The sequence below is a fragment of the Bos grunniens genome, chromosome 5 (assembly GCF_055505025.1).
Source record: "Bos grunniens cultivar Pamir isolate PY7600 chromosome 5, Bosgru_T2T1.0, whole genome shotgun sequence".
In the NCBI taxonomy this organism is placed as follows: Eukaryota; Metazoa; Chordata; class Mammalia; order Artiodactyla; family Bovidae; genus Bos; species Bos grunniens.
The window spans coordinates 66369950-66501619 of NC_141169.1; the positions used below are offsets into that span (position 1 = coordinate 66369950).

General features: G+C 38.7%; 1 protein-coding gene across 45 annotated transcripts; it reads left to right on the forward strand.

The window, feature by feature from the left end:
- The first annotated feature begins 19466 nt into the window (after positions 1 to 19466).
- Positions 19467 to 120826, forward strand: MYBPC1 (myosin binding protein C1). 45 transcript variants are annotated; one of them, XM_086400978.1, is made up of 36 exons: positions 19467 to 19590; positions 38910 to 38951; positions 41324 to 41365; positions 42161 to 42202; positions 42981 to 43022; positions 43824 to 43865; positions 52082 to 52120; positions 52644 to 52679; positions 54332 to 54442; positions 57003 to 57151; positions 57490 to 57607; positions 58843 to 58894; positions 60971 to 61027; positions 66956 to 67122; positions 68644 to 68776; positions 70538 to 70662; positions 71643 to 71748; positions 73550 to 73716; positions 78904 to 79066; positions 80169 to 80275; positions 80605 to 80738; positions 86388 to 86547; positions 88308 to 88412; positions 89144 to 89332; positions 90183 to 90317; positions 93478 to 93531; positions 94679 to 94846; positions 98109 to 98197; positions 100856 to 101051; positions 109109 to 109248; positions 112299 to 112458; positions 113444 to 113580; positions 115277 to 115463; positions 117304 to 117371; positions 118907 to 118949; positions 120149 to 120826. In XM_086400978.1, the coding sequence occupies exons 1-35, from the start codon at positions 19566 to 19568 to the stop codon at positions 118910 to 118912; spliced, it is 3693 nt and encodes a 1230-aa protein (XP_086257104.1). In that variant the 5' UTR covers positions 19467 to 19565; the 3' UTR covers positions 118913 to 118949; positions 120149 to 120826. The 45 variants fall into 45 exon arrangements, with proteins under 45 accessions (XP_086257104.1, XP_086257105.1, XP_086257114.1 ...); XM_086400979.1 differs by having other exon boundaries at positions 117304 to 117362; XM_086400988.1 differs by lacking the exon at positions 117304 to 117371.
- Positions 120827 to 131670: the final 10844 nt, after the last annotated feature.

Sequence of the window (131670 nt, forward strand, 5' to 3'; positions counted from 1 at the left end):
ATATCAGATAAAGGGAATTTTACTGAATCACATTCCAAAGATTTCACATTGGGAGGAAAGTAGAAAAGATGAATTTGTTCCTTCACAGTAGACTCTTTAAAATTAACATGAGATGGATGAGAAGATGTTTTTCTCCTGTTTTTGTATTTTGTTACCCAAGTTTTTAAAGAATATTATAATGAATTCCATTCTGTAGGTATAATGATCTATCATACAGGCTCAATTGTGTAGGCAGCATCTTGACTGAGATGCAGAATATTACAACTTTTAATGGCATAGATTATTATTTTTACCTATTCTGGTCTTTGCAAGATGGAAGTATATATGTGTTCTCTATGTATCCAGTAGCTTTTGTTTAGCATTAAGTTTGTGAGATAAATCCATATTATTTATTCCCATTCCTATCTAATATTCTCTTGTGCGAGTATATCACAATTTATCCATTATAGTGTTGAACAATTGGATTATTTCCAGTTTTTTTATGTTATGAATATTGCTGTTATTTATCTCATGTGACTGTATTTCTATTGGGTTGCTAGGAGTGAAATTGCTGGGTCATAATCAGCTTCTGTAAATGATGCCATGCATTTTTTTCAAGCTGGTTGTTCTGGTTTCAGTTTTAAAATATTTGCTTTGTTGTGTTAGCCTGTGAGGTTCAGACCGCACATGAGGGTCAGAAGAAGCTCTGTTTGAAAGTTCTTCATCTAAGAGGCTCTTAGATAGCATGCCTGAAACTCTTCTTTCTTTGAGACATTTCTGGAGAAAAATTTAGATTCCCTAATTGGCTTCCCTTGTAGCTCAGTTGGTAAAGAATCTGCCTGCAATGCGGGAGGCCTGGGTTCATTTCCTGGGTCAGGAAGATCCCCTGGAGAAGAGAATGGCAACCCACTCCAGTATTTTTGCCTGGAGAATCCCATGGACAGAGGAGCCTGGAAGGCTACAGTCCATGGGGTCACAAGAGTCGGACACGACTTAGCAACTAAACCATCACCATCAGTTGGGATTATAGAACAGATCCACCCTTCAAGGGAGATGGCCAGCATTCTGTGTGGAGAGCCCAAGATGTATCCAAACTGCAGAATTTTAAAAGTACTGTTGGAGATTTAGGTCATTTCTGCAAAATTAGTTTGCGATGTGACTCTGTTGATATTCTACTTGGGAATATGTCACAGGAGGCAAGTTATACACAAAAATATTTGAATGTAACAGAAGACTTGATCTCTGTGTGCAGTTATGATAATCTCTCTTGTTGTCTCTGAGAAGGGAAATGATCACAGTATTATGGTGGAATATAGATCTTGGAGAACTGTGGGGTCAAAGACGAGTCAAAGTTTCTGGCTCAGATGATTGGGTTAATGATGGGTTTATTCACCCTGATAAAGAATATAGGAGAAGCAAGTCATGCTGTGTGGCTAATGCAGCTCTGACCCCAAGAAGTCTTTCTATGTTGGTGGGAACAAATTCTTTAACCAGTGAAAGGAGTCTGGCCTCTTAAATAGTTCCTAGGTTTTACCAATAAACTATACTAAGACATGGGGGTGAGGGGGAGGGGAGGAGAGGGTGAGATTTATGGAGAGTAACATGGAAACTTACATTACCATATGTAAAATAGATAGCCAATGGGAATTTGCTGTATGGCTCAGGGAACTCAAACAGGGGCTCTGTGTCAACCTAGAGGGGTGGGATGGGGAGGGAGATGGGTGGGAGGTTCAAGAAGGAGGGGACAAATGTAACCTATGGCTGGTTCATGTTGATGTTTGACAGAAAACAACAAAATTCCATAAAGCAACTATCCTTCAATTAAAAAATAAATAGATTAAAAAAAAAACCCATTCTAAGCCAACAATGGCAAGATGGCATCAGCAACCATGAGTTCTAGTCCACTGGGTGGTATAGAAAGGTGTCAACTCATCCCTCAACTACTTTGAGTTTCACAATGTAGTGAACTTTAAGGTGAACTGTGGGTGTCTGTGTCTGTCTCCCCAGCAAACTATTGAGGGCAGATGGTGGGTCTTTTCATTGTTGAATATCCAGTGCTAACATTGTGCTATCCCCAGAGGACACACTCCATAAATGGATGCTAAGCTAAACTGAACTGAGGTCCCTTGAAGGAATGGGAGTCTTGTTTATCTCCAGACTGTTGTTGAATTGAATGACGGGAAGGTTTAGGGTGGTGCTGAAAGCTTTTGTATACAGAAAAGATTATTCAGAATTTGCTTTGGAATAAACAATTGGTATTAAATTGATTATAATCATACATTCATAAACCTAGGGTTTTTTTAAGGCTTTTTAATTGAGCTTACAAATCTAATAATTATATTTTTACCTCTGGAAAAATTTACTCAGCACTTTTAGGGAGATAGCATAATTAGATTGCTCCATTTATGAATCTGGTTAGTTGAATTATCTTTCTTTTTTTTTTTTTCAGCTTCAGTTGAATTATCTTTCTAAACAGCACATTGCTCTAATAGGCCAGATTTCGTAAATTTAATATACTTGGTTATTTTTAAAATATTTTATTTTTATGAATTAAGTAAAACTTTAAATACTTAAGTAAACCCATGTGTGTGTATAAAATAAAATTCTCTGAGATATGCTAATATTGCCCATAAAGTCTAAGAGATTTCAGCTTAAGACCACAAATGTAAATCAATTATTCAATTATATATTTCAAATTGGAATTACCAGGCTGTCTCCTAAACAGCACAGTACACATGTCAAATGGTAAATGAAGGTATTAATACCATGGTTTTATTGGATAAATTTGATATGTAACATAGTGTGAATTAAAGGTATATATCATGTTACTTTGATAACATTTGTAGTTTTTAATATGGTTGACACTGTAATAACATTTACCATAGTACATACTTAAAGTACAATATTATTGTCTGTGTCCAGTAAACTGTACATTAAATCCCCCATGTCTATTTTAGTATTTGTTACAAGTTTGTACCCTTAAACACTATCAATCTTATCCTACCACCTCTTTGCCCGGTTAACTACTGTTTTACCTGATTTTCTATCAAGTATCTGTCAAGTATCTGCAACTCTGGACCAACCCCACACCCAGCTGACCACTTCCTTTCATTTCATGTTCCTTTAGCTTTTAAGATACGCGGCTAGGTTTCTCATTTATATCTAAAGATCTGAGGACTTAACAGAATTTGAAGATACATAAATTTTTTTCCTCTTAAGAGACTTTGAGCTGGACTAAATCTTAAGATATAAAAAAGTTTTTTCTATTTTGCTTAATGGAAACTAAGGCTAGTGTAACTTTCATGAATATTTTATATGATGTTTATGACTTTGTCTGACTTGCAGTCCTGTCATGAAATCATTCTATTGCTACATCTGTCAAAAGTAAAAGACTGAAAGTCTTATATGTCAAACTTGCCCCTTCATAATCAATAGACAGACATTATGAATGACAGTCCTTTGCAGACTTTGCGAGATGATTACTGCATTTTCCTCACTTTCCCAGAGCCCTTAAAAAGTAGCATTGCAGATGGCACTACAGAGATCTACGGACTGAGCCTAAACAGGACACCTCTTTGCCAGCTTCTTCGTCATGCTAAGGGAGCAGTAAACATCTCAGGATCAGGAGACATGTGTTTCCAAAGGAAAGATTATTCACCTAAATTTATTTGAGGAAATACAGTTTAATGGTTAAGACCTTGGGTTACAAAAAACATACCTTCTTTCAAATACAGGGTCCATCCTAACTGTGAGCTTTGGAAAATTATCCAACCCCCTTATACCATAATTTTCTCTCTTAAAATGTGGATAGAATGTAGCATTTTATGAGTGTGAAAGGAGATAATTTATGTAAACTGCTTAGCAGATTGCCTGGGACATTGGAAAGTGTCAAAGTGTTAGTCGCTCATCATGTCTGACTCTGCAACCCTGTGGAGCCCGCCAGGCTCCTCTGTCAATGGGATTCTCCAGGCAAGAATACTGGAGTAGGTAGCCATTCCTTTCTCCAGGGGATCTTCCTGACCCAGAGATTGAACCCAGGATTGAACCCGGGTCTCCTGCATTGCAGGCGGATCCTTTACCCTCTGAGCTACCAGGGAAGCTCTGGAAATGTTTACTGAATGATGATGGTCACTTCCCTGAATTTTCTGGGCATCAGAAGAGAGAAGAAGCACGTCTTCAGCCAGCGAGGAAAACGAGGGCAATGTGTGACAGCAGCAGTAGTCAGGGCAGCTGAGCAGGACCAGAGTCTTTTCAAACAAAGGCAGCAGGCAGAAAATAAATCTGAGCTGCAGAATCCCATCACAGAGGCCCCAGTGCTGCAAATAGCAGCTGCAGCTGCAGACCAACGGCTGGTCTTTACATGTCCACAGTGTGAAAAGATTCATTGTGACAAACCGGTCTTTTCCATCACACCCACACAAAGCTGGCAATCATGCATAGGAGTAAACTCTGAATGTTTAGCAGCCATATATATATATGTGTGTGTGTGTGTGTGTGTGTGTGTGTTTGTGTGTGTATATATATATATATATATATATTTTTTTTTTTTTTTTAAAGTAGAGAACAGCAGACTGAGAATACAGATTATGTATATGGGAGAGAGGACTTGGTGAGTTTTGTATACTGCCTAGATGTTCTCATATGTAGTATAGAGGATTCTGGATTGTTTAGCTGCCAATAGTAACTCTTTCCACCTGTAAGGCATTTACCAGGTTCAGACAGTATGCCAAGGACTTCACATGTGTTAGCATCTCTATGGGGCAGGTGTGATTATTGTCCCAGTCTCGACCTTGAAAAGGGACCAGCAAAAGACGAAGAAGCTAAGGCTCAGGTTAGGTACTTGACTGAACACTGGAAGATTCTAAGTGCAGAGCCAAGATGAAAACCCAGCTCCAGTGTCTTATTGTTAAAACTTTGCTGTGCTGCCTTGAAATGGCAATGATGTCTTGCTCACAGATTATTTCCTGTGCTTGTTTCTTGTTACCTCGGAGAAGGGGCAAGGTGCCACACTTGCTTGTTTTGTATCTCTGAGCTTCCAATGCCTAGTAAGAAGTGAGTGGATACTTATTGATAGATAAGATGTTATGATGGAAGAGGGGAATGGGAGACATTGGTCAGATCTCACTGACATTACCTCAGAGTTACTTAAAGAAAAAAGAAGACTTACCTGTCAAACTATTTACGTTTTTTTTGTTCAGCTGTGTGCACGTGCTAAGTCGCTTCAGTCGTGTCCGGCTCTTTGCGACCCTATGGACCCTATGGACTGCCAGGCTCTTCTGTTCATGGAATTCTCCAGGCAAGAATACTGGAGTGGGTTGCCATGCCCTCCTCTAGGGGATCTTCCCCACCCAGGGATGGAACCCGTGTCTCTTGTGTCTCCTGCAGTGGCAGGTGGGTTCTTTACCACTAGCTCCACCTGGGAAGCCTAAATGCTGGTTACAAACTATAAAGATAAGACAAGATGCTACCTCAAGAATACCAAAGTTTTGACTAAGTATTGCAAATTGAAATGCCACCTGGGCTTGGTACTTAATACAAATGAGTGAAATGGCCTAAGAAGCAACTTGGGTGACCCCCCGTCCCGAGCTCCAGCCGATTGTTTCTACCTGCACCCAGTATTTCCAAGATAAGCCAAAAATTCATGATTTGAATGCTTTTTATAGTTTTTACATGAAACAAGTGTGTGGGCCAGGCAAAATTAACTTGCAGACTGGTTTTAGGTCACAGGCTACCAGGTTGAGATCTCTGGTTTAAACAGTAAGACACACAAATATGAACAATAGGAGCTAGATTATAATTGGCACACAAGGAATACATATAAAGTATTCAGAAAAGTCAGAGATAATATCCAGCAGGAGTATTAGAGAAGACTTTGTGAAGGATGTCACCTTTCAGTTTATCCTTCCGAAACGCATCAGCTTTGGAACCACTACAGTGGGACTGAACACTGCTTCAGCTGCAGGAAATAGTACCAGCTAAGACCTGCGGATGGGAAACCGTAAGTCAGGGTCAGGGGCCTCTGAGCTACACTGTACTTCGATATTCTTGTTTATTTGTTTCATTTTGGTTTGTTTTTTAGCTTCTTACTAAAAATATATTTACTGCCCATGTAACCCATAGTCATCAGAACTAGAAAAATGTCTGTGTGTTGGCAATAAACGCTATAAGCATGGAGAAGATATGGAGACTGAAAATTGTTAGGGTTCATAAATTAAAAGAGATTTTAAGGCAATGGAACTCTTATATAGTGTGTGGCAGGACATGAAACTTAAAAGACCATCCGAATCTTGGAAAGGATCCAGCAAAGGCACCGGGACTAATTTGGGAGATGAAGGGTATGTCTTAGGAGGAGAGGCTTAGAGGGCTTAACATGCTTCAGCTTTAAAATAAGGCGGGTGAGCAGAGTTCTATTGATAGCCTGCAAGGCTTCCAGTATGAACTTGTACTTGGTGTGAGATAAAATCCAAAGTCACACTAAGGAATGTCAAGAAGGCGGGTTCCTTTCTTTTTTCCTGGTTGAGTCCAGGAACATTTTGTGCAAGAAAGGTTTTTTGTTTGTTTTCTAAATGGAATGGACTTCCATAAGTATTTGGGGGAACAGCTTCAGTTTTATCACCACCCATTCACTGAAGTGCTAAATTTAAAGGTCAGTTATTCATAATAGCAATTTATGATGTTGTGAGTCAAAACATGAGTGTCCTGGCAGCTTCAAGTGCATGCAGAGTATATCTGAGACATACATACAGATACAGGTAGAGATGAGAGAGAGAGAGAGAGAAAGAGAGAATCTCTTTTCCTCTCTGATTTACTAAGCCACTCAGTTCAGTTTAGTCACTCAGTCGTGTCCGACTCTTTGCGACCCCATGAATCGCAGCATGCCAGGCCTCCCTGTCCATCACCAACTCCCGGAGTCTACTCAAACCCACGTCCATTGAGTCGGTGATGCCATCCAGCCATCTTATCCTCTGTTATCCCCTTCTCCTCCTGCCCTCAACCTTTCCCAGCATCAGGGTCTTTTCAAATGAGTCAGCTCTTCGCATCGAGTGGCCAAAGTATTGGAGTTTCAGCTTCAACATCAGACCTTCCAATGAACATCCAGAACTGATCTCCTTTAGGATGGACTGGTTGGATCTCCTTGCAGTCCAAGGGACTCTCAAGAGTCTTCTCCAACACCACAGTTCAAAAGCATCAATTCTTCTGCGCTCAGCTTTCTTTATAGTCCAACTCTCACATCCATATATGACTACTGGAAAAACCATAGCCTTGGCTAGATGGACCTTTGTTGACAAAGTAATGTCTCTGCTTTTTAATATGCTGTCTTGGTTGGTCATAACTTTGCTTCCAAGGAGTGTCTTTTAATTTCATGCTGCAGTCACCATCTGCAGCGATTTTGGAGCCCCCAAAAATAAAGTCTGTCACTGTTTCCACTGTTTCCCCAGTGACTTTGTTAAAGCTCATAAATCATCACAAAACTTGCATAGGAAAAACTGGAAGTAAATGCAACAATTTTAGCAATTTTAATCTCTAATTGGTTGAATTTTTAATATTTAATATAATTGTAAGTTTAGAAGCAGGACTCAGGATCAAGAACACAAATGAGTTCCAAAATTTGTACACACAGTAATAGCTGAGGATGCGAGAGGGGATGAGCTTATCCAGGTGGAGAATGTAGACAGAGAGAAAAGGGTCTGGGGGAAGAAGCTTAGGCTAAGTTCCCTACCTCACCCCTCGCCAGGGGCCTAGCAAGGAAAAGAGGGAGAGCTAGGGGAGATGTGCATGTATGCATACTAAATCGCTTCAATCATGTCCAACTCTTTGTAACCTTATGGACCAACTGTAGCCCCCAGGCTCCTCTGTTCATGGGATTCTCCCGGCAAGCTTACTAGAGTGGGTTGCCAAGCCCTCCTCCATGGGATTTTCCCAACCCAGAGACTGAACCCATATCTCTTATGTCTCCTGCATTGGCAGGTGAGCTCTTTACCCCTAGTGCCACGTGGGGGGCGATGTAGGGTCTATCATCTACTGCCATAAGCCCATTCCTCCTGATCGCTTTTCAGTCATCTAAACAGAGTCCTTTGGCTCTACACACATCTTTTGCTATGGACTGAGTTGTGTCCCCACTCCCCTTCCAATTCCTGTGTTGAATCCTACCCCTTCCCCCCAACCCCTCCCCACCCGTGCATAGGATGGTATTTGGAGATGAGGCCTTTGAGATGTAATTAAGTTTAGATGAGGTTATGAGGGTGTGATCCTCACAATGAGATTGGTGTCCTTATAAGAAGAGTCACCAGAGAGCTTGCTCTCTGTCTCCGTGTCCTGGAGGACATAAGGAGAAAGCAGCCATCTACAAACCAGGAAAGGAGCTCTCACTACAATCTGACCAGGCACTCAGAACTCAGGCTTCCAGTCTCAGAACTGTGAGAAATAACTTACTGTTATGACACCCAGTCTGTGGGATTTTGTTATGGCAGCCTGAGTTGACTAATCTACCTTCAAAAAAAATTTTTTTTGGATAATCTTTATACATTTTCATTTTTTTAACTTCAATTTAAAAAAATTGAATTATAGTTAATTTATAATGTTGTGTTTATTCCAGGTGCACAGCAAAGTGACTCAGTTATATGTATATATACTTTTTTTCCTTTTCTTTTTTTGAAACCACTAACCTTAGGTCCTTGGGGTTTCCCTTGTTGCTCATTTGATAAAGAATCTGCCTACAATGCAGGAGACTGGGGTTCAATTCCTGGATCGGGACTATCCCCTGGAGAAGGAAATGGCAACCCACTCCAGTTTTCTTGCCTGGAGAATCCCATGGAAAGAGAAGCCTGGCAGGCTACAGTCAATGGGTTTGCAAGAGTTGGATATGACTTAGCAACGGAGAAAAGGAAAGATATAAGCATCTGAATGCAGACTTCCAAAGAATAGCAAGAAGAGATAAGAAAGGCTTCCTCAGTGATCAATGCAAAGAAATAGAGGAAAACAACAGAATGGGAAAGACAAGAGATCTCTTCAAGAAAATTAGAGATACCAAGGGAACATTTCATGCAAAGATGGGCTCGATAAAGGACAGAAATGGTATGGACCTAACAGAAGCAGAAGATATTAAGAAGAGGTGGCAAGAATACACAGAAGAACTGTACAAAAAAGATCTTCACGACCCAGATAATCACGATGGTGTGGTCACTCACCTAGAGCCAGACATCCTGGAATGTGAAGTCAAGTGGGCCTTAGAAAGCATCACTACCAACAAAGCTAGTGGAGGTGATACAATTCCAGTTGAGCTATTCCAAATCCTGAAAGATGATGCTGTGAAAGTGTTGCACTCAATATGCCAGCAAATTTGGAAAACTCAGCAGTGGCCACAGGACTGGAAAAGGTCAGTTTTCATTCCAATCCCAAAGAAAGGCAATGCCAAAGAATGCTCAAACTACTGCACAATTGCACTCATCTCACATGCTAGTAAAGTAATGCTCAAAATTCTCCAAGCCAGGCTTCAGCAATACATGAACCGTGAACTTACTGATATTCCAGCTGGTTTTAGAAAAGGCAGAGGAACCAGAGATCAAATTGCCAACATCCGCTGGATCATGGAAAAAGCAAGAGAGTTCCAGAAAAACATGTACTTCTGCTTTATTGACTATGCCAAAGCCTTTGACTGTGTGGATCACAATAAACTGTGGAAAATTCTGAAAGAGATGGGAATACCAGACCACCTGATCTGCCTCTTGAGGAATTTGTATGCAGGTCAGGAAGCAACAGTGAGAACTGGACATGGAACAACAGACTGGTGCCAAATAGGAAAAGGAGTACGTCAAGACTGTATATTGTCACCCTGTTTATTTAGCTTATATGCAGAGTACATCATGAGAAACGCTGGGCTGGAAGAAACACAAGCTGGAGTCAAGATTGCCGGGAGAAATATCAATAACCTCAGATATGCAGATGACACCACCCTTATGACAGAAAGTGAAGAGGAACTAAAAAGCCTCTTGATGAAAGTGAAAGTGGAGAGTGAAAAAGTTGGCTTAAAGCTCAACATTCAGAAAACGAAAATCATGGCATCTGGTCCCACCACTTTATGGTAAATAGATGGGGAAACAGTGGAAACAGTGTCAGACTTTATTTTTCTGGGCTCCAAAATCACTACAGATGGTGACTGCAGCCATGAAATTAAAAGACGCTTACTCCTTGGAAGGAAAGTTATGACCAACCTAGATAGCATATTCAAAAGCAGAGACATTACTTTGCCAACAAAGGTCCGTCTAGTCAAGGCTATGGTTTTTCCAGTGGTCATGTATGGATGTGAGAGTTGGACTGTGAAGAAGGCTGAGCGCCGAAGAATTTATGCTTTTGAACTGTGGTGTTGGAGAAGACTCTTGAGAGTCCCTTGGACTGCAAGGAGATCCAACCAGTCCATTCTGAAGGAGATTAGCCCTGGGATTTCTTTGGAAGGAATGATGCTGAAGCTGAAACTCCAGTACTTTGGCCACCTCATGCGAAGAGTTGACTCATTGGAAAAGACTCTGATGCTGGGAGGGATTGGGGACAGGAGGAGAAGGGGACGACAGAGGATGAGATGGCTGGATGGCATCACGGACTCGATGGACATGAGTCTGAATGAACTCCGGGAGTTGGTGATGGACAGGGAGGCCTGGCGTGCTGCGATTCATGGGGTCGCAAAGAGTCAGACATGACTGAGCGACTGAACTGAAATGAACTGAACTGAACTAGCAACTAAAGCACCCACTTTAGGTCCTGAAAAGCTGATTCTTAAATCAAATTTCAAGGGACCCTGAATACTACTACTAGAGAAGTAGTGTTAGTAGTGTTAGTAGAAAAATAATACTAAAAGAGAAGAACAAAGTTGGAGGTCACACTTCCCAATTCCAAAACTTACTATAAAGCTCTAGTAATAAAAATAGGGTGGTACTGACATAAGAGAGAGACATATAGGCCAATGGAATGGAACTGAAAGACTAGAAATAAACCCTCACATCTACGGCCAAATGATTTTCAGCTAGAGTACCAAGACCATTCAATGAGAAATGAATAGTTTCTTCAACAAAAGTTGCTGGGACAACCGGATGAAAGTGAAAGTGAAGTTCTCTCAGTTGTGTCCGACTTTTTGCAACCACGTGGACTGTAACCCGCCAGGCTCCTCTGCCCGTGGAATTCTCCAAGCCAGAATACAGAAGTGGGTAGTGTTCCCTTCTCCAGAGGATCTTCCCAACAGGTATTGAACCCAGGTCTCCTGCTTTGCAGGATATCCACATACAAAAGAATGAATTTAGGCCCCGGCATCACACGGATAAAAAATAAACTCAAAATGTATTAACAACAACAAAAAAAATGGAAGGAAGGAAAGCATTAACAACCTAAATATGAGTTAAAACCATAAAAATTGTAGAAGAAAGCAGTGAAATGTTCATGACGCCAACAGCTTGAACATCAAGAGAAAAATCAGATTTCATCAAAATTAAAAACTTTGGTGCATCAAAGTTTGTGCATAATCAAAGTGAAAAGGTAACCTACAGAATAGGAGAAAATATTTGCAAATAATCTATTTGCTAAGTGTTTAGTATTCAAAATACATATAAAAATTTTTGTAAAAATAATTTTACATTTATTTAATATGTAACATTTTCCTTCATGATACATTCATGCCTACAAAATGTAACAATACTTTAAAATATATGTCCTTAATTATTGTTACAAGATTTCTTGGGCTATGTAGTCTATTTTATGACAAATGAGCATCTTTTATTTAATATGACATTTTAAAATTTTTTGACAGATAATTTTATTATCAAATTAAGTTAAAGAAAATATGTTTAAACCTGAAGTACAAACATCATTTCTTATATTTATTTAATTTAAATTTGCCATTTTACAAAATGGCTTAAGTTGGCTTCAAAGGAAAATACATAAGTGAGGCCATCGGTATGCCTTCTTTGGAGAAATGTCTACTTAGATCTTCTGCCCATTTTTTGGACTGGGTTGTTTAGTTTTTGTTTGTTTGTTTTTTGTTATTGAGCTTCATGAGCTGTGTGTACATTTTGGAGATTAACCCCTTATCCATTGCTTCATTGGCAAGTATTTTCTCCCATCCTGAAGATTGCCTTTTCATTTTGTTTATGGTTTCCTTTGCTGTGCAAAAGCTTTTAAGTTTAATTAGATCCCATTTGTTTATTTTTGCTTTTATTTTCTTTACTCTAGGTTGTTGTTGTTCAGTCACTCAGTAACATCCAACTCTTTGGGACCCCATGGACCTCAGCACAGATCTCCCTGTCCTTCACCACCTCCCAGAATTTGCTCAAACTCATTCCGTTGAGTCAGTGATGCCATCCAACCATCTCAACCTCTGTCATTCCCTTCTCCTCCTGCCTTCAATCTTTCCCAGCAACAGGGTCTTTTCCAGTGAGTCAGCTCTTCACATCAGGTGGCCAAAGTATTGGAGTTTCATCTTCAGCATCAGTCCTTCCAATGAATATTCAGGATTGATTTCCTGTAGGATTGACTGGTTTGATCTTGCAGTCCAAGGGACTCTCAAGAGTCTTCTCCAACACCACAGTTCAAAAGCATCCATTCTTCTGCGCTCAGCTTTCTTTATAGTCCAACTCTCACATCCATACATGACTACTGGAAAAACCATAGCTTTGACTAGACGGACCTTTGTTGGCAAAGTAATGTCTCTGCTTTTTAATACGCTGTCTAGGTTTGTCATAGCTTTTTTTTTCCAAGTAGCAAGCATCTTTTAATTTCATGGCTCCAGTTACTGTCTGTAGTGATTACTCTAGGAGGTGGATCAAAAAAGATTTTGCTGCTATTTATGTCAAAGAATGTTCTGCTTATGTTTTCCTCTAAGAATTTTATAATGTCAGGCCTTACATTTAGGTCTTCATTCCATTTTGAGTTTATTTTTGTGTATGATGCTAGGGCATGTTCTAATTTCATTCTTTACATGAATCTGTTTAGCTTTCCAAGCGCCACAGAATATATAGAAATCTTATTACTCAAAACAAAAACAACCCAATTGAAAAATGGGTAAAGGACCTGAATATAAATTCCTCCAAAGAAAATATACAAATAGCCAACAAGCACATAAAAAATGCTAAACATCATTAGTTATCAGTGAAATGCAAATCAAAACCAACAGTGAGATAGAACTCACCTTCCAGGATGGCTATTTTTGTTTTGGCCACACCCTGCAGCTTATAGAATCTTAGTTCCCTGGCAGATGATTGAACCTCAGCCCTTGGCAGTGAAATCATGGAGTCCTAACCACTGGACCACCAAGGAACTCCCAGAATGGCTATCATTCTTAAAAACAAAAATAATAAGTGGTGACAAAGATATGAACAAATTGAACCTTTGTACATTGCCGCTGGGAATGTACATAGTGCAGCTACTAAGGAAGACAGTTGGTGCTTCCTCAAAAAATTAAATACTGAATCACCACTACATGATTCATCAATTATTCCTAAGTGTATATCCAAAGAAATTGAAATCGAGTATTCAATGAAGTATGCATACACACATATTCACAGTAGCATTAGTCACAAAAGGTGGAAATAACCTAAATATCCATTAGGGATGAATGGATAAGTTAATTGTGGTATATTCATATGCTAGAATATTACTGTCATAAAAAGCAGTGAAATACTCCTTTTTACATAACACAGTGTGGGTGGACCTTGAAAACATTATGTTACATAAAAAAAGTCAGACACAAAAGGTCACATATTGCATGATCCCATTTATATAAAATATATAGAACAAATAAATTGATAAGGACAGAAAACATACCACTGGTTGCCCAAGAATGAACAGAGGTGAATGGAAAGTAACTGCTCAGTGGGTACCAGGTTTCTTTTTAGGATGATGAATACGTTTGGAACTAGATAGAGGTGATTACACAACATTCTGAATGTACTAAATGCAACTCAATTTTTCTCTTTAAGTGGTTAATTATTTGTGATGTGAATTTTACCTCAATAAAAAATTTATTTAAAAAGTAACAAACCCCTTAATTCCTTAGAAATTTACAAATGCTCTTTCAAATAACTCCTGAATCAATGAGAAAATTAAAACCAAAATTCGATTATTCAGAAATTAATGAAAAAGTAAGTTCTCTAAATCAAAATATGAGTGATATAACTAAAAACCTAGGCTGTAAATAAAGTCTAAATCAAATTCTCAAGATAGCAACACCAAAAACAAACTGGACCAAAAGAAGTTAGGAGAAGAAAATAGAGTAAAATCATAAACTATTTTTTTCAAAGCACCAACAAAAATAGTTATATACTAGAAAGAAAAAGTAAAGAAAGAAAGTGAAGTCACTCAGCTGTGTCTGACTCTTTGCGATCCCATGGACTACAGCCTATCAGGCTCCTCCGTCCATGGCATTCTCCAGGAAAGACTACTGGAGTGGGTTGCTTTTTCCTTCTCCAGGGGATCTTGATTTTCCTGACCCAGGGATCGAACCCAGGACTACCACGTTGCAGGCAGACGCTTTGACCTCTGAGTCACCAGAGAAACCGTAAGAATACTGGAGTGGGTTGCCATTTCCTTCTCCAGGAGATCTTCCTGACCCAGGGATTGAACCCAGGTCTCCCGCATTGTAGGCAGTCACTTTACCGTCTGAGCCCCCAGGGAAATCAAGAGGAAAAACAAAAATGTATGTTAGTAATTAAGGGTCAGAAAAATGGCAAAATATTACCAATAAAATATTGTACATAAAATTTTCTTAAATCTAGAAGAATTAAAAGGTTTTGTAAAGCAAAAAAGTTAATTTAAAAAGTAGATACTCCTGAGACTAACATAACATTGTACATTGTTCCAAAGTCCATAGAAGACATTGAATTATTATTGTCAAAGATTTACCATTTAAATGGGCACCAGGCCAGATGGTTTTATAACCCAATATCATCTATTTTCAGTGAACACATTTTCCTGTTATTCACACTATTTTAAATATCAGAAAAGATACATGTCTAAATTAATTTTATTTTGCTAATGTAACTTATTGATAAAAATAGCACAAAAAGAACTTTTAGAGTAAATTTATCAACAAATTCAAATATATCTAAAACAAAATACTAGCAAATGAATCCAGGATTGTATTAATAGAGTAATACACCATAATGAAATAGGATTATTACCAGGAAGGCAAGGATTGTCTGACATTTGGCAATTTTTCAAAATATAGAACTCATTCTACAAACAAATTAAAGAAGAAAACATGTGATTACAATAATGTATACAAAAATACATTTGATAAAAATCAGTAGTCATTAGTAATAGTTAAGTGAATAGGAAAAAAGGGGAACTACATAAAAATAATAGCCTATTTACTACAAATAGCAAATGTCATATTAAAGTTCAAAATCTAGATCCATTTCTATTAAAATCAAAAATAAGAGAGGAAGACTCACCCTCTGCACTATTATAACATTATATTTGGGCTTCTAGCTAACGTAATAAGAAAATAAAATAAATAAAAATTTAAAATTAAACAAAATTATCATTTTGCATATTATATAATTGTCATGTACTGTGCTCAGTCTCTCAGTCATGTCTGACTTTTTGTGACCCCATGACTGTAGCCTGCCAGGCTCCTCTGTCCATGGGATTCTCCAGGCAAGAATACTGGAGTGGGTTGCCATTTCCTTCTCCAGGGGATCTTCTCAACCCAGGGTTCAAACCCATGTCTCCTGCTTAGCAAATGGATTCTTTTACCACTGGGCCACCTGGGAAGCCCAGGTGTCTGAATACAAAATAATTATAAGAATAACTTCATAGCTTTTCTTTATACCCTCGGTAACCAGGTACAATACTTTGGCCACCTGATGCAAAGAGCCAACTCATCAGAAAAGACCCTGATGCTACGAAAGATTGAGGGCAGGAGGAGAAGGGGACGGAAGAGGACGAGATGGTTGAATGGCATCACCGACTCAATGGAGATGAGTTTGTCAAGCTCTGGGAGATGGTGAAGGACAGGGAAGCCTGGCATGCTGCAGTTCATGGAGTCACAGAGTCGGACAAGACTGAGCGACTGCACAACAACCAGTGGCAAGGACTTCCTAGGTGGCACTAGTGGTAAAGAGCCTGCCTGCCAGTACAAGAGACGTAGGAGATGTGGGTTCCGTCCCTAGGTCAGGAAGATTCCCCTGGAGGAGGGCATGGCAACCGACTCCCGTATTCTTTCCAGGAGAATCCCATGGGCATGGGAGGCTGGTGGGCTACAGTCCTTAGAGTCACAAAAAGTTGGACATGACTGAAGCTACTAAAATGTCTAGGCCCAAACTTAACATGAAGGATATAGGATTTAAAATAAATTTTTTAAATTGAGGCATAATTGATATACAATATCATAAATTTCAGGTGTAAAACAGAATGACTCACAATTTTTAAAGGTTATACTCCATTGATAATTATTATAAAATATTGGCTATGTTTCCTGTGCTGTACAATATACGCTTATAACTATTTGTATTTCTCTGCACTCTTTGGTTGGTGCAGGGAACATTACTGCTTTTATTTTGAAAGATGTGGCAGAGATTGATACTGACCTATCTAACATTCATTCTCATTCTCTTTAATAAAAGAAGCTTATTACCACTGAGAATGCCACTCAGCTTCTTCTATAGTCAGATATGACCATGTAATCAAGTTATGGCCAGTGGGACGTATTAGATGTTTTATGTGGGACTTCAAAGAAATCACAAAGATATTGAGAAAGTGAGACTTTTTTCCTGCTGCCTGGAATGCAGATGTAATGACGAGAGCACTAGCATCCATTTTGGATCGTGAAGTTACCTGGGATGACAGAACAGGAAGAAGGAGTCTAGATTCCTGATGACAGTGTGGAGTCACAACAATGACTCTCATTACTTTTGGACTTGCTTGAAGTGAGTGAGAAATACTTCTGTCTTGGTTCAATTGACATTTTGTGATTTTGTGTTATATTCAGTCTAATCTCATCCTAAATAACACAAAAAGAAAAACCTAGTAAATGATTTAATAAAATAAAATAAAGAGTCCTGTTGACCAATTTTCCCTTTCCTGAGAGTGAGGTTGGAGATAAGGAATCTGAAAACTTCTAGCTGAATATATAACATCAGAAATAGAGGTTACATGTTTTAAAACAAAACAGTCCTAAAAAAAAAATACAGTCCTGGGAAAATTACACATCTACTTATTCTTCTAACTTGGAATCTTACTTTAACCATATAATGCACTCTACAACTATTTATCTTGGGATCTGTTCATACTTCCAATTCCTCCAATAATGTTTTATCTTTTTAAAATCAAGTCCTTAATTACCAAAAAGTTCCCTGGGCTATGAAATATCTTCTCCATGGATTGCAGTATGTCCTGGCACATGTTCACTTCAGTAAAATGATCAGTGTATTAAAAACCCAACCAAGTGTCTGCAGAAGCCAGTGATGGCATGGCACCTCTTTTGTGGCATGTGTGAAATCTGCCCATCACTATAAACATTCTTTGCAACATGACACTTTGCCCTTATGTTCATTTCATATGCGGTGTTTAGTGTGATGGGAAAGCTGAGGGAAAAATGATTCTTTTTTTAAGGACTAGTCATATAGAATCACAACGTTAAACCTAGAAGGGGCTTCAGAGATCATTTTTTCAGACCCCTCATTTTACGCAAAAGGAATCGGAGGCCCAGAAAGGCCATTTGACTTTCTTAAACTCTTCTGGTTAATGATAGGTCCTGAAATAGAAACCAAGAGTCCGACTTCAAATTCTAGGTTTTTTAATTTGTTTCATCTATTAATGGATACTCTAATGATAGACTGGGCGGGGGAGAAAGTTTTTTCTAACTTTGCATTACAGAATATACTGTATTCTGGCTCACATTTAGCTGTTTAGCATCTAAGAGCAAAGGAATATTTTAGAAAACAAAACAGCATGCTCAGTAGCACTATGTGATTGAGAAAAGGCTTTCTTTGTAGAAGATGTTCATTGACCTTCTTGACTGGTTTTCCGCCTCCTCCCCACCAAATAGCTAAAGCATGATGATATTGATTCTAAGTTGAGTTTCCATCCTTATATGAAAAGTTAGCTTGGCACAGAGCTTGGCAGAGCTAAGTCTGACCAGCTGTGCTCTTAGCCACAGGGGAAATTAAGTGAGAGAGTGTGGCTGGTTCTGTACAAATCAATCAAAGTCTTTTGAAAATGGTCTTGAAAACACATACCAATGAAAGCACACAGGTAGTTGTCTTTTCACATAAACTAATTTTAGTCCTCATCCATAAGAGGCCATGGGCGTGGATAAAGAAATTATTGTTTTGGCCAAAATGTTCATTCGGGTTTTTCCACAAACTGTGAACGAACTTTTGGGCCAACCCAATAAGATGTTTTTCTTAGGTTGACTAATTGGTAATTCATATTTCTCCATCAGTTCCATGAGAATTTGGGGAGAAAGTGGCTAACAGTCTACTAATATTTTAAGTTAGATTTGTGTACATGTTTGCCATGTTGAAACAAAACAATGGCTACTGGCCTGACTTTTTTTGCCCATGCCCCATATATTTTTAAATATATAATTCAGTGGTTTTTAATATATTCACAAAGTTATGCATCCATTACCACTATCTAATTCCAGAGCATTTTCATCATCCCCTAAAGAAACTTCATATCTACTAGCAGTCATTCGTAATCCCACCTCCCTTCAACCCCAGGCAACCACTAATTGAGTTTCTGATGCAATAGATTTGCCTCTCCTGGATATTTCATATGAATGGAATCATACAATACATGGTCTTTTCTGTCTGGCATCTTTCACTAAGCATAATGTTCCCAAGCTTCATGTATGTTGTAGCATGTATCATTACTTCATCTTTTTGTATGCACTGTAATTTTTTAAAGGATGTTTCTTGAAACAAAGATACAAGCTAAATATTCCTTAATAGAAAATTTTGCTATTTTTGGAGGAGAAAATGAGACAAAATATTCAACACAGAGATTTGGCTTGACAAATAAATATTAGTATATTGATGAAAAGTAAGAAAAAATTTAAACCCAATAATTAAGAACAGACAACAAAAAGCTTATGGGAACATAACATTATCATCAATACAGAGGTTTTTCTTTATAATCTTAGTGAAAATTAAGGTATATGTTGAATTAACATGTTATGATTTTTAATTTGATTTAATTTTTTATTATCAGGCAACTTTTTGCTTTTCTGAGTTGACACATGCCTCTGTCAGACAGAAAGAGAAGAGCAAGAAGGAGCACGAGGCTGCAGCTGAATTTAGAAAGTCAGAGGTGCTCTCATAGCCACATGAGATGAACAGAAGATTCCTTCCAGTAGGCAAGAGAGCAGAGTGCAGACAACAGATGTGAGAAGGTGCTCATAGCTATTGAGTTCCAGCATCCTTGTGCTGAAGAAGGGGTGGTGCAAAAATGATTGACGTTCCCAGGGAATATAAAAGCCCTGGACTTCTCCCCAGCTGCTTGTCACACTGACCTGTACCATCTCTCAACTGCTCGTGGGGTTTCTGTCAACTAGTACTGGAAAGGACAAACTGTTTGGAGAATAATATTTTATTGTGACCATGCCAGAACCCACTAAGAAAGAGGGTAAGATTCCTCCCTAGATCTTTTTGTTGTACTTTGTAATAAAGCATGTGTTTTTTTTTGCTATTTTCAAAAAATATCTAATTTCTTAAAGAGACTATAAGATAATAGAATACTGTGACTTAAGGAAAAGAACCTTTGGAGTAGAAAGACCAGAGGGTAAATATAGGAAGAGTATAACCAATTAAAAAATATCTGATAATGATCATTTATGAAGGAACATTAACTGAAATGATCAAATTAGAATTTTATCATTAGTTGCAAAGAATCCTTAAAGTTTAATTTTCTTAGGTTCAGTCACAAATTTTTCACCTGTATTTACAGTTTGTGGGGAGTGGGAGGAACTTGGAATGTTTTCTTAAATAGTTAACAAATTTGTTCAAGATTTCAAAAAAGAATTTGTGACAGTATTTCCCAAATTGCTATATTTTTCTCCTAGAAAGACATTTAAAATATGCAGATGCAGTTATTTTTTGGTTTTATCAGTTTGGAGCTTTATTAATTATGACATTATTATAATCTTGCATGGGAAAAAAAATCAAACACCTGGGTTAAAGAATATCTTTGCATGTCAATGACAGACTATGTTCTTTAATGAGATTTATTGTAGGTAATTTCATAGTAACCGTTTAAAAATAATTAAGATGAAAATAATTTTCATTAGGAAAAATGCTTCCTCCAATAAACAGCTTCTCCTACCTATGAAAAATCAATATCTTAAAACTACTTATTAATAATATAAATAAGCTGAAATTCAAAATTACTAAAATAACTAATGAAAAACACAAATTAACAGCAGAAATGTATTGAATTTAATTTTAAATGGTAACATCTTTTAAAAATACTCTTTTCATTTGTGTTAGTCTTCCTTAGTGCCTACTAAATCTTTGTTTTTCACTTCTGCAAATAAAAGCAACAAACTGACAAACATTAGCAGAGAGCCAGAGAGCATAAAAATGGTATTTAGTTTTTTTTTTATTTTTAATTCTAAAAACTGCTTTTAACCATTCTTTTGAGAGCCTTGAAAAAGATGCTTAGATGTTGAATCCAAAGTTGAAACACTAACCAAATTACCAAAAGTTTTTGAAATATATTTTCTTTATGTAATTAAGTAACCAGTGTTGACAGGCTGTGGTGATCAGTTTACAGGTTGGCTTTACTTAGTGGCGGAGGGCATTGATGGATGAAATCTTCTACCCGAAATAACCACACCAAATGCATGCATTAATATGGGAACTTAATCCTGACTATCAAGCAGTGAGTCCAGTCCCTGCTGAAGTGTCTTATTTGTAATGCAAATGATTTACTTGTGTATTAAGTGTCCTTTTCATTTGATCTGTCACTTGACTAGCCTCTTCAAGGCTTATTTGGATGAAATGCATTCTATGTTTCCTGACGAAGGACAGAATATTGTTTTAATATCCTGCATTTAGTGGATGAATTTGCATGTGTTACTTTAAAGCCCATTGGAAAATGACAAGAAAAGCTGAGAAACTAATAGGCCAATATGAAGAGCTGTAGAGCCTATAAAGCTAATTTAATTATTTGGATTGCTAGATGTGATAAAGTTTTCCTTTTTGTCTGACAACTCAATCTGATCCATTTTACTTTTAAAGACAATGAAACTAGCCGAGACAGGAGGAAAATATATCTTTAACTTCAGCCCATCCCCCACCCCACCCCCCCAAAAAAACCATGTATAAATTTTGGCTATAAATCAACATACATACCAAAGTGCCCATAATCTTTTGCTATAAAAGCACTGTGGATATTCTGTGTAGGAGTTGCCCCCAGCACAGTAATTTTATACTCAGATTCTTTGGTTAGTTTAAATTTGGATGGTGGGGAGTCAGGATAAAGAGAAGGTTACTGATATATTTAAAATCCTTTGAGGAAGTACAGGGATTTTTTTGGTTTCCTTACCAGCAGAACTGATTTTTAAAGGAACTATACCTTGAAGAGTTTTCTTAATGAAATCATTGCATTTTTCTGTTGTTTACATCAGAAACATAAGGAGTATGGCAAGTCAGGGGCTATTCTGGTCCTTGCACTTCTCTCAATTAGTGTCATTTTTTCTGGGGTTGCACTACCTTGGTGGCTCAGATGGTAATGCGGGAGACTGGGTTCAATCCCTGGGTCAGGAAGATCTCCTGGAGAAGGAAATGGCAACCCCCTACAGTACTCTTGCCTGGAAAATCCCATGGATGGAGGAGCCTGGTAGGCTACAGTCCATGGGGTCGCAGAGTCGGACATGCCTGAGCAACTTCACTTCACTACTTACTGGGCTTGGTTTTGTTCCATATACACCTGCCTCTGAAAGACAGCCTCAAGAATAAAATGTGCCGCCAAACCAGTTCTACAGAATCCTTTCAAACTATTTGCAGAAACACCCCCCTCAAGCAGGTTTCTCCAGCCCCTGTGGATATCCTTACATCTCTTCCTTGGCTGGAAGAACCATGCCCAAGCAGAGCATGACCGCCTGCTGTAAATCTTGATGACACATGAGCTGCTTTGACCTTCCCAGGATCCAGGAGCACTTGACAACTCTTCAAAAGAGGCCGAGTTTTCAGCACCTGAAAGCGCAAAAGATGTCTCTCTCAAATGCCTCCCGACCTGCAGCGGCCTAATTCTGGGAGCTCCAAGTTGGTCTTGAGAGAGTTGGTCCTTCTAAGGAGAAGGGGAAGTATGGTTGTACTTTTAGACCTCAAGGAGGGACTCTAATGGAAGTAATTAGTCAACAGTCCTTACTTAGACCCTTCAGAATATTCTGGATGGCTCAGTAAGCTCTTTCTGAGAAAGAAAAAAATTTTTTAAAGGAATAGCTTCCCTGGTGGCTCAGACAGTAAAGAATCTGCTCGCAATGTGGGAGACCCAGGTTTGATCTCTGGGTTGGGAAGGTCCCCTGGAGAAGGGAATGGCAACCCACTCCAGTATTCTTGCCTGGAGAATCCCATGGACAGAGGAGCCTGGTGGGCTACAGTCCATAGGGTCATAAATTGGTGGACATGAATGAGCAGCTAACACTTTCACTTCATTTCACTTTGTCCTCTCCACCTCTACTTTATATATTTATTCATTGTAGAACTATACTATTTGTACTGCCAGTTCCGAAGAAAATGTCTGTCTTACACTTTAGATTGATGCAGATCTGACACCCAGTAAAAGTAAGGTGTTCTAATCAAACAGTGAGAAGGACGTTTCAGATTTGTGGGAATCTCCCAGGATGTCTTGCTGATACATTCATTTACCTATCATCAGTGAATTGAGTGCTTACTATGAGCTGGTTGCTGGGATTTCAGAGATACATGCAACATGGTCTCTGCTCTAAAAACCCTTATTGCCCCTGGGTCTCACTGAGTAAAGAAGTCATCTTTTGCTGAAACTCTCTTTTCCTTTCAAAAAGGGGTTTTATCAACATGAAGTTAAAAACATGCAAGAATCTTATGCTATTAATAATACTTTTGCCTACAAATAATTTCTTAAGAATTTTTGCTCTGTACTATGTAATGATTAAAACCATAAAATCTGGTTCTTTAATATATTTAGACAAATTGTTAACTGTCAGATGCTATAGTACCTAGAAAAACTCTTTTCTAAAACACCAGGTTAAGATGTTAATGTGAATTTCACTTTTTGTGATATATCAGGCCCTATTATATTTCATGCACTTAACTTTTAGGAAAAAGGCAAAAGTTCCTTATTGGTGCTTGCGGGTCATTCAAAACACTTTGAGGGTGTCGTGGTAGATTTCTCATCTTCCTTGTAAGATCTTTTGTTGAAAACTCAAACATATGGCAAAACACACCTTCATTGATGATCAGTTTTAGGGGCCATTCTAATAACTCCAAGGATCAAAAGTATGGCATTGTTGCTACAGATTCGTTTGCTACTTCAACATGCAGTATCTATCTATTCTATCTTGATCTATTTCAGTAAGCTTAGGTGGGAACATGGTCATGGAGAATAACTATTTCAGTCCATAGGAGCTTTTCCTTTGCTACTTCTTTTTCTTGGTCACTAGAGATTTCACTACATTTAAGGTTCTGCTAAGCCCCAAACCCACCTGAATGCAAAGCGGCATTCATCACCTCTTACCTATTTCCCAGCATCACTCAAGGCTTAGTCATCATCAGAAAAGGAGCCTTGGTGACAGGAAACCTCTCTCTCATATATACTCCTTGACCTTCAGTTTCCACCTGGAGGAGAGTGGATGGTCTATTTCAAACACCAAAGTAAATTTGTCTTTGGAGAAGTCATATTACATATAGAATATTATTTTTCTCTCAAATCAGAGAAAAGTAGGGACTTCTCTGGTGGTCCAGTGGTTAAGACTGTGCTCCTAGGGCAGGGGGCCTGGGTTCCATCCCTGGTTAGGGAACTAGATCCTACATGCAGCAAATAGGACCTAGTGCAACCAAATAAATGAATAAATATATATTTTTTTAATTAGGGAAAAGTGCATTTGTTGAAAATAATGAAAAGAAAGGGAGAAGAGGGAGGAGGTATTTGATTGAGGGCGGTTATTTTCCTTCAAACTTCATGTGGTTCATTTAGGCCACATTGAAGATTTGGATGAAGAATAAAGAAGTTGCATGAATGAATGCCAATGTTTCCCCCCACCCCCACCCCAAAAAAACTTTGCCAGGCTGTATTGGCCATGCACAGTGTAGATTTGAGCTATCTGCTGTAAGAAGGAATACTCTTGGGCTAATGCACGCTAGAGGGCCTTAATACTTGGCAAAATCATTCTTTTTCAGTAGCATGCTTTTATGACTATCCGACTGCACCTGTTAGGAAGATAAATAAAGGACTGGCCAATTCTTTCCTCTCAAGCGCCCTAAATATATCTCTTAAAAAAAAAAAAAACTTTGAAAAAACAAGTTGTATCTTTGTTTCTCATCCAGTAAGTTTGACGAAGTCTCCCGTAGGCCTTGCAAAGAGCAGGGGTAAAGGAGTTCCTGAGATGAACAAAAGTTAGGCTCTCTGGTTATTCTGGACCCCAAGAGAAAGGAAAAAGAGAAAAACATAATCTTTGCTCTCTCAATGCCACCCTTTATTCTGGCCTGCGATATAGCCTTGAAACATTTTAGATTCCTCGTGGACACACACTTCACAGAGTTCTCTTATTTTTAGCTATTTAGAAGTATTCCTGAATTTGACATGAATGTTAGAATAAACTGCCCAGGCTGAAATTACTCTAAAGAAATGCTTGGACTTAAAAATAAATAAATAAACCATCTTTTAAAAAGCTTGAGTGAACATAAAATGATGTTTTTGCAATCTTTTTGGAAACTCATAGATGCTTTCTTTTAGAGAGAATTGTGGAAAGAGGCTGTCATGAAAGGAAATAGAATGCTGTTGTTTCACAGCCCTAGAAAGCAGTTTTGTTACTTTTGCTGAAGTCTTGTATGATTGTTTAATTTAAAATTTATTTTTCAACTCTTTATGGCCAAGCAGAAGAATTTTTATTGTTAATAATTACAGTTTTATCTGCTTGCCTCCTTAATTAGTCTATGAAACCTATATTAAGAGAAACGAAATACTCTTGGCAGCCCATGACTTCTGTGGTAATTCTAGACCTCATCTCTAGACATACTTGGGTGTGTTAGATAATAAAGAACAGAATTAAAGTTCTAGTAATAAAAAATAAGCAGAAAACTTTTAATTTCATGTGTATTCCTGCAGAGATATGATATGTCTTTTTCCTTCTTTTTTTTTTAATCTTTATTTATTTACGGCTGTGTCGGATCTCAGTTGCAGCATGTAGGCTCCAGAGCGTGTGGGCCCGTGGACTTAGCTGCCCCCGGCTTGTGGGATCTTAGTTCCCTGGGCAGGGGTCAAACTGGCATCCTCTGCACTAGAAGAATTCTTAACCATTTGGACCATTAGGAAAGTCCCCCATTTCAGTTCTTGAGGGGGACAGATGTCTTTCCTGGAGTCCTTAGCTTGTTCAGAATATGTTCAGTCACTAAGTCATGTCCAACTCTTTGTGACTGCATGGACTGTAGCTCATGTAGGGAAGCCTAATACACAGAAAGGTAATTACTGAAATACAGTGTTTTTGAGTTAGGTTAATCACGAAGTAGGTATCGCTTATTCAAGAGCAGTTTTCTAAAATTTAAAAGCGTAGCAATTAAGGAAAACGAAACTATGAAAAAGAAGAAAAGACTTAATCACGTAATTTCCTGTGTGTGTGTGTGCTAAGTCACTTAAGCTGTTTCCGACTCTTCGTGACCCTACGGACTGTAGCCCACCAGGTTCCTCTGTCCATGGAATTCTCCAGGCAAGAATACTGGAGTGGGTTGCTGTGCCCTCTTCAAGGGAATCTTCTTGACCTAGGGATCAAACCTGCATTTCCTGTGGCTCCTGATTGCAGGCAAATTCTTTACCACTGAGCCACTGGGGAAACCCCTTAATTTCCTACATGCATGCAAATTGTCTCATATTGGAGAGAAAGCATCTGTCCCCACAGCTTTTTATAAAGACAGCCTCCAAGTATCAAAGTGATGACACTGTCACACCCAAATCTCTTCTTTGTGGATAGGCCCAATTATAATTTACAGAGTATGTTTGTTTTGGACAGCCACACAGATAGACAATAAGCCAAATTTTTAGGATGTTCCCATGCAAGGGGTGGATTAATTATGCACTTTTACATGCATTTTCAGAGTAAAGTTTTAGATTCTATCCAACTGGGGTGTGAAGTGGTTTATTTGGCAAAGAAAAAAAGACCAGGATCATTTAATCCCACGTGTATTTTTCTCTCTAAATTGAGTTCCCAATAAGCTAACTGAAATCTGACTTTCATTATGCCTTTCAAGTCTGAACTCCACTTTGATAAGATTTTTGCCCTTTTATACTGCCTAAGAAATCTTTTTATGGACCAATTTGGCACATCAATACAACACCCAAAATTGTTTATTTATATGTAAATCTTTTAATTTTGTTTTTTGACTTTTACTTTAAATATTTACAAGAGCTTGGGGTTCAATTTTTTTTTTCTTTTTCTTCAAATCATCCAGTTTTTCCTCTCTCTGTGTGTGTATGTGTATGTCAAATTTTTTAATTTTGTTTTTTGACTTTTACTTTAGATATTTACAAGAGCTTGGGGTTCAGTTTTTTTTCTTTTTCTTCAAATCATCCAGTGTTTCCTCTCTCTCTCTCTGTGTATATGTTTGTCACTCATTTGTGTCCAACTCCTTGCGACCCCATGGACTGTAGCTCGCCAGGCTCCTCTGTCTATGGAATTCTCCAGACAATAATGCTTGAGTGGGTTGCTATTCCCTTCTCCAAAGGGTCTTCCCAACCCAAGGATCGAACCAGGTCTCCTGCATTGCAGGCAGATTCTTTAATGTCTGAGCTACCAAAGAAACCCAGTTTTTCCTCTAAATAGCATCAAATCTCTAAGTTCCTCAGGAATTCTTTGCTTGCAGCAAGTATTAGCTTTCGCCTTCTATAAAATTTTATATCTCTTGGAACAGAATGTTCTGCTTTTAACTAAAAATTCACCTTATTATATAATTCTACAATTTAATTTCTCATTTTTTAAGTTACATGTCTCTAGACTTATTCTTCATCCAGTATGTATTTTGGCTTTTTTTCTTATGTATACTAGGTAATATTCATCATTAAACATAGTGACATAAAGTTAACTATTCACAGAGCATTCTAGACAGCTCAAATTCCTGCTGTATCATGAATCGAGTTAGTTACACTTCACATGTCTCAGTTTCTTCATCTGTTAAATGTGAATAATAATAGTAACTAGCTCACTGTTTTTTTGTAAGAATTAAATAAGTTAGGTGAAAAGCTGAGAATAAACCATTAGCATGTAATAAGAACTTAAGTCCTTTCCTTCTAAAGCAGCAAACTCAGAAATTTTGTCGAGGTTAAGGTATTAAATGCCTAAAGTTTAATAAAACTTTGAGGGCATTTCTGCCAACACATATCAAACACTGTAAGGTATGTTACAACCACAGTTCACCTCTCTGCCTGGTGTTAATATTTATAATACGGTCCCAAACAGCTGTGGTTACAATCATAGCCATCATTGCCACCACCACAAGTATTTCTCTCTTTTTAGACTTGAAGTAAAATATCTTTGCTTTCACCCGTGGAGGCTCAGATCAGAGGCCTACACTTTAGAGCGTCTGTGGTGTCCATGCTGAAATGTGTCATGTCCAGCTGGGGGTCCCCAGTTGTTAGTGAGGTGGTGATAACCATTGTGGGGGCATGGCCTTTCCCACTTAGATGAAAGAGTCACCCTGCACAGTTGAACATGTAACTGTATCCTCCACCAAGGGCTATAAGGCTTGGGTGTGGGGGGTGGGCATTAAGATTTCTCTTCCCACCCGGGGTGCTTTTGGCAGGTGGGGAGTTTTCCTCTGGTCTGAACATTTCTGAGATAGCCACATAAAGAACTCTCCATGACCGTGTATGAATACAGTGGGTGATTGATTGAGTGGCGGTGTTTACTGCTGTGGAATTTCATTTTTATGACCCCACCTGGCATCAGGCCTGTCGTTCCTCTATTTTTAAAAAGTCACCCAACGTGAGGCCCTGCAAGGCTTGGGAAAGGCCTGTAAGTGGTTTATTCCGATAACCCTATAACCACAGAAGAGTAATATGATTGTAGGGATGGTCTACTCAGGAGCAGACCCGTCAGGGAAAGACAAAATGGGTGAAAGGGAGAAACTGTTAATGATTCAAATCATTTTTCACTTGTGCTAAATTTTTAAACTTCAGCTTGAGGAAAGCTTCTTCTATACCACTATACTCACCTAGGTTACTCCCAACCATCACTTCGTTCTTACTTTAAAATACATTAAGAAGAACAATAAAGAGACAAGTAATCAGATCTTAGCAAAAGATCTCATTTTCATCCAGCCCCATGTTAACAGCGAGAAGCTATTGGTTGCTCTGTGATAATCACCAGACTTTAATCTTCCTGTGTGGAATGACATCTGAAGTTAAAACCATGTAATTTGAACAATGCAAGAGCAAGTTAACTAGGAAGGGAAAAAACCCTGTGGATTCAGGGAATTTCCATCAAGTTAACTAATGAGTCATTGAAAATGTACTACTTGATGTACAAATAGACTCCACCTATTCACAACCTTAAAATATAGTTTTGGGGGATATGTGGCCACAGTAAATACTAATAAATATTAAATTGAATCAAATTTTGAATAGCTGGAGTTGATGAATTGTTAATATCTCATTTTTTTCTTGAACCTTATTATTTCAACCAATTTGGATATAAACAGACTTAAGATGCAGTATGTTACTCCTTGTTTTGAAAAACAAAGTACAGTGGATATAATTTAACTTTGTCATCATTTATAGATATCAGTTATCTTACCACATGATATCCGCAGTGCTCAAATTATTTGTCTTTTTGTTAATGAGGCCACATTGGTTTGTATTCTGAATTTGTGTCCAACTTTGGATAGCTTTCCTGTTTCATCCCTTGCCAGAAGGCTGCTGTCTTCTTTAATTACTCTTACTAGTCAGTGTGTGAAGCTGTCCCCTTCTCTTCCCTCTGTTGTTTGCTTTGGATCCTGGCCAGGTCAATAATCTAGTTGAGCAGGACTACACTGCAGAGTACCCCATTTAAGGAGGCACTCATTCTCAAGGTCGTGCAAATGCAAGGTCCAGACCTGAGTGTCAGTGCCTCTGTTAAGTGATGCTCCCTAGTCACCTGGCTCCCCTCACCCTAGTTCCAGTTCCAGGGCTGGGGACCCAGGTGAGAGGTCTTCTCTTGGGAGTAAAGCATTTGAGCTCTCAGAGTGCCAGGTAGGAGGAGCTTGAGACAATTCATTTTGCTCTTCAGAAGCCCTTATAATTTGCTGATCAGCAGCTGTTATCTGGATAAGTAAGGTTGCTAGATAGCTGAATTCTAAATAAGGGAGGTGATACTAGACAATATCACCCTTTTGTTCCTATTAATTATGTACACTGTAGAATAAGTTACTGCCCCCAAATCAGTCTGTGGCTTTTATTTTGACTGATTCACTCATTTTTATTAAGCAAGGCTACAGATATTTCCTAAATGATTCATATGACATGAGTTTATTTTTTTTAAGTATACACACACAAAATAATTTTCAAAGATTTACCATAAATTCTAAATAATTCTCAAACTTTTCAGTCTCAGATCAATTGGCATTCAGTAATTGCTGATGACATTAAAAAGTATTTATTTATATGCACTCTATTAATACTTACTGAATTTGAAATTAAAATGGATGAACTTTTAAAGCATAAGAGTACAAAGCACATGTTCTATTAGCTGCCAGAGTGTTAACATCATCACACATTATATATCTTTTGGAAAACTCCACTGCCTGTTTGTGAAAGAATGAGTAAAAAAAGGCATAAAATGTCTGAGCATTATTATGAAAATAGTTTTGACCACATGGACTCCTCAAGAGGATTTCAGGGGCTCTTGGGGATCCCAGATCATACTTTGAGAATTTCTGTTGTAAGTCAGTATATAATTGCCTCTAAAAAATGTATCAGTTCAGTTCAGTTGCTCAGTTGTGTCTGACTCTTTGCAACCCCATGAACCATAGCATGCCAGACCTCCCTGTCCATCACCAACTCCCAGAGTTCAACCAAACCCATGTCCATTGAGTCAGTGATGCCATCCAACCATCCCATCCTCTGTTGTCCCCTTCTCCTCCTGCCCTCAATCTTTCCCAGCATCAGGGTCTTTTCAAATGAGTCAGCTCTTTGCATCAGGTGGCCAAAGTATTGGAGTTTCAGCTTCAGCATCAGTCCTTCCAATGAATATTCAGGATTGATTTCCTTTAGGATGGACTGGTTGGATCTCCTTGCAGTCCAAGGGACTCTCAAGAGTCTTCTCCAACACCACAGTTCAAAAGCATCAATTCTTCAGAGCTCACGTATAATCCTCCCTTAAATTTCAAGGTATAAAATCCCGACCTGTGGCCCATAGTGAATAGAACAAGACACAAAACAATCATATAATTGTGAAAACACAAAATTACATCTAATTTGTGTACGAAAATCTTGATCTCTGATACATAAGCAATATGGTCAGTGCAAATCCGCTGTCATTCCTGTTGGCTAACTTTTTGGTGGCTTTTATGATTTGTATAATCAAAACTTCTCTAAGTGCAATGAACGTCCCCATGCAGACAATATTTTATATTAAAGTGGTTTCCACTGTGCTGTTATCTAGGCATATGAGAGATGGGCTGTGACATGACTTGTGCCAGACTTCACTATCAACAGTGTTTATTGTATATTTAATCCAAAAGAGAAGACAATGCTTTAGTACCAAAAGTTACAAGAGTTGGCCAGATAAAACCTTATTTACCACAATGTTTGCAATATATAAAGCATTCACATATTTTATTTCAAACCAAGAATTTGACTTTTAGGGAATTTCCTGGTGGTCCAGTGGTTAAACCTCCATACTTCCGCTGCAGGGGATGTGAGTTTGATCCCTGGTTGGGGAATTAAGATCCCACATGCCATGTAGGGTGGCCAAAAGTAAATAAAAATTAAGAAAAAAAAAAAAAAAGAATTTGACTTTGAGAATAAGAAATAATAATTAAGAATAGCATGCAATTTTCTCCTGCACCCCAGGTTACCAAAGGATGGTTTTAGCACACTTGTTTTATGCAAAAAAAGTGACAGAAAGCCACATAAACACAAAAAAAGACGTTTAATGATAACAACTGTTATTATGTGTTCTTATTATCTCTTCTATGCCTATTAACATATTCATATAATGTAATTATGCTCTCTGTGCTGTTAAAAGCCTAAATTAAATTGCACATGAGGGCCCATAAAATAATTTTTAAGTAAATCAAACAGTATATTATTTGAGCTGTGAGCCCATGGGAAGAAGAGACCTGGGTTGTTTATATCATTTTGGTGTATAGACACAGAAAGAGAGGCAGATTAATGCCTCTTATTAAAACTTAGCATTTTTTTCCCCTTTAATGTATTGACCATGGAACCCTTGATTATGGAAAATAGAAACAGACTGCATTGGAGGGAGCCAACCATTTATGGAGTACCGGGTGCCTAGTCTTTCAGCAGAGACAAGAACCACATATGGGCTGTCTCTTTGATAGCGGCCACCAGTGCCCGTCAATTAGAAGGCCCTGGCACTAACTGTGCGGGCCTGCCATTGGCGGCATACCTGTGCTTCTTACAGTAGGTGGTCATAGGAAAAATCCACCATAAATAGATCAAGCCCTTTAAAAGCATGTCAGTGTCGCAGAGGGAAAGAAAGGCTATATCCGTGAATTAGGGAGGATCAAGGACAGCCGCCCTTGCTGAAGGAGCCTTAGTTGCTGGGTCAGAGTCTGGCTGATTTTTATGTTGTCCATGAAAATATTTCCTGGGTTTAATTTTTCAGAGTATACCGATTTCTTTCTTTTTAATTCAAAACTATTTAAAGACAGCAACTTACTTAACCCTGCTTCTTGAGTCCATCCTGTTGGTCTGTTTTCCAGTGGAGACAATGGGGAAGGATGGATGAAGGGGACAAAAAGCCAACTTTATTCACCTGGGAGAAAAGTCCCACGGAATTTGCCTTTTTTTTTTTAATTGAATTTGTTACAATACTGCTTCTTTTTGTTTGTTTGTTTTCCTATTTTGGTTATTTGGGCCACAAGATAGGATCTTGGGCCACAAGATAATTTTGGCCACTTGTAGGATCTCAGCTCACCAACCAGGGATTGAACCCACACCCCCTGCATTGGAAGGTGAAGTCTTAACCACTGGGCAGCCAGGGAAGTCCCTGGCCTTTGGTTTCTGAATAAGCAGAAATATAGCAGCCGTTGGAGAAGGAAATGGCAGCCCACTCCAGTATTCTTGCCTGAAGAATTCCACGGACAGAGGCGCCTGGTGGGCTCCTCTTTACAGTCACAAAGAGTCAGACATAACTGAATAGACAACAAACAACAACCTCAATAGATGCCTATTTGCTCAAATCTCAGAAATTAGGGAGCTTCCCAGGCCTTGTATTTCCTGACTGTTGCAACATGGTAAAGCTAGGTGATAATGGGATTGGCATAGTTGGCTGAGGGTTATTTGCTGAGAAAACTAGCCTAGATTTTGAAAAGGGAAATCCTTAGAAAGGCAAGAGGTGGTGCTTTTATTTATTCATTTACTTGACTTCGCTGGGTCTTAGTTGTGTCACATGGGATCAAGCTTCCTGACCAGGGATTGAACCTGGTCAATCTTAGGAGGTCAGAGTCTTAGCCACTGAACCATCAGGGAAGTCCCCAAAGCGTGTTTTGGAGGTCAAAACTCTGGTCCTAATTGCTCTTTCAAGATGGAAGGTATGTTGACAATAAGAAGAATCTAAATGATGAAGTTGGGTGTGTGCCTGGGAGAAGTCAGCCAGCGAAAGGGTCACCAGTGGGAGACATAGTGTACCCTGTGGGTAAGGCAGACGAAGAAAGCTGCCCTTGGAGTGCCAGGGGATGGTTCTTGATTTCTTGGCAGTGAGCAGAAGGGGCTTTTGTGTGGGTAGAAACAGCCTGCCAGTCAACTATATTTATAGAGCACCTGCTGTGCGGAATTTAAAAGGAGGAGGAGACAGGCCTTGTCCTCAAGAAGCTTGTGATCAAAGAAGTGCATGTACTGTGAACCCATTGCCACTCACAGTCATGTTTGGAATGGGAGAGGATTCAGCGATACTTACGGCACAGTCTGAGCCTCCTTATTCAAAGTGTGTGTCATGGACCAGCAGCACTAGCATCAGTGGGGAGCCAGTTAAACATGCAGAATCTGGAACGCCCCCAGCAGATCCCCAGAGTCAGAACCTGCACTTGACCAAACCCCAAGATGATTCGTGTGCTCATAGCAGTGTCAGAAGCACCAGAAGGACTGTGGAAGTGCTGAATCTCAAATATTTTGCAAGAGGAAAGCCTTCTGGCTTGGTGATTTAAACTGGTAGAAAAGCTACTTAATTTACCTCTGAGATTCTTAAACAAGGGCATCTCATCTTAGCCACCTTTATAAACCCCATCCTTGTTAGATTCATAATGAGGCTCAATAAATTCCAGTTGTGTGGGAGCTTCTTTCTACAGTCCCTAGTCAGTGGGAGTACAGTGGAAATCGTTGTGAATGAATTATTGTTATAGAGGCAGCTAACGGATTTGGGGAACGTGCAAATGATTTCTGGAGGTGTGGGCAAAGCAGGGCATGACAAAGCCTATCAGGGACAAACATATGAGTAAGAGAAATACATGAAGAGTTTTGTTTTTTTTTTTTAAGGCAAAAGCGGGGATGTCTCAAGGCCCCAAAATATACCCGTAGTGGCTTCTTTTCAGACTAAGTCATGTGCTACTTGGCTCTCACCATTCCTGGTTCCTCATCCCTTCAGGTTTAGAATAGCTGCAATTCTTTGTTTTAAATGCCTTGAAATCTATTGAGAGTTCATCTTCTTATGCTTCTTGTTCCATCAGGATTGATTTAATTGATCAATTTACTTAATTGTGCAAACTCTGTAATGCATATGTGTGTGTGTGTGTTGTTTGTTAAGTTGCTTCGGTCGTGTCTGACTCTTTGCGACCCCATGGACTACAGTCCTCCAGGCTCCTCTATCCATGCGATTCTCCAGGAAAGAATACTAGAGTGGGTTGCCATTTCCTTTTCCAGGGGATCTTCCTGACCCAGGGATCGAACTTGAATCTCTTACATCTCCTGCACTGGCAGGCAGGTTCTTTACCTCTAGAGCCACTTGTAGAACTCATCAAAATATTAATTATTACCATTTTACAGTAGAAGAGTGAGGGGCCTCCCTCCTTCGTTTAATACTCGGATGCTTCCTCAGATGCTACTCCAATCCCAAACATGGTCTAACGTGATGTAGCCCATGAAATAAGGCAAATCTCAGGAGGTAGCACGTGAGGAAAGACAGGAGTGTCATTCTCCCAGGTGTGTCATGACGAAATCATGATCATAATGTGAGAACTGTGAAAAGAGAGAGAAAGTATCTATGATGTTTATTGCATTCCCTGTCCCTGCAGGAACCCCTTCATTCCTGCCAGCAACCCTTGAGATGAGTTCTGTTGTTATTGCCATTACTCAGATGAGGAAACTGAGGCATATTCCACTCCTTGGGGCAACATCTAAATGAGGCGATGTGGCCTTGACCATCAGACCAATCAGTTCAGCAGGGGAAAACACAGTGAAATCTCTGCAAAGTCCATCAGCCTGTTTCTGCCTCCACAAGAGTGACCAGCTGAGAAGGGAAGTTCACTTCCATCCTGAAGAGGCCAGGTACCGCCTCAAGCAGACCTGGGTCAGAGCCTGGTTCCACCCTTCAAGGGCTGTGGGACCCCACAGGGCCTCAGTCCCCATCTGTAAAATGAGGATAATGATAATACTGACTCAGAGTGTTATAAGGATGGTAGGAAGTAATATACACTAGGTCTTGCATGCAGTGAGTGGCCGATACATGGTTGTTATTTATTTATTCCTCCACTGGCTGTAAAATAATGGGGTTTCTATGATTTTAAGAAGGAAACACTCTGGCTCTGCCTACTCACCAGGCAGGCATGCGTTTTCCTACTTCTGTTTGCCACAACTACCCTAAAATGCACCAGCAGTAATACCCTATAATGTTTCTGTAGTTCTGAGTATCTGACATAGTTGACTGTTAGTGATGGATGAAATGTGGATTTGTTGGAAGTTGAACTAAGCCCTTTAAATTGTCAATTTGGTTTGTTTTGGGGGCTGTTACATAGAACCCTGGGGCTACAGAACATCACAAAATGGAAACATCACAAAAATGAAGAATACAGAGTCAGGGCATTTTTACAGTTTCAGCGTCCAAAAACATTCTTTTTTGTTTATTTAATTAGAATTCACCCTTGGCCTTTATTTCCAAAAAAAAGATTTTAAGCAACCACAGCTTTCCTTACAAAATGGGCCTTTGTTTACAAAGATGTTGAGAAAGCATGGCCAATTTGATAGTTCACACAGTGACCGAAGAATCCCTTGTTAATTTTCTTAATCAATTCATTTAAAGTGGTTTTAACAATAAGAAGAGATACTAGGGAGATAGGAAAGGAATCAAAGATCCCTGTTTTTGTTTAGTTGAAAGGGACAGGAAACATAAATATATGGGACTTCCCTGGTGATCTAGTGATTAAAATACTGCACTTCCAACACCACGAGTGCAGGTTCAATCAGTGGTTGGGGACCTAAAATCCTGCATGTTGTGAGGTGAGGCTAAAAACACCCCCCAAAACAAAAAAGAAACACAAATATATGGAGGCAGCTGGAAAATTATTTTTTTCCAGTTCATAAATATTTGTCTAAATTTCCCTTATTTCTCTCAATAGTGTTTTATAAAGTTCTGCATAATAATTTTACACATTTTTAATTAGGTGTATTCCTAGATATTTTACTTTGTGGACTTTATTCTATAGTAAAATAATGGTATTTTTTTTTTACAACATTATTTTCTAACTACCTCCAACCTAGCAACCTTATTAAGGTAACATTATTTTAAAATATTTGTTTATAGATTCAGTTGAATTTTTTGTGTGTGTGTAATAATTCCATCTGAGAAATAATAAAATAATTTTCCTCCATTGTAATCCTTCCACATTTTTTTTCATATCTTACTGCATGATTTAGAAACTGTTAAATAATTAAGGAAAAAAGAGTGTATTATGAAGTGGTCCAGAATGCCTCCAGAATAAAGAAGGGGAACAGAATGGTATAACCAGCTCTGAGAGTCTTTAAGAGAAATGTCAAAAAAACCAGACCAAGATTGCCAAAGAATAATAATGGTAATAGTTACTGCTGCCAACTGTAGGGCTCTCTCTACATGCCAGGAACTGTGCTGTGCATTTTACATAGGATTAGCACCCTAAGAGCTCATTTATCTTATTATCCCTATTTCATAGATGAGCATGCCAAGACTGACAGAGATTAAGGAATTGTCCTTGATTATACAGCTCCTAAGGTGTGGAGTCAGGGTTCGAACCTAGGTCTGTCTGACACAGTCACATGTAGAGAAAAAAACAAAAGGTCATTTGGGGAGAAGATCATCACTCTTTTCAGTGGCAGAAAGGTCAGAAGGTGAAAAAAGAAACCACTCTAGAACAGAGGGGCCACCAGTGGTAGGAGGTGCCTGCCAGCCATGGCTTTGACCTTTAACCTGAGGAGTGTAGACCAACCTAGTAGGTAACGGGAGCCTTCAGGAGTAGAGTAACAGGCTGAAAGACAGTGAGAGCATACGAAAACCTGCCGTCGTGGGGAAAAGAGACTAGAAGGCAGGGAAACGTGTTTTTATCTCTTCATGTATTTTTTAATCAGAGTATAATTGCTTTACAATGTTGTGTTAGTTTCTGCCATACAACGTGAATCAGCCATAGGAATACACATATCCCCTCCCTCTCGGAGAAACTTGTCTTAAAGGGAGCCAGGAAGAGGTCCACGGGCATTGGATGACAATGGCCCCGTCCAAAAGATAGAGTGTCAAAGACATTGGCTCCTCACTCTGGGTATTCTGATAGCCATGTGCAGCCTCAGCTCACCCAAAGCTGAGAGGTCAATATTAGATTTCCATTGCCACAGCCAGAGCTCTGAAAATAAAATCCTTTGACGGAGGGTTTCATCTCCGGGTTGACACTGGCAGGAAAGATCCTTTCCATGACGTGGCAAAGAAACGAAAGTGTTTCTGGTGTGCCATCTATGGGACGCTTGTGCTTTCACCATATCGCCAAACCATATCACATCCTGCCTCGTTATCTTCTGCCTGTCTATATGGTGATATGTCTTCTCTCCTTTGGTTATATTTCCCAAGTAGTAAATTGTAATATACTTGTTTATGGTCATTTGGATGAAAATGCAGTAATTCTGGAATTTAATTTAATTTAATGCATTTAATTTAACTTAATTAAAATGCATTTAATTGTGGAATTTATACCTGGCACAAAACATTAGTGATGAAAAAAGACATTGTTGTCTCCTGGCAGCCCTGAATTCCTCCTCTTTTCATTTGCTGCTCTTGCAATGCAGGCTCCTTCTTCTGTCTCCTCCCAGCCTGCCTAGACTAAAATGGGGCACCTGACCTGCATGGTGATGATTCTCAGACCAAACTGCTTGTTGTGAGGTACTGTCCTCTTTGCTTGGCAAGAGCCACTTGTGGGAAAAAAATATGGAAAATCATAGATCTGGACAAAGCTAAAACTCCTGGGATCCCACAATATGCTTCTACTACAAAAAGTTTTCTTTGATGTTTATTTATCAAACAAAAAGGTTTTTTTTTTTTTTTTTAAAGATCACGTTCATTAACTCTCTCTTCCTGCCCTAAAGTAGGAGCAGCTGATTCAGATACTCATCACTAATTCCCTGTTCTGGGCATCCATGGGGATTCAGCAGGGGAAATTCTATGCACATTGTTCATAAGATATGCCTTTAGCTACTTGGATATGCATTCTTTTATTTTACTGGAATATAATTGCTTTACAATGTTGTTGTGTTAGTTTCTGCTGTACAATGAAGAGAATCAGCTATATGTATGCATATACCCTCTCCCTCTTGGATCTCCTTCCCACCACCCTGGACATATATTCTTCAGTATAAGTTTCTTTAACAGACTTTACTGCCAGATTGCTATAATCCTGGGTACCCAAAGCCAAGTATAAAAACTCAAAACCAGAGCCCTGAGAACTTTGGATAAGTGTAGGCAAAATATCTCCAGGCATACAAACTTCCAAGAATGACTGTGACTATGAGGGGGGCTGGTTCTCTTTCCCAGTGAACAATGGTTTACTTTATGATAAGAGGAAGTGCTGCAAAGCCAGAGGACTTTGTTCTCATCATCATTCAGAAAGAGATGCTGCTGTTGGTGATGCAGTAGTGCTCTTGCTCTCTGAGGAATCTGGGGTCTCATTTTCTGAGCACCTGAGGTTCTAAGGGACATGCTTGGTACTCACTGTGTCTCATTTCAGCCTCACAGCAACCCTAAATGTATGAGACAGGTGTTGTGTCCATTTTTCCAGGGAAGGGAAACAGGCTCAGTGCCTTTAAATGCTCTGCCTGCTGCCCAAGTATATAACTAAGTAGAAGGACTTCTGGATGCCCATTTCACCCAATCTCTGTCCATTACTGCACTCTGCCTCTCCTGGAAGTCTGCATATCTTCAAACCACATTTAGATCCTCACCTCATGCCATACACCAAAAGACAGTGTGCCTTGGGCTGATGCATTTCCTCTCTGGAAGATAGAGTTGAGCAGAGCCTGGAGCTGTGCAAAATAGCTTTTCTCAGGATAAGAGAGACTGACACTTCCATTACTCTTTTCATTTCTAGAAAATGAAGTGCTGGCCCCAGCTCCAGCTCCACCCCCAGAAGGTGAGTAAAAAATTACGGTCTTACGTGTTTAGTCTGCGAACACAGACCATCCATCCCAGCGTGATTTGTCCTCCATGGAAGCTGTGAGTATTAAGCTAACTCCTGGCTGTCACGGGTTTGTAATCATAACTGTACCTTGTGTTTATATAACTTTCTTATGTTAATCTGCTTTGGATGGCACATCATACACTTATAAAACCTATGAAGTTAGGCCGAAGTTCTTATGCTCATGCTTTCTCCTTGTGGAGGCTGAGTCTCCAAGGGGCTGAAGGATTGACAGTGCTTTTTCACACATAGCTAAAGGTAAACAGAGCTAAAGGTAAACATATATTTCTTCCTTAGTCCTGGAAGATGAGCAGCCATCTCCTTACTTGAATTGTGTCACCATCAAGAACCTCCAGAAACTCCCAGGGGAGTTTCCAGGAAGGTTTGGTGGCCTCAAATGCTCAACAGCAAAAACTGCTCCAGGCCCTAGTACTCTGTTGTCCAGCAGGTGGCAACAGAAAACAAGCAGTAAAGAGTTCCAGTGAATTTGGCAGGTAGAGGGAGTGTCTAGCAACACAAGTGAAGCCTGCTTTTTTTTAATCCAACACGCAAGGAAGAGAACGAGATTGGAAGAATGGCAAGTTCAAAAGGAAACTCCAGAACCATTTGTCTGCCCACTGAAATGGCCCCCACGGTGGAGGCAACCAGAATTACATGCATTTTTCTATGAAGATGGGCCTCCCTGGTGGCTCAGACGGTAAAGAATCTGCCTACAATATGTGAGACCTGGGTTCAGTCCCTGGCTCGGGAAGATCCTCTGGGTTGAGAAGATCCACTGGAGTGGCTACCCACTCCAGTATTCTTGCCTGGGAAGTCCCGTGGACAGAGGAGCCTGGCGGGTTATAGTCCACAGGGTTGCAAAGAGTCGGACATGATTGAGCAACAACACTTTCACTTTTCTTTACCTATCAAGGCACCAACGTGCCCTCTCACACAAGATGAGAAACTGGAATCCAGTAAATAATTATTCACAGGATATTTTCCATGTGCCCTAACCCTTTAGAAGGATACAGAGCTTACTGATAGCTGTGTGCAAATATACTGTATTTAGACTGGAAGAACCATTAGTAGGAAACATTTCCCTGTATTCAGTTTGCTTACAGTCAATTAGATAATAAAATACGGCTCAGAGAACAATTAAGTAAGATACACTGGTGGCTCAGTGGTAGAGAATTCGCCTGCCAATGCAGGAGATGCAGGTTCAATCCCTGGGTCAGAAAGATACCCTGGAGAAGGAATTGGCAACCTACTCCAGTATTCTTGCCTGGAGAATCCCATGGAAAGAGAAGCCTGGCAGACTACAATCCATGGGGTCATAAACAGCTGGACACGACTGAAGTGTCTTAGCATTCATGACAAATAAATGAAACAGCCTCAGTGCCATTTAGTTCAAACGGGGGCAAGCTCAAGTTTAGTTTTCTTTCAAACCTACGTGTGACAGTTTTCTTAGGAACTTCTTTGGTATGTTTTCTCTTTGCACACACAGATTTATGTTTTATTTATTTTGCCAGCACTGAGGACGCTGAGAACCTGCAGGCCAATACAGATATAACCTTTCCTTTCTCTTCTCCAGATCAGCAGCTGTCACTGGATCACTGCAAAGTTGCCCTTGTTATGCCGTGTTTCATATTTATTATGCAATACTGACCCCCTGTTCCTAAAACAAGTCTTCTCCCAAACTCTGCTAAAATTATTCGTATTAGTTCATTCAGATTCAGATGTCTAGTCATCAATCAAAAAAAAAAAAAGAGAGAGAATTCAAGGTTGAAACAATTCTTTTCTTGCATAAACCATAAGTCAGACACCATTTGTAGGTATCTAAACTATTGATAATACAATTTTAATTAGAGATGCAAGCCAGAGGGTCTCATCTGATAAAATCTGACATTTTGGCTCCTGTGTTGCTTTTTTTTGCCACACAAATTAACCAAGAAGGTTTGAAGAAGGTTCTTCAAAAAGTCTATCCCTTTTTGGGGTCTAAAATGAAGTGCTCAACATTTTATACTCATTCCATACCAGCATGTTATAACATGGTCTCAGCATAGCTAAGCTATTTTAAAGAAATCTGTATTGCATGTTTCTATGTGTACTTTTTTTTAACATGATCAGATTTATTAGCTGTTTTTATTAAAAGTTTAATGTGACTACATTATCATTTTTCAATTCATAATAATTCACATATAGTATAATAAAGGAGTATGCAGCATCATTTCTGCTCTGTTCTGTTGTCATTAATTTCTTGATTCCCACTTCACCTCATTGCTCATCACACAATTAAATGCTTTATTTAAGATACTTTATAAAATGTGCTTGTACTTTCCACACAGAACCAAACAAAGAGAAGGAGGCTGGAACTGCACCAGTAAAAGGTGAGTTGAAGAGAGGAAGAGTGAGGATGAATTCAACAAAGTTAGAAGCAGAAAGAGCTTGGTCATGATTGCCAAGGAGGCCCCATAGAATGTGTCCTTATTAGTTAACTATGATTCCAGATGTCCATTCATCAATTTATAAAGACAGAGAATTTATAGTTGAAACAATTCTTTTCTTACATATACCATAAGTCAATCGCTGTCTGCAGAATTCTAAACTCACATGATTCTAAATGGAGAGATACAAACCAGAGGGTCTCAACTGATACAATTTTATTCTTTGCTCTTGTATTTATTGCCACTCAACTCAACCGAAAAGATTAATATGGGCACCCAAATATTTTCTTTGAAACCACTGTACAGTTGCAGATTTTATCCCCAACTTTTTAATATTATCTAGAGGTCTGAACTATTGGACTTCAAACTTTCTTAAAATGTCTGTCTATTGTTGGAGTCTAAAATGAGGTGATCCATACATTATGCTATTTCCACACCAGTATGTTATAATATGGTGTCAGCATAGCTAAGCTATTTTAGCAAAATCTATTTTACATGATTTTATGTACACTTTTCCCCCAAGGTGATCAGATTTATTAGCTGCTCTAATTATGTTTAATGTGACTCTCTATTATAATTTACCAATTTGTAATTCAGGTATAGAATAATAAAGGAGTATATAGCATCATTTATGCTCCATTCTATTATCATTAATTCTTCTCTCCCCACCTCCACTTCGTTGAAATGAAATGTTTTCTTTAAGATACTTTATAAAATGTGCTTGTACTTTCCATACAGAACCAAACAAAGAGAAGGAGGCTGGAACTGCACCAGCAAAAGGTGAGTTGGGGGAGGAGAGTGAGACTGAATTCAACAAAGTTAGAAGCAGAAAGAGTTTGGTCATGATTACCAGGGGGCCCCATAGAATGTGTCCTTATTAGTTAGCTATGATTCAGATGTCTATTCATCAGTTTTTAAAGAGAGAGAGAGAGAGAATTCATGGTTGAAACAATTCTTTTCTTACATATGCCACAAGTCAGACACTGCAGGATTCTAGACTCATATGATTCTAAATGGAGAGATACAAACCAGAGGTTCTCAACTGATACAAACTGATGTTCTTGCTCTTGCATTGTATTTATTGCCACTCAGCTCAACCGAGAAGATTAATACGGGCACCCAAATATTCTCTTTGAAACCACTGTGCAATTGCAGATTTTATTCCTGACTTTTTAATATTATCTGGAAATCCAAACTATTGGACTTCAAGCTTTATTTAAAAGTCTAAAATGAAGTGATCAAGCTTTATACTACTTTCAAGGCAGTATGTTATAATATGATCCCAGCATAGTTAAGCTATTTTAGCAAAATCTGTTTTGCATGATTCTATGTATACTTTTTCCCCAAAATGATCAGATTTATTAGCTGCTTTAATTGAGTTTATATGTGGTTCTATAATTTCCCAATTTTCAATTCATGTATAGCATATTAAAGGAGTGCATAGCATCATTCATGCTCCATTCTGTTATCATTAATTCTTCTCTCCCCACCTCCACCTCATGAAATGAAATGCTTTCTTTAAGATACTTTTAAAAATGTGCTTGTACTTTCCACACAGAACCAAATAAAGAGAAAGAGGCTGGAACTGCACCAGCAAAAGGTGAGTTGGAGGAGGGAGAGTGAGGCTGAATTCAACAAAGTTAGAAGCAGAAAGAGTTTGGTCATGATTACCAGGGGGCCCCATAGAATGTGTCCTTATTAGTTAGCTATGATTCAGATGTCTATTCATCAGTTTTTAAAGAGAGAGAGAGAGAATTCATGTTTGAAATAATTCTTTTCTTACATACACCACAAGTCAGACACTGCAGGATTCTAGACTCATATCATTCTAAATGGAGAGATACAAACCAGAGGGTCTCAACTGATACAATCTGATGTTCTTGCTCTTGCATTGTATTTATTGCCACTCAACTCAACCAGGAAGATTAATACAGGCACCCAAATATTTTCTTTGAAACCACTGTACAATTGCAGATTTTATCCCTGACTTTTTAATAGTATCTGAGGTCCAAACTATTGGACTTCAAACTTTCTTAAAAGTCTGTCTCTTGTTGAAGTCAAAATGAAGTCATCAAACTTTATACTATTATCAAACCAGTACGTTATAATATGGCCCCAGCATAGCTAAGCTATTTTAGCAAAATCTGTTTTGCATGATTTTGTGAACACTTTTTCCCCAAGATGATCAGGTTTATTAGCTGCTTTAATTAAGTTGATATGTGATTCTATAATTCCCCAATTTTCAATTCATGTATAGCATATTAAAGGATTACATAGCATCATTTATGCTCTATTCTGTTGTCCTTAATTCTTCTCTCCCCACCTCTACCCTGTTGCTTATCACACAATAAAATACTCTCTTTAACGTATTTTTTAAAGTGTGCTTGTACTTTCCACACAGAACCAAATAAAGAAAAGGAGGCCGGAACTTCACCAGGAAAAGGTGAGTCAGAGGGAGGGAGAGTGATGCTGAATTCAACAAAGCTAGAAGCAGAAAGAGCTCAGCAATGATTACCATGGAGGCCCCCAAAATTTCTCTGCAGTATGTTTCATCAGTGTGGTTTAGAGTTCTTCCTTGGCATTTTACCTGCACAACCTAATCAACATTAACAACAAATGGTGCTTTGATCAGTTTTCATCACATTTTCAAAAGAAAAGCAGCAATGATACTATCACAAGAACTTGCTGGGATGCCAGCAAATTTATTAGTAGTTCCCAAGTTCCCATGTGCATGTGAAGGAAAAGAGATGTCTGGTCTTCTTGGGATTACACCTATTTGGAAAGCTTTCTTGATTACCCAGATTTTTTTTAATTGAATGTTTTCATGTTAGTGTGTAAACTGTTCCAGGTTTCACTAGTAATTTTGAAAACTAGAATCCCACAGATATCCCATAGAGGGATAATACAAGTTTAAGTGAACATCATGTTACTCCTTTTTGAATTGGAAGCATTCATTTCTGTACTATTATTCTAGTCTCACTTTATATGGGGATAGTCTAGTTTTAGAAAATGAATAATCTTTATCATATACTTTTTCATGGATCCATGAAATACTAATTCCTTTGTTTCCCCATGGAGGAAGTCGTTGTCATTCCTGACCATTTGTCTCAAGTCAAGGGGCATTAGTCTCCTATAGAAGAAAGTTTCCACTGAGGTAGATGACAATTTTGCTTTGTATATCCGTATCATCATTTAAAAATTTTATTTGATATTTGTGCAATGAAAAACATATTTTAAATTCTGGAATAATCCATTATTTCTCTTTTTTTCTGGAAACCCCTTCTGTTTGTTCTTATTATCTTAAATTTTATTAACGAATTCCTATGATATTTTTATCTTCTATACATTAGTAAAATACTTTTTTTTTCTTTCTTTCAGTAACTTGGACCACTTTTTTTCAGCTAACTTGAATTTACAGCTTTCATAAATGAATACCTAATGTTAGTACACTCACTTTGTCCTTGACCTTCAGTGGCTTCCATGGATAGAAACATGAATGCTAATCCCGGCCACATGGACCAGTCTGAAGGTTATTTGCTTATGGAATGCAGAGAGTGCAAACTCCTAGAACACCTTCCATGAGATGGGTTCAAGGAGGTTTGGACATCCTGGCTGAAGTTATTATAACATTATTCTTTACAAGGCTGATGGTGTACACCTCTGTTTCCAGATTTGGAAAGGTGCTTGGACCAGGCTATAAGGCTTAACCAACAGAGCAGATGATGTAATCCCAGAAGGCAAACTGTCAAAGTTTTAACAAAGCCTGTGCCTGACCCTTAATCTGAAAAGCCATATTATATTTGTATGTTTAAATGAGAAAATGCCTACCTTTAAGTTAAAATCAACCAACCAACCAGTCTACCAATCCAAAAAGCTCTTTATGCAGAACATAATATGATGAAAGAGCAAGGTCATTATGACCAAGAAGGGCATTTTGAAATTAGTAACATTTTTTTTCTGACATTTGCAGAAGTTAAACAAGGTCATGGCCACATGCAGTCACATGCTCAGGAACATAAACTGCCATGTATGTGTTTGCTCTCCATGCCTAGAAAGCAAATCGATTTAGGATAGAAAGTGACATCCCTAAATAAAGAAGGTAGGTGGTGGAAGTTATTTCTAAATATCCAATCCCCTTCAACTATTCCTTACTTTCATCAAGGACAGGGAAATTTCAAAGAAAATACTCAAGTGAAAAGTAGACACAATAATCATTGCTACATATATAGCCCTGGCTGAGAAAGAATTCTTGCATGAACATGAGCAAGACTGACAAGTGCAACAGACCTGCCTTCCAGTTTACACTAGAATCCCTGTCCTTCACCCTCCCCCAACCCTCAGTCCATCTAATTGTTTCTAACCATTCAAGGCAGGTGCTACTTTTTCCCATGACCATCCTAACTTACTTTCACTTCCTCTCCTTTCTCCTGATTTTTCCTGGACTGATTGTGTGTGTCATTAAATCACCCTTTTCTCCACTTAATCTTGTATTAATTGTTCACTCCTTTTCCTAACAGGCTGTAAGCTTTGTGATGGTCAGGCACCAAGTCTTAACACCTCTTTGGACCTCTCATCTCATTTCTTCCAGCATCTGGCAGAGAGCTGCATATGGCGATCTCCTAATAAATACCTGTAGAATGAATGATCAATTGAATTTCCGTGCTGACTTAGCTGCTGAGCATACAGACAATGGTAATCTAGATAGATTTTAATTTCCATTTGCTGGGCAGGAGGATGAACATCCATCCCATGCATGCTCTTAGTAAGGTTTGGAATGGGATGCCAGTGCTTGTATTATGTATGCTCATCCTAAGACCACATGGATGATATAAGATCAGCCCATTTAACATTACTGGAAATGGTCACATCTGGATTAGAACATTTCTTGCACTTTAGTGTACTATCTAATTAGTTGAAGTATATTCAGTTAATAGCTCTAAGATGCTCGCTATTAAGAACATTCATTAGATTGATTGTAGTTCCATCAGGACAAAGAGAGAACAAATAGCCATCAATCTCCCTTTATACCACATACATGACATACATTCTGGGCTTAACTTGACCTTCATTTATAGAAACAGAGTCATAGAGGGCATGTCATTAATCATGGCTCTCTCTGATGATGTTAATCTAATTTTTAAAAAGAGAACAACATCCATAGCAACGCCATCTTAATATCTTTTCCAGATTGACTGCATCATTCTGAGACAACCTGGCGATGTTCTGAATTTTTCTTTTTTTGTAGTCGCAGAATGTTGTTTGATTCTGATATCAATCTTACCGGTAGTGTTTGTGACTAGATGTGCCAACTTTTCACATCTACGGAGTCTCTGGTAAACAGCTGATTTCTCAGGAAGTGGTTTATTATTTGTTTATATTTGCTTGTTTGCCCCTGGACTTGCCTATCTAGATATCCTGTTCCCTAATAGTGCCCACTGTCTTGGAATTGAAACAATCAAGATGACAATAAAGAAATGGGTTTAACCAAACAGCAACATTGGAATTTAGATATACCTTTCAGAGTGATCGTACTGGAAGATAATGTCTTTGAAAGAATAATGCTGCTGTGGCTTAGAATTCTTCCGAAATAATCACAGGTAGCAAACCAGTGGAAAGCTAAGTATAGTATCTATATCCTCAGTGGGGCCAGAGATCTGTCTTCTATTCCAATATTCATTTATTCATCTCAAATATCCACTGAGTATTGGCTATGTGCCAGGGGCAGGTCTAGGAACTGGGTCTTGCTCTCTTAGAGCCAATTTTAGGGGCTTTAGAAGGAAAAGTGGGCTTCCTTGGTGGCTCAGATGGTAAAGAATCTGCCCTGCAATGTGGGAGACCCAGGTTTGATCTCTGGGCAGAGAAGATCCCTTGGAGAAGGGAATTGCTACCCACTCCAGTATTCTTGCCTGGAGAATTCAATGGACAGAGGAGCTTGGTGGGCTACATGGGATTGCATGGGGTCCATGCAACCTGGGGTCACAGAGTCAGATACAACCAAGCAACTCACACTTTCACTTGAGAGGAGAATACCATTAGTAGAGGACAGTAGATTTCAACTTTGGAAGCAGACAACTGTGATGGAGAGCCATGGGTGGAGGATAATGTGGGTGTGCAAGTGCGGTCATACTTTTTTTTTTTTCTTTTGATCAATCAACATCATATGTGTGAACTTAGTCTAATGAGACTGAGTCTCTTCTGTGCCGAAACGATTAGCACTGTGGGGCATTTCAAGTCTGGTTCTATGAGTGGTTCCGCATCTATCAGTAGCGTTAGAATCAGAGATCAGCTTGCAGATCAGTACTCATCCTAATGCCTAAGTTCTGATATATACTTTTTAATTTTGAGACTTACCATTTTACAGCCAGTATATTTTTTGGTAAGCCCAGCTGGGGTCGTTAATGCCACTCTTTATTTTTCTTCCAGAGAAAAAACTGCCCTTGGTTATTGCTGCAACAGAAATGAAAACTTTTTTTTCCCCAGGCATTTTCATTAACATTACCACAAACCATCACAAATGAACCCTGTGTGTGTTTACTGTCTCATAACTTGAGATGAAGAGTCTTTCTTTTAGCGTGAATGTGGTTGTAAGATGAGGAAGTGAATCAGTAGAAGTTCCAGAAAATTTCTCCTAAATGCTATGATTTCTTAAATGAAATGATTTTTTCCTCCATTTAGGTCCATTTACATCTGCAATAACATTGTCTTGGTCTGTATATTCTAACTACATGATTTATTTATAATGAATTTTGTTAAAAGTTAATGACTATACTTCAACATTTTAAAACACAGCCATTATAAGATGAAACATTGATTTAATAGATTTGGGGGGAAACTCATTAAATAAATGCATTTATAGTACAGTGAATCCTGATTTCAGAAACACCAAAGTGTGAAGACATGTGTCTCTTTCAGAAAATACCATAAGTTAATCAAATGTCTCAAAACATGATGAATTAATGTTAGCTGTTTTTGTTATTGCCTTCCATATTGATTGTTGTTGCTGCTGTTGTTATTTTGGTGACATATGCCAATATTTACTACAACTGACTATCCTGCTTGAGGAATTCATAAATTCATCTGTATGAAACAAAGTATTATACCTGTATTTAATTGAGGTTTGTTTACAGTACATTTTAACTGTATATATTCTAAAATATCAACAATTGTCCTAAGTATGTATACTTTAAAAATTAATTTTAAAAAGGCAATTTAAGTTAAACATAGGTAGGAGTTATTTTATGCCCAAGAGAGCTTGAAGAATTATAGGAATGGACACCTTCTACATCTCTGGGGTTCTCTCTCTCCCTTTCCAGATTTTTCATATGGACCCCCTGAAAATTCCAGGCTTGTAATATGGGTTCTTTCTCCATTTTCCAGGTGTTCTTCATCAGGAACTTCAATGTTGAAAGAATTATTTTTATGATTTTACAAATGCTGTTTTCCCATAACTTAAAGACACATAAAATTCAATTTTGGTAAATTTCTCTTCTATGTAGCTCAGGAAGATAGTTCTGTTGCTTTCAGTTTGTGATGTCACATAGGCCATATCTTTAGCCAAAAACAGATGTTTAATTTTCATCACCATTGTAGTTGCTTTTAAATAGAAATAAGAAAATATGACATATTTTGCATTTTTTGTTTGCAAATGATCTTTGTATAATGCCACACCTTTCATATGTGTGATGTTGGATTAGGCAGAGCCCCAAAGAGTTGGATGTTCAATTTTCCTCCAAGCAGTAGAACCTGTTTTTCTATGGTACATAAGGAAAAATTCAACCAGGCAATTTTTTTTAAGGAGTTCAGGTCAGAATCCCAACATCTTAATTTTATTTCCCAATCTAAAAGATGACAGGAACAAAACTACTCTATTTTTTTTTTAATGTCAACATTTTAGTTTTATTTATTTATTTTAAAATTCCATCTCATTTTTAATCGGAGGATAATTACTTTACAATGCTGTGATGGTTTCTGCCATACTTCGACATGAATCAGCCAAAGGCATACCCATATGCCCTCCCTCTCACCACCCTCCCCAACCTACGTCTCTAGGTTGTCACAGAACAGCAGCTTTGGGTTCTGCTTTATTTATTTTGACCATGCCACATGGCTTGCAGGATCTCAGTTTCCTGACCACAGGTTAAATCCAGGCCACAGCAGTGAAAGGCTGTGATGCTTTCTGTGTGGTCCCTTAATAGTCTAAAATAATTGTACATGTTCCTCAAATGGAGAAGGCAATGGCACCCCACTCCAGCACTCTTGCCTGGAAAATCCCATGGATGGAGGAGCCTGGTGGGCTGCAGTCCATGGGGTCGCAAAGAGTCGGACATGACTGAGCGACTTCCCTTTCACTTTTCACTTTCCTGCATTGGAGAAGGAAATGGCAACCCACTCCAGTGTTCTTGCCTGGAGAATCCCAGGGACAGGGGAGCCTGGCGGGCTGCCGTCTATGGGGTCGCACAGAGTCAGACACGACTGAAGCGACTTAGCAGCAGTAGCAGCAGCAGTTCCTCAAATAGTCTTATAATTTAGTGGACTTTGAAACTACTCACCCATCAAATTTTTGCTTCAAATGTGGCTTCTCTTTTCATTTTAGTTTTATGAAAGTGTGACCTCTTTTCCCAATCACTTGCATTCTAAACAATTAACTCCAGGGTTCATTAGGGTTCAACAGGCACTGTGTACAAAGTAAACAAACAGCAACCACACCTGTATAAAATGCGGTGTTCATTTCACTCAAAATAGTTCTATTTCCTAGTTAGTATATAATAAAGGAAGCTGCTTTCTAGGATTTGGTTGCGCTTTAAAACTTCATTTTTAAGATTTTTTACAGGACTTTAAATCAAGATTCTTTATGTATTTTAGTAAATAAAGGCCTTCAAATAGGTTACACGAATAAAATACTACATATTGAGTTAAATGTATGGCAAATGATATAGAGACATTGCAAGGCGTTTTATTTTTGGTTATGTAAAATTTTAATTATATAAGTTTTCTAAAATGCAGAATTACCCTAAGAGCTCAGAAATACCTCAGTTCAGTTCAGTTGCTCAGTCATGTCTGACTCTTTGTGACCCTATGGACTGTAGCACGCCAGGCTTCCCAGTCCATCACCAACTCCTGGAGCTTGCTCAAACTTGCAGAAATACCTAGACTTCCCCAAATGCAAAGAGTTTGTGGAAAGTAAATGGATATTCCAGGAGAAAAGGATTCAAGCATGAACTAAGTTTGGGAAATGCTAATACTGTATCATTTCTGATCTCCATCCTCATGAGCACCGAAAACTGAGATACCTTTCAGTAACTGCATACAAACAACACTGTAAAACACAAACATGAAACTTTATTTATCCTAGTGTTTCCCAAGCTTCTTTGACCAAAGAGATCTTCCTCTGAAGAATCTTCAATCCCACAGTACCCAGTGAATCACCTTTTGGGTTCTGAAGATATGACATTAAGGTTTTCTATACATTGCATTAGTTATTTTGTTAAAAAAAAAAGTAATAAAATACATCTTTGGTTGACAGTTTAAGAAATTTCAGACTAGTAAATAATATATGTTGTAAATATACTAATATGTTGTACCTGTGCTATTTTACTTCTTGTCAGGACTTTTTAAAGCACTTTTTAAATCAACAGTCTCATGTGTTTGTTTTCTGTACCCTATTTTATATAGTCATTTAAGTTCGTATTTTGAAGCCCACAATTATTCTAGTATTTTAAGTACGAAGATTATTAATATTTACACTAACACTAGTCTTAATGCTTTGGGAGGAAAGGAGCAGAAGTTTAGATAAACACCAAATACCTATTTAACCATCTAAAATGTAAGACACTTTGAAATTCAGACATTTTAGAAAAGGGAATATTCAGTGTCTTTGTACAAATACTACAAGGGATATTTTGAATTTTTTAAATGGGTAAATATTGGATTGGCAAAAAAAATGAATCGTGTTTTTCTGTAAGATGTTACAGAAAAAAAACAAAGAAATTTTTTGCCCAATCCAATATCTTATAAATATATATAAAGAATTCATAAATAGTTTACAAATTGGTAAATATTTTTCAGATTATATTGTCCAACACCAATATAATCTTGGGAAAAGATAGATAAAATTCCTAAAATAACTACTGGTGAACTTAGTATAACGAACTGATACATACTAGTTATTGTTGACTTTTGTTTCCTAAATATAGAAGGAGAATTAATTATAAGGCTTTCTGAGGGCATTGAGTTATCAAACTATATAAAAACATATATGATTTTATGTCTGTGTTCAAATGAATGTGGTATATGAGTGATGCTGTCACTGACTTTCGCTACGAAATAAGAACTCAAAATGCACCTCCATTGTTGATTTCATCGGTTAGATTATTTGCATTAATTTTGTTTCTAATTTACAAGTACACAAAAAGTTTGCATAGAATACCAATTTTAAAGCTACTTTCATTGAGATTATCCAAATCTCTCACTCTTTTACATTTGTTTATTTTTCTCTTTTGCCTACAGTTTAATCTTTCAGGTGCCAAGTCCTCTAAGGCTTACTCATCAGTTGAGTGTTTTGTGTAGTTTCTCTGCTTCTTTTGCAGATTCCTCTTTTCTCAGGATACTCAGGATGAAGTTCTTTTCTCCTTGACTTTTGACTCCTCTTTCTTATTTCAGATGAAGAGGACGCCTCCCCTCCTGGTGGCCTGCCTCCAGGTTAGGATGATTCCAACTCCCTTCCCCACTTTGCAATGCATTATTGATCGACAGTAAAGGTGATGGGTTGATAGAGTTGCTCGCTGAGACTAAACCCAGAACAGGGTACCCCCTTCTTGCCAGCACCAAAGAGGGAAAACGTTGGCTTTAATGGCAATTTTTTTTTTAACATCAGAAACTTTTTAAAAAGAGGCCTTCTTTGTGAAATAAATAAAAATAGTAACTCTTGGATATAAATTTTAGGGGCAAAAAATGTGTTTCATCTCCAGCTGTATACTCTTTTCCCTTATTCTTTAGATATGTGGATGTGTAAAACTTTATTCTTATTTTTTAAATAGGACACATACCTTTTATAGATGTTTTCAAAGTTGAAGCTCTACTGGTTTTCCATCCAGACCAACTTGTAGTGTCTTTTCTCCCCATCATTGAAAGAGACAGGATTTGGGGGATCTGAGAAGGTTAAAGCCAGCATTCCGTTTTCTCCCCTCCCCCTTGTGTCATCCAAATCACACTTTCCTTTCAGGTTTGGGTAGTCGGGCTCTGGAAAGAAAAGATTCAGGTGAGCACACACCGGAAGCAAGGTGTCTCGACCTCATCCTAATATAGTAATCACTAATGGCCTCACTTCCTGAAGCGGTATTTGATTCTAATCTTGGTTTTATTCACTTTGTAGCTTTTATAGCAATCTTTTATTACATTCCTCCGACTAGAAAACTAATGCATTAAGAAACAATTAATTTTGCATGATACACACACACACACACGCACACATGAATTCAGAAATCTGGCCACATACACTACAGGTTCCTTTGTTTCATTATCACTATCATTTTAACATTTGGCAAAGACATAGAGACGAAGAGACTTTTAAAATCACCATTCCTGGGATGTATTGACATTAAATAATAATTCCTATTTTTATAGAAATTTGCATACACTTAAAAAGAATACTGCCAAATGTAACCTGCTGTAGCCACAATTCTGGATGGTTATTTATTCTTTCATTTATCCAACAAATGTGTTTGAGTGTGGACTGATTCTGCTATGGACCTCTTTGTGGGTGGGGCATTTTTGCAGACCCTTTCTGAGATAGAAATGAGTAAAACAGAAAATCCAAGTCCTCACATTTCAAATATTAATGGCCACACTGCACTATTACAAATATACACAACATAAAATTTTAACATCAACTTGGGTATTTTTAAAAATTGTACAATCGCGTGACATCGCTTAACTTCACTGTGAGAATGATGGTCTCTGGATAGGAATACTAAGCATGATTGACATATGGGAACTAAAATAACTAAATCTACATTTCCTCCTTTTCAAGATACATTAACAGGTTGAGTGTTGGCAACCCATGCACTTTTTTTTCCAGTTATTAGTGGCTGAAACTGAATTTCCTTTCATTCAGCTCTCAGAGACAGAAGAACTTTCTACAGTTCTCTCTCCTGCTCTCCTCATTGGACAGCTGATTGATACCTCCTAAGCACCTGGAGTGCAAACTAGAAAATGCAAAATAAGCTTCATTTCCAGATTGTCTGTCTTCATGGGAAAGCCTCAAAGAGATTATTTCTCTTTCTGTTTTTCTAGTTTTTCCCTCTCTCTTTCAGGATGATCCTAGAGTTCTTGAAACCTGTGCCTGCAGGTCACGATCTGTTACTTAATTGTCAAACTAAGGCCACATCATACAACCATCATGGAATTATCTAATCACACAGCAGTGAAGAGTCTAGACATATGAGGCCAGGCTTGGCAGTCTGACCTTTCCCACTTGACCTGTAAACTGATCCATCCCGTTAGTCTTTTCCAACTCAGCTGTTGTTTAGACAAGGCTTTATAGCCTGTCACCTAGAAAAACACTAAGGCTCTGCTTTCATAGCCTTCCCACGGGTATTTATCAGTTCGGGGATAGGCAGAATTGGGAAACAAAGGAAACTTGGCTGCCAGGAAAGAGTAACAACCTTTCTGAGAAGTTTTGCTATTCCTAGAAATTAGATTCCACCTGGAAAAAATAGCCCTTTAAGAATGGGAATAGCTCAGTCTCTACTGATGGCTGTGGGGAGGTGGATGGAAAGAATGATGTTATATTTATCCAGGCTAATTAGACAAAGAGAAGCTTCTGTGCTGACAAGAAAACCAAACCCAGGTAAGTCTGCCTAAAAAGAACCTGTCCCTGAAATGATCCTTTTCCTCCTTTCTGCTCATTAGAATGGTCTATTGGTGAATCACCAGCTGGGGAGGAACAGGACAAGCAGAATGCCAACAGTCAGCTGTCCATCCTGTTCGTGGAAAAGCCTCAAGGCGGAACTGTGAAAGTTGGTGAGTTCCAAGCATTAAATCCTGGTCTTTTTTTTTTTTTTAGATAAAGATGAAATTCAAAAAACATAAAATTAAGCATTTTAAAGTGAGTGATCAGTAGCTATTAGTACACTCAACTGTATAACCAAGCACCAAAATACATTCATCACCCCAAAATTCCATGGACAGAGGAAGCTGGTGGGCTTACAGTCCTTAGGGTCACAAAGAGTTGGACACAACTGAGTACACACACTCCCCAAAAAGAAACCTTGTATCCTGTCCAGCTTTATCCCTCTTTCTCCCTCCCCTAACCCTGGCAACCAATAATCTCTTTGTCTCTATGAATGTCCCTATTCTGGATATTTAATATAAGTGGAATCACACAATAAGATGGGACCTTTTGTGTCTGGTTTCTTTCACTTAGCATAATGTTTTCAAGGTCTATCCAAGTTATGGCATGAATCAGTGTTTTATTCCTTTTTATGGTTGAAAAATATTCTACTGAATGACAGCTATCATTTCAATAATCTGTAGCACAGAGTGTTGAGTGCCTGGACCCTTGCCAGGGTAGGTTCAAATCAGTTTCCTCATCTGTAAAATGGAGATAATACTACCCATGAAGTACTCTGAATAGTCCCTGGCATATCTTCAAGCGGAAGCCTCAAGGTGAAACCGTGAAAGTTGGTGAGCTGATGTTTGCTGTCATTACAACACAGCTCATTCCATAAAATGATTATAAATCTGCACACATGCTGGATCAAGAGTTGCAATGTCTCAGAGGAAGCTGATCAGACAGATGGTTTAATTCTGGAGATATTCATTAAAAAATATTGACTATATACCTCCTGTTTTAGACATTATGCTAAACACTGAGTAAAATATGTGAGCATTCAGAATTTACAGACTTAATGGGATGAGCAAACAAGAAGAAATTAAACAAACAAATCATCACAAAAGCCATCACAAATGCCATGAAGGAAACAAACAAAGTGGTAAGCCAGAGAGTGACCAGGGGGTCCAGGAATTTTAACTAAATGAATTTTCATAAGGAATATATTATGATCAAAACTAGTCTTTGACACCAAATGTTTTGCAAATGAACACACAGCTGACTACAGTCTAAAATTACTTCTTTTAAGTCTGGAATATAGAAGCACACTGTATATGAATAGAAATGCTTGTTCTCCTTGTGTTTCTGGAAGACATGAAAATGCTGGACTGGCCACTGGGCTAGAATTTTGATGTCCTTTAGGTCTAATGGGTCAATACAAAGAGATAGGAGACTTTACTTCAAAAAGATCAGCTTCATTTAGTCATATTCTTATAACTCCAGTATTAACATCATCTTGCTCAATAAAAAGGATGGAAAAAAATCCATATATCTATATATATGCATATATATATAATATATGGTATGTTTGTATTTTATCATTTTTTCTTTCATTTTTTCATATTTATGCATACTCATAGAGATATTGTGGATTTGGTTTTAGACCACCACAATAAAGCAAATATCATTATAAAACAAGTCCCAAGAAATTTTTTTCTCCCAGTGCATATGAAAGTTATGTTTACACTATAGTCTATTAAGTATGCAATAGACAGTTGGTTGCAGGGTTGGATGGCATCACCAACTCAATGGACAAGAGTTTAAGTAAGCTCTGGGAGTTGGTGATGGACAGGGAAACCTGATGTACTGCAGTCAGTCCATGGGGTCACAAACAGTTGGACACAACTGAATGACTCAACTGAACTGAGTGTTATGTTTTAAAAAAACAATGTACTTACCTTCGTTAAAAATGCTTTATTGCTAAAAAATGCTAGCCATTATCTGAACCTTCCATGAGTCATAATCTTTTTGTAATACTAACATCAAAGATTACTGATCACAGATCACCATAACAAACATAACAATAATGAAAAGGTTTGAAATATTGCCAAAATGTGATACAGAAACATGAAGTGAGCAAATGCTATTGGAAAAATGACTTGCTCGATGCAGGGGTGCCACAAACTTTCAATTGCTTTAAAAAAAAAAAACGATAAATTTGAAGTAAAATAAAGCAAAGTGCAATAAAATGAGGTATGCCTGAATAGATTGTTTTATACACATTACATGTGCTTGGATTCCAAATAAAAATTATTTCCACTAATTTCCCCTTTGTTCCTTTTCTGCTCCATAAACCTCAAAAGCAGAAGCAGTTAGAGTATCCTAGAAACCAGGGTGCTCATAAAAAAAGTCAGGGCCCTTCCATTGTTCAATTCCAACTGTGCCAGTCACATCATAGTAGCCCTGTCTAACTCCTTTTGTGCATGCTAAGTTGCTTCAAGTTGTGTCCGACTCTTTGCGACTCCATGGACTGTAGCCCACCAAGCTCTTCTGTCCATGGAATTCTGCAGACAAGAACACTGGAGTGGGTTGCCATGCCCTCCTCCAGGGATCTTCCTGACCCAGGGATCAAATCTACATCTCCTTTGTCTTCTGCATTGGCAGGCAGGCTCTTTACCACTAGCACCACCTGGGGGGCCCCAAATGGCAATTTTTAAACCACAGTCTGAATTGCCTGTGTTTTTTTCCTAGGTGAAAATATCACCTTTATAGCCAAAGTCAAGGCCGAAGATCTTCTCAGAAAGCCCACTGTCAAATGGTTCAAAGGGAAATGGATGGACCTGGCCAGCAAAGCTGGAAAGCACCTCCAGCTGAAGGAAACCTTCGAAAGGCATAGCCGGGTATGACCCTGAGCTCCTGCTGCAGGGACTTGACTGGTTCATTCCTCTGCGTGCATCAGAGGCCATTTCAGGTTCAGCTTTGAGGGATGTCAGTTCCAGAAAATCCACTGGAGTTACCATTCCCAGTGTTTATACTCCAGTGTGGTGGCCCTGCTATGCCCAGGGGCTTCAGAGCACTGCGCTGACCCCTCCTGTATTGAGAACATTGTACCAGAATCCCCAGATGCAGACACATCTTTAAGCCAATGATGTGGAATTGGGGGAATGACTGCAATGTCGCGTCTTTTTTTCTGCCAGCAGGGTAGGACTGAAATGTGTTCGGATGCATTTCATTGCAGGTGTACACATTCGAGATGCAGATCATCAAAGCCAAAGAAAACTACGCAGGAAACTACAGATGTGAGGTCACCTATAAGGATAAGTTTGACAGCTGTTCATTCGATCTTGAAGTACTTGGTAAGAGAGGCTTCTAGTCTGGATAACTGTGATGTTTATTTATTTATTTTTTAATGGGGTGTGAGAAGATAGAGGAGAATAAGGTCATGTATTAGTATGAGATTTTGAAAATAAAGTTCCCTGGGACAAGGATGTCAGGAAACCCAGGTAGAAGGGAGAATTTTCTCTTATAAGGACTAATGTCAGATATGGACATTCTTCATCTATATGTTCTGCGTACTGCCAAGAGTGAATTTGATAAGAATAAATTAAAGGTATATATGTAGATTCGGGGAAAAAAGCAATACTTCAATAAGTAAACAAAGGGAAAGTTGACTTGGTAACAAATCAAAAGTGTGACATAGCTTTGTATTTTTAGACAAAGCTGATGCAATTTAAAACCAGAGCATTACAAATGTTGTAGGATCTAGGTTTAGGAAGTGCTACTGCTCTCTGTAACATGTTACTTGTTCCATGTTTGGGGGTCATGCCTTTGGTCATAGGCACTGTAAAACCACTGGGATCCCTCCTGGAGTAGGGTAACTGGGAGGATGAAGAATCCAGGAACCATGGTCCATTCACCTTGAATGTGTAGGTGAAGAAGGTCCAGCATTTATGATTAATTGTAATAAATCACAGAAGGGCTGACACAGAAAGAGGGAAAGCCAGATTAGAATCAAAAGGTGGAAATTATGAGAAGGTGAATTTTGCATTCACATTAGCACTAGCTCTTTCTTAAAGCCATATAGACACCACAGACGGCTGTGAGAGTCCTAGTCTGAGAAACGTCAAGAGGATGAATGACCATGGGTTGAGTTGCTGTCGAGATTTCAGTATTAAGTGGGACTCTGGTCCTGAGCACTGCTTCTTCACCTGGCCAGGCATCTGAGAATCACCTAAGGGGCTTTCTAAGAATACTGATTTCTGGGTGCCCATCCTCAATCTGGTGAATCAAAATTTTCAGCAGGGAGATGAAGACGCTGATATTTTTTTAAGCTCCTTGGACGATTCTACTGGGCACACAGGTGGAATGACAACAGGATAGGGGAACTCCTAAAGTCCCATCACTGACTGTGCGGGAGGGAAGATAAGCTCTGCTGTCTCAGCAGCTCAGCCCCCAGGAGGAGAGCCACCCCTCCCCGACCCCCTTCACCTGATTCCTTCCCTCTGAAGAATCCCCACAGCCTGGAGAGGAACTGAACACAAAACTGGGTTCTTAATGGGTGTTTATTTTATTGTCTTCTTTCCTTTCAAAGAATCTACTGGGACTACTCCAAACATTGACATCAGATCTGCTTTCAAGAGAAGGTAACTTCAAAAGAGGGATCTAGGTATCTTTTGTAAAACATGAAAGTAAAGGATTTTCAAATACATGTTCCCTTCCTCCACACTCTATATTTTAAAGAAGATCAAGTCTTTTCACTATAGTCAAACATACCGAATATTCAGAAGTTAGTTTTCTAGAGATGCCATAGGCTTAATGCCATATTGTGTATATGCTGATAATTTTTTAGAATATTCTTAATATAGTGAAGCACTCATTTTATAGGTCTCACAGTTGCCTTAGAAAGACATTTTCTTTCTATTCATATGTGGCTTCTTCCTGAATTGCATTATTTTCTGCCAAATGGCCCAGAAAGATATATACCAATACACATCTCATATAGCATCAGTTAAGTAATGTCAGAAAACTTACATTGCTTTTTATTTAGGAATCACATACAGAGCTATTAAACTATATGCCCAGAAAACTACAATTAAGTAGCTCCTTACTAAAGTTAGCACAATTTAAGTATGGGATTATCCTAAATGAAAGACCATTGAGTCTGCTGGAATAAGGAACATGTAGAAAGGCAAAATATAGATACTTACCTGATTTATTTTGCAACCACCAAGGCCCAAAAATCATAAAGTCAAAGAAGAAAAATGAAAAAAATTTTTTAGTCTGTGAGAAATGTGACTAGTCTCTTCCTGGTATTATTTTTTTCTCTGTACTTCTTACTTATCTAGAATTCTTCCAAAATAAAAATTCATTAATGAGAGGAAATGTTTTGTTCTTCCTAAGACTGAATCCAAATAACAATTTTGTTGAGTAAGGAAAGTCATCCCAAACTAGTATAAAGCAATGATTTAGCCTTGTTCACAAAAGGCAAAATTTCTGTCTAAATTATGAAGTAATGAACATTGTAATTACTCTTAAAAGATATGTGGTATGTCCTGATCAGTCCATTGTATATTTTAAAGTCATAACTTTCAAAATCTCTTACCTTCCCTTCACCCCGTGGTTAGCAAACGCATAGATCTCACACTAGGTTCATCCTACTTATGTCTCTTTTAAGAGAGAAAGATGTCATCTACTTAGTTTTGGGCTTTAAGAGAATAGAAATGTGTTTATGTCAATAGGCCTTTCCAAATACCTGCTTTAAAGAAATTTTGAGGACACATTATTTGAATTCGATTCTGATAACTCACGTGTTATACACGCTGTTTTTAAACCCGCAGACTCTTTTCTTAGAAACCATAACTAACATTTGTAAAGTGCAGGAAACAAAATCTTCATTAAAAAATTAAACATGTAAGTAACTATGTAGCACCATTTAAATGTCAGCTCATAGCTCCTATTTAGAGTTTATATGAAATCATGAAGGTGGCTGCATGCCTAAAGTAAGATGCATTTCTCCACAGGAAAACACTTTTAAAAACTCCTAGGAAAGGGCTCAACAATTCCAAGACAAACTTTTGGAAAACACATTTTAAATTGTATAAATATTAACAAGAAAATGAAAAGCTTATAATACTTTCCCTTTCAAGAGAAAGGAATGCATCTTTTAAAAAGCTCTGCACTAGCTCCGTTTTTATGTTACGTTGGTATCACATTACCTGATTCATCTATTGATGGACACAAAGAGGTTACCTTTGAATATAAGCTTTGTACTTATATATTTGACTCTAGTCCACTTCATCTTCCAAGCCAATCTCTGTATGACTTTAGTAACAGAGATCAGCAAAAGTCCTTTGCTTTTTACACACTGATGTTCCCAGAGCCCCTAACTTGCAAAAACAAAGTACTTTGTGTTGTTTGGCTTAAGTGCATTTGTGTTACTCTGTTTTAACACAAATCCAAGCAGTTTTACATATGCAATCTACAAAAATGTGTCTTCTGAAATTGTAGAGTAACACAAGTTCCTTGTGTTTACTTTTCCACAAGTACATCCTCCAAAATTTAAAATGTCACTTGTGTGAAAAGAAACTGTGTTGATTTAGTCCCATGATTTGTGTGCTAGTACAACATTGCATATACATTATACGTAGAGTGTTTGGGGGAACTGTTGTATATGTGTCTCAGCATTAAACCCAGATTTGCTTTTCTTTTGTTAATGACAGTGGAGAAGGTCAAGACGATGCAGGGGAACTTGATTTTAGTGGTCTCCTGAAACGTAGGTGAGAACCCACTGATGGAGTGAGGTGCTTTGGCCTGGAAATCTTTTAGATATCCACTCAGAGAAGTCAAGTTTAAAGTTCTTAAAATGTGTTTTGCTTATGAAATATTATAATAGCGTTGACTAAGCGACAGTGAAACAACTGCGTACTAATCTGCTAAATATTTTAGCTGATGCTTTTACTTTCTTTTTAAATGTTTCATGAGTCTTCACATATTTTCTTAGTAGGGGATGAGGAAATTTGAAAACTGAGACAGAAGACTTAAATGCCTGAAAACTTCTTATTTCTCTCATGATTTCGATTATTTCAATCATGATCCCTCATCATGATTGAATAAATAAAGCCTCCATTCTCCTGCTTTTGATATTTGACTGAAAAGTCAATTTCAAAATTTTGGTAGACGTCTCAGCAAATGTATATATTTATGTGTGTGTGTATATATATATACATATATATATATATATACACACCTACTTTAACATAGTATTGATGATTTACTGTATTTCATCAAATCTAAGACACCATGCTAATATATAGCTGTATTATAAACCACTAAGCAATGAAAAAAATTGTCCAAATAGCTTATTGTGACATACTGCTGATTATAAGGTACATTCTTATTTCAGAGATATTTAAAATGCCCCAAATTTGCATTTTTTGAAGGGATAAAATAGTAGTGAAATGGAGATAAGTGTTTAGTATTATCAGTCATGTTCTTTTAACTTTGTACTCTCTGGCAATAAAATTTATAAATTTTCATTATGGATATTTAGTACACAACCATTTTATAGAATTTCTGCCCTATATATGCATATTTGTTTTTTGTTTTTAGTCACTCAGTCATGTCCAACTCTGTGTGACACCATGGACTGTAGCCCACCAGGTTCCTCTGTCCATGGGATTTCCCGGGCAAGAAGAGTGGAGTGGGTCGCCATTTCCTTCTCTAGGGGATCTTCCCAACCCAAGGCTCAAACCTGCATCTCCTATATTGGCAGGTGGATTCTTTACCACTTGGGAAGCCCATATATGCATATACATAATCATAAATATACTATATTATATATGTTATATATAAAGATATACATATATAGATAGTTACTATAGCACAGAAGAAACATAAAGAAAATTACTTTTGCTAGGATTGTGTTTATGTACCAAATTTGTGAATAAACAGTAAAACTACAACTCTAAATTAATGATATATAATATTGATATGGGACTTCATTTAGTTTTCTAGGTTTGCTTATTATTTTTACTGCTTTCTATGTCTACTGAAAATCATAGGTATAGATATGCTTCAAAACAAATTAAAAACGGTAATAAATAGGCTTGTGTTCATTCTCAGTTTAGTTGGGTGGCTTTATTCAAACCCCTGTGAACGAAACATTCACCCCCAGCTCTAAACATTTAGGCTGAGAACAGAAACATTAACAGGTGCCATTTATTAATAACCAAATGAATATTCGCCAATCAATAGACTTTGGCAGTATCAGAAACATCATTCCTTCTCTGGATACTTCAAATAATCATTAGTCTCAATAATATTTATTAATTCCCCCAAAGTATTTTAAAGCAATAGAATATGAAGTGACCTTAAATGAGCTGCACTCTTCCTGTTCTCCAAGTGAGAGACCAAAGACCAGAGAAGTTGAATGACTTACCCCAAGTCATACAGCTAACTTGAGGGAGGGCAGGGACCTACATACAAGTTCCCTTTTCTCAATCAGCACACTTCCTGTGACTCCACATAAGAAACATCACCCTAAATCTGCCTGGGAAGTTGGCACCTTATATGTTTATAACAAGCTAAAACTTTAGGAAGACAAGAGGTTTTGGGTTGTTTTTTTCTGTAGTCATTTAATCAACCAGGAAAATGCTAAATGCTTTCTTTGTGTAGACCATAACATTAGTTGAGGTGAGGAAAAGAAATCCAATGCCTTCCAGCGCCTGGTACATGGAAAGATATAAATACATATTCATGGGAAGAAAAAGGTAGTGGTTAAAACATGGATTTGAGTCTGGGCTTTCCCATTTATTGGACATGACTTTGCTCAAGTGATATGTCCTCTCTGAGACTTGCTTTCCACAACTGTAAATGCAGAGAATAAAAACTACTTGAGTATTATTGTGAGAATTAAGTTAAATGTAAGAGACCGGATTCATACAGGTGTCAAATAAATATCCACTTCCCCTCAAAATGTGACATTTTCCCTTGAAGAACTTACATTAGTGTCAACTATTTAATTTGCACTTGCCATCTTCCTCTATAAAGATTGAATTATGTGCTGATTTTCAATACTCCCTGAAAGGAGTTCAGGGTGGAGAGCAGAAATGAGGCACTCTGTGCTTGGAAGAAAAACTGGAAGGACAGGTCTTCAGATAGTTATATTCAGATATTTTTCAGGAGCTGATTTTGTGAGCCCAGTTCTCATATCTCCTCATATCTAGAAAGCACTAAAATCATTCCTGATAATGACTGTTCCTCATAACTAGCAAAAGCTTCATGAGACTAGCAGAAATCTTCCAGAAAAATATGTGCTTGATTAAGTGTATTCCCCCTTCACCAAAATTACATACATACTGACCTTCCTCACTGCCTCTCTGGAACAGTTTCTCAGAGCTATCTGAGGTGCTGTCTTCCAGGCTGCAGTCCTCATTTTGTCCCAAATAAAACTTGATTCATAGCTCTCACATTGTGCAATTTCTTTAAGTTGACATTAGTAAAGTGACAAAATACACATACACACACATAATCAATCAATAAAAATGTAACAGATTATTAAGTGCCAAGTCTGATTAAAAGGAAAAGGAAAGAAAAAAGAACACACTAGTTCTATCAGTAGTTTTCAGAGTAAAAGAAATCTAATTAATAGTCAAAATGACTAAAGAAAAAAATTATTAGAAAAAACTGAGCAGTCAACATGTCTCTACTTCTCATTTTCTTTACATCCCCTAATTATGATTTTGACTCATTATTAGATTGTTGTCACCATAAGACTATATTCATTTAATATACTATATACTAATCCACCAGTATAACTTTGGAAATCATTGTGTTTTCCTACTAATTTGTGAATTGCATGTGTTTTCACTATAGTAATAACATGTGGTAATAACATTTCTACTCCTCCAAGAGTGTGTGGCAAAATCCTCATGAGAATAAATATCATTACCACCGACATCTTTATACAACGAAATATCTCCCTGCCCTGAACAAAGTTAGCATATTCCAAATAGACATTAGATAAATCACAGTTAGTCTTTGGGCAGTATCTTGTTATGAGACCTGACCTATATAAATACTTTAAAGTTTTATTCTACATAAAATTTTCTATAACAGCTTTGTATTTCACTAGGATTGTTAAGTTATGGAAATTTTGATGTAGATGGAAGTACTGTAAATGTTATATAGGTCTATGCCAATTCTTGGAAAGGGATCAGTAGTGCCTAGAGAAATTTGGATTTTTCTCCCTGCTGAAATTTAATGTAGCCATACAGATATGGTCATGTGCAGCCACCATGGTAAGTAAAGATGTGTTCTGAATGAGTTAAGGAAATATTACAGATGGGCGCCTTGACCTCATATTCCAGTACAAAATGAGGCATCCATCTCCTTGCAATTTGGGGTTCAACTGAGTAGTGGAGAGGAAAGAAAGAGACAAGAGGTTACTTGTGTTTGTATACAAAGCATGATAGGATTAAGGTTGTGGTAGAGTGGGATGTATTTTGGTGTTAATGAAAAAAATGGTGAGGATGATCAGTTTTATGAATCTATCAACAAAACTGACTCAAGAAATCACGCTGAAAATGGTCTTTATTACTTAGTGACTTCCTCATGTAAACATTCACCTATACATCTGGGTATTCTCAGTGTTTGATTTGTGCCTCTTGTTAGCTCTTTTAGTCTGTCTTTATCATTGACATCTTTAAATCTTTTCACCAATGTCAAGAGGATATTTGAAATACGTGGGTAATTCTTCTTGGTTGAGATACAAATGGAACAAAATGTAGAATGGGATAATTTTACAATGTGGGGATTCAGGCTAATATGACAAAAATAGAGCAATAATAAAGTGGATTGAGGAAAGTCTCATAGGGAGAAAAAAATGTATATACACAGATACACATTTTAATCGCAATTCTCCAGGACTTCCTACAAAATATTTAAATGTTAAATTTGAAACATAGACTGCTTTTAGGCAATAGATATAGTAGACCAGACAAATTATTACTAATATTTCAACTTCAGGACACTTTTCTTAAGCTTTTCAATTTCCCCATGTCATTAAAGGGCCTGGTTACCATTTCAGTGAAATGAAGAGTTGCATCTTGAATCTTTAAGAAGCACATTTTCCTAATGGTGTTTCTAGTCCTTTCCACAAAGGTCGTTGAGGGACCAATGACCTTTCACTTTCTTCCATTATCCAGATGTGCCTCAACATCATTTATTGGGCAAAAGACTTACATGACAACGGAAATTAGATATGCAGAAGCCATCCTTGCCTAACGCCACCCTAAACTCTAAGTTATGTTTACATTCTCCTACCCTTCCCTATGATTGTAACCCAGTATTTCCTCAAGAAATTCTGAAATGGGTATAATTAATATGACAGTACAAACATATGTAACTCATTATTTGCTATCATGATAGTATGCATCTGTTTTCACACTGATGTTTAAGATGTGTTGACCAGTTTTCCTGGAAAAATCATACCCAAACCAGCATTATTCACAGTAAGTAGTCACTAAAATATTTCCAGTTTAACCTTAGTCCATAAAAACAGTCAACTAAACTTAAACAGAATTAGAACTTCTTAGCTAGTTAAGGAAATCAATTTATATTATATTTAGCATTTGCAACTAAGGCTCTTTCCCTGAAGAGTGTTTATTCCTGAATTTTGTTTCACTTTTAGGTTTTAAAATACAGATAAGTGTATGTACTTTAAATCCTATGTATGTGTGTGTATACAGTAGTTATATATGTTCTTTATATGTTCTATACTTTCTTTTGCCAGTGGTCAAAATTTAGAGTCATGATTTTGATAATCACACTAAGTTACTATCAGCTTGTTCATGGACCCCTTTATGACTTGCTTTATAGTTTCACATTTATATTTTCATGATTCAAAGCAGTTTGTACCCAAACTGCTTCCAAAAAAGTTCTGGACAGTACTTTAAGATGAAATACGAGAGAATTTTGAGTCTCATTCTTTTCATTCTGACAATTTAGAAAATAAAGTTTTCTCTTTAAAATAATATGTATACACAAAAGTCATATGAAAAACAACCAAACCAAAAAAAAAAAAACAAAACAGAAACAAAGAACAAATGCTGTCACAGTTTCAAATATTTTTTGTATTAAAAAACAGCAAAAAATGGTTAATGTACACATTTACTAACATGGTAGGGAAAATGCTATTTGCAAAATCTGAAGATTTGAAATACTGTTATTTGTACCGTCTCCATGCAGAGTTAGGGTACGCACACCAATGAAGGCAGAGAGCATTATTCTTTCATGGACCAACACCTAAAATCTTCTGGTTCTTAAACCTTATTTCAATATCTAAATCCTAGATGAAAACTGATATTTTAAGTTTCTCAAAATCTCATCTCTTATTTGGATTTTCAGGTTTAAAATAAGTAAAAATAGCGTAAGGATAGTTCCTGAAATCCTTTTATCTCCTTAATACTGTGTTTTTAACTAGAAAAACGAGAGCGTTAATGAAAGTGCACGGATCTAACCTTTGACTATCCAGAAGTTGCACTGAAACTTCATGCGAAGTAGACTTTCTCCTCGGCTATTTAAGTACTCAGGCTTTAAACAGAGCTTTTAGCGCTGAACCAAAAAATCGGTACCATACTCGACTTTCCTGGTCTTTAAAGGCCAGTGGGCAGCTATTAAACCAGGCATTGGTTCTCCCCGTTTAGGGAGGTGAAGCCCCAGGAGGAACAACCCGAGGTAGACGTGTGGGAGCTGCTGAAGAATGCGAAACCCAGCGAGTACGAGAAAATCGCCTTCCAGTACGGTATCACTGACCTGCGTGGTATGCTCAGGCGGCTCAAGCGCATGCGCAGAGTGGAAAAGAAGAGTGCAGGTGAGGACGTCTGAGCACTCCTAGGGGAGACTATATGCTATTCTATGCTATGCTAAGTCACTTCAGTCGTGTCCGACTCTGTGTGACCCCATAGACGGCAGCCCACCAGGCTCCCCCGTCCCTGGGCTTCAGGAAAGAACACTGGAGTGGGTTGCCATTTCCTTCTCCAATGCACGAAAGTGAAAAGTGAAAGTGAAGTCTCTCAGTCGTGTCCGACTCTTAGCGACCCCATGGACTGCAGCCCACCAGGCTCCTCCGTCCATGAGGTTTTCCAGGCAAGAGTACTGGAGTGGGGTGCCATTGCCTTCTCCGAGGGGAGACGATAATCCTCCCTATTTCGTAATGGGTTTATAGGTCTGCCTAGCTGTAGTGGAATTTGCAGGGGTTACGCTTCTCTTCGTTAACTTGGCTTCGGGTGAAATAGTTCACTGCCCCGCACATCTCCAGCAAAGTAGGTAGTGGACAGCTGCTGAAGGTTTAAAGTAACAAAAGTACATTACAGTGACACAATGTATGCTGCTGCTAAGTCGCTTCAGTCGTGTCCGACTCTGTGCGACCCCATAGAAGGCAGCCCACCAGGCTCCCCCGTCCCTGGGATTCTCCAGGCAAGAACACTGGAGTGGGTTGCCATTTCCTTCTCCAGTGCATGAAAGTGAAAAGGGAAAGTGAAGTCGCTCAGTCGTGTCCAACTCTTGGCGACCCCATGGACTGCAGCCTACCAGGCTCCTCCGTCCGTGGGATTTTCCAGGCAAGAGTACTGGAGTGAGGTGCCACTGCCTTCTCCGACACAGTATATAATGGAGTATTAAATATTCTTGTGTTACTGGGAATTTCTCAGCAGCCCCTTTGTCCATCCGCTGCATCTCTCCGTCACTCTCAGATTCCTGATTCTTATTTAGGTAGAGTAGATTCTGTGTTTGTTTTACTGTTACATTCTTCCACCCATTTGATGCATCATGGGGAATTCATGTCCCACACCTGCTAAGGTAACCCTAATGTTTAAGCATGTCAATATTTGCGCAGGTTTCCACAATACAAAAACTGTGATAAGCTTACTGTTTCCATCAGTCGAAGACATTCCATTTAAGCTCATGAGTCATTGGAAGTATCTCATAAATTCTTTGATTAAAAAAACTGTCTGTAAGATAGATGTACACAGATAATACCAATGAAACTAAAAATAATCATTTTAGGAGAATAAGCATGTCCTTCAAGTTCAAATTTCATTTGGATATTTTATATTATACATTGCCCAAAGAATGAAGACAATCATTTTTAAAGCCTCTTCAATAATTCTTTACTTATGTTTCTTCCAAAAGCATATGGACTCTCCTAAAATTTTTAAACCATCTTATTATTTATAAATTGATGCAGATTTCTAAAATATGAGGGATAATTCGAAAGTTTCCTATTTCTTCTTTTTGTATCAATTTATTCAGTTTTAGGTTTTCGGATTGACTATTTAAATTCATATCATATGCATATACATATTAACTTAGTTTTGTATCTTCTCTCTACTAGCTTTTGCAAGAATTCTTGATCCTGCATATCAGGTTGATAAAGGAGGCAGGGTAAGATTTGTCGTGGAACTGGCAGATCCAAAATTGGAGGTGAAATGGTATAAAAATGGTCAAGAAATTCGACCCAGCACAAAGTAAGTCAAACTTGCAAATAATCAGTAGTAACTGTATAAATCAAAGAGTAATTTGACTTGATTTTCTATGCCTGAAAGCACTTTTAGTTTTATATTCGTATGATGCAAAATCATATGAGGGGACAGCAAAAACTTTTTATGTATTTTGGAACCATTGAAGTATGGTGCTATATAAATTAAACCTTGCCTTATGTTTTAATTATATATAAACTATTTCAAGTACTTGTAATTATTATTTTGTGTCATTGTAGGTTATATGTGATTACTTCAGAGCATTGCCAAACTTCACCCAATTTTAAAGAAATTTTTGAGAAAAATTGAAATATGTATTTGATATACCAGCTTGTAATGGGAATCACACCTTATAAGTAGATAACTTCTGTTCTTCCAGAATAGCATCTAAAGCCTATGTTTTATTGTTTTTTGACCCTTTTCCCAAATGAAGGAAACAAGCTAATCCCTGATATCTGATGGTATTGCTAGGCTATTAGGAAACTACATTACAGAGATCCTTCTCAGTCTGAAAGATTTTCAACTCCAATATATTTTTTCAAGTGAACAGGAAACGTGTGCATATTTATAAAGGGCTTTAATCCTGAAAATCGTCACTTCTGTGGAACAATTAGGTAGTTTCCAATTTCTTAATGTGATCCTGCTCTCAGAGTGACTTTGTGATAATAATGTTTATATCTGGTAAAAGTCTCTTGCAGGCAGCCTGAATTTACCAAAAACATAATTTTACTTGGTTATTTTTATCTCGAAAAATGTTTATTAGTGTTTTGTTCTTGAAGTCTTTGAGAATTTCCCAAGTAAGAACTTTTTCTTTCATCTCTTATAATGCCCTAATATACCCATCCATAATCTAGATCACAGATAATCAAATTATGCGGTCTTCTGGATTTCAGGTTTTTGTTTCCACTTAAGGTCTTTTTCAGTAGATGATAATTATGATATATATGATAATACTAGTTCTTAAGCTCATTTAAGATAATATCACATTGTATAGAATTACCATCTATATTAATGATTAAATTCATATTATTGCTTAAATTGTGTAATCATTTATTCACCCAATAAAATGTCACTGGGATAGCAAGGAGTGAATTCAATAAATCAATGAAAAATATAAACTTTCTCTCCCACAATAGAGTAGATGAATTGATCACTTTAAAAAATGTAAAGAGTTAAAAATCTTAGCCTACCGTATTTTCCAACAATAGGTTAAAAATTGTTCATTGGTAAATATGTGAGTACTGATTTTATGTTTGGAATAAAAAATATGTGTGCTAGGTTGCTTCAGTCGTGTCTGACTTTTTGCGACCCTATAGACTGTAGCCTGTCAGGTTCTTCTGTCCATGGAATTCTCCAGGCAAGAATACTGGAGTGAGTTGCCATTCTCCTCTCCAGGGGATTTTCCCACCGCAAGAATCGATTCCGCATCTCTTATGTCTTCTGCATTGTCAAGCGTGTTCTTTACTACTAGTGCCACCTGGGAAGTCCAAAAATCATATATAAAAGAAAATAGTGACAAATATTATATGCAAATATGCATATGTATTACATTATGTGTTATAAAGATAGAAATTGGCTTCCTGTTTAATATTTATTAAACTATGTAAGATATGGATAATAAATTGTAGATCTAAATGACTATTTCTGACTTTCAGATATTATGGAATTATAAGCCAAATTTGCTGGCAATAAAGAAAAGAATAAAATTGGGTTCATGGACTCTGTTTATCTTCCTCCTATTTAAAACAGATACATCTTTGAACATAAAGGATGTGAAAGAATCATGTTTATCAATAACTGTGTACTAACAGATGATTCGGAGTATTATGTGACAGCTGGTGATGAGAAATGTTCCACTGAGCTCTTTGTGAGAGGTAAAGTGAAATCTCTTACATAACCATTAAGAGCCAATGGCTCTCCTTCTCTCAGGGGTAATAATCAAAAATGAAAATGGTGAAGTGAGCTCTTGAGCTCCAGAGCAGAGATAGTAGTCCCTCTCGAGATGATTTAGCTTGAGCGTTAGATTGGCTGTGGATTGAAGCATCTTTGTCCTGGTGTTTATTGAGTATCCTAATTAATCTTCAGGTTTGTTGACAACTAGAAAAGCTGACAGGAGAAAAAAACTGTTGAGTAAAAATGCCTTGTAGTTTCGGCTCATGTAAGCAGTATTTTGCAATTTAATCGCTCTAGTGATAGCTTTTGAAACCCAACAAAGTCTACTGGATAACCATTTCACACATTCAGCTCATCACAAATCGATTTCCCTTGAAACAGCTTTGTTAGTAAAGTCATCAGTGGTTGGCACTGAGATTGCTGAAGACCATCATTTACTAGTGAAAAGAGCTGGAGGGTGTGTGTCAATGAAGCCATGAAGCAATTATTTCCTATATGAGGACCTGTGGCTGACAGCTTTGTAATCTTGCACATCAACTATACTTCAATTAAAAAAAAAAGTAGAGACAATTCTGTAATCTCTATCATCTGTCTAAAACAATAAGTAGAGAATTTTAGTGTTATTTATTTTCCTTCCTCAGAAATGTCATCTTCTGCCTTCTTATTTGCCCAAAGAAGATTATTTGATATAATTTGTCTGCTCTCTAAAGCAATCATTTATTTGATTTGAAGAGTTCTTGGGAAATTATGTGAAACTTACCCAAGGCTGCCAACTGTTTATTTTGCCATGAAAAATCATTAAAAAATCCACCTTCTAACTACCACCATCTAACCATCACTCTGTGATCAACCACACTTTCTTACTGTTGGTTTTTCATCTGTGAACAAACCCAGGGTCATGAGCAGATTTGGGGGCATTTAATGCTTCTGATTTTCTTCTTCTTTTTTTTTTCCACAATAGAGCCTCCAGTTATGGTGACCAAACAGCTGGAAGATACAAAAGCTTATTGTGGGGAGAGAGTGGAATTAGAATGTGAAGTGTCTGAAGATGATGCCAATGTAAAATGGTAAATAGATATCCTGAGGTCTGTCCATTTTTAATAAACAAAAAAGTGCCTTCATACTTTGGAGAATAGGAAATTGCTTTTATACATATGAAAAGGATATCAACCTCATTTGTGTTAGTAGAAATGTAACTAAAACTATCCTAAGATATTGGCTTTTTTCACCTGTGAGACTGAAAAAAAAAGATCCAGATATCTATATTGATAAGGATATAGGGAATTAGACACTTACTAGTAAATGAATGTTTCAAGGTTCCTCATGTCTATTTGACTCCAAAGCCCATGGGTGCTCTTTCCAATGCATGCTCTCACTATACCATGATGGCAAGTTATATGGAATAGATGGGGAAACAGTGTCAGACTTTATTTTTTGGGGCTCCAAAATCACTGCAGATGGTGACTGCAGCCATGAAATTAAAAGACGCTTACTCCTTGGAAGGAAAGTTATGACCAACCTAGATAGCATATTCAAAAGCAGAGACATTACTTTGCCAACAAAGGCCTGTCTAGTCAAGGCTATGGTTTTTCCAGTGGTCACGTATGGATGTGAGAGTTGGACTGTGAAGAAAGCTGAGTGCAGAAGAATTGATGCTTTTGAACTGTGGTGTTGGAGAAGACTCTTGAGAGTCCCTTGGACTGCAAGGAGATCCAACCAGTCCATTCTAAAGATCAGTCCTGGGTGTTCATTGGAAGGACTGATGCTAAGGCTGAAACTCCAATCCTTTGGCCACCTCATGCAAAGAGTTGACTCATTGGAAAAGACTGATGCAGGGAGGGGTTGGGGGCAGGAGGAGAAGGGGACAACAGAGGATGAGATGGCTGGATGGCATCACTGACTTGATGGACATGAGTCTGAGTGAACTCCAGGAGTTGGTGATGGACAGGGAGGCCTGGCATGCTGCAGTTCATGGGGTCGCAAAGAGTCAGACACGACTGAGCAACTGAACTGAACTGAATACTTTTTTTATGTTACTCCTAGTCGTTTTATTGTCACAGTATCTCAGAAAGATATTTTAGACTGAGAATCACCAAATTACTTGAACATTTCTTAAAAATAAAAAGGGTATTTTGGGGGTCAGATGGGATGTGTTTTCTCCAGTTCACTGGGAGTAACCTCAGAGTTAAAGACTAGAAGATCTGGAATCTTAAAATCTTAATTGAGAGACAGAGTAAGTTCTGCAGTAGGAATTGCTAGCAATTTGGTTTAGAATAGATTGTTCATTGTAACCTAGAATCATAGCTATCTTTAAAATGTATCAAAATGCTATTCTTAGTAGTGTGCACCAAGAGCCCAAACATAGGTAATATCCACTCTTAGCATCGGAGAAGGCAATGGCACCCCACTCCAGTACTCTTGCCTGGAAAATCCCATGGACGGGATTTTCCATGAGCCTGGTAGGCTGCAGTCCTTGGTGTCGCTAAGAGTCGGGGATGACTGAGAGACTTCATTTTCACTTTTCACTTTCATGCATTGGAGAAAGAAATGGCAACCCACTCCAGTATTCTTGCCTGGAGAATCCCAGGGACAGAGGAGCCTAGTGGGCTGCTGTCTATGGGGTCGCACAGAGTCGGACACAACTGAAGTGACTTAGCAGCAGCAGCAGCATCTTTATCTAATTGATCTTAAGTGAAAGGAATGGGATTTTGTTTTTTTAATGTAATTTTCAGATAATACTTGTTACAGTATTCATCTATTGATAGAGACTGATCCATACATTCTTTAATTCAACAAGCAGTTCTTGAGTGTTGGTGACTTGAAGCATTTTTTATAAAACTTTCTACAAAAATCATCTATTTATCTCAGGTTTAAGAATGGTGAGGAAATCATCCCTGGTCCAAAATCAAGATACCACATTAGAGTTGAAGGCAAAAAGCACATTTTGATCATAGATGGAGCAACAAAGGCTGATTCTGCAGAATATTCTGTAATGACAACAGGAGGACAGTCATCTGCTAAACTTAGTGTGGACTGTAAGTAAGACTTCCTTGTATATCTCCCAAGTTGTTTTACTAGTGTGTTGTGTTTGTTAATTCAGTTTTAGAAAAGTTTCAATCTGTTTGACTTCGACCTGTGACAATTTTATATGTGTAAAATTAGATTCCATTCTAGCTGAGTGTCTATATCGTATCAATCAGAGTCTCTAAGAACTTACTACTCAGTTTAATAGAGTACCAGTATTGAGAAGGATCTCTCCACCATGACCCGTCTGTCTTGGGTGGCCCTACATGGCATGGCTGGAGAGTTCTGAAAAACGTGGTGCACTGGAGAAGGGAATGGCAAACCACTTCAGTATTCCTGCCTTGAGAACCTCATGAACAGTATGAAAAGGCAAAAAGATAGGACACTGAAAGATGAACTCCCCAGGTCAGTAGGTGCCCAATATGCTACTGGAAATCAGTGGAGAAATAACTCCAGAAAGAATGAAGAGATACAGCCAAAGCAAAAACACCTAGTTGTGGATGTTGGAAGTTGAGGTGATGGAAGTAAAGTCCAATGTTGTAAAGAGCAGTGTTGCATAGGAACCTGGAATGTTAGGTCCATGAATCAAGGCAAATTAGAAGTGCTCAAACAGGAGATGGCAAGAGTGAACATCAACATTTTAGGAATCAGTGAACTAAAATGGACTGGAATGGGTGAATTTAACTCAGATGACCGTTATATCTACTGCTGATAATCACGATGGTGTGATCACTGACCTGGAGCCAGACATCCTAGAATGTAAAGTCAAGTGGGCCTTAGAAAGCATCACTACAAACAAAGCTAGTGGAGGTGATGGAATTCCAGTTGAGCTCTTTCATATCCTGAAAGATGATGCTGTGAAAGTGCTGCACTCAATATGCCAGCAAATTTGGAAAACTCAGCAGTGGCCACAGGACTGGAAAAGGTCAGTTTTCATTCCAATCCCAAAGAAAGGCAATGCCAAAGAATGCTCAAACTACTGCACAGTTGCACTCATCTCACATGCTAGTAAAGTAGTGCTCAAAATTCTCCAAGCCAGGCTTCAGCAATACATGAACCGTGAACTTCCTGATGTTCAAGCTGGTTTTAGAAAAGGCAGAGGAACCAGAGATCAAATTGCCAACGTCCACTGGATCATAGAAAAAGCAAGAGAATTCCATAAAAACATCTATTTCTGCTTTATTGACTATGCCAAAGCCTTCCACTGTGTGGATCACAAAAAACTGTGGAAAATTCTGAAAGAGATGGGAATACCAGACCATCTGATATGCCTTTTGAGAAATCTATATGCAGATCAGGAAGCAACAGTTAGAACTGGACATGGAACAACAGACTGGTTCCAAACAGGAAAAGGAGTACGTCAAGGCTGTATATTGTCACCCTGCTTATTTAACTTATATGCAGAGTACATCATGAGAAATGCTGGACTGGAAGAAACACAAGCTGGAATCAAGATTGCCGGGAGAAATATCAATAACCTCAGATATGCAGATGACACCACCCTTATGGCAGAAAGTGAAGAGGAACTAAAAAGCCTCTTGATGAAAGTGAAAGTGGAGAGTGAAAAAGTTGGCTTAAAGCTCAAGGGTATCTGGTCCCATCACTTCATGGGAAATAGATGGGGAAACTGTGGAAACAGTGTCAGACTTTATTTTTTTGGGCTCCAAAATCACTTCAGATGGTGACTGCAGCCATGAAATTAAAAGACGCTTACTCCTTGGAAGGAAAGTTATGACCAACCTAGATAGCATATTCAAAAGCAGAGACATTACTTTGCCAACAAAGGTCCGTCTAGTCAAGGCTATGGCTTTTCCTGTGGTCATGTATGGATGTGAGAGTTGACTGTGAAGAAGGCTGAGCACCGAAGAATTGATGCTTTTGAACTGTGGTGTTGGAGAAGACTCTTGAGAGTCCCTTGGACTGCAAGGAGATCCAACCAGTCCATTCTGAAGGAGATCAGCCCTGGGATTTCTTTGGAAGGAATGATGCTAAAGCTGAAACTCCAGTACTTTGGCCACCTCATGTGAAGAGTTGACTCATTGGAAAAGACTCTGATGCTGGGAGGGATTGGGGGCAGGAGGAGAAGGGGATGACAGAGGATGAGATGGCTGGATGGCATCACTGACTCGATGGATGTGAGTCTGAGTGAACTCCGGGAGTTGGTGATGGACAGGGTGGCCTGGCATGCTGCGATTCATGGGGTTGCAAAGAGTCGGACACGACTGAGCAACTGAACTGAACTGAAAAGATAATGCTGTGCAAGTGCTGCACTCAATATGCCAGCAAATTTGGAAAACTCAGCAGTGGCCACAGGACTGGAAAATGTCCTGTGGACATTTTCATTAGTTTTCATTCTAATCCCAAAGAAAGGCAATGCCAAAGAATGCTCAAGCTACTGCACAGTTTCACTCATCCCACACGCTAGCAATGTAATGCTCAAAATTCTCCAAGCCAGGCTTCAACAGTACGTGGACCATGAAGTTCTAGATGTTCAAGCTGGATTTAGAAAAAACAGAGGAACCAGGGATCAAATTGCCAACATCTGCCGGATCATTGAAAAAGCAAGAGTGTTCCAGAAAAACATCTATTTCTGCTTTATTGACTATGCCAAAGCCTTTGACTGTGTGAGTCACAACAAACGCTGGAAAATTATTCAAGAGATGGAAATACCAGTCCACCTGACCTGCCTCCTGAGAAATCTGTATGCAGGTCAAGAAGCAACAGTTAGAACTGGACATAGAACAACAGACTGGTTCCAAATTGGGAAAGGAGTACATCATGGCTTTATATTGTCACCCTGCTTATTTAACTTACATGCAGATTACATCATGAGAAATGCTGGACTGGATGAATCACAAGCTGGAATCAAGATTGCCAGGAGGAATATCAATAACCTCAGATATGAAGATGACACCACCCTTATGGCAGAAAGCGAAGAAGAACCAAAGAGCCTCTTGATGAAAGTGAAAGAGGAGAGTGAATAAGTTGGCTTAAAACTCAACATTCAGAAAACTGAGATCATGGCATCTGCTCCCATCAGTTCAGTTCAGTTCAGTCGCTCAGTAGTGTCTGACTCTTTGCGACCCCATGAACTGCAGCACGCCAGGCCTCCCTGTCCATCACCAACTCCCAGATTTCACCCAAAGCCATGTCCCATCACTTCATGGCAAATAGATGGGGAAACATTGGAAACAGTGACAGACTTTATTTTGGAGGGCTCCAAAATCACTGCAGATGGTGACTGCAGCCATGAAATTAAAAGACACTTGCTCCTTGGAAGAAAAGCTATGACCAACCTAGACAACATATTAGAAAGCAGAGACATTATTTTGCCAAGAAAGGTCTGTCTAGTCAAAGCTATGGTTTTTCCAGTAGTCACGTATGGATGTGAGAGTTGGACTATAAAGAAAGCTGAGCACCAAAGAATTGATGCTTTTGAACTGTGGTGTTGGAGAAGACTCTTGAGAGTCCCTTGGACTGCAAGGAGATCCAACCAGTCCATCCTAAAGGAAATCAGTCCTGAATATTCATTGGAAGGACTGATGTTGAACCTGAAACTCCAATACTTTGGCCACCTGATGTGAAGAACTGACTCATTTGAAAAGACCCTGGTGCTGGGAAAGATTGAAGGCAGGAGGAGAAGGGGACGGCAAAGGATGAGATGGTTGGATGGCATCACTGACTCAATGGACATGAATCTGAGTAAGCTCCCGGAGTTGGTGATGGACAGGAGGCCTGGTGTGCTGTGGTCCATGGGGTTGCAAAGAGTCGGACACGACTGAGCGACTGAACTGAACTGATTTAGAAGGAAGTATAAAAATCACCTGCCAAAGAAGTTACCCAAATGGTTAAGAAATATTTTAATCCCAAAACCATATAAATAGATGATAAATACTTAGATATGATATCAAATCCTGATATCCTGTTTGCTTAATCCCTGGGTGAATTTGCTATCTATTCAATAAATATTCAACATTCTATAATTACATTTGGGTTGAGAAGTTCCTCAAGCTAGTGGGCCTCAATTGAGAAGACTGAAAGAGCTAATTTGCTGATAGGCTTCAGAGGTGTGAGAGAATTCATGGCCTTCCTCAAATGCCCCATGATGGTACTACGTTCTTAATGGCAGAGCCTGTGCCTTCCAGTTAGCCATGAAAATTAGAATAGCAAACTTCACAAGAAGATCTGTAATAGGTGGAGAGCAAAATCCTGTTCCTTATTTCTTAGTCCAGTTGCAATTCATATGACCATTGAATTATTTGGAAGTAATCGCAGTACACTCCTTATGTTTTGTGGAATAATGGCCATTATAGTGTAATATCAAAAAAGTTTTTTCAACCATAGGCAGATCCTTACTGATATTTGCATTCCTTTAAGCAATTATAGTTAGTCCTGCTATAACATTAACATATGCATTTTAAAAAATTACTCTGCTGTACGGAGTCATACAGTGAAAATCATAGGGCCAATGGGGAATGTGGGTTAAAGACACAACACTCAGTAATTTTTTCAGGGACCCAGTTTTTAAAAAGTGAAATGAGGGACTTCCCTGATGGTCCAGTGGTTAAGACTTCCTATGTCAAATGCAGGGGGCACAAGTTCAATCCCTGATCTAGGAGCCAAATACCTACATGCTGCATTGCGCAGCCAAAAAAAATAAAATAAAATAAAATGATAAGAACCTAATAAAAAGATCAGTGGCATAGTTTTATACATGTCTAGTAAATACTGCAATAGGTATAACACTTTACCTTGAAAAAGACCTGAAATTTGCTTGTGAAAATGGGGTTAAAAATATTGCAGCTTGTGATCTATTGGAAGCAGTGGAAGGAGGTTATTTGAAATTGGGAGAGTTGTAGTCTCAGATGTGCATGGCTGTGGTGCATTTAACAGGGTGAACTAAAGTAACTGGTCGATATTTCAGGTGTACGTGTGTGTTCTACACAGTCCCGCCTGGCTCAGTTGAACTGGGTGCAGTTTTCTGAATTTTTCTAGTCTCTCTCATGAATAAAATCATGGATAATCAAACATGAAATGTATGTTATGCTCTAATTGTCTTGGAATATTTCAGTTGCATTGGAACAAATGCTCATTTTCAAAACAAGCATTATAGTGAAACAGTAGCATTGTGAAATGACACCATCTTGGCCTGTCTGAAATTTGGATTTGGCACTTATAACTATCTATTATTTCTGCAGTAAAACCCCTGAAGATATTGACACCTCTGACTGATCAGACTGTAAACCTTGGAAAGGAAATCTGCTTGAAGTGTGAAGTATCTGAGAACATAACAGGAAAATGGACTAAAAATGGCCTACCTGTTCAGGAGACTGACCATCTAAAGATTGTTCACAAAGGAAGGTAAACAAGCCAGAGCAATCCCTGAGTGAGGGCTGGTCGCCGTATTGGCTTCTTCTACTTCCTAAATTAGATGATTGGTAAGGATGTTTGGAGAGTAGTCATAAGGAGAGTATCTATTTCTGGTGTTTTGCTTCCAAATAGCAGCAATAGGTGATTTCTCTGCCGTACATCATGTCATACTTGTGACCTGGTACCTGCGCCTTTCAGTGAGGTGCTATTATTTTGGAATCCATTGATTGAGTCTTCCTATATAAACATGAACTTAGCAGAATGATACTGAATTCGAGTTGAGGAACTGGTCAGATTGGATCCACTGTCCCTAACTAATAAATGTCACATGATCCTTCCACATTTTTTTCTCCCCCGCTAGAGAGGAGGTTGCTTAATATCCTAGATTCTAGCAAAGATGCAGGGCAAGTCTAGGAGTTCTTAAACTTGGATCCATGGATTCTTAGGAGGCCCATGAACTTCAGGGCCCCCCCCCCCCAAATCCTCTGAAATTGTAAGCAGATTCTCTGTGTACAAAAATACTTGTTTTTCTCCAGATTGAGGTGCCATTGTGTCCATCAGATATTCACTGGTGCACGATGCCAATGAAGTTAAGAACTACTGTTCTTATGCCAATATTTTTAAATAACCATCAATGGAGTAAAACCTTTAAAATTGTGAATCACCAAGTTTTATATCTGAAACATAGAATACTGTATATCAACTATGCCTCAATTTTTTTTTTAAGGACTATTGCTCTTAGGTTTGCATAAAAAACCAAAGTCAAGGTTATTCTTGGTAATTTCTTGAATCTTAAAGAGTGGCATCAGTGAGGTGTTATCTTCTATTCTTTTTTTAAGCTATGAGATTTTTAAAAGGCAGAAGAGATTCTTGCATAGTAAACAGGCTGTATTTGTAGAGATGGTTCCATATAGCCCAAAATAAATACTGAATGTGGATCAAAAAATAGGCTAATTAAGTATTCACATTATTCTCACTCTCTCTGCAGGCTGCACTAAGCAAGTTAAGATAAAATCATGTGTCTCCTCAGTTTGAGTCTTATACAGTCTAAATCTTTGCACAGTCTTAGGACCATGTTTTTTCATTTCCTTAGAATCCACAAATTAGTAATAGCCAATGCTCTCGTTGAGGACGAAGGTGATTATGTATTCACACCAGATGCCTATTCTGTTACTTTGCCTGCCAAAGTTCATGTTGTTGGTGAGTAGATAAAAGAAATCATTTCAGAGTTGTATTCTTGTTTTTCTGGTTTTGCTTACCTTGGAATTATATTCAAAATGTGACATTTAAAGAAAATGACATGAATTGGTATTAATCACTAGGCATAATATTAATAGTTGATTCTTAACAGGTCTTAACAATGAAATAGTTTTGCAAGGTACTAGCACTGACTGCTTTGATTCCTCTTATATTCTTTTTGACCAAATAAAATATTGGTTATTACCAATGTTTAACACTAGACAAGACCTAACCCCTATAATCACATGGAAATAAATGTCTGATAACAAAGGCCATGTTTAATATTCTAGATCCACCTAAGATCAACCTGGATGGTCTTGATGCTGACAATACAGTGACAGTAATTGCAGGAAACAAGCTTCGTCTAGAGATTCCCATCAGTGGGGAACCACCTCCTAAAGCCCTTTGGAGCCGAGCAGATAAGGTTTGTTCTACACACACACACACACCCCCTACCCTACTCCCTTCCTTCCGTAAGTCAGATGAAAGGAGGCAGCAGATAAATGTATGGCAAAGATATAGTTACTTTAGCAAATAAAGATCACTGATTTTTAGGCAAATACAATAACTGTTCACTTGCTTTTCATATTTCTGACTACCTACTATGTGAACATATGCAAATGAATGTTATTATGTGCCATGAATGAGATTCTATCTTTCCTTCAATTGGGTATCAGAGAATGGAGTGGAAGAGATATAGATAATGAATTATTAAATAAAGTCCCTCTGGATAGTAATGAGTGTTATGAAGATTAAAAATAAAAAACAAGGTAATATGATTAGTAAGTGACTGCATGGAGCATCTACAGCCTCTATGAATGACAACAGGGAACCATTATGTGAATATAAGAGCAAAGAAATTTCCAGGTGATGTCAATGCAAGAGCAAAGAACAATAGAAAATGTGCTTGACCTTCTGGAGGAATAAAAAGAAAGCCAGTATGACCAGGACAGAGTGAGTAAGAATAATCAATAAGATTGGAATGGTTAAGTGGAGCCAGCTCAAGTGTCATTCTGTGGCTTCCTATATTAAATGTTTTAGGGGTAGTAAAACCATTCTACATAATACTATAATTATGGATACCTGTCATTATAACATTGAATTATGACATTATGACCCACATGACATTATGACCCACATAACCCATAAGACATTATAGGTTTTTCAAAACCCATAAAATGTACAACACCAAGAGTTTATGTAAACAATAGATTTTCAATGATAACCTTTTATCAGTGTAGGTTCATTCATTGTAACAAATGTACCTACTCTGGTGGGGGTGTCAGTGGTGGGAAAGATTGTATATGTGTGGAAACAGGAATTATATGAGAACTCTTTGTACATTTGCATTCAATTTTGCAGGGAACTCAAAGCTGCTCTGCAAAAACATTGTTTAAGGAAGTTGGAGTCTGTTTCCTCCTTTTCTATTTTCTGGAGAGAAAAAAAAAAAGAGCTTTGTTAAGCTATGGGACAACTTCAAGAAGTCAAATCTATGTGTAATTGGAGTCCCCAAAGAGTAGGACATAAAAATATATGAAGAATTAATGGCCCCAAATTTTTCAAACTGATAAAAAAAACTATAAAATCTCAGATCCAAGAAGTTCAATAAAATCCAAGCACAAGGAACATTAAGAAATTTACACTGTCATAATCAAATTGCTTAAAACCTGTGGTTAAGAAAACAATCTTAAAAGGAAACAGAGAAAAAGGTTACATTTAATCTGTAGGAACAAAGACTAGGATGACAGCTAATCTCTCTGGAAGCCAAGCAAGTGAGAAGACAGTGGATCAACATTTAAAGGGGGAAAAAACTGTCAGCTAGATTTCTATACTCAGTAGAAATAATTTTCAGAAACAAAGGCAAAATAAAGTTATTTTCAGATGTGCAAAAGCTGAAAGAAATCATCTCCAGCAGACTTGCAGTATAAGAATGCTTAAAGAAGTCCTTAAGTCAAAATGAAGTGAGACTGGGCTTTCCTGGTGGCCCAGTGGTAAAGCGTCTGCCTGCCATTGCAGAAGACATGGGTTCCATCCCTGATCTGGGAAGATCCCACATGCCACAGCGCTACTAAGCCCACCCGCCACAGCTACTGAGGCCCACGCCCTAGAACCCATGTTCCACAACAAGAGAGGCCACTGCAGTGAGAAGTCCACACACTGCAGCTGACGGGTAGCCTCCATCACCACAAACAGAGAAAAAGCTCGAGCAGCAGTGAAGACTCAGCAGAGCCAAAAGAAATAAGTATTATACTAAAAAAGGAAGTGATACCAAGATGAAAGCATTCTCAAAGGAACTAAGAGCGCCAGAAATGGTACCTACATGGATAAACATTTAAGAATTTTTTCTGACTATTTAAATCTTAAAAGATAATTGGTTGTTTAAACAAAAATAATAATTATGCACTGTGGAGCTTTAAACATTAGTGTAAGTAAAGTTTATTACAATGAAAACATAAGACCAGGAAGGGAGAAACAGAAGTAAGGATGAGAGGGAGTGAAATGGATGTATGCTGTTGTAAGTTTCTTTTGCTAAACATATAATATTATAATACCACATGAAAGTAGACTATACTATAAACCCTAAAGGAACTACTAAAATAATAAAACAAACAGTTATAGCTAATAGGCCAACACAGAACATAAAATGGAGTCATGGAACCATATTTAATGAACCTGAAAGAAGGCAAAAAAACAAGAGGCAGAAATAACAAATGGGACAAATAAAAAAAACAGCTACCAAGATGATAGAATCACAGAGGAAAATGGTTAAGTTGGAGGTTTTAATACTTTTCTCTCCATAGTTGGTAGAACAAGAAGACAGGCCATCAGTGAAGATATACAAGGTTTAAGAAATATTATCCACCATCTTGATGTAGTTGACATTTATAGAACACTCCATTAAACAAAGCAGAATGGGCATTATTTTAAAACACACAGGAAAATTTACCAAAATAGACCATAAATAAGTCTCAATAAATGTAAAAGGACTCAGGTCATGCAAGGTATATTCTTTGACCACAATGGAATTAATTAGAAAACAGTAACAGAAATATTTGTAATATTTCTAAATATTTAGAAGCTAAGTAGCTTCTTTAAAAAAAAAAAAAGAGAAAAAATGTAACTCATGGATCAAAGAAGAAATTACAAGGAAAATCAGAAATTATTTATGTGGTGAGTTGCTTCTAACTGTTTGCCAGGCTCCTCTGTCCATGCAATTTTTCAGGCAAGAGTACTGGAGCAGGTTGCCATTTCTTATTCCAGAAAATATTTATGAACACACTACATATCAGAATTTGTGAAATATGACTAAATCAGTACTGAACATCCCTATTAAAGAAACATTCCTATTAAAACATCCACATCCATTAAAGAAATGGAATTTGTAGTTTAAGATCTTTCACAAAGAAAATTTCACATGTAGATGGCTTTATTGGATAGTTCCACCAAATGTTGAATAAAGAAATAATATAAATTTAATATAAACTTCTAGAAAAAAATTGAAGAAAAGAAGATAGGAATATTTCCCAACACATTCTTGAAGGCTAGTATTATCCTTACAGCAAAACCAGAAAAAGACATTACAGAAAGAGAAAACTACAAATCAGTATCACTCCTGAACATAGGACAAAAATAGTTTTAAACAGAATTTAGCAAATCAAATCCAAAAGTACATAAAAGGAACAATATGTTATATCCACAGGTGGCTTATCCCAGGAATGCAAAGGTGGGTTTAGCATTTAAAAATAAATATAATTCACCATATTAACAAACCAGGGAAAGAATGTGATCATCTCAATAGACACAGAAAAACATTTGACAAAATTAAACACTCATTTCTAGTAAAAAAGCAAATAAGAACATGAAAGGAACTTCCTCAACATGATTAAAGACATCCTTGAAAATCCTACAGCAATCCTGTCATCCTACATAATGGTGAAAAGACCGAATGCTTTTCCTCTAAGATCAGAAAGAAGAGAAAGATGTTCCCTCTTACCACTTCTATTCAACATTGCACTGAAAGTTATAGCCAGGGCAATCAAACAAGAAAAAAAAGTAAAAGACATAAATTTTGGAAAGGAACAAGTAGAACTGTCTTTATTTACAGTTGACATAATCATTGATGTATTGGTTTGGCCAAAAATTTCATTCGGGATTTTCCATAAAAATCCAATATAAGCCACACACACACAAAAAAGCCTGCTAGTACAAATAGTCATGGTAGCCTTATTTGTAATATTCAAAAGCTGAGAAAAATGCAGATTCCATCAATGACTGAATGGATAAATAAAATTCATACAAGGAAATAATACTCAGTAATAAAAAGAAATGGATTAGTGATATAGTGCAATAACTTGGATGAGTCTCAAAATAATTATGCTGAGTGAAAGAAACTACCATTTTAAGAAGCCGTTAAAAAAAACCTGACAATACCAAATAATGGCAGGGATATGGAACAATGAAAGTCTCATTCATTGCTGGTCAGAATGCAAAATGGTACATCCAGTTTGGAAAAGAGTTTGATAGTTTTTTAATATAAAGTTAAGCGTATACTTCCATACAACTACAAAGCTATTCCTAAGTATCTTCCCCAAAGAAATGAAACACATGTCCACATAAAACCCTGTTCAGGAATGTTTATAGATGTATTTATAATTGTCAAAACCTGGTAATGACTCAAAAGTTCAATTGTATAAGGATATAGTTGTACATACATAAACCAACTGCACATGGAATATGCAATGGAAAACTGCACAGTAATGAAAAGGAATGTGCTCATAAGACATACAGCAAAATGGATCAATCTAAAAAACTTCACTTGAAATGTTTGACTCCATTTATTTGACATTCTGGAAAAGAGGAAACTAAAGTGGCAAATAACAGACCAGTGATTTCCAGAGACCAGGGTTTAGTGGGTTGAATGCCAAGGAGTGTGGGGACACTATGGGAGGCGATGGAGATAGTCTGTGTCTTGATTACGGTACTGGTTACAGAATCACAGAAGTTTGTCAAAATTCATGGACTATATATCTAAAAGCTATGAATTTTACTCTGTGTAAATTATAGCACAGTGAACAAAATAAAATATGGAAATATGAAATGGATAGTATAACACTGCCCTAAGTAAATCATTTTTCTTTTCACATTAAAAAAAAAGAGCAGAACATCTTTTACAATCTTAAGGTAAGGATTTGGCTAAAATGAGGCTATTTTGTTTTATCATAAAATAAGAATCATGAAAGCCACTTCAAATATTCTTACTGTTGTCACAATCTTATGTTATTGAAGATTTTTAAGTCCTAATCCAGACCCTAAAGAGTAGAAGTGACAGTAGTTAGTGGCAAATTACCCAGGTTCTAAACCGCCTGGACCTTCTCTATTTTTCCTCTTTGTGTACTGGCTGCCCATTGTTGCATGGAAGATATGACCTGGGAATCAGAAAAATGTACTGTAAACTTCTGGCGTGAGAAAGAAGGAAGGGGAGAAATGGAGGAAAATAAGAAGGGGGAAAAGGGAAGAAAGAGAAAAGAAAGAAAATATAACAGAAGTCTCAGCTTCCCTCTGTCTTTACTTTAGGAATTAGATGTTCATTCTTTCATGTCCCACTGGAAGGGAAAAATCAAATTGGGAAATTGCCATTGTGTCCTTCTTCAACCCCTTCAGTATTTAAAAATTTTCAAAACATTTTAAGAAATGAACAAATCATTATTTAGTTTCTGATATGAGAAACTAGAAATATTTCTAGTTTAATGTACAAAGAAACTCTTCTCCTAGAATGACAGTTTTGTGCTTAGATTTGTGGTCCTCCAACTTTCTCTTTTTAAGGAGTTAACTGACAGTGAACTTGGGAGTCAAATCCCAGTTCTACCACTTCTTAGCCATGCAGCTTTGGGCCATAATTTTCCGGTGTGTAAAATGGGATGACAGTATGTTTGTCCTTAGAGCTGGTCGAGGATAAAACTAGGAACATGCTTTTCAGGCATTAGCACCATTTCCAGCTTAAGTGCCCAGGCACTCTGGAGATGTCCTTATCGTTTGCACAGATCATATCACATTGCGTTTCCTTTCTCCGTAGGCTATTATGGAGGGCAGCGGCCGGATAAGATCTGAAAATTACCCTGACAGCACCACTCTTGTTATTGACATAGCAGAAAAAGATGATTCTGGTGTTTACCACATAAATCTGAAAAATGAAGCCGGGGAAGCACATGCAAGCATTAAGATTAAAGTTGTGGGTAAGTCTTCAAGTCAACAAACTTCTAGGATCAAGCTGATGTGCTTAGATCTTAGGTAGACTTTCCGAGCTCTTGGGTGTCTCAGGTTTTCTGGGTAGCTGACAAAAAAAACTCGCACTACAGCTGTACTTTATAAACCACTGCCTTTCTTTCTCTGTCTTTGCCACTTCTTTCTATGTCTTTCTTTTTCTTTTCTTTCTCCTCTTTTCTTTTTTTCCTTCCCTTCTCATCTCTTTTCTTGCCTAGAGGACTAGTTGCAAGAAGGAATAGCTCAAGTTAGACTTTGGGGTTGCTGACCAAGTTCTCTGCAGTCACACTCCCTTTCAGTGTCTTCCACAGTCACTGACACACAGTTGTTAAATAATTTCCGGCATCACATTCATTGTAGAGTGCCGAGGCAGTGCAAGCACAGGTTGGAAAAGAATTTTCAGAAACAGAGCTTTTCAGAAGGGAGTGAGTTTATTAAGAACAAAAAGCAGAGATTATGAGGGCACTGCAAATGCAGCGGGCTAACCTCCTGCCAGTCCAGGGAGAGTCAATGCTTTTTATGGGTTAGTAGCCAATTTTTATAGCCTCAAGACAAAGCACATTCCTGCTGGACGGTTGGCATTAGGTGATTGGTTAGGGCGCCATAGGGTGACTACCAGGGTGGGCACTTTTGCTTCATTTGGGATCTGGAAGTCTGCTGATAATTTAAGATCAGGGTGGCTTTTGGCGATGTTCACAAAGGGGCTCCGTCAGTTCCAGAGGTGACCTTGGTGCTGGGCTCCACTTCTGTGGTCTTAGTGCAAGGCCTAGCACCTGTGGCCTTGGGGCAGGACTCCACACAGAGGAGTAAGACCTGCCTCGGTTCTCAGATGACTTTCTAAATACTTTTTTCCAGACCGCAAAACCAAGTGAAATGAGTCTAGCAGATTACTGATAGACCAAGATCTCATGATTTCTTCATTCCATTTTAGTTTTCCCTCAAGAAACATATTTCAAATTGATCCAAAGCTAAGGTCACTTTATTACATATTGAACTATAGAAGACATGGTAACTTGACATTAAAAAAAATTATTTATTTGGCTGTGTCGGGTCTTTGTTGTGGCATGCCAGATCTTCGTTGCATCTTGCAAGATCTTTCGTTGTGGTTGGTTGGACTCTGTAGTTGTGACATGTGGACCCGGTAGCTGCGGCACACAGGCTTAGTTTCTTCTAGGACTGTGGGATCTTAGTTCCCTGACCAGGAATCGAACCTGTATCTCCTGCATTGCTAAGTGGATTCTTAAGCACTAGACCACCAGGGAAGTCCCTAACTTGCCATTTTTGACTTGGATTTCTACCAGTCAACATCTTGAATCTTCCAACTAATGTAAAATGTACAATGATTAGTCTTTGATTTAGTTCTGCTGTAAATTCACTTTGTAGTTAAGAAACAAAATCCCATCCAATATTTAGGCAATAATTTAATTTCTTAGTCACCATTTTCAAGACAAACAAGAGTCTTGAATTTCATGCGGTCCTATAATGTGACACTAGCTTAAAAGATTTAGAGACATCATTTCTATTTGTATTGGGCTCACCTTCCCTGATTCCATAGGGAACAGGACCTTATGCCTAAACTAGTTAGCCAGTGCATTTCAGTAAACATGGAAAAATACTCAGAAATAGCATTGCTTCTGTGATTATTACCCCAAAACATATTTTCCAATGAACATTTTTCTTTGTGCTTTTGGTCAATTTTGTTTATTTAATTCAATTTGTTTGTATGTTACAGATATCCCTGATCCTCCAGTGGCACCAAATGTGACAGATGTAGGAGACGATTGGTGCATCATGACCTGGGACCCTCCTCTCTATGATGGAGGGTCCCCAATCTTAGGTAACTGCATGTTGGTTCATCTGTGGAATGGCCAATAGAGTTGATGTGCTCTTTATGCACATTAGCACAGAACACATTTTAAAATACTGAATTTAGAAAAATCTTTACATATCCATTCAAATTAAAATATATTGGGGGATGTCCTTTAAGTACTTGAGATTTAAATAGCTCCTATGAATATCATCTGATTTCCTGTCCTCTTTTTTGACATTTCTATTCAGTATCTAATTTTGAAACAACCATAAGTCTAACTTTGTTCCAGTCAGTAAATGCCCAGCTCCAGAGAATTATGTCTATGAAGCAGTTTCATTTAGGGTTAAATACTTAGAAGAATTTACTTCCTCCATGGAATAAGAATATTTTTCTCCTTGCTAATAATGAAACTTACAAAACTGGTTATTCCCCCTTCTTACTTGCATTGCTGGGACTCATAGTCACTGTACTAATTTCTATGGCCTACATATCTGTGGTCTACTTTTTCCTCTTCTCTTCCTAGCACCACTTTAACTTTTTAGTGTTTTTATTTTTGTCTATATCCCATGATGTTAATATTTATATTCCTTATAATCTCTCTCAAACAACTGATGGAATAAGATGAGTTGAAAATACATGTATGACTTTTTCACTTAGAATACTGAGAATTTAAGAAATTTTTGAGAATTCTAATATCTAACAAAGTTTACTTTTAGAGGCCAAGGAAAAAACCTGTTTCCATTTTGTGTCCCCTTCAGGGTATTTCATTGAGAGGAAAAAGAAACAAAGCTCCAGATGGATGAGGCTGAATTTCGATCTCTGCAAAGAAACAATCTTTGAGCCCAAGAAGATGATTGAAGGTGTGGCCTACGAGGTCCGCATCTTTGCTGTCAATGCTGTTGGCATCTCTAAGCCCAGTATGCCCTCCAAGCCTTTTGTTCCATTGGGTGAGTCAAGAGAGGTGTGTCTCTGTCATGAAAATCATTGCCCCAGGTTGTGACTGCTGTCTTCTGACTTCTAACTGAGCCAGACCTAGAAGCTTCTTGGAGTGGCGCCAGAGCAAGAAACTAGAAATTGTTCGGGACAATTGTCTAAGAAATTACAAACAGTGTGATAGAGTTGAATGCCTCCGTACTGTAGGCCCTGGAATTTATTACTGGAATTCCAAAGACAGCTGTGGGTGGCTCTGTTGCCCCTCCTCACTGGAAACATAGTTGAGCCTGTTGACACATGACTACCCTCCTTTGACCTTTTGAAAATATAAGCCAGCACCTTAGTATAGACACTATAACTAAAACAAATTGAGATCTATTCAACCAAGTACACTTGGAAGCTAGTCTCTTTGCTTTACAACATTTTAAATGTTATCTATGAACCAAAAAAGTCAATTCAGTAAAGGCAACGAAAGAGATTAAGATGTCTCTGCCATTTTATGGTAGAGAAGTGTAATTTTCAAAGAAGAGCTTGCACTTGAAAATTAAGAAGTTATAGGAAATTTACACTAGATCATTAGATCTCAAACTTTGACTTTTTTCAAATGCCTTGGGCCTCCCAGAATCCCACACCAACCTCCCAAGTGGAGGGCAAGTGTGGCAGCATTTCTAAAATATTTTTCATGCCTGGCAGATCTTTGCCATATACACAGCGTATACTCAAGAAGTCGTCACTGAATTTTATTAAGATGTGGGGGCTTCTGTGTGCATTTTTATTTGTGTCCTAGTTTATTTGACCACAGTTCCTGTGCCATAATTCCGTAGTTAATAGTTTCTGCTTTTTCCGTCTTTCTCATCTTTAAAGCTGTAACCAGCCCTCCTACTCTTCTGACCGTTGACTCTGTAACTGACACCACAGTCACAATGAAGTGGCGGCCCCCAGACCAGATTGGCGCAGCAGGTTTAGACGGCTATGTGCTAGAGTATTGCTTTGAAGGAAGTAAGTACAGCTCATAATTCAAACGAATACCGTCATCAATAGGTGAGATATGCCCCCCTTTCTTTTGTTTCGGTCTTGGGAATTCTTCTCCTGCCTACTGAAAATGACAAGCCAAAGGTCATCCTTCTGTGATAGATAAGAATTCAGCCCTTCATTGGTATTAATCATCTGAGATCTCCAAAATATCCAAATGGGCTCCCAGATCTGACCACACGATAGATCTAGGACATAGGAGGAGGGATTCTAACCAAACTTCAGGGATCCCTTCTTCTTGAATTGGTGGAATTAAAATGTGCCAAAGCAAAATAAAAGTCTAGTTAGGATAAAGCAAATTGGAAATGCTAAACTCTATACTGAGCAGAGGTCAATTATCAGCAGAGCTACCTATTTCTAGGTAAGGAGAGATTATATATTTGACTATCTGGTGATCAATTCCTGCCTTCTTAAGGAAAAAAAAAAAAAGAATAATCAAGAACAACTTTCAGTGTTTTAAAGAATCAGTAAAGAATTTTACACCAGAGGGTGTAAGAAATAGATTTGACAAATGGCAGTAATATGTTCCAGGACATGAGTATATAAAATTTTAATGGTTTAATGGCTTACATTTAGGAGGTGAATAGAAACTGGCAAAAAAAAAAAAAAAAAAAACCTCTTGCTGATAGCAATAATAAAAAATAAAAAATGACTCAAGAAAATATGGGCCGGAGTATATCTAAAACCAAAAAAAAAGGTACAGTTCACTAAAAGCCTCTTGTATTTTTTTATTTCCTACTTGTCACGATTTGGAGATGGGTGAATAAAACTGCCCTAGCTCTAAACTCAGGCTCCATTCTAGATGATGGTAGGTAAACAGTCCACCAGGGAAGTTTGTTCAAATCTCGACAAATGAGAGGCCAAGATAGCCTCTAAGAAAATTCTTTGGACCCGCAACTTTAACATGACTCTTACATGAATGAAAGAGAGACTCCAGAGCACATTTGAGAAAACAGGAGTGTGAACAGAAGGAAAGCGCCTATGAAGACGAAACTTCTTTGAAGAGCAGACTGCTGAAAAAGAAGCCCCAGGCCTCTGGATGGGAGCACCTGCGGAAATAACCTGAGTTGGTCGGGAGGGTAGAAGAGAAAGGGGAAATAGAGAATCTTGGTAACACTCCATTCCATTCACATGCACTCACTCACAGAGCACTGTGCTTGATTTTTCCAGGGCTTAGATATCCACTAACCAAAACAACAATGGGGGGAATTAGAAAACAGTTCCCAGAGTTATCCCAGTGTGGGAGGGGGCATTGTCACTCAGGCAACAGATAAAATCTTGAGCACTTCAGACTATGGTTTATTCCCGTTCCATTCCCCTCCACCTGTTTGGAACACCCCCCAAGCCCTCCTCTCTGCTATTTATACTGCCCTGCTGGCAGACTTCCCCAGTCTTCTATGTGATGGGGCTGCTGAATGTGAACCTTTTGTGTATGTATGAAACAGAGCAAATTCTTTACTCTTTTCTTTCTGATAGGTTTAAAAAGTAAGAAGATACAGCAAAATGATAGATGGCTGTCATTTTGATGTTACCCACCTTAGATAAAATACAACGAAGTGTATTTTACATAATTTTGTGTGTGGTCTGTGTAGATATATATGTATACCCCCTATACATATATATATGTACACAGTCATTATTATGTATCTATTTTGCCACATAACGTGTTGGAATTAGCTTTCTATGGAAGTTCTTTCATAACGTGTATATCTTTCTTCTTGCAGTCTTTTCTTCCTTTCTGTGGCTGCCCTATTCTCCATTCTCTCTTAATGGCTGTTGTCCTCCAGACTAATTTCTGTAGTGTTTGATGCTTTTAGCTACGTCAGGTTTTATTCTGTAAGAGAATTCTTTCTTTTATAAGATCGTGTGTTGGTTTGGACTCTGTCTTTCTCTTGGTTTTTATTTTACGTTGTAATGCCTGCACCATTTTACTCTTCACTTTCTTCCTTCACCCTGGTTCTTCCTTTTCTTCCTGAAAACTTTTCCTCATGTATCAAATAACTTTCACATTCCTTTCCCAACCCCTGGACACCAGTTTCTTTCTCTGTTTCCCTCAAGTAGTTCCAACATGAAAAGCTGTTTTTATTTCTCTCTGATCTTGCTTTGTCCTGTTTCCTCTTGAAATTTTCTTCTTTCCTATTTCTTCACTCGTTCATGCATGTTTTCTCAGTCTCTTGTTTCATGTTCTCATCAATTGTCTCTTCATTATGAAATATCAACATGGTAGCTCCCAGACCGACCATTGACTTCAAGGTGTTTCTCTTTTTCAAAGTCCTGAGTAATTTGTATCATTCACATGCCCTCCTAGCCACCAGGATATTCTGGCTTGCTGCTCCTTCTCCCTAATACTCTAGAAGGGCTGAAATAAGAGAAAGAAGAATCCCCAGCCCCCTGCTCCCTTCCTGATAACCTAGATGGTCATCATTCCGAACCATTAGGGGAACACCCACAACCCCTCTGTGAGCCAGGAGCATCCTCCACCTGTGTGGAATGCAGGAACCCAGGATAGCTTAATTTGTTTGCTAGACCAAGAGCTTGTTGTCATGACAACCAGGGGCTGCCTCCTGGGCTGCGGGGGGCAGTTTTTATTTTCATGGAGAACACTTCCAATTCCTGATAAAACAGGGCTGCCCTTATCTCAAGCGCCCTCACTCCCAGACTCTGATGTGTGAGCCCCACATAGGGAGAACTGTGTTCCCTGAGGACCCAGCAGACCCTCCCCGGCTGAGGTGGCAGGACCAGAGCAAGGGGAGACTGTCCCGCTGCAGACTGCTCCTCTACGGAGTCCAGGGCCTCTTCCGCCTTTGGCTTCGGGGTCTTGCTTTGTTCTTTTCTACTTCTTGCTCCCGGAGTTGGAGGTGTCCCAGCCTCCTTTCTCCTCCTCTTCTCTGTGGCAGGTGCCTCAGGACAAAAAAAAAAAACCACAGTCTGGACAGAGCAGGCTGTGCCCCTCCTGAGGAATTCCCCTCTCCTCTAACGTGTTTGGTCTCTTCCGTCACTGTTCTGAAGACAAATATCTTTGCATACTTTGCACACTTTACTAACAGAGAATGCTGACTACTGATACGATATTCTTCTGGTGTGAAAGTGGGTGTCTTTAATTAATTTTAATGACGGATTCTCAAAGGTACATCAGCAAAACAGTCTGATGAAAATGGGGAGGCTGCATATGATCTACCAGGTAAAGTATTCTCTGAAAGCTCTCAGAGTTTCTTACTGTATGATAAAGTTTCTGGGAATGTTCCAAGACCAAGCATGAAATACACCCACACACAAAAAGCCCTTAGGGATGGAAGGGGAGGGTGGGCCATGAGTTAATAAGGTGGGAACCAAGCCTTCTTCTTTCTTGTTTTTCCTCCATGGGCATAATAATGCATATAAACTTTTAGAACTTGAAATGTTTGTAAAACGTGGATGCTGGGTTTAAATTTTCTTGATGTTACAGACAAAGCTACCAAAAACATTTTAAAAAATCAGAACTTTTGACTGAAGTGAAAGATTATGCCAATTCTTTATGAGGTCTTGGCTCCTGAGCTGTGTTTCCTCTTTACTGTGGATATAGGCTTCTTTTCTTCATAATTGGGGGCATAATCCAACTTCCCATGGGCTTTCCTGGTGACAGACGGTAAAGAATCCACCTGCAATGCAGGACACCTGGCTTCGGTCTCTGGGTTGGGAAGATCCCCTGGAGGAGAGAATGGCTACCCACTCCAGTGTTCTTGCCTGGAGAATTCTGTGGACAGAGGGGCCTGGCAGGCAGGTCCATGGGGTGGCAAAGAGTCAGACACAACTGAGCGACTTTCACTTCACTTCACTTCACTTCACTTCAGACTTCCCATGGCCATATTATTGTCTTATAGTAATAAGCCTGCCAGGATAAAATGGAGAGATCATATGAGTATAAAGATCAGTGTCTCTCATTCATACGAATAGTGTTCCTTTTTTCCTGACCTTTAATGTATATTGATGGATAAATATCATGGTTATATCAATTGTAAAAAATGTATACTGTAAAACCAAATTGGAATAAGTTACTACAAAATTCCTGGAACAGTCACTATCATTCAGGATACCCTAGTATCATGTATAAGAGACTTTTTAGAAATAGCAGAATCTAACTATCATTCCTGATTTTTACCTTAGCCATTCTAGGCCATTATTCATTTAAATATGATAAAAGCCCAGCCATGTAGTCTGAGTTCAGAGCAAAGTCATATTCCCTCAAAATGATTTAGAGTAAAATACTAATTTAGAGTAAATTGTTTAACAAGATGATTTCTTTCACTAACTATTATTTTTCTTTTCTTTTTTTCCTTAATGGACTTTAGCTGACGACTGGATAGTTGCAAATACAGAACTGATCGAAAAGACCAAGTTCACCATCACAGGTCTGCCAACGGATTCAAGGATCTATGTGCGTGTGAAGGCTGTGAATGCCGCCGGTGCCAGCGAGCCCAAGTACTATTCTCAGCCCATCCTTGTGAAGGAAATCATAGGTAGGTGGCAAGGCTTTCAAAATTTTGTCTCTATGTTTTTTTAACCGCTTTCTTTCTGAAACCCTCCTCTTTTGCTGTCACTCCTTTGATATTTTATTAATATCTCCTGGGAGTTAGAAATGAACAAAATAGCCTTTTATAGGCAGTGTGGGAGGTCAGCTCCCAGTTTTTAACTTAGTACTAGGACCAGATAGGTACACCAGGTTGCATGAGCCAAATCTGTTTGGGCTGCCTTTTTATAATGGAGAGAGAGAGGCGGGGAAGAAACCGTTCAAACAATCCGTACAGCAGCAACAATGGCTCCAATGAGTCTGTGAGGTCAAAATCATTTTCATAGTAATATGAACATGTTGTTTTCCCTTTTCAATGTTTGACCTTTGCACTGATGGTCCAAAAGCAATGGTGTGTAAAACTGCTGGTGCCTTAGCACAGATCATATTCGTGCCACCGAATTGTCTCGTCAGTCTTTTCTTCCTCACCACCATGCACTCCCAATTAAAATAAATGGGCCTTAGAGTGTTCTTGATGAGGCATAAAAATCATTAATAATCATTTAATATGATTATAATAAAAAATTAATCATTTAATCATTTTTAAACCTTGGTTCTTGAGTACACTTTTTCCCTATATGTGTGACAGTGAAATGCAAAGTATATGTCAAGATTTTATGCTGTGTACTGGAGTGGGTTGCCATTTCCTTCTCCAGGGTATCTTCCCAACCCAGGGATCAAACCCGGGTCTCCCGCATTGTAGGCTGACGCTTTACCATCTGAGCTACCAGGAAGTAGCTAACCCTTAAGAAATTACAATTCATGTTTTAGTGTAGAATCAAAAAGGAATATCCACAATTGTCTGAAAAAATTTATTAAAATATTCTGTGTGAAGCCAAATTTTCTTCAAGCACTTCAAGCAAAACAACATATTGCAATAGATTGTAAGTCAGACAATAAAGATATTTGCCAAAACAGAAAATAATGCCACTCATATCACAAGTTTTTGTTAATGTAAATATGGTTGTTTTCATTAAAATGATATTTATGTTGTTATTTTTCAAGTAAGTATATAAATATTTCAAAATATATTGGTTTTAATTTCTAATATGGTTAGTATGATAGATACAGCCTATATAAACAAAAGCTTTGTGGGACCTTCCTCTGATTGTTTTTAAGAGTATAATGGGATACAGAGACCAAAAAGTTTGAGCATCACTGCTCTAGGGCAAAGAATATTGGAAAGTGGTTGAGTATCTAGATCTGGATCATGTTGGGCCACAGACTTATGGTGTGACTGCCTGAAACCTTTTGGGAGGTTAGGGGATGGATGGATGGAAAAAAGTGTGAAGAATGCAAATTTTCTTAGTTAATTCTGGAGACAGACTATGAAACATAAGTTCTGTTTCTTTCATTTATTGACTATGTGGTTTCAGGCAAGGGACTTGCTTTTCCTGAGCCTTAATTTCTTCATCTGCAAAACAGAGACAATAATCGGACTTACCACCTCAAGAACTTGTGAGAGCTGAATGAATTAATCCCTGTTATTTGCGTAATGAAATGCTTGCCACACAATAAGCTCTTGGTATATGCTAGCTTTTATTATGATGATGGTTTAGTGTGCTATGGAACCTCGCTGAGTCTCTTTTTCCTTAACTCTGTGAAGTTAGGGAGTTAGAGGATCCCTCAAGTTCTCTTCCAGCTGGAGCATTCAGTAATCACCACTACTAGCATCATCATCATCATCTCCTGAGTTTATTGAGCACTTACTATTCTCAGCCAGTATGCTAAATGCTTTATCTAGATGACCTTATTTAATCCTCACAACAATCCTGTGAATTAGATCTTGTGGAGGAGGCTGAGACCAGATCTACTGTCTGATCTAGAATTCAAACCCAGATCTCTCTGACACTGCAGTCTGTGTGTCTAAGCAGAGCGTAAGTACTTGAGGCTGACTCCAGGTTCTAATCCTGGCTGTGTCACCTTGGGCAAGTGACTTAAACCCCTGTTGGCTTTAGTTTCTTTATTATAAAGTAAAAAGAATACCTTTGTCATAAAGGTAGCTGTGAGGGTTAAGTTGGTCCCTTCATGAAAAGCATTTACTATTCCATACTGAGCCCTCAAATGATACTGAGCCCACTTCATCCCTGTGAGCCATGAGCCTCGATTTTCTTCTGCCTTTGATGGGTTTATATCCACATGTCCTAATATCTTTGTGGTGTTTAATGAATATCAACATTCAGTGGGTTAGTGCTGCATGTTACATACTTCACCATAGCCATAGAGGGAGAAAGTTACCATTAAGTGCTAACATAATTACATAAGCAACAAGTGCTACATACTAAAGCTTTTTTAAATTTTTTAAATTATTAAAAAATTTTTATTGGAGTATAATTGCTTTACAATGTTGTGTTAGTTTCAGCTGGACAAAGCTATTTTATTATTATTATTTTCTGGTGAGAAAAAATGGTCAGTCCTACCAGCTAATGTGGTGATTGTAGATCTTTTACTGAATGTTCGTTGGAGAATATACTCACTGTTAGAAACTACGAAAAATATATATAAGGCCCTAAGAGAAACTTTAGTGTTTGCTTTCAGTTATTTCAGTTCAGTCACTCAGTCGAGTCCGACTCTTTGTGACCCCATGGACTGCAGCACGCCAGGCCTCCCAGTCCATCACCAACTCCCGGAGTTTATTCAAACTCATGTCCATTGAGTCGGTGATGCCATCTAACCATCTCATCCTCTGTCATCCCCTTCTCCTCCTGCCTTCAATCTTTCCCAGCATCAGGGTCTGTTCAAATGAGTCAGTTCTTCACATCAGGTGGCCAAAGGATTGGAGTTTCAGCTTCAGCATCAGTCCTTCCAATGAACACTCAGGACTGATTTCCTTTAGGATGGACTAGTTGGATCTCCTTGCAGTCTAAGGGACTCTCAAGAGTCTTCTCCAATACCACAGTTCAAAAGCATCAGTTCTTTGTTACTTAGCTTTCTTTATAGTCCACTCTCACATAATAAAAATAGGAAGTTGCAGAAAATGAAAGAGGTCAAGAGTAAATTTTGTTGAGTCAAACTGTTAAAACATCTCTGCTTGAAGGTAACATTTGGAACCAAAGTTACCATATATAATCTATTAGTGGCCCATCTAAGATTTTACTGCAGAGACATAAGCACAGGGAAATCCTGATGAGTATATGCCAGGTACGCTTATGTAAGGGTGCTTCCAGTGTATGGTACTAACTACAAAATTATGCTCTTCTACTCTATCTCAGAGGCTCCAAAGATTCGCATCCCAAGGCACCTGAAGCAAACCTATATCCGCAGAGTTGGAGAAGCCATCAATCTGGTTATTCCTTTCCAGGTAATAATTCAGGGTTATTCACTTTCTCTTTACAATGCTGGGGTGTTTAAGGAGTAAAAGGAGATGATACTTAAGCATTTACGTTATTCATGATTCAAGATTTCCTCAGAGGAAAAGTAGGAAATCATGGACCAGATTTGGAGAATGACTAAATAATTTCTTGCTTTAGAAGTACTGAAATCTATAAAACTGTCATAGATTTTCCAAATGAGACCTCATCTTGTCTGAAGCTCAATGACTGCAGTGGGCCAGAGAGCAAATACCAAGGAGACACCAAAACAAGAAATGCTTGTTTAAGATCTTAAAGATCTTTTTGGGTCTATTCATCTGTAAAAATGATCTTCCTTTTAGGTGAAGTTCTTGCTGTAACACGCAGAAAAACAACATGTGCTTGCTTCCCACAGTTATCCCAAACCACACTCAAATTACCCAGGTTCCAATGAGGGATAACTGAAATTTGAAATTGTGAAGTCACTCACTGAAGTATATGAATATTGTTAAATCATTGCTCCTGAAGAAGAATCTGTTGTTTATAAGTTTAACCAGGTTTTGCATACAATAATCACTTTTGCACTCTCTCTCTCAGACACACACACACACACACACACACACACACTGCACCATTACCTCCTTACTCATTTGATTCCTTTTATGCCTTAGACAACGCTGTTCAATAGAACTTTCTGTGATGATAGACATATTCTGTTAATGCAATGTCCAATATGGTAGCCAGTAGCCAGATGAGGCTATTAACTTAAAAAGAGCAGCTAGGAACTAGGGTGATGGGGAATTCTTAATTTTCCTTAATTTTATTTAGTTTTAGCTTAAATGGCCACATTTAGCTTGTGGCTGTTATATCAGACACCCTTAGAACTAAAATTTAGGTCTGTGCACACATTTGAACACACACATACACCCACAGCTGTTTCAAACTCAGGCTCCCATGAAAATTAACCTACAGGGACAGCCAGGTCAGGCCATTCTCACTGCGCTTGGGCCCAGCCTTAGAAGAAGTTATCTTCTACATAGACAGAACGTGAAGTCAGAACGGAAGTCATGGAGGAAGCGGGTGTAAACGTGGCAGAGGAGGAAGGAGATGGCTTGGCAAGATTCCTCCCACTTCTCTCCTTCCACAGCCTTAAATCAAACTAGGAGTTGGCACAAGCCAGGCACCCAGGACCCTGCTCTGCACTGGGGCTGAATTAACCCTCTAGTCTCCACACCATGTTGACAACTGGGGCTAATCCCAGTTCTGGATCTTGTCGGGGGAGGCAGTGGATTCAGCTTCTGTGACTGGGTCCTGGGGAGGAAAGAGCATGAGAACAGGGGCCTCGTGTGTATGGCATCCCTAGGGGCTGGTCATTTATCAGGAGAGGGACGGTGAGAGTAGTATGTCACGTTTGTATATTTATGTAGCCTCTGGAGTTCTGAGACCTCATGTGAGCCCCATGTGAGAGGCAGGAATGGCAGATTTCCTTACCACCTTGAGAAAGGAAGGAACTGATTATTCAGAGAAGTTAAGTGATTTGCCCAAAATCACACAGCAAGAAAAGAGTAGTGCCATGAATAGTGTCTATGTCTCCAGACACTAAATCCAGTGCTTTTTTCACTTCATGTTTTATCAGAGAACTCAATTTCTTCTCCTAGTAGTTAATAATAAATTGCAGTTTAAGGAAATGAGACCTGGAACTACTTTCCCATCTCTAACAATATTGTTAAACTTCCTACTAGCGCATCTGAGCACCCCGTCCGTTTTTTCAAGGCCTGTGGGCAGGGGTTTGATATGTGTCTCTCACATTCCTTAACAGAACCTATCAACAAGCCACGTTAGGATCCCTTGGGAAGGTTGTGCCTTACCAGACACTTGGTTCTTGTCTGTGGGTTGAGCCTGGAGGCTCAGGAATCTTATGGAGTTCCTTTGTAATGGAAACTGAAACTCACATCCTCGACTGACATTATAATTACTCAAAGTCTGCTCTTAAAGAATAGTTTCAGCTGTTATCAGAGAGGGAATTACAGACAAATCTAAAATGAGCAACATGGTACAGTGGAATAATAATCATTAACATGGAGATGATCAATGAAACCCTTATGCAGTGCGCGGAAGCTTAGAACTTCAGTCTTGGTAACCACAGTGTGAGACAGGTACTACTCTCATTCCATTTTACAGATTAGGAAACTGAAGCAGAGAGTTTAAGTAACTTGCCCAAAGTCACACAGCTATCAAGCAGTGGAGTCAGGATCCAAATACAGATTCTGGGGCCTCGGGGCCTATGTTCTGAACCGTTAGGCTGGGATGTACAGGATTTGGAGCTGAAGAGACCTGGCTGGAAGACCAGGTTCCAGCACTTAGCTGCAAGGCCTTGTGCAAGTCATTTGATACCTTTATCCAAAAATAAATAAATGAAGATAATGATACTTACTGTGAAATGAAGATTAAAGGAAGTTATAAATATCATGTACCTACCAGTGCCTTGCATACCCAATGCAATTGATGGGCAATAGTGAATATTACTTTACTGCTGTAACTGCCCACCATCAGACAGTTTTCCAATCTTGCCAAGGATAGGGTAAGCCACTGACCATGTTTTTAATGCTGAAAAAATCTGGAGACAATCTGATCCCCTTCCACCTCTACTTTTTGTCTTCTTTTTTAAGGGAAAACCAAGACCAGAATTAATTTGGACAAAGGATGGTGCACCTATCGATAAGAATCAGATCAACATTCGCAACTCTGAGACTGATACAATCGTATTTATCAGAAAAGCAGAGAGGAGCCATTCTGGGAAATATGATCTGCAGGTCAAAGTGGAAAAATTTGTGGAAACTGCGTCCATCGATATCCGGGTTATTGGTAGGTTTGGAGGAAGAAACTAGAATATTCTATGCAGTATGGAGACAAATTGTCCTTAAAGAATCAGAATTTCTGTTAGGTTGGCTCTACAAAAAATTCCTTTTTTTAGAATTAAGAAAAAAGATAAATTAGTAAAATTGGTTAGCTTGTTAGAGTAACTTTTCACTGATTAAAAGGACTAATGAGAAACTTAGGGCATATATATTAAATAAAATTAATGTATGTACTTTCTAGTGAAAACCCTCTGTACTGTTTTACAATCTAGGTCGCTCTTACTCTGTTTCTCAACTCTTTGATGATGAAACTATTTCTTGTGTTGAATTCTTGCATTAAGAAAACATTGTAGATTTTAGATTTTTTCTACAAGAAAACATGTAGATATAACATGTTTCTTACTTCATTTAAAATTGGCTAATAGTAAAGTTAATGCAAATGCAGGTTGGATCCCTGGCTCGTGAAGATCCCCTGGAGGAGGACATGGCCACCCATTCCAATATTCTTTCCTGGAGAATCTCATGTACAGAGGAGCGTGATGGGCTACAGTCCATAGGGTCACAAGGAGCCAGCCACGACTGAAGTGGTTTAGCACAAAGTTAATGGAGAATGAAGGATTTTTATTAAATGTAAGAAAGGTGTACCTAAACAGAGTTAAACAATTAAAGACTGAACTGTGGTTGGTCCTGCAGAGCTAGTTAGATATTTACCTGTCCAGAGAAGGTTAGTTCTTGTTTCTTTCCACAGTCAGGGTGATAGAGAAAGGATTTCTTATAAATAGACTCTTCTTGCTTGAACTGTTCTATAATTTTTGCAGTGTCAAGAAATAAATTTAAGAGCAGAGTTAGGAGAATCCTTGTCTCCAGTCATTTTCATTAGTGCAGTTTAGCAAATGTGCTAGAACAACAGATTCTCTAACCAAAGGAGCAACTTCCTATGGCGAGCCTTTCCTTAGGTGAAAGGTCATGTTCTTTAAACTAAACATTCTTTTCCCATTGACTAAAATGTCTTGATTTTTGTTACGTAGAAGAGAGTATGGAGGATGCAATGTGTGCCCTTGGGTCTCGCCTGGCTCCATTTTAATGGAAGCTCTTGTAGTTGAATCTGGAAGAGGCTTACCCTCTGAAACATGGGGAAGGGCTTTTTCATTTTTCCTACTTTGACATGTAGTTACTTTACCAGGTAGTGAAAAGGGCCTGGCACGTCACTCACACATTCAGAGTGTATAATAAATAATAACAATGATTATCCTCAGGTCAGTTCAGTTGCTCAGTCGCATCCGACTTTGCGACCCCATGAATTGCAGCACGCCAGGCCTCCCTGTCCATCACCAACTCCCGGAGTTCATTCAAACTCACATCCATCGAGTCGATGATGCCATCCAGCCATCTCATCCTCTGTCGTCCCCTTCTCCTCCTGCCCCCAATCCCTCCCAGCATCAGAGTCTTTTCCAATGAGTCAACTCTTCGCATGAGGTGGCCAAAGGATTGGAGTTTCAGCTTTAGCATCAGTCCTTCCAAAGAACACCCAGGACTGATCTCCTTCAGAATGGACTGGTTGGATCTCCTTGCAGTCCAAGGGACTCTCAAGAGTCTTCTCCAACACCATAGTTCAAAAGCATCAATCCTTCGGCACTCAGCTTTCTTCACAGTCCAACTCTCACATGCATACATGACTACTGGAAAAACCATAGCCTTGACTAGATGGACCTTTGTTGGCAAAGTAATGTCTCTGCTTTTGAATATGCTATCTAGGTTGGTCATAACTTTCCTTCCAAGGAGTAAGCATCTTTTAATTTCATGGCTACAGTCACCATCTGCAGTGATTTTGGAGCCCAAAAAAATAAAGTCTGACACTGTTTCCACAGTTTCCCCATCTATTTCCCATGAAGTGATGGGACCAGATGCCATGATCTTAGTTTTCCGAATGTTGAGTTTTAAGCCAACTTTTTCACTCTCCTCTTTCACTTTCATCAAGAGGCTTTTGAGTTCCTCTTCACTTTCTGCCAAAAGGGTGGTGTCATCTGCATATCTGAGGTTATTGATATTTCTCCCGGCAATCTTGATTCCAGCTTGTGCTTCTTCCAGTCCAGCGTTTCTCATGATGTACTCTGCATATAAGTTAAATAAGCAGGGTGACGATATACAGCCTTGACATACTCCTTTTCCTATTTGGAACCAGTCTATTGTTCCATGTCCAGTTCTAACTGTTGCTTCCTGACCTGCATACAGATTTCTCAAGAGGCAGGTCAGGTGGTCTGGTATTCCCATGTCTTTCAGAATTTTCCACAGTTTATTGTGATCCACACAGTCAAAGGCTTTGGCATAGTCAATAAAGCAGAAATAGATGTTTTTCTGGAACTCTCTTCCTTTCTCCATGATCCAGCGGATGTTGGCAGTTTGATCTCTGGTTCCTCTGCCTTTTCTAAAACCAACTTGAACATCTGGAAGTTCACGGTTCATGTATTGCTGAAGCCTGGAGAATTTTGAGCATTACTTTACTAGCATGTGAGATGAGTGCAATTGTGTGGTAGTTTGAGCATTCTTTGGCATTGCCTTTCTTTGGGATTGGAATGAAAACTGACCTTTTCCAGTCCTGTGGCCACTACTGAGGTTTCCAAATTTGCTGGCATGTTAAGTGCAGCACTTTCACAGGATCATCTTTCAGGATTTGAAATAGCTCAACTGGAATTCCATCACCTCCTCTAGCTTTGTTTGTAGTGATGCTTCCTAAGGCCCGCTTGACTTCACATTCCAGGATGTCTGGCTCTAGCTGAGTGATCACACCATCATGATTATCTGGGTCGTGAAGATGTTTTTTGTGTTCTTCTGTGTATTCTTGCCACCTCTTCTTAATATCTTCTGCTTCTGTTAGGTCCATTTCTGTCCTTTATCGAGCCCATCTTTGCATGAAATGTTCCCTTGGTATCTCTAATTTTCTTGAAGAGATCTCTAGTCTTTCCCATTCTCTTGTTTTCCTCTATTGTTTGCATTGATCCCTGAGGAAGGCTTTCTTATCTCTCCTTGCTATTCTTTGGAACTCTGCATTCAGATGCTTATATCTTTCCCTTTCTCCTTTGCTTTTCACTTCTCTTCTTTTCACAGATTATCCTACTTACTTTTTTTAGCCCCAAATTTATGTTTCTGCCATAGCTGTAAAAATCTAGCAATGCCATTTATTCTTGGGGAGCAAGTGTTTGAAAAGTCAGTGCCAGTTCTGAAGATAAAGCAGATGAGTGCAGGTGGGAGGTTGAACTTAGAGAAGCCCGCTGTCTGTAGGACAAGTGGGTGAAAACAGGAAGTCAAAAGATTGTGCTTGTAGAGGCTTGCCATTGGTAATTGTGGAAAGAAAGCAGGGACTGTCACTGTGGTTTCCTTCCTGGAGCCCATGAAGACTGCTTGTTAAATGTTGATTAAAAGAGAAAAACATGACTAGAAAACACTCTGATATTTACTCTTTTCAGTCTGACATTTCATATAGAAATAACTACAGGGAATATGGGAAGGAAGTTCAGTTCACTGGTGGCTCAGTGTTAAGAATCCCCCTCCAATGCAGGAGACACAGGTTTGATCCCTGGGTTAGGAAGATCCTCTGGAGAAGGAAATGGTAAATACTTGCTCCAGTATGCTTGCCTGAGATATTCCATGGGCAGAGGCTACAGTGCATTGAATTACAAAAGAGCTGGACACGACTTAGCAACTGTAAACAAACAGAAATAACTATAATTGCATTTTAATACCTGAAGAATATTTCAGGACAGAAAGGATCATGCTTGTACTGCAGAGGATAACAGATGTGAAATTTCCCTGAAAAAAATTAAGAAATTATGTCTTAAAAAAAAACACATAATATTATTATCTTTCCTTGCACTTCTGTGCAAGGTTTGTTTTTTTTGTTTTTTTTTCAGATTAGATCAGATCAGTCGCTCAGTCATGTCCAACTCTTTGCGACCCCATGAATCACAGCACGCCAGGCCTCCCTGTCCATCACCAACTCCCGGAGTTCACTCAGACTCACGTCCATCGAGTCGATGATGCCATCCAGCCATCTCATCCTCTGTCGTCCCCTTCTCCTCTTGCCCCCAATCCCTCCCAGCATCAGAGTCTTTTCCAATGAGTCAACTCTTCACATGAGATGGCCAAAGTACTGGAATTTCAGCTTTAGCATCATTCCTTCCAAAGAAATCCCAGGGCTGATCTCCTTCAGAATGGACTGGTTGGATCTCCTTGCAGTCCAAGGGACTTTCAAGAGTCTTCTCCAACACCACAGTTCAAAAGCATCAATTCTCCGGCCCTCAGCCTTCTTCACAGTCCAACTCTCACATCCATACATGACCGCAGGAAAAACCATAGCCTTGACTAGACGAACCTTTGTTGGCAAAGTAATGTCTCTGCTTTTGAATATGCTATGTAGGTTGGTCATAACTTTCCTTCCAAGGAGTAAGCGTCTTTTAATTTCATGTCTGCAGTCACCATCTGTAGTGATTTTAGGGGGGCTCAAAGAAAAAAAGTTTTAGTTTTCTTAACTTTTGGCCTTTCTGAACATTACTGCCATTTACTGAAAGGTCAGAGGTCACAGAAATTCATGATGCAGAAATAAAGTGAAGAAAGACTTTACTTCCTCATGAATGCATTTTACTTCCATAAAATGGAAACACTTGATAAATACCAATGAATCTTGAAGGGAGAGATGGCAGAGGAAGCATGTTTTCCTCACTCCCATTAAAGATGCCTTTTTAGTACAGCAGAAAACCCCTCTCACAGGCTGTGGGTTTTGGGCCTTTCATCAAAAGCTGGAGTCCCACAGCCCAGGTAGACTCTAAGATTTCACATCCAGTGTCAGCTTACCATTCCATTAGGCAGAGTAGCCTGTGATTCATCGCCAGTCATCGGCCCCTGGAGGATGGTTAATGAGGTTTGAGGTTTCATTTAAGTTTTCTTTACAAAACTTTTTCTTTCCATGAAGATGAAAGTCAAGCATTTGCAGATAAGCTAAGCTGGAGTGCATTGCACTTCTCTGGAAAAGAAGAATGCAGAAGAATTGTGGGTAGAAATATGGGAAGGAAGTTCAGTTCAGTCGCTCAGTCGTGTCCTACTCTGTGACCCCATGAACTGCAGCACACCAGGCTTCCCTGTCCATCACCAGCTCCTGGAGCTTGCTCAAACTCATGTCCATCAAGTCAGTGATGCCATCCAGCCATCTCATCCTCTGTCATCCCCTTCTCCTCCTGACTTCCATCTTTCCCAGCATCAGAGTATTTTCCAGTGAGTAAGTTCTTTGCGTCAGGTGGCCAGAGTATTGAAGTTTCAACTTCAGCATCAGTCCTTTCAGTGAACATTCAGAACTGATCTCCTTTCTGGTTGACTAGTTTGATCTCCTTGCAGTTCAAGGGACTCTCAAGAGTCTTTTCCAACACCACAGTTCAAAAGCATCCATTCTTCGGTGCTCAGCTTTCTTTATAGTCCAACTCTCACATCCATACATGACTACTGGAAAAAACATAGCTTTGACTAGACAGACCTTTGTTGGCAAAGTAATGTCTCTGCTTTTGAATATGCTCTCTAGGTTGGTCATAACTTTTCTTCCAAGGAGTAAGTTTCTTTTAATTTCATGGCTGCAATCACCATCTGCCGTGATTTTGGAGCCCCCCCAAATAAAATCTGTCACTGTTTCCATTGTTTCCCCATCTATTTCCCATGAAATGATGGGACCAGATGCCATGATCTCAGTTTTCTGAATGTTGAGCGTTAAGCCAAATTTTTCACTCTCCTGTTTCACTTTCATCAAGAGGCTTTTTAGTTCTTCTTCACTTTCTTCCGTAAGAGTGGTGTCATCTGAATATCTGAGGTTATTGACATTTCTCCCGACAATCTTGATTCCTGTTTGTGCTTCATCCAGCCCGACATTTCGCATGATGTAATCTGCATGTAAGTTAAATAAGCAGGTGACAATATACAGCCTTGATGTACTCCTTTCCCAATTTGGAACCAGTCTGTTGTTCCATGTCCAGTTCTAACTGTTGCTTCTTGACCTGCATACAGATTTCTCAGGAGGCAGGTCAAGTGGTCTGGTATTCCCATCTCTTGAAGAATTTTCAGGGGTTTGTTGTGATCCACACAGTCAAAGGCTTTGGCGTAGTCAATAAAGCAGAAATAGATGTTTTTCTGGCATACTTTCTCGACGATGCAACAGATGTTGGTGATTTGATCTCTGGTTCCTCTGTTTTTTCTAAAACCAGCTTGAACATCTGGAAGTTCATGGTTCACGTACTGTTGAAGACTGGTGCTGGGGTCCAGCCCTGGCTGATCCAGGGTATTCGAAGGAGAGATGGCATAGGAGACCTATTTATTTAAATATTTATCAAAGATATAAAGAGTAATAGAATGAGGATAGCTCAGTGAGGAAATTCAGTGGAGAAAAGAGGCTGAAATAAGGATAGCTCAGTAGGAAAATTCAGTGAAGAAAAGAGGCTGAATAATTCAGCCAGAAGGTAAGAGAAAGAACGACATGGGGAGATCATGTTTCGGTGAGCAAGGCCTGAACTTTATTTTCCAAAGTAGTTTTTATACCTTAAGTTATGCATAGAGGATAATGGGGGAAGGGGTAGAGTCATGCAGCAAGCCAGGCTTTCTTCCTGCAAACTTATCATATCAAAAGCTTAGGTGATTTGCATCATCTTCTGGCCCAGAGGCCTGTTAACATTTTAAGACCCTTTCTTCAGAAAACTTATTTTTCTCTAAAGGTGATTGGTCAGGAGCCACCCTCCAAAAGCATTAGATAAAGTTGCATTCCTACAGAGCAAAGGTGTGGTGAGCTATAACAAGAAAAAGAATTAACTCAAGGGTCCCAGGTTACAAACATTAAAGCCTCTATTTACACCAATTATATTAATCACTACACTGCCAGGGACACAGCAGGTAAGGGATATGGAGACTTAGCAGCAAACATTGGCCCAACAAGTGAAAATCCCTTCACCAATACAATTTCTAATCAATCTTTTAACTGCTCAAAGGAATCTATGTTTAGACAGTTTAGAACATCTCATGCCTCTCACAGTTGGGAGGCCCTGAGCAATCACATGTGGCTGGAAAAACCTATTCAGGCAGACTAGAGGACTTCCAAAGGAGTTTGTAGGTTGAAACACTGTCACACCCAGGAATTATTAACTGGAGCTGTAAGCTAACTCTTTTTTCAGAGAGAGGTAGTGGGGGACAGCCCCCTGTAAAGTCAGAGGTGTAGGTGAAAGCACAAAGCAGAAAGTAGGCAGATTCTGGTTTTGGGGGTAGATGCTCGATAATTTCCAGGGAGACTCCTGATGCTTGATCCCGCCTTTGCGTATGCCAAGCCTCCTTCCTCATGACCTTTGCCACAGGCAGAGCTCGCTCCCTGCAGACTGGCTTGGAGAATTTTGAGCATTACTTTACTAGCGTGTGAGATAAGTGCAACTGTGCGGTAGTTTGAGCATTCTTTGGCATTGCCTTTCTTTGGGATTGGAATGAAAACACCTTTTCCAGTCCTGTGGCCACTGCTGAGGTTTCCAAATTTGCTGGCATATTGAGTGCAGCACTTTCACAGCATCATCTTTCAGGATTTGAAATAACTCAACTGGAATTCCATCACCTCCACTAGCTTTGTTCGTAGTGGTGCTTTCTAAGGCCCACTTGACTTCACATTCCAGAATGTCTGGCTCTAGGTGAGTGATCACACCATCATGGTTATCTGGGTCATCAAGATCTTTTTTGTATAGTTCTTCTGTGTATTCTTGCCAGCTCTTCTTAATAGCTTCTGCTTCTGTTAGGTCCATACCATTTCTGTCCTTTATTGAGCCCATCTTTGCGTGAAATGCTCCCTTGGTATCTCTAATTTTCTCAAAGAGATCTTTCATCTTCCCCATTCTATTGTTTTCCTGTATTTCTTTACATTGATCCCTGAGGAAGGCTTTCTTATATCTCCTTGCTATTCTTTGGGATGGGAAGGAAAAGACATTTTAAATACCCTCCTACAACAAGGTCTAGATTAGGGGGAAAGTGACCTCACAGTGACACCATGAATTTATCCTACAGACCGTCCAGGTCCACCCCAACTTGTGAAGATCGAGGATGTCTGGGGAGAGAATGTTGCTCTATCATGGACCCCACCAAGGGATGATGGAAATACTGCCATTACAGGGTACACGATCCAGAAGGCTGATAAGAAGAGCATGGTAAGGTCTGGTTTCTCTGGTACAGAGCAGCAAAATCATAGTTCATCAGAAGTTAAGGGGGAGGCATGAAGTCCTCTTTGGTGAGGAACTCATGAGGGTCATGGAGAAGTGTCATGGTACAGTGGGAAGGGTAAGGCCTTAGGAGCCATGGAGAGTTGGACTTGAATTTGTACCTAAGACCACATATACGTGGACAGTCACTTGACCTCTTTGATTTCCATTTCCCTCATATGTAAAATAAGGACAGTGAAGTTTACCTTGCTTGTTTATCACGAGGCTAAGACAATAGAATGCTCAATAGAATTCACTAAATTTATTCATTCAGCAAATATTTACTCACTGTGAATTCTGGCTCAAATTTGCATCCATGCAACTTCTTTCTCTTTGTAAAATAATTGTTGGATACCATAGACTGATGTCTCAAAAAAAAAAAAAAAAAAAAAGATAGCAGTTAGAAAAGAAAGAACAGCATATGCAAAGGTCCTGAGGAGGGAACAAGCTTAGAGTATTCAAGAAGCAAATCAACAAATATGAATTATTATTACCTATGCTTTATAAATGAGGATATTAAGGCTCAAAAGATTAAATGAATTGCTGGAAATCACCAGATTTTAAATGTTAAAACCTAGGTCTTTCTGACCAGAATCAATCCACTACACCCACCATTCCCCTGCCTGTAAGTTGGTGAATGAATAAATGAATGTTTTACACAGAATGTCACGGAGCCACTATCCATTCTCATAGGAAGAGGAGAACATCATACTGAATGATATTGACAGAAGTCTTTAGGCATTTATACTAGTAGGTCTCAGTAAGAACTTAGGTTATAAGGTTACACTGGATTAATAGAAGGGGAGAGGGATGAAAAGAGCAACCTAAGTAACAGGAATGGATTTCAAGTCTTTCCTTTTCATAAACTATTTCTAGCCTGTCTTTCACCACACTCCTGGGTGGGTGCTACATGACAAAATAAGACTTGGCATTTAAAGAAACATCTTTCAGCCAAACCCAGACAGCTTGAGAGCTAGATCAATGGGTGACTTTGCAAGGAAAGTATTGAATATTTTGGATTTCCTTAGCAAAAAGGGCTCTTCCCTGGACCTTTGTCTGGATGCTGGTAGTGAATCCAGGGGTACCACATTTCTTCCAGGTGCCCCATCCCTACCACACTGCCCAGCATTTGTCTTCTTAGATATCTAGTCAAGTCCAGGTGAGCCAGGATTTTGCTGCTGCTTCACGTGTCTTAGCTCTGCCTGCTGACAGGGGAGGAACCCCAACACCACACCATTATGTTTCTGGTGCATTTCAGCAGACCTACAGACCTGAAAATGCTCACCATGCCCAGTGCACTTCCCAGGAGCTCACCACACCACTGTCTCACTGTGCCTACAGATGCTGTTTTTCACTTAAGTTCCTATAGTCCTTTCTACCTTCCATAAACATTGTTTTCATGATGTACGCCAGCACATTCATGTGTTCATTCATTTCCTATTTGTTGAGCACTGTTCTAGCTGCTGGATCAAAAACAAACAGACAACTCATGCTCTTGGAGCACTCTTAGTATAAGCAAGAAGAAAGGCATAAACCAAATGTTAAAAACAATATAATTAATGTTGGAATAAAGGTGTGCATAAAGTGCTTTGGAAATTAAGGAGGACATAACTACAATTGCTGGGTGTCTTTAAAATAGAGGTCAGAGGCCCTAAACATTGCAAGAAAAATCCTTTTCCTTTAAGAGTTTTTTGGTTAGGAAATGTATTTTCTCAGTTAGTGGTACTAAATATATGTAGTACAATGTGGTTTTCTACTAGTGACAAGATAAACTTTGAAGCCACTTTATTTCTTGACATGGTGAAGGAAAAATTAAAAAAAAAAAAGAAAGAATAACATAACTTTAACTCACTCAATCATTCAAGTATTCAGTTTTGTGCATGCTACCCACTATATACCAGGTGTTGTGATAAGGCACTGGAGATACAAGGGGTGAGAAGAAAAGTACATTTTTAACCATCACTGTACATCATTGCAATGGGGAAAGTAGTGAAAAAGCAAGTAAAATAGTAAGTACATGATATATTTAAGGTAACAAGTGCTGTGAAGAAAACTAAGCCAGGTCAAGGTGAAAAACTATGACCAAAGTGGAGTGGTGGGAGGGTAAACAGTTAGGGAGGAGGTGATAATTAACAATTGAACAAAGAATTGAAAGAACCTATGATAATGGCACCCCACTCCAGTACTCTTGCCTGGGAAATCCTATGGATGGAGGAGCCTGGCAGTCCATGGGGTCGCTAAGAGTCAGACACGACTGAGCGACTTCACTTTCACTTTTCACTTTCATGCATTGGAGAAGGAAATGGCAACCCACTCCAGTGTTCATGCTTGGAGAATCCCAGAGGCAGGGGAGCCTGGTGGGCTGCCATCTATGGGGTCACACAGAGTCGGACACGACTGAAGCGACTTAGCAGCAGCAGCAGCAGTGGCATGATAATGATATTAGGCAAATTGATTGAGTGATGTTAACTTTTCTCTCATGATTTAGCATCAGTATGACCCTGGTGCTTGGGAAGGGAGCTTTATCATGGAACGTATACCAGCATTAATGTCCCAGAAAGAGAGGCATTTATCTGGATTTTCAAAAGAGACACTTGTTACTTCCAGGCAATACATGCTTTTCTTTAAATGGTTGAAGCAGATGTACAATATATGTTTAATAGGCCACAAAACAGTCTGTTCTAGTTAGTATAAATTTTAAGTTAAACCACATATAAGTCAGAATGACATCCCCACAGCTCATTATGCGAAAATTTCTTCCATCATCATCTAGGGTAAATGAATCTAATGTGTAAATGAATATTAAATTACATAATCAGGTATAAATCAATTATAAAGTATTAAATTAAATATACATTTCTGTTACCCTAAATATAAAAATTAGTGCTTTTTTTTTTCTTTAGTTAATGCAACATCCCTGTTATTTATTCTAATTAACAGTTGAAATAGCTGTGTATTTTGAAGTGATTTTCCTTAAATTATCTTTGTTTGTTTTTTAGGAGTGGTTCACTGTTATTGAGCATTATCACCGAACCAGTGCCACCATTACTGAACTGGTCATTGGAAACGAGTATTATTTCCGGGTCTTTGCTGAAAACATGTGTGGCCTCAGTGAAGATGCAACAATGACAAAAGAGAGTGCCGTGATTGCCAAGGATGGTGAGTTGGGAGTGGGCTGGACATCAGTGGACCTTAGTGTTAAGTGATGAGACAGAGAAAGAAAAAGAGACGTGGCAAAATGAATAAGAAATCATAAACGCCCATTCAAAACTGTGGTAAGAATGGCCAACTAAAATATAATCTTACATGTAAAATATCTTAAGGAAAACTGTACTATGATTATATTTTTTAACATACATAATTTCATTCATTCCAACATCTGGACAGTGGGTCTCTCAATGACTAACATCACAGGGATAGGAAAAAGTCACCATTTACTTCTAGAGCTTGGGTTATTCTATTCCTGGACACCTTCGAGGATGCTGCTTATAAGAGCCATTTTGTAATGAAAGGAGAAGTTGGATTCCACCCTCATCATTTCGTTTCCTCATAAATCATGTCCTTCCAGCCCTTCCTCATTACATTCAGGTTAAAACACATTGCTGAGCAAGACACCCAGACACTGAATTCTTCCCAATATTTATTTTGGTTCCAGATGGCTCTCTGGCTTTCTGTCCCATGTGAGATTGGTTCTAATTGGTACCTTTCTAAATGAATGCCTTTGTTCATGTTTTTACATGTTTTTCTAAGCTCAGAGGGGCTTCCCAGGTTGCACAGTGGTAAAAGAATCCGGTTGCCAATGCACGAGATGCAGGAGACTTGGGTTCGATCCCTGGTAGGGAAGATCCCCTGGAGAATAAAATGGCAACCCACACCTGTATTCTTTTTTTTTTTACTAAAACATTTAATTAGCAAAAACTATTACAATAGCAAAGAAAAACCCACTCCAGCATTCTTGCCTGGAAAATTTCATGGACAGAGGAGCCTGGTGGGCTACAGTTCTTGGGATCGCAAAGAGTCAGACATAATTGAGTGACTGAGAGCGTGAGCATGCACTAAACTGAAGGAAGTTTTATCATAGTCAACTCTGCCAAGAATAATATTTTTATTTTTAACTTGCTTATGTTTAATGCTTGTTTTTAAGGCAAAATCTACAAAAATCCAGTGTATGAAGACTTTGATTTCACAGAGGCACCTATGTTTACTCAGCCATTGGTCAACACCTATGCTGTAGCTGGTTACAATGCTACGCTGAACTGCAGTGTGAGAGGAAATCCTAAGGTACCAGTTTTTTTCTTTAATCACATTAAATTAAATTTAAGAATTAACTCCAAACTCCATCTTTTATATTTGCTATGTTATAACTGTAAGTATTGGGTTGGTCAAAAAGTTTATTCAGGTTTTTCCATGACATCTTATGGCAAAATCCAAATGAACATTTTGGCCAACTGTACTAATATTAATTGACTTTGCAACTGCTCAATGTGTGTGTGTGTGTATGTTTTCTGGGATAGAGAGATGGGACATGCAGGGTGATGATGTTGGTGGGTACTAAAGGACACTATTTAAATGTATAAAAATGTTTCTTTACTAACTAAGGAATATTTTCTAAGGAAAAAACAAACCACTTATTTTTAAAAGAACTGAGAGGTAAGGAGATGGAAGTAATATTGTGTCATCTGAAAAATTAGGTGGTGATACTGATTTATCAAGTTTCTTGTAATAGTGTAAAGCAAATGGTGATACTATAATGGAAGGCAGAATACAAAACGTTCGGTGATAAAGGTACAGAGCACCAGGAAGGAGAGACGGCATCTGACTGAACAGGTTACATGTTGGCATTTGAAAAGAACAACATATTAATGAATGTTGCCCACAGAGCTATCTGTCCCTGGGTGGTGCTGAGAGAAAGTGCCCTAGAATTTGGAAAAATTGCAAATGGTGATATTTTTCCAGCATATACCAAGAGCAGAAATAGAGAAGTGAAAGGGATAAGCCAGACTGAGGATGCAAAGAAGATGCTAAATCTATATTTAATTGGAGGTGATGTTGGTACGTGCAAGTGGGAATGACCAGGAGGAGAGAAGAACATCACTGGAGCTTGGGAGAAAGGCGAGGGCTGTGACTCTTGGTCTGGGTGCGCCAAGCATGGAATTGCTGCATCCCACCCTTTGGAGCTGAAACTCTAGGAAGGAATATCAGAAGAAAGAGAGAAGTGAAGTGAAATGTGAAGGACCAAGATGTGAGCCTCAGGAAATGTGCCCGTTTGAAAGGTGAAAGGAGGAAGAGGACAGTGAGGACACTGAGAAGTGCTATCTTTTGGGTTTGAGCAAGGCAAAATCATTTAAGAGATAGAGGCAAGAGTGTGTGTTTACAGAAAGGAAGAGAAGACAGTGTGAGAACGGAAAGGAGAGTTAGTGTTGGTGTAGCAGAATGGAGTAGCCTTCCTGGGTGACTGGATCATTATTGATCTGGGATTATCTGATTGGAGCAGAACCATCCATTGCCACCAGATGATGAAAACAGGTGTCAGAAGAGAGATTAAATAGTGAGGAGGGTTAAGCAGCTCATAAAAAGTTAGAAAAGCATATTGGGGAAAACATAAAGAAAATTGACCGGTGATGACACTTTACAGGGATTCTTTGCAAAACATTGAGTGATATACGTGCTCCTGGACGAGTCAATCTCATAGACATGTAAGTGGAATTTAAATGTAATTGAATCTGTTTGGGAAGATCACCCCAGGGCTGTCCTCTAAAGAAATCTGGCTGTTTCTTGGAAACTGCTCATTTGCTTCCTGTCCAAGCATTAAGTAGAATTTAATTTGAAGAGAATTAGTGCCTAAGTTGACGTGGATTCTTCTTAGATGTAGTGTTTTCTTTCTAAGCCACATTTGAACACTCTGTCACTGGCTTGGATGGTCTATACCCCAGGCCTAGTACAGATATGTTTTGACCTAGTTTGTTTCCATCTTCAGCCCAAAATTACCTGGATGAAGAACAAAGTTGTTATTAAGGATGATCCAAGATACAGGATGTTCAGCAACCAAGGGGTCTGTACTCTGGAGATTCGCAAGCCCAGCCCCTATGATGGGGGCACTTACTGCTGCAAAGCAGTCAATGACCTTGGGACAGTGGAGATCGAATGCAAACTGGAGGTGAAAGGTAAGACATCCCAGATCTCGTGTAGACCGAAATGAAAGAAAATCATTTAATTACTATCCTTACTACCTAATCCAAATTGCTTGCTAGCATTTTGGGGATAGGTTAGGAAGGTGGGGATAAGATCCGAGGAGAGGACATTTTTCATTCTGCATTCACTTTATTTGTGACAGCTACTTGATTTTTTAAGTAGACTTATTTTCATCTCTTGAAATTATTGTTATCTAAAGGACTATTAATTTCAGTGAACTTGTTATGTGCACAGCATGGTAACAATGACTCAAGTCAAGCGGTATTACTTTTGTGATGTAGTCCATCTTAGATAAATGTAAAAATTCACTGATAAAACCACAATTAAGGAATTTACACTATTTTTAACTAGTTTACTATCTTTGTGAAACTATATATGTAAATTTGCTAATTTAGTATTTAATATTACAAATGTGCATGCTCTGTCGCTTCAGTCGTGTCCAACTCTTTAAGATCCCATGGACTGTAGCCCACCAGGCTCCTCTGTCCATGGGATTCTCTAGGCAAGAATACTGGAGTGGGTTGCCATTTCCTTCTCCAAATGTAGAATTCAGCATACACATAACCCACTTCTTTTAAAATCTCACTAGAGAATTTCCACTTGGAGGTATACATTTCATTTATACTAGTTTTCAGAAGTGTTTCAACTAATGTAAACCAAGAAAAGACATAAAAATTGATGTCAGAAAAATCTCAGTGTAATTGTCATCTTAATCAATTTTTATATTAATTGAAGATAAGTTTTATGCTGAAACTTTTTTCTTGACAATCAGTACCTATTTTGGGACACCATGAAGAGTCATGCACCTGTCAGAGTCACTGTTAGGAGTTAATGGGTGACATGATGCTAATGTCTTTTCTTTCATTCTTGTACTATATTGCCGCTTTATAACAACCAAAGTCTTTACTTTTCCTACCTCTCTATAATGGAGAAATTATAATCTAAAAGTCAGCTATGACTTTATAAATATCTGTTTTAGAAAAAGTGTTAGTAAATGTTTAAGGTATTTATGTAAATAATAGCAACAACAAAAGTTTTTTAATTCCTAATCTAGTGTAAATATAGTGGAAAAACTTCTTGAAACACTTTTTTCCTTCTCTAACTTTAAAAAAAAATCAGTGTTCTTTCTCTTATGATATGTGTTCATCCTCAGATAGTACAGGAGAGTAGATGCACAATTGATAGAAATTAAGAAAAACTTTTTTTCTTCTCAAATGTAAAACATATAATATTCTTAGAAAATTTTAAACCTTTCTATTGAGATAGTGGATACAAATTTAAATGTTGTTCTTTTAGCTATTTATTAGCTTTAAATGCAAATGAAGGTCACAATGCAAACACATCTGATTTCTAAACTCCTAATTAGTTCCAAGGTATTGTTGCTACTTACATTCCAATGCCCAAAAAACAAGAACTCAAAAATCAAAAACCCAAGACTACATTTGCATGCTCTGAAAATAGCTGAATGTTGCTAATGATATAAAATGATGGTTTCATAAATGGTTCAACATTTGGGGTCATCCATAAGTGAATAATTTTATGCATCTATAAATGCTATATTTTATGCTAATTGTATAATAAATTGTAACACAAATAATGTATTCTAGTATATAAATTCATAATAAGCTATCAACTGTGATATATTGGTAAAAGCTTTTGGTCCTAAAAGTAAAGCCAAGATTGTTTGTCATCAGATTGTTATCTGATAATACGTGAGTTGAATCAAATTAAGCTGTGAAAAAAAACAAAAATAAAGGTAAGAATGTCAACTGAGAATAAATAAATACTGGTGCAAATATTCTAATTCTGCAGTGATATATCAAGGAGTAAATTCCCCTGGACAACCAGTCTTCCTGGAGGGGCAGCAACAGGTTTTACAAGTTCATATCCCACTGGATATTTCTTCCTTCTGTTCCATTCCTCTTACATGAAATCGCACTTTGCATGTAAAGCTTGTCTTTCTCTTTTGCTTTTAATTATATTTCTTAGCAGCTCATGGCATACAGTGGTTATGCCATGAACAAGGAAGGCCAAATTATTCAAGGATATTAGGTAATGTAGAAATATGTTTTGTCTGAAAACCAAGTACCATACCACAGGTTCCCATAAATAAAGCCAAAAAGCCACATTAGGTGATGTCCTCATTTTAGATATAAGAGTACCAGAATTCAGGAATCAATGACGTTTCTTTAATACTTTCGTTTTCAAGTGCAGAGAGATATGTTCTTCCTTTAAGATAGTATCCAGTGTAGGTCTGTTAGATTCATGTTGAAGTTCAGAAAACTGAACATTTTTCTGTTGCTAGGCTGTAGAAAAAGTGTTCTGTGTATTTGCGATGGGGAGAGGACACAAATAAAAAATGTTTGGAATATTAGGCTCCAATATTTGGAAACTTCCATATTTAAGATTGTCCAATGAAAACTTCTAGATACTAGTAGAGTATCTGTAATCCATCTATCTGTTGAACATTTTGTATATTTTCATGGGACCAAGATTATTTCATATATTCATGAACTTAGGAAAGAAAATTCTAGACCCTGTTACTTAATATATTAAGTGGTAAATGGGTCCTGCAGTATATATATAGATTGAGCCCCATTTGGAAGAGTGAATTAAGGAGTTCTTCAGGGCTAGATGAGCAACCTGATGTAAACTCTAATGACATAGACCCATGCCTGGGTTTACAATGTTAGCTTTCTGAATTCCTAGAGATAATGTCAGCTTTCAAAAGAGCAAAGAATTAGGATTCTTTCTTTAAAGTTTAGTAGATTGCACATATAGTCACTTTCTAGCCTGTTTTTTTTTTTTTTTTTAAGCCTTGTGTTTATTTAGAGTGGTCATATTGGGTTGGCCAACAAGTTTGTTCAGATTTTTCCCTAAGCTGTTATGGAAAAACCCAATGAACTTTATGGCCAAACCAATATATAGTCAGTTCAGAATACAATGTTATATAATAATTTTCAAGTCCACTTGATAATTTTGCCTTTTAGAATTTCAACATATATATATGTACACTAATACTTCGTCTATTGTCCCTGTTTTTCTTTTGTTGAAAAACACAATATATATATGTTGTAGGGTTTTTTTTTTGTTTTTTTTTTTTTTAGCTAATGGTTTGGAAGCTGTTCCTATAATTATTCACATTACAGTCAAACTGGCTTTGCCACCTGTTCAGGCAAAGTGGTTGTGCCTATTAATAAATGTTTTACCTATTAATGATCCTTTTGAAGTGACTGGATCCCTGCCCTTCATTCCGTGCGCTTCTATTTTCCTATACTTTTCACCTGACTAAGGATTAATGAAATCACCTCATCATAATCGTGACCATAATTTCCTCCAACAAGTACTCAACTTTGGTTTTAGCACTTTATTAATGCTTACAACGTCTCTCTCTCTTTCTCTCTCTTTTCCTTAGTTGTAGCACAGTAAGGATTTTTGAATGTATATTATCATCTAAGGTAAGCTTTCATATGATTTTGGCATATGAAGCTTATGACTGTCATAAGCCATACAAAGCTTGTGGAGTATGGCATGATTTTCATTATGTAATCCAATGAAAATAGACTCTTTAAAATCTCTAACATTGTAGTTGTAATGTGTATTTCAGTATCTTGACATTAACGGCTAGTACTTATCACAACAATCTTCTGTTGACATGAAGCAAGTTGTTGAATGCAGTAGAGCATGAATTAAAGCATTTAATGTAGATGAAAATGAGTGATACCCAAGCATTCTGAACGCTTTGCATCAAGGAATGGACATGTACATAAGTGGCATCATTTCTACCAATATGTGACTTGATTTTTTTTTTTAAAAAGGAGAATGATTTTCCCAAATTTGCATTAAAGGAGTTTTAAGAATGTTCAAATGGCATGCTGTTTTTGTCTGGACGTGAATTTATTAGCAAGTAGTAAAACACTTTTCTAAAAGACCATGAATTTTTATGGTTTCATGGGGTCTCTCGTGAAAGGTACTTTTAGTTTTAAAATGCAATTCAGAACCATGGAGGGTAAGTATGAAATATTAAGTGGTGTTTCTCTCACCTTCAGATGTACTGGACAGATTTTACTATTTTATTAATTTTTATTTTATTATTTTACAGATTTTACTCTTGAACAGATTTTACTATATTTCCAATTTTTGCACTTTTGACAGTGTGTGAATAGCCAAAGTTAAAAGAGTAGTCCCTTTTTTCTTATCCCATGTGCTTCAATGGGAACTCTTTGTGCTTAATTAAAAAGAACATTAACAAACTGGAAAAGGTTCTTCCTACTGACTCATAACACGATTTGCATTTATTCTGCCATTCAGTCAGAATACTGAAATCATTCTATAGAGCAATCTCAAAAACCTCGCAAAGGGCAATAAACACTCTCCAACTAGTTGGGAATTTAAACCAAGAACAGATAATAGTAGGGAACAAAAAAACTGCTATGTGTCTGCAGGGAACTTGCTTTTCCTTCTCAATGCGGAGTGTTTTAGATTCTAAATGTACTAAACCCAAGAGAAGATTTCCAAGTAGGGACTGAATGAATCTTTGTAACTAACTGAAACATAATTAGTCACATTTGCAAGCAGCTAGTCAAGAGGTCTTGTTTCAGGGATTTTTCACGTGTAGACAGTTTTGACTTTGCTTTTTCCTTCTTATCCTTTCTAGGTGGCCTTTCCTTCTGCAGGCTCCTCTTGCAAGGTGTGCCTCCTAACATAATTGATTCATATTTGCGAGACTTACACTCAAGCAACCCTGAGGAATAAAGGGCCTGGGCACTGCCTCTCTGCACGCCACTGCTTTGAAATCGGGTTGCAATGAGAAAGCATTTGTTTTTCCACCAGGCTCCCAAGTGTGGTCGTTTTTTTTCCTCCTGATGCTGAAGAAAAAAAAAAATGTTTGCACGGATTGCTTAATTAAAAATTGCAAACAAAATCTCATTTGAAGTTAGCATTTTGGTCATTGTTGTCCTTGCTTGGTCACTGTACTTTCCAAAAAAATGCAAGCTATAGAATAATCAGAAACAGTTATTTTAGCTTAACATAATAGACTCTGAAATCTTTTTTTTCCCTTAGAGTAAATATATATATATATATACACACACACACACACAATAAACAGCAATGTAACCTTAAAACCCATCTTTCTCTGGATCTAAGAAATTTTTCTAAGCAAAGAAGAGTTGTTTATTTCCCACAACCCTACTTAACTCCAGTGGATCTGTGCCCTTTTCCCCATTTAAATTTACTATGAGACATTCTTGAAGTCTTTCAGACAAGTTTTCTCAACAGAAGGGAAAATGTATTCAATAAATGGTACAATAAATCTGAACTATTTATGATGAAATGATACAGTATTTGTTTATGTGTTTGGGGTTGCATGATCAGACAGACCTAAGAACACAGGCTAAGAGTCAGGATGCTACCAAACTCAGGCCTGACCCAAGTCATGTCTCTGGCACAACATCCTGGCCAAATGCACCAGAGTTCCTGCTAAATACCTCGTCACACTGATGGAGAGCTGTTGTAGACTACAGAGCAGTTACAGATTTAGAGTTTGCTGATGGCATCTATTCAAATTGATGAAAGCTTATTCCAAAATCTAGATGCCAAGAAACATTTGTATTATAAACAATGTCCTTCACTTTCCTGATACTGCAGAGAAAGTTTCACTTCAGGGAGTGGAGTAGAGGGCGGGTAAGGTACCACACCGTTACTGTTTTCTACATATGGTATATCCTCATGTTAAGAATACTTATACATTGCAAAGTTCCCATAAGGAAGAAAATGTCCATTTTGAAATTGCAAAGAACAGAGTATCAGAAGCTGTCATTGCTATTAACTTTCCTGTAAGTTTGCTTAAATTTCCATTGAATTTGTTTAAATTCCATTAAATAACTTTGTTTAAATTTCCATTAAAGAAAAATGATATACCACAGGAATTTACGAAAAATTCTTTTGGGAAATGAAACATTCATTAAAATTTTTTAAAGAATTACACTATTGACTCACTTTATTTTTATTTATTTACTCACTGTAAAAGAAAGCTTGATGAATGTTTACATCTTGATTAATGCAGAAGTAGGAAAAAGCCCTACTAGTTCCAAGAAACATTGGAATAAGGCAATACATCCTTAATCACTCACTTTTATTTTTGTTTTAATTTCATTGGAGTACAGTGATTTACAATGTTGTATTAGTTTCAGGTGTATAGCAAAGTGATTCAGTTATATATGTACACATATTTATTCTTTTTCAGATTCTTTTCTCATATATATTACCACAGAATATAGAGTAGAATTCCCTGTGCTCTATAGTAGGTCCTTGCTGATTATCCTTCTTACATATATAGTGTGTGTATGTTAATCCCAAACCCCTGGTTGATCCTTCCCCACACCCTCCTGATAGTTCCCTTTTGATCATCATAAGTTTGGTTTTGATATCTGTAAGTCTATATCTGCTTTGTAAATAGTTCATTTGCATCATTTTAAAAATTAGATTCCACATGCAAGTCATATCATACCATATTTGTCTTTGTCTTATTTACTTAACTTGGTATGATAATGGCTAGGTCCGTCCATGTTGCTGAAAATAACATTATTTTATCCTTTTTATGGCTGAGTAACATTCCATTGCATGTATATACCACAACTTCTTTATCCATTTCTCTGTTGATGGACATTTAGTTTCCTTCCATGTCTTGGCTATTGCAAATAGTGCTGCAATAAACATTGGGGGCCATGCTCAGATATGTACCCGGGAGTGGGATTGCTGGATCATGTGATAGTTCTATTTTCAGTTTTTTAAGGAACCTCCTTACTGTTCTCCATAGTGTTGGACCAATTTACATTCCTACCAACAGTGTAAGAGGGTTCCTTTTTCTCCACACCCTCCCCAGCATTTATGGTTTGTGGACTTTTTGATGATGGTTATTCTGACTGGTTTAAGATGATACTTTCTTACAGTTTTGATTTGCATTTATTTCTCTGATAATTAGTGATGTTGAGCATCCTTTTACATGCCTGTTGCCCATTTGTATGTCTTCTTTGGAGAAATGTCTATTTAGACCTTTTGCCCATTTTTTAATTGGATTATTTGTTTGTTGATACTGAGATGCATGAGCTGTTTGAATATTTTGGAGATGAATCCCTTGTCGGTCACTTCATTTGCAAGTTTTTTCTCCCATTCTGTGGGTTGGCTTTCATTTGGTTTATGGTTTCCTTTACTATGCTGAAGCTTTTAAGTTTAATTAGGTTCCATTTGTTTGTTTTTGTTTTTAAATTTCATTAAAATGAAATTTTAATTTTAATGTAAATTCATTACTCTAGGAGGTGGATCAAAGAAGATATTGCTGCTATTTATGTCAAAAATGTGTTCTGCCTATAGTGCCCAGTCTTATATTTAGGTCTTTGATCCATTTTGAGTTTATTTTTGTGTATGGTGTTAGAAAATGTTCTAATTTCATTCTTGTACATATAGCTTGCCAGTTTTCCCAGCACTGCTCACTGAAGAGACTGTCTTTTCTGCATTGTATAGTCTTGCCTCCTTTGTCATAGATTAATTGACTGTAAGTGCATGAGCTTATTTCTGGGCTAATTCTGTTCCACTGATCTATATTTCTGTATTTGCGTCAGTACCATACTGCTTAACCACTCACTTTTAAATTGATACTTGAAACATTCTCATTAGCTCAATGAATGAGTTTTTGAATGTCTGTGTGCATGGCGCTGTTTTGGACTCAGCTAGGAATTCAGTGAGAAATAAGCCACTCAGGAAATTTATAATGTACAAGACTGGTAACCAAAGGGAAGCACATAAACAGGGCAGACTGTAGGTGTAAGAGAATACTATAAGGATTCGGAAGTCAAATAATGTATTTAGGTAATTGTTATTATCAATGTATGTATCACATTAGGATGGCGTGCAGGACATGCCACATGATTTTATTTTTCTAAATCAAATTAAATATGACTCTAATCTCCCCAGTAGCCAGAGAGAGTGAGAGGATCTCTCTGTCTTCCTTCTGGGTCTGGGTCAACTGACTCTTTCTCGGTGCCTAGAAGATGGAGAGAAGGCAAAGCCTCTGGTGTTCAGGTTACACTGGTGATGGCAGAGATGCCTATGGTCCAACCCAGTATAGTCCAGACAAGGACAAGTGATGCGGAAACTTCCTGACAAGTGTAGACCTGGGTCTTTTGACTTCCAAGGCCAGAGCTTGGCTATTTACCTGCTATCTTTTTTTTTTTTTTTGCCACACCATCTGCTTGCAGAACCTTAGTTTCTTTTCTTTTTTTTTTTTTAGAACCTTAGTTTCTTGACCAGGGACAGAACCCAGGCTCCTGGCAGTGAAAGTACTGAGTCCTCATCACTGGACCACCACAGAATTCCCTTTACCTGCTACTTTTAAAGATGTTCTTTGTGGGGAGACTGGACAGTTCTACCACTTAGTATTAGACTTGGACCTGGGCAAGAGGACCCTCTATGCTCAAGCCTCTCCCTCTGACCCTCCTCCAGCCATATCTCCCTCCACACAGCAGGAAGGCCATGGACCCAAGGGGGCATGCATACCTAAAGCCTTACAAACCTTCCTTCCTTCCTGTAGCCTGCACCCAGTCCAGTTTTAAGGACTTTGTGGGCCTTTTCCTTTTCTACCCCCAAGGAAGAACAAAGTGGCCAGCATATATATCCTGAGGCCCAATGGGTGGCCTAGTGAAGTGAAGTCGCTCAGTCGTGTCCGTCTCTTTGTGATCCCATGGACTGGCGCCCACCAGGGCTCCATGGAATTCTCCAGGCAAGAATAGTGGAGTGAGTTGCCATTTCCTTCTCCAGGGGTTCTTTCCGACCCAGGGATCGAACCCGGGTCTCCTGCATTGCAGGCGAATTCTTTACTGTCTGAGCCTAGGGATGCTTATTTTTCAGGGAGTCGAGATGTGGAGGGTGTGACTGAGGCTGCACATGAGGCAGGGCATCTGCGTGTGTGTCCCTGAGACCCCTCGTGGTGCAGGGGGCAGCAGGGTGGAAAGCACACAACATCCTGGCAAGTATCTTTGAAGACTGATAATCCAACATGCAATCTAGCCTTCTGACACTTCCCTGGTGATCCAGTGGTTGTGACTCCATGCTTCCACTGCAGAGTGAATGGGTTCGATCCCTGGTCAGGGAACTAAGATCCTGCATGCTGTGCAGCCCAGCCAAATAAATAAATGAATAAATACAAATAAGGACGTGTACTCAATTGTCATAATTTAATAAGGTTAATTTTTTAAAACAAATCTAGACTTCCAGGTCATTATGAGGGTATCCCCCTCAGAAAACTGGAGGATACAACCATTTTATGAACCATTCATTAGATTTATAACTTCTAAATATTCATGTATATGAGCTATAAAAACGAGGGGTCAGCCAGCCCCCAGCCACCTTCATTCCCTTTCCTGTGTCCCCTCTTCGCCCTCCTCTACTACCCACCATCACTCTTACCTCTCCACTATCACCAGTTCTCTCCTGACTCCAGGCCTGACCACCCATCTCCTTCCTCACTTCAGTTCCTTTGAATAGAATCCTCGAAACACAAATTTGGCTTTCTTTTCCTCGGAGTAGGAGTAGGAGTAGAATTATTTCGTTGTTTAGTCGCTAAGTCATGTCTGACTCTTGCGACCCCATGGACTGTGGCCTGCCAAGCTTCTCTGTCCATGGGATTCTCCAGGTAAGAATACTAGAATGGGTTGCCATTTCCTTCTCCAGGGGATCTTCCAGACCCAGGAACCGAACCTGGGTCTCCTGAATTGCAGGCAGATTTTTTACTGATGGAGCTACGAGGGTAGCCCAGGAGTAGAATAAGAAGTAAGAAAACCAGACGGTCTTCTCATCAACCTTCCTTTATAACATTCCTTGACCCTAAACTGAGCTCTGCTTTATTTCCCTGTTTTATCTGGAGCACTAATTACCATCCTTGTACCAAAGAGTCGGCTGATTGCTATGCGTAGGTATTTATAAAATTCCTTTGTGGCTCAGCTGGTAAAGAATCCGCCTGCAATGTGGGAAACCTGGGTTCGATCCCTGGGTTGAGAAGATACCCTGGAGAAGGGAAAGGCTACCCACTCCAGTATTCTGGCCTGGAGAATTCCATGGACTGTATACTCCATGGGGTCGCAAAGAGTTGGACACAACTGAGCGAATTTCACTTTCACTTTTGTATCAATAATTGAATTTTGATAACTTACACTGGATTAGAGAAACAAACCCACTAATGGAATGACCAATTCTCCTGATTCTAAGGGCAGTCATCACCCTCTTAAATTCACCTGATGATCTCTCTCTGTCCCTAAATGCCCTGACTTGAGAAACTTTTGGCCTAGATAAAGATTTTTCTTCTATCTGGAGTTGATTGCTAGGGACAAAACACCAGGCAGGTGGCAGGAGGTAAACACTCCCAAAGGGGTCACTGAGCACGTGGCTTGGGGCATTGGTGGACTCATGTCTTTAAAGGCAAAAGCTTTGCCCTCAAGTGCATGAGTGACCATAGCTTCTTTTTCTCTCAAGCAATAGCTTTAGAGAAATCTTTCTGTTCTTTGTAGGTAAGCACTTGCATAGGCAAGAGATTTTTTCCTTCCAGCGTTCTCCTCTCACCTTCATCCTTGTCTTGGAGACTAAGAAAATATCTTAAAGACATTACACACAAATTTTAAAATGTTGGCTTAATATTTTTTAAGTTAATGGGAAAAAACACAAAGAAGAAAGGAAAAATAAACAGGAGTTACCAGCTTGACAAAGAAAGGAGCCACTCTTCCAGCTCTGCAAGGCATCCCTTTTAGACAACTGGGACGAGGAGTGATTGGAAGGGAGCCATGTCTCAAAATAAACCAAAGCTGATTTGGAGTCATGTGGTCATTTGGAAAATTTTAAGCACTGCTGCTGCTGCGAAGTCGCTTCAGTCGTGTCAGACTCTGTGAGACCCCATAGATGGCAGCCCACCAGGCTCCCCCCATCCCTGGGATTCTCCAGGCAAGAATACTGGAGTGGGTTGCCATTTCCTTCTCCAATGCATGAAAGTGAAAAGTGAAAGTGAAGTCGCTTAGTCGTGTCCAACTCTTAGTGACCCCGTGGACTAGAGAGCCAAATAATGTATCCCCTGCAGGATATGGGATGAAGTGCCCCTGGGCTGATCATCCCAGCCCCATTCCTGCATGTCCACTGGTGGGTCACTGAAAATTCAGTTCTCACTCCTGTGTGGGGCAGTACCACTACGTTGGAGGCAGGTCGGGTAATGGTGGAGGTTGCCAAGAAGGGGCAGAGCCTCTATGTGGGGTTATTTTTAGGTACTTAATATCTTATGGCTTCTTAATAGCTCATGGCTTCCCAGGTGGTGCTAGTGGTAAAACCTGCCTGCCAATGCAGGAGATGTAAGAGATGTAAGAGACGTGGGTTTGATCCCTGGGTTAGGAAGATCCCCTGGAGAAGGGCATGGCAAGCCACTCCAGTATTCTTGCCTAGAGAATCCCACGGACAGAGGAGCCTGATGGGCTACAATCCATAAGGTTGCAAACAGCTAACTATAATAGCTCACAGTTAGGGTTCAAGGAACATTGTCTTGCAGTAGAATCAAGAGTTCATTAGTGAGATAAGTTGTTCTATGAATCTTTCCATAAATGTCAAGTCTTCATAGTGGCCAGCATGGACTCTGACCCACAGTCTTTAGTAACTCCACTCCCTGAAGAAGTTAAGTAACAGTGATGGACAGACCAGGAGGGTGTGGCTAGGATGGGTTCATTGAAGGCCAAGACCCAGGATCATTGTCAAGTAGGAGGGAGGAAAGGAGCACAGACAAACACATTAATATCTATACAGAGGGAAGGGCAGTCAAGAGCAATGAGACAGAAATGAAGCCAGAAACAACCACACCAGGCAAGGACTAAGGAAAGAGGAAACGGAAATGAGAAAATCAACAACAGAAAGAAAAGAGCACCTGTTTCTGTGCTTCACTGGGATTATCTCAGGCATGGGCTCTTCACCCTGTCCGACTCAACAGCCCTCCTCTTGGCAGAAAAAAGGAAAATGGTGGACAGGATGTGAGAGCCCAGCCTGAAGCCACTGCCTCACTTGCTTATTCGTTAAAGTTTATCCATGTTACCTTCTTCTCCATGATATATACATTTATTAAACAGAAAACTATTTTTTCTTCCCAGATCTTCAAATGGATGTCATTCCAGTCACTATGTCAGGGAGCTAAATGTATCCCAGTCTGGAAAGCACAGTATAACAAAAACCTCATCAACAATGAACAACTGGGACTCTCCTGTTGGTCCAGTGGTTAGGACTCTGCATTTCCACTGCAGGGGGCATGGGTTCGATCTCTGGTAGGGCAAATAAGATCCTGCATACCACAAAAAACAAAACAAATGAAACAATGACCAACAAAATAGATCTTAATTCCACTGTAGGTGGTATTATATAATCAGTTTAATACACATGCGTATTAGTTGCTCAGTTGTAACCATCTCTTAGCGACCCCATGGACTGTAGCCGGACTCCTCTGTCCATGGAATTCTCCAGGCAAGAATACTCGAGTGGGTTGCCATTTTCTTCTCCAGGGGATCTACCTGACCCAGGGACTGAACCCGGGTCTCCGGCATTGCAGGCAGATTCTTTACCATCCGGACCACGAGGGAAGCCCTTAATACACATACATAATATAAAATAGAAAAATTTAATCTATCTGTATATCGCTTCTTTGTCCTGGAAAGCACCGTTTAACCAAAATTAAGTGAGCCAACCTTGTCTTTCTCATCCTTTAATTGTCCACAGCCCTGTTTCTCCTCATTCTGCTCTTGGGGCCTCCTCCTTGCCATGCCTCCACCCAAGCCTTCTAAGGCTGAATATCCTTCAGTCCCTTATGACTCAACATGGGGTCCGGTTTCCGGCAGCATCAGCATTACCTGGGAGCTCGTTAGGACTGAAAACCCTCCCTGCACTCGCTCTCCAGATTTGCTAACTTAGAACCTGCCTCATCAGAGGATCTCCAGGTGATTCCTGTGCTCATCCGTGTTGGGGGCGGGCAGCTCCAGCTGTCTCTCACAAGTTCCTTGCATGGCTCTTTGTTTGGAGTCATTCTCTCTCAGCTGTCTCAGAGGAAAGACTTTCTGATAAAAGCATCACTCCTAAAGTGTTTCTGATAACGACCTAACCTAACATGGAAATCTGACCTACCTGCTTATCCTAAAAGCCCCAATCCAAAGATAGGAATAACTCATTGTGGCGCTTTACCACAAATTGCTGAAGAAGGAATTTTTGAGGAAGGAGATTCCCTCCAACGCTCAAGTCATACCATGGAAAACATTTTAAAGCAGTGGGATGAGAACTCAGAAAACAATAATAAATAAAAAACAGTTAAAGGATATAAATAGGACAGACCACTAAGAACTGTGTCTCTGAGGAAAATCAGTTTCCAACCATAAATTGCTTTCGAAATATCAGATAAAAAACACAATTACAACATCTCAGGGATTCTATTGTGAAATTTGCTTTTCTGATCTTGATCCAGAAATTAAGCGTTTCTAGAGAAGAGAGCGAACGTTTTTGTCAATCTATTATTGAACACTTTATGTCCACTCATGTATTTTGAAAGGTGCCATGGTTCTATAAAAGTTGGACTTTAGAGTCACAAAGTACAGAACTATAAAAACAAATTAAACCAGAGCACGTAAATGAGAAAAGGCAAGGATTTACACCACAGAACTACACTAATCTTCATAAATACTCCAGCCTGTGGGTCCAAAGCTCTAAACACTTACACACATAGCTTGACTCCCTGAAAGATAAAATTCTGCTACACTGAAAATCTAGCCAGGTGATTTTTTTATTGCAACACATGCCTTTCCAAACCAATGAAATTTAGGGGCTTTTTGAAGCAGTTATTTTACACTTAATCTGGCTACATGAGACCAGAACATTTTGTGGAAAGTTGATCTAGATGCTGAGGAAGAAGATTTGAAATATGATTGCAAGTTACACAAAAAGAACTGGTAGTTAAACCAAGATAAACCACCAAATAAAAACTTATGGATGTCTCTTGTACCGAGGATAATGTAAGACATTACCATTGGGAAAGGCTGGCTGAAGAGTACAAGGAATCTCTCTGTACAATTTTTGCAACTTTCTGTGACTATTATTTCAAAACAAAAAGGTTTTAAATGTATGGATATCTACTCGATACCAAGGACTGAGGAACATACTCAGTGCAGGGATATAATCCTTGTACTCCGAGCTGGACAAGAAGGAGATCAGTACATAAACAAGTGCCTCAAGGCAGACTGGATTACAAGGTATAAAGGACTCTGTGTCGAAGCAGGAGAGATCAAACTGGAGGGATCTGAGAGGCCATTTCAGAGAAGGCAGAATTTAAGCTGAACCTTGACTGATGAGCAATGTTGTGGGGGTGATGAGAGATGGAGGGTACTCTCCAAGCCCAGGAAGCAAAGTGGGGCATGAGGAAGTGCTGGGTGTACTTGGGAACAGCTAATGGATCCATGAAGCTGGAGCATCAGATTAGGGAGAGGAGTGAGGGAAGAGACACTTGGGAAATAAGACTGGGAAAGGAAGATTGGGCTTTCGAATGCTGAGCTATGGAGGTTGGACTTTACCAAAGTCTTCCTGGCAAGAGAATGCACCATTAATTTTAGTAAATTTAGTAAGATAATTTTTTTTAAAGAAAGAACTTTGGGGTATAGGAAATGTGTGTGTTTTTTTTAAAATAGCTTTTGGCTGCACTGCACAGCATGTGGGCTGTTAGTTCCATGACCAGGGATCAAACTTGAGCCCCTGCATTGAAGGCACAGAGTCCCAACCACTGGACCACCCGGAAATTCCTTATATGATCTGGGTACTATTCAATCTGGATTTTATTTGAGGGAAATACCTTTTCCCAGCTTGCCCTTTTATTCTCTTTATGATGTTTTTTGATCTATAGTTAAAATTATCTATAACATAAATTTATTAAACTGGAAAAGGATTTTTCCTTGACTCATTTGTGACCCTGCCAAGTTAAAAGACAGGTATCTCCAAGTTTACTGTACAAAAACCCCAACAGAGTTAAGAATGAATCTCTATCCTTCTGATTCCTTTCCTGCATTTGTAAGTATCATTTTTCACATAAGAGACTAGGAAATGGATATTCAATGCATGGTTTGGTCTACAGACACCCTCCTATTCTTCTAAAGAACGGATTGCCAAATTTTTTTCAGTAAAATGCTACTGCTACTGCTGCTAAGTCACTTCAGTCGTATCCGACTCTGTGCGACCCCATAGACGGCAGCCCACCAGGCTCCCCCGTCCCTGGGATTCTCCAGGCAAGAACACTGGAGTGGCTTGCCATTTCCTTCTCCAATGCATGAAAGTGGAAAGTGAAAGTGAAGTCACTCAGTCCTGTCCAACTCTTAGTGACCCCATGGACTGCAGCCTACCAGGCTCCTCAGTCCATGGGATTTTCCAGGCAAGAGTACTGGAGTGGGTTGCCATTGCCTTCTCTGAGTAAAATGCTAGACAGTCAATATTGTAGTCTTTTCAGGCTACATGGTCTCTATCACAACCACTAAAATTTGCCCTTGGAGCATGAAAGCAGTCATAATTAGTATGTAAGGCATAAACATGGCTTTATTAGTGGCACTGAAATATGAATTTCATGTTATTTTGCATCACAGAAAAAATTCTTTTTTTAATCATTTAAAGTCTAAAAACCATCTGTAGTTTATAAGCTGTATGGGAACAGGTGGTGGGCTGGGTAGTAGTTTGTTAGCCCATCTCCAGGGTGTTGTGGTGGCATCTGTCGGACAAACTGTACCCGCTGATAACCACTGCCCAACACGACTGTCACTAAGCAGCTTCTGAGTTAGTTCAGTGTCTTAGAGAAGTGCCTACCGATAAGAACCCTGAGGTGAAGAAAAGGCAACTGTCAGGCTTGTCGCCGGTTGTGCAAAATGATATGTTTATGACAGGCTGTCCCTTGGTCTAAAGAGTGCATTGTGAGGTAAGGGGCTGGTGAACTGCCATTGTGTGGTGGGCAGTGGAAGGTACCACCTGGATCCTTGTCTTTGGGGGGAACGGTGTGTGTAAAAACAACAACAACAACAACATGGTTATCGGTATGGGCTGCTCTGAAAAATAGGCATTTGGGTTCCAACCATTCAGTCCCCTTGTTAG

What these genes read in the sequence shown, in the direction of transcription:
- MYBPC1 (XM_086400974.1), top strand. Translation starts at nt 19,566, where the DNA reads ATGCCAGAACCCACTAAGAAAGAGG. An exon ending in AGATCTGCTTTCAAGAGAAG is followed by an intron (nt 58,895 to 60,970) that starts GTAACTTCAAAA and finishes TGTTAATGACAG; the next exon opens with TGGAGAAGGTCAAGACGATG. An exon ending in AGTGGTCTCCTGAAACGTAG is followed by an intron (nt 61,028 to 66,955) that starts GTGAGAACCCAC and finishes CTCCCCGTTTAG; the next exon opens with GGAGGTGAAGCCCCAGGAGG.